We start from the raw sequence: 137871 nt of genomic DNA on the forward strand, positions 1-137871 counted from the left end.
AATGATATACCACTTGTATGAACTTGGAGTTCATTTCACTTAGCATCTTTTTGTGTGTTCATATGGGCATAGCTATTGGGCTACTGTGATCTTCTGCTATGACTCTCCTAGACATGTACTAGTTATTTCCTATGAGGGAAACCATAGAGTCCATGTTTCTTTTTGTCTGGCTCAAAACCAACTGCCCTTATCTGATTATATCAGCAAAACACTAGGGGTCACTCAAGTTCTATCTATAGACATCTTGTTATAAAGTCTGGTCTAAAGAAGAAAAGGTGAACCAATGCAACAGCAATACAAGACAATATGTTAGAAATTAACTGAACATCCAAAGTGGGGATTGTGGGGGAGATAAGTGAGGGAGGAGGTAACAAGTTTGACCAAAAATGTACTCAATAACTTATGTATGTGTCTGTAACCCCTCTGTACACCTTGAAAATAAAATTAAAAATTTAAAAAGTTAAACATAAATAAATAAAGCTATTCTAAATGGAATAGCTCACTGTGGTTTTATTTTTCTATGGATGGTTAGTGCAACTGTGCCCACAATTATTTCCTCTCTCCAAAATGTTAACATTGGAACAACTATTATTGCAAGTATCTCTTTGTCTCATCATTTTTCTGTACCAAGATTTGCTGTTGTTGAACTCTAGCACAAATACTGTAAGTTTAGTATGATGACTTTTGTGGTGGTTGAATCTTGAAACCTTATCAAATTGATAAAGTTTAGAAACAAAGGTGTAGTATAGGACCTTCATCAGTGTTTTCAATGTTAACTAGCAAATATCTACGTTAAAAATTTCATGTCACTATCAGCTATTTCCATCTTATGTGCCTGAAGTGATTGGTGCAATTTGATATCCTTGGTAGAAATAGGAATTATCTTAATGTCAACATTTACATGGAGTACCAGCGTGCCAGGGCTCCTTGGTAGGGCACGGCTTGGCCCACTGCTTCCTGGAATATATTCCAGGAATATAGTTCCTCTCCTGGTCACCTCTGTGGGCCACATCTAATTGGTTTTGTTTTGTTCTTGTGTGCATATGATAGAGGATCCATTTGAGTCTATTAAGGGGAAAGACCACTGTGTGGTTTGATCTCACCTAAAGCAGTGTGGCTCTGGGCTGTGTGATGAGAGTGCACAAAACACAGAACACGTGCAGCGTGTGGGGTCCAGTCACGCTCCCCACCTCACCATCACGCACCTGAGGGTGAGCGAAAACGGTTCCTCCAACAAACCGCAGTCCAGTTCACAGGAATCTAAGCAGCCTGCCAGAGTTATGATCACTAAGCCTACAGCACCTGGAAAACTACAATACAACTCACATGCATACATTCTTGTGATGATCTGACTGGACACTACACTCCTTTGAAAATGTAATTTACAGTTTAATAAAACGAATACCAGAAAGCTAAAACGTGTGGCAAGGGGGAGTGAGGTAAAAGAGAAGGGTAGACAAATGGAGAGAGGAAGGGAGGGGTGAATATAGTCATAATATTCAATGTACTTATATAAAAATGGAATGAGGACAATTGAGCAGATGGGCGGTATTGGGAGAGATGGAGGTGAATGGTGAATATGGTCACATTGGTAAATTGTTCTACTGAACTGACAAATTGAATAATAACCCCTTGTACAACTACTTAAAGATAATAAAATTATAATGAAAAATAAAATAAGCCAGGCTCCAGTGGCTCATGCCTATAATCCTAGCTACTCAGGAGGCTGAGATCTGAAGATTATGGTTTAATTCCTGTCCAGGCACTAAAGTTTCAGAGACTCTTATCTTTTCTTAATCACCAAAAAGCCAGAAGTGGAGCTACATCTCAGTAGTACAGTGCTAGCCTTCAGTAAAAATACTCAGGGACAGAGGCCAGGCCCTCAGTCAAACAAATTAATTTCAAAATTGGGTATAATATAATACCAAGGTTGGAGATTACAAAGATGACAAGAAAACCATTCTGCAGTTGAAAGAATTAACGATAACAGAAAATGGATTTCCCCTACACACATACAGGATAAAAGTACAATCTGAAGGCTTTGGCCAGAGGACAGATAAAGACAAGTGAAGATCTCATGGGAGAAGTCAGCAGTTGATAGGATATTCAGCCTCTGGTTCACATACGTGTTGGCTGGGGATGTTGATAAGGTTGGTGCTGAACTTGAGTTACCTGGAAACTGAGATATATTTTTTGGGAAGAATCAGAGTGAAGGGACAACTGCCTGGATTTCAAAGTCATGTCTCAATGCCACTACAAGTGATGAGGAAGAGCAGTATGGAGGAATATAGCTCTGTAATTAATCAATGGTAATAAAATCACCTGTCTAAATGCACAGATTTCGAATTATCCTAGTGGACCATACTTGACTTTCTAAAAGTTGATTCTACGTGTTATATATCTGCTCATGGCTTGAGAAAGCACACTCATTCAAGAGAAACTGCATGCAAAAGGAAATCTGGTGTTGGATAGACCAGGAGGAGATGCAGTAAGTGCAAAGGACCTATGTCTTAGACATACACAAAGAAAACCAGTACAACACTATGGGCTGGGGGTCAAGAGTATTAAAGGTTCCAATTTAGGTTTTCACTGAGCCATTCAATCTTAGGGCCCAGACTATACCTCAGCAAATGTCCTAACCTGCTGTTGTTTAGAGTTCTGACTATGCCAGTCTGATAAGGCAGCTCTCAGAACTGCTGAAGCATGGATGGATTCTTTTACATGGGCAAAGTCTCCCTGCCTGCCATGATGGAGAATCTGCATGATCACTTATATTTCAAAAGCTGTCAAAGTAACAGGAGAATACCAAATGTACAGAAAAGACTTGTTCCTGTTTATTTTTTAAAAGTTTATCTCATATGATCTTTAATTCATTCACAATATTCTGATGCCATGATTACTTGGTATTTGAATTTATTATATTTTTAACTTTTCATCCACAATCTTCACAAGGGTTTCATGAATCTTCACTTACAACATCCTTTTTTAAAGTGGAAAATTTTATATTTTTAATAAATAATAACATATAGTTACATGGTTTTGTAAGATACTTCAAAACAGTAACCTCCAGATCACATTTTATAATTACCCAAAAGTTGAAAACAAAGAAAAAAAAAAGCAATTGAAAAGATGATGATTATTGTTTCATCCCCAAAATTATGTATAGAGGTTAAATAATTACTAGCACTGTTCAGTGATAATGTACTGCACTTAAAATGATCAGTTTTATCCAATTTTCTATTCAATATTCATATCTTTTCATCTACAATTAAGTTTTAGAATAAATTAAAAATTAATTTACAAAGTAAAGTATATTTTTATATTGATATGCCTACTATTCTAAAATAATATACATTGTGATGGGTTCAGTTATAAATCCAACTAATTATTTTCGTTGCGGTTGGAACATTGAGAGGTAGGAGTGCTGTAGAGTGTGTATGGAGTGGTGGATTGGGTCATATGACCATGTCAGGAACAGTGCTGACAGCCCTCGGAGCTCTGTCTCCCCAGCCTGCTGGAGCTTTGTGGTTCTCCACAAGCTAACAGACCTCATCTAGTTGCTCACAGAGGCCAGCACATGAAGGAGAACCATTGAGGAAGAGTGGAAGGTGATGGAATTTCCTGCATATGACTGCAGCCACTTGGGGTTCTGGTCCTGATGATGCCTTGTTTACAATCAACCAGAACCCAAGTGTGGAGGCTCATAAAGACCTTGATGAGTAGATACTCAGGGTCTGGTCTACCCATAACTGAGTTGAAATGCAAATTTCTGTTCATGTGTGTATTGTGATTTCACTCACAGAGATTCTTCAAGGTAAAATGAAGATAGTATCTTATGAAATGATTGATACGATCTACCCTTTGCAGGACCACTAGCTAGAGGCCTTTTGAAAAAATATTTGTAAAAGAGGCTCTGCCAAAGCATGCAGCCTGATTAGAGGAGGAAGGTGGGAAGTTGCCAGTCTTGCGAGCAGAACACAGCTACAGATCTGTGATGCTAACATAAAATTCCTCAATAAGAACACCTCTCCACATATGAAGAAATGGGTCATTGACCAGTAATGCAGGTGGTTCTGGGAGCTCAAAGGTATAGAAAAATGGAATAGCCACTTCTTTCATATACTGATTAACAGATGGCATGTTCTGGATTACATATCTTCTTTAAACATGAGCATTCTTCCTTCTTTACAAAAGGGCAGAACATTTAGTAATTTATTTATTATTTTGTATTATCTTCATAAGAAATAGTACAAAGTAGTTATCATTAAACAAATCAGCTTATAAGTACAATACATCTTGACTGATGTCACCTTATCACTCCTTTAATTCTTCAATTATCTTCCCATCCCTCCCCTCAATTTTTTTTTTTTGCCTGTCCTGAGGCTTGAACTCAGGGCCTGAGCACTGTCCCTGGCTTCTTTTTGCTCAAGGCTAGCATTCTGCCACTTGAGCCACAGCGCCACTTCTGGCCATTCTGTATATATGGGGTGCTTGGGATTCGAACCCAGGGCTTCATGTATACGAGGCAAGCACTTTACCACTAGGCCACAGTCCCAGCCCTTCCGTCGATTTTCTTAGTTTCATAGGATGTGCATTGGATTTTCTGACTGCATTCTCCCCACTTTCCTTCCTTCATTCATCTACTCCTCCCTTTTTCCTCCGGCCCTATCTTCCAAGTTCATGTTGTTGAACTGAGCTAGTTTATCTAAGGAGTTACATCATTGGAATTCTCCCTTGTAAATACCATACTTTGGTTAATGTATTTGTTACACTTGCATATGTCTCACTGAACTAGCTTCTCTATGTGTTTACTTTTGCATTAATACATTGAACCAGCTTCTGCACATGTGCTTTATGTCTCTGAGCTTGACTTCATTTAACATAATTCTATCCTTGTCCCTTCATTTTTGTAACTAATGTAATATCATTGTTTCTAATGAGATATTAAAAATCTATCTCCAAATTTGCTTCGGATCCAAGTTATTTATACAGACCCAGTCTCTTTGTGGACCAGCAAGGCTGGTGTTGAGTCCCATTTACTAAACGACTCAGATTTGCAGCTATAGGAACTTCAGCCCAGCCCCACCCAGAGCCCTGCTGATTTGCATGTGCCCACAGCACAGTCAGTGCTCTGCTATCTTCTTAATAGGCTGCTCATCGCAGATGCAGGAGTCAGTGCTCATCAGAACACAGTGTGGACATGAGGACCCTCACTCAGCTCCTGGGGCTCCTGCTGCTCTGGATTCCATGTAAGGATGTCCTCAATGTGTTGTAGTCAGTGGTGTGTTGCTATTAATGAAGGTTTCTTATAATATGCTTGACTCTATGTATATTTATGACTTTTCCAATGCCAGGTGCCAGATGTGACATCCAGATGACCCAGTCTCCAGCCTCCCTGTCTGTATCTCCGGGAGACACAGTCTCCATCACTTGTCTGGCCAGCCAGAGCATTAGCAATGCGTTAAACTGGTACCAGCAGAAACCAGGGAAAGCTCCTACACTTCTGATCTATGCTGCAAACAGATTACAATCTGGGATCCCCTCCAGATTTAGTGGCAGTGGATCTGGGACACAGTACACTCTCACCATCAGCAGCCTGCAGCCTGAAGATATTGCCACTTACTACTGTATGCAGTATTATAATTACCCTACCACAGTGATACAAGTCATAACAAAAACCTCCAGTGAAGCAGAAGTGAGAGGCTGGGCTGCCCCAGATGCTTTGCTCCTGCCCCCACTAGCAGGTGCTGTCCTAGGAGGACAGGGCAGGGAGCTTCCCTGGAGCTGTACTCCGCAGGGTCTCAACCTTCCCAGTAAATGTGGTTGCAGACTTCAGCTACTGGTGCTGGGCGGAAACTGAAACGCCAAAACAACACTGCAGACTATAAACATGGAAATACCCTGTATTTATTGAGTTTCTTTTAATTTTGAACAGCTACTCAAAATATGGGCACAGACACTACCGTGTTATTTCAAATATTTTAGTGTCAGATTTTTAAATACTTTGTGCAAAAAGTTTTCAGCAAATATATTTTGCCACTTCATGTATCTGCTTCGTGCCTTTTATGTTTTCTCTTCCTTTGTTTTTGTTTTGGTTATGTCTTTTTCTCATTTCATTTGGAGAATGTCAGTAAAAATACAGGAGGTGATTGTGAACATTCCAGTTTCTAATTCAACTTGAGAGGTAAAATGTTAAATACTATGTCAATAAGTACAGTGCTTGTTGTAGAATTTTGCAGGTAATTTTTAACAATAGGTATTTTCCCACTATTTCTGGCCTGATGATATACCATGAATAGCTGTTGAAACTTTTAGAAACAATTTTCAATTAATATGGAGATAGTACATGGTTTTAAAAAATATATCAGAATAATGAAGTATAGATGTTATCTAATTTTAAGATACACTTTTATTTTGGAACATATTTAACTTGACCAAGATCGGTTACTTGAGAAATAGAAGGAAAATGAGAGAGAGCTAGAGAGGTAGGAGGTAGGGAGAGGGGGTGGAAAAGGATGGAAGGAGAGGAAGGGAGGGATAAAGAAAGGATACATTTACTTGATTTCTTTCCTCTAAACCCCAGTTCCACTTATCAATCCAGCTGCCATTGTCAGCACAAACACTGAATGCAATGGACACCATTCCCACCAGGCGTCCTGCAGTGCTGTGCTCTCACCTGCACACTGCCAGGTGAGCGGGAGGTGAGAGGTGCCCTGTGTTTATGTCCTCTGTCCTCCACAACAGCTCCCACCAAGAAGCACAGCAGTGTTCCCAGCTCAGTGAATCTCTGTGTTACTCTCCAGAATCTAGGAATCCTTGACACTCATAGGAATAACACTGAAGTCTTTCATTTATGATGGAAAGAGCAGAGAAGTCTTAAGATAAAGCAGATCATCCTCAAGGCAGATGCCTTATGATTCTGTTTTCCCAATGAACACATGTATATAACTTATGTATCATGTTTATATGTATGCACTTTACATATAAGATTAGTATATGATCATTTAATATATACTATATCAGTGTATATGATATAAAATACTATATTATATGATGTGATTATATTATATGGTGTGAAGATTCACTCCCATTCCTCTATTATCCTACTTGTGAGACAAGGTCCCAGTTTTAAGAGGCTGCTCAAGGTCTGTGCTCCAGGACAAATGATGGATGTACATCCCAAGACTACATGGTAGCCCCTTGGTCCTTCTCTCCTGGTTTCCTGTTGTCACATCTCTGAAGGTGTGTGTCCATCTGACAGAGATTTAATAACTTCCTGCAAATTTGACTAGTAATACGAGCTGGCTAGGAATAAGAAAGAGGAGGGAAAGGAAAGGTAGAGGAGAAGGAAGACAAAAAGTTACATTGATGTAAAAACCAGTTTGCGGAATTCTAGAGTCCAATGGAAGAATGCACTAGAAGGATTATATTGTCACTTGATTGTGGAGCAGAAAAATCAATGAACTGGAACATAAATAATTAAAAGTTTTTATCAAAAAGAAAAAAATAAAATGAGCAGATAATTCCTCAGAGATGTATAGGTCAACGTGATGATTACTATGGTAAGATGACATATAAAACTTACAAAGGGAAATGTAGAACTAAGCCAAAAATATTTGAAAAAAATAAGTCTTAAATGAAATGAGTCATTTATTTGTGCATTAAAGAATTTTATTGAAACACAATCAGGTAAACACAGATAAAAAGCTGCAATACAGTGGAAGAGAATCTTCAAGATAGTTATGCCTTTTTACACAGGGAAACTTCAGTAAGGTTTTGTATTAAATTTTTGCCATTAACAGGGGAGGTTATTATGTAGTAGAACGGCATACATGACTAAAGAACTAGAAATAAAAGCCAACCAAGAATTCTATATTCATGACCCTATATCTTAAAATTGAAGGCAAAGTAATAGGATTGTTTTTACAAATGCAAATGAAGAGATTGGCACGTGCAGACATACTCTGGAGGACATGGAAGTCCTTCAGAACCACAGGAAGTAATAGGAAGGGTCCTGAACCCAGGGAGACACCATGGTCTCAAAAAAAATCAGAAACAAGATAGAAGCTGAAACAGAAGAACAGTTCTTCCTTCAACTTATGAGATGGCTAAGTCTAGAAAAAAAAAAAAAAACTATTGTGGCACATGTCAGGACTGTCATCTCTGCCCATTACAGCATCTGTGATGGATTGCCAGGGCAAAAACATGCCTCTGAATAACTCGATACAGAATTCCATGGTTTGTCTGAATTATGGATCTGTACAAAACTTTATTCATTGCGCAATTCATATTTCTGTTTTCTACACCATATACAGTTTATATTAAGCAAAATAAAATAGCCAGACCTAAACTTTTAAACAAATATCTAAAAATAAGTAAGAATGAGTCAATATTTATGGATATACATCCTATTCAAGAAAAATGTAAATTGTACCTGGGAAAGAGTTGAAGAATTAGGAAGCAGGTCAAGAGCAGGAAGAATCACGAAGGCGTGTTCCTCCCTAGAGCACACACAGTAGATCTCTCTTGTTTTCTTGATCACAGTTAATGTCATCTGCTCACAGGAGAGGCCCCACCCTCCTGGTGTCTCTTTCCACCTCACTGACAGTTTGTCTCCCACCACTGCACCCACCAGGTCATTTGCATATTGCTCCCTAGGGAGGAGCTTCCCTGCAAGTCCAGCATAAAAGCTCAGCTCTCAGCTGCCTGCACTGACCAGGACTGCTCCCTCTCACCATGAGGTGCCCTGCTCAGCTCCTGGGGCTGCTCATGCTCTGGATCCCAGGTCAGAACACACTAGAGAGGAGGAAGGGGGGGGGATGGGCTGAGCTCTGGTGCCCACTGCTCCCCATGTGTGTTGTATCCACTTATGAGATGTGCAGATCTGCCCTTCTGGGTGGAAATGTGACCTATGTATCTGTGAGGATGAGGAAGACTCCAGAAGGAGCAAGGACCCATGCTGTGGTTTCAACTAAATAGTGGGATGGTGCTGGAAGAGTATAGCGGTCCCTTATGGTTTACAAGCATCAAATTTTGTGAATGTTTGCATGTGCCTGTGCATGCATTTGTGAGTGTGTGTGTGTGTGTGTGTGTGTGTGTGGTGTATTCATTATATATTTAGTGAACATTTTGGTGCATAAAACAAAAATTCTAGCTAGAAATAAGAACAGATTATCTTCAAAAATGGTTCATGATTCTTGTATTTTACGGGGTCCACTTCTCTTAATATTTTAGGATCCAATGGAGATGTTGTGCTGACCCAGACTCCACTCTCCCTGCCTGTCACCCTGGGAGAGCCGGCCTCCATCTCCTGCAGGTCTAGTCAGAGCCTCCTGCATAGCAATGGAAACACATATTTGGAATGGTTCCTGCAGAAGCCAGGCCAGTCTCCACAACTCCTGATCTATTGGGTTTCCAACCGAGCATCTGGAGTCCCAGACAGGTTCCGTGGCAGTGGGTCAGGCACGGATTTCACACTGACCATCAGCAGGGTGGAGGCTGAGGATGTTGGGGTTTATTACTGTTTTCAGCATACACATGCTCCTCCCACAGTGATACAGCCCTGAACAAAAACCTCCCTGCTTGAGGTGGCCCAGCTGTCACATGTAGCTTTGTTTGGAACAGCACAACAGCTTTCCTGAGACACTGTGATAGCAAGAAATTGGAGAAGTCAGGAGAGTAAGTTGTTGTTGAGCTATGAGTGCCTCTGCTACCCTTTGGGAAAATTGCCCTAAAAGCCATGGAATACACAGATAGTTACATGGCTCATTCAGCTGAGGATGATATGATAACTCATGATATAACTGATTAAATCTTCTTTCTGATCCCATCTGCTTCGCTGTCATTGGTTAATTAGATTTGAACACCACTAATTGGATAGTATTTGGCAATATTAAACATAGTGCTTTTCAAAGGATTCTCATCGTTGGCTGAGGGGGTGGGATTTACCAGCTCAGTATTAGCATAAGCTATATTGGGACTTCCAGGACAGTCTTGGTTACATAAGGAGACCCTGTTCAAAAACAAAACCAACAAGGTAAATGAGTAAGCCCTTGATTTATGTTGCTTATATCTAGTGTTTTGTCATAACTGCTGAAATAAATAACGACCCAAACCCTACAAACGCAGTCTCCTCATGCATGAAAGAACTTTCAATTGTGACCAGTTCTCAGAAGAGAGCAGGAGATGATATCATTATCATGTGATCCTGAGCACCAATAGTGGAGAGAGCTTGAGGGCCGTGTCTAGTCCTCTCTGTTATGAGATATGAAAAGTGTGTATGGAGCTAAAGCTGGAACAAGTGTGTCAAAAGCCTGTGGTTGTGAAACTACTAGAAAGTTGAAAGTTGTCATAGTTTCTAAGTTATGTGAAATTTCCTCATCTAATGGAATCCTATGTGTTACAAAAATTTTGATGAAAAAAATTTGTGTAGACTTGCTTAGAAAATATGCATTCTGAGAGAAATATTCCTAAAGTAGTAAATACTTTTATTTGGGGATAAAAATAGGAGTATTTTTCCTGTTCCCAGCCTCTTACTTCCTCTATTTAGCACTAACCTTCCCTCTCCATAGACATCGTGGAGTAGGGTTCTACATTGCTTTTCCTTATGGGGAGATAACAGGGGTTCCTGAGGAAAGAGATGTGAGATCACGATAGCCATTCCCCATTCAACACAACCTCATCACGGAGAGCTTTGAAAGTCATTACCCTAGAGGTGACTCAACAGAGCCTATGTAGTTGGTGTCATGGAGACTTAACACACAGGACATAATGACCAGAAGACTCAACAGCCCCTGCATCATTGAGGGGACAGCAGAGTCAGAGCCAAAATCCCATGTGACAGATATCTATTAAGGATGATCTGTGTAGCTTTGAGGAAAAGTATCCCACACATGTATCCTTTCTTCTGAATTAGATCTCAGCAAATGCCCCATGGGAAAAAGGCTGAATGGGAGAACATGGGTGTGAACCTCCAAGGCTCAGGTGACTTCTCTTTTCACTTTCTTTGTCTGTGCCCAGGTAAAAGTTCTGCCTCTGGGAAAATGTGCCAACTGCTGTGATAAGGATACAGAATAAATGACAACTAGTTCAACCAGTGCGAGTCAATTACATGTTCTAGAACTTTAGATCATGCAATCCATATTTCTTCCACTGATTCTGCTGTCATAAGAATATAATTACATTATATTATTTGCATATCATTGTGGTGCTCATTTTTGGAGAAATTGTCTAAGCCAGGAAATGGAGATTCTTTTCATTTTTAATGTAGATGATGTTTTGGAGAAGGCAATTTTGGTAGTGTGTCATTTTTAAAAGAATGAGAGTGGAATCATCTCTGAAGAAAACAACTTACATGTTATTGTCATTTGCCAAAACTTTATCTTATTTTTATCAACAATCATTTTTGAAAAATTTATTCGTTTCTAATGAAAATAATGGTCAATAACTTTTGGAAATATTTTAATTGCAATTACATATCATGAAGTTCACAGTAAAAGGATATTTAAACCATCAGGATGTATAATCCAGGGAAGTAATCTATTTTATTCAGTTTTTTATACCAAAGAAATGGATTTTATTTTCATTACAACTGTATACCTGTGCAGAAAAGACATACACACATATATATATACATATGAACAATTTGCAAATAAAATTGAATACATTTATATACTATGTATGTTTTATATTTATACAAAATGATAAGTGTGACTATATACATCCAAAGTTCTGATTTCACTCAACCACCCGTATGAAGCATGAGGACTCTGCACCTATATCTGTGGACTGCACACTCCCTGGAACCCTGAGTTGTGCAACAATGCAAAACACAACTCACCAGTTAAGCTGAGATCTGCAATGCAACAGCAGCAGATGCAAAGCCCAGAGGACAAGCAGGAAACAGACTTGGCTAGAGTGGAAATGGCTGCAGAGCTTTGAGAAAGGATCCCAGGCCTCACTCACAAGTGATGGGCAGCTTTCATGCAAAAACAGGAACCAGAGCATGGCCAAAAAAACGGGTAGCCTCTTCTTCCCTCCACTAAGAGCCCATGCCGAATAAACTTTAGTAGGAAGTGGCTGAAAAGGTCTCCCATAAGGCCCTGGCTAACATCACAGAGGCAGGGAGAATCTCTCCTGACCTTGGGAGGGGACCTGCGCATCCTGACATCACTGCTGCTGTTTGGTCCACTAGGGGCGCTTTCTCATGCCTGGTCCAGGTGTCTGTCACTCTCCCAGTGGGACACCAATTGTGACCACATAGGAAGCAAACATCAGAGCTGCAAAATACGGGAAATGAAAAGTAATGGAGAAGGAAAATTGCTTTAGAAAATAATAGAATATTCCACTAGGCTACTTTCAGTACTATAGAATATAGGTAGAAGATCATTAATGAAAAGGATTAAATCTTTATTTCCTTAAAAGTGCAGACTAACTACACCTTCAAGACATAAGGCACATTGCAGCACCAACTGCATAACCTATTTTTTCCACACAGAACATCCTTTTAATTTTAGTAATTTTATGTATATTATTTATAAAGTCATAATAAATTTAAAGATAGAAGGTCTCAATTTATTTTCATTGATGAAAAAAGATGCAATTCAAATAAATGCCAAAAGGAAACCTGAATTTTAAAAAGTATGAGGGGTAATCATTACACTGTATTTATTGTTTTCTTGTTATTGTAAAGGTGATGTTCAGAGGGGTTATATTTATATAAGTCAGGTAAAAAGTAATTTTCCTTTGGACAATGTCACTACATTATTTTAGTTTTCAATTTAATTTATGAAAATCATTGTAAAGGTGATATACAGAGGGGTTCCAGTTACCCAAATGAGGGAAGAGGTAACACTGTTCAAACAGAAATATACTCATGTACTACATTTTTTAAGTTAGTCTAAGAAGAAACCAAAAAGCATATTACAAAGTATCATGACAAAAATATAAATGCAACATTAAAAAACTACAACTTATGAGAATCAGAATACACTGTGATCAAAGTAAAAATATATAACTATGAATGTCTCTCAATAATGAGCAGAATTTTTTATTTAAATTTATGTTTTGAAAACTTCCTTCAAGGAAACACCCCACCTTTGTCAGAGCTTTCAATACCACCTGCAATATCAACAAAAATGTTAAAAGTTAGCCTGGAATCGGTGGCTTACACTTGTAGTCCTAGCTACTCTGATGGTGAGATAGGAAGATTGCAGCTCGAAGCCAACTACAACCACAGGCAGAAAAAGTCCATGAGGCGTGTGTGTGTGTGTGTGTGTGTGTGTGTGTGTGTGTGTGTATGTGCTGTCCTGAGGCCTGAACTCAGAGCCTGGGTGCTGTCCCTGAGTGTTTTTGCTCAAGGCTAGCACTCTAACACTTGAACCACAACTCCAGCTCCACTTGTGAATTTCATGGACTTTCCTTCCTGAGCTGATTTCATCCTGTCTTCTTTAGATCTCATCCTGTGAACAGCTATGACTACAGGTATAAGCCACCAACACCCGACTGTGAGTCTTATCTCCAAGTAACCATCGAAATCTAGTAGTGAAGCTGTGGTTCAAGTGGTTGAACACCAACCTTGAGTGAAAAAGCTAAAGGACAGCCCATTGCTGGCACAAAAATAAAATAGGCAACAAGTTAGGAAAACTATCTTAAGTGACTCAAGGAGAAAAATAGACACCTGAGCAGTTTATTTGCCGTGTTTCCATCTTAAAGCCCAGGTCCCCTCACAGCTGAGTGGCAGCTTTTGGTAGTACTCATTATACTGCGAGTGTTCAGGTAATAAGTCAGACTTGCATGCTTCTGGTGGGTGCTTCTCACTACCCACAGGCAATGTGCAGAGTGGTAATTTCGTATGGCCAAAGAATGATGAAAATATTGAAAGATATGACACTGGTCAAGATACATTGTATTCATAAAGTGCTTGTTCAATGGCATCTCCTTTGTACAATGACTTAAAGATAACGAAAAATGAAACAATTATAATTCAGCTACTAATTGCATAAAAATGACCACCTGTTTCATGACAGAAACAGATGTTTCCTATATCTGGGAATATTAATTTGATCTATCAGAGTTCCAGCTAAAGACACGCATCTTTCCAACTCTTGGTACACATACCTGGTAACAACACTGGAGAATTACAGCACGTGTTTATTCACGTGTGCACATGTGTGTATGTGGGCAGGTATGAGGGGAGGGGGTGGGAATGAGAGAGGTGAGGATTGACAGAGAGACTGAGATGGATGTCAAGAGGGTCTGTGCTTGTGTTTGGGGAAGGAAACCAGCGGGGAAGGGGGAGAACCAGCAGGAGCTAGTGATGAGGTGAATGTAACTGAAGTACAGCATAGGAATGCAATAGTATTAAAAATCAACAAAAGAGGATCATAGGGGAATAAAATACGGGGTGGTAAGCATGATCAAATAAATGGCATGCATTTATGAAAGCTTAATGAAGGAATTTATTTGTACAAATAATATATGTTAAAGAAAGTGTAGAAGAAATGAAAGAAGAGGAGCAAGGGGGGAGGCTTAGTGAAATCCAGTTTCTGTAATCTTACAAGATGCGCTTTCACGATGTGACCACTAGATGGCGCACGTCACACTGCTCACAGAGCTGCCTATCTGAGAAATTCCAGGGTTGTGAAAGAAACAGTCATTCTCTTTGCTTTTTCCTTTTGTTTTTTGTTTTGTTTTGTTTTTTGGTCATCTGGTTTGAACTCTGGGCCTGGGTGCTGTCCCTGAGATCTTCAGTTCAAAACTAGTGCTCCACCACTTTGAACCACAGTGCCACTTGAAGAAAAGAGTCTCAAGGAATTTCCTGCCCTGGCTGGCTTTGAATCGGGATCCTCAGATCTAAGCCTCCTGAGTAGCTGGGATTACAGGCATGAACCACTGGTGTTCAGTGAAATAGTCATTTTATATGATCATATTCACATAGGTATTGAGCCCGTGCGATCCTCTCCTAAGAATATCCTCCTTTGTTCTCAATGTGTGAATGTTTAAATGCTGTTTAATCGGGTCAAGTGTAATTATTTGCCTTTTGCTATCCATTGGGTTTACTTGTAGATTTATAGGCAAATCCTAATTATTACAAATGAGGGAAACCATGCAGCCTATGCTTCTTTGGGTCTGGCTTATTATAAATTTTTCCAAGTCTCTCCATTTCCTTCTGAGTGGGGCAATGCCATTCTCTCAGAGGGAAGCATAGAATTCCACTGGGTATACATGTCATGTGTTGTTTAGCATATGTTCACATAAAAGGATACTTACTGAAATGAACTCCAAGCAATGGAAGCAAGAATTTTTCTTTTAATTTACTGTTTGTGGTTCTATTTTTCTGATGTGAAGTCTCCTCCTAAATGGAGGCAATGGGTAAGAGCAGTCAGAAGAGAAGGAAACCAGTCATTTATAGAGAGTGCACAGGGCACGGTACATACACCTCAGGTCACGATACTTTATTTCACATATATTTTTCAAAGGGTTATCTTTCATTTAAAAATGAAATCTATCTATCTATCTATCTATCTATCTATCTATCTATCTATCTATCTATCTATCTATCTATCTATCTTCCAATGCATCTCTCTGACAAGCAAATGTGAAACTCAGGGTTTTTAGGTCTATGCTTTCTCACTGAGATCTACCAGCCTGCAGCTGTGCCCAGCCTTGCCCAGCCCCTGCTGATTTGCATGTGCACAGCCCACTGCTCTGAGCTCTTCTTCATAGGCTGTGCACACCTTATGCAGGAGAAGGTCGACTCAGCACCCAGCATGGACATGAGGACCCCTGCTCAGCTCCTGGGGCTCCTGCTGCTCTGGCTCCCAGGTAAGGATGGACAAGGCTGGGGATTGCTCATCCCATGTGAACAGGGCTGCTTGGCTAATGGCTTTTATGTTTCCAATATCAGGTGCCACATGTGACATCCAGTTGACCCAGTCTCCATCCCTGTCTGCATCTCTGGGAGGCAGAGTCACCATCAGTTGCAGGGCCAGTCAGGACATTAGCAAGTATTTAGTTTGGTACCAACAGAGAGCAGGGAAAGGTTCCAAGCTCCTGATCCGTTTTGCAACTACTGTGCAACCTGGGGTCCCATCTAGGTTCAGTGGAAGTGGATCTGGGACAGAGTTCACTCTCACCATCAGCAGCCTGCAGCCTGAAGATGTTGCCACTTATTACTGTCAACAAAGTTACAATACTCCTCCCACAGTGATACAAGTCATAACAAAAACCTCCCAGGGCAGCAGAAGTGAGAGGCTGGGTGTCCCAGCTGTTGACAGAGCTGCTCAGATGCAGCCAGTCTGTGAAGATCACTGGCAAGTATTGGGAGAAAGTTCATGGAGACAACTCCACACCCTGACTTTCCTCATTCCAAGAAGCTGATACCTGACAATTCCTCTTCTGAGTTACAAAGAACACAGTTCCCTGCTCATGAAGAGTCCAGGGTGTACTAGAAATTTGCAGTCACTCAATAAAAAGAAGCCTTTCCAGTTATGTCAAAAGAGGTTTTTAAAAACAAGCCAGTATAGTTGTGAAAGAGATTTTTGAAAAGTAAGTCAGTAAAAAAAATCATTATAATTTTTTGAAAACAATTTTTGACTGGCACAGTATAATTTTATTTGAAGTATGGTATGATGTTTGGATATTATACACATTGTACAACTACCTGAATAACGTAATTAAGAGATTAGTTCATCATCTTACACAGTTATCAATTTCATGTAGTCAGGGTTTCTTATTTAGCCAATGCAATTTGTAAAAAGTATTTCAACATACATGTTAATTTTAATCTAATTATAAGAAAATTAATTTACTTTTGATGATGAATGCCAAATTCCTTGTTATTTCCCAATGCATTGTCTGATCTATTGGAAACTCAAACAAACATACACAAGAAAAAATTAAAACACGTAAATATATGGATACATAGAATATATTTAAGTCACTCCAGGAACCAAGTAACAGATACATAGTAACCAGTATTACATCAATATTTATCATGTAATCAGAAAAGGGTCTTCCTTATACCATACAGATGTACTGGGAGCATAAATAGACATTTACTAGTTAAAATGTATGTTTATGCATGAAAATGTATATGGAAGGAAGGAGTTGGATTGGGAGGGATGGGGAAGAATGGTGAAAGAGGTTATGTAGATCCAGAAGCAGCTTATTTATAAATGGACACATTTAGTTGTCTTCCTTTTCTACAACTACTTAAAGATAATAAAAGCAGAAGTGAAAACAAGACATGTGTGCAGTTCTCGCTTGTCCACCATCTCATCTCTGTCCACCCATTTCTTTGTGGGTGTGGATGGATGGATAGGATTGAGTCTCTTTTGAGGTCAGAAGTCATCTCATATCATTCAGAATATCAAAAGGAAAAGACAGAGGGAGAGGGGCAGAGACAGAGAGGCAGAGAGGAGACAGAGGGAGAGACACACACGGAGAGGAGTACTGGGAAACGCCCTTCCTGAAGAGACTGTGAGGAGAGGAGCTCACAGCTGATGACCCAGTGAGGTCCTGGCCCAAGGCTCAGAATATATCCAGGAAGGCACTGCCCAAGACCATGGCCACGCATGCCTCTTTCTATCAGCAACCTGTAACCATAGCCAGAGTCTCAGTAAGGTTCAGTGAAGGGAAAATGTGGTATATGCATACAATATGGAAGGGACACTTCTAAAATAGAACTACTTCTTGACACAAAGGAGTAAAAGACAAGTAAAAATAGATGCAATATCATTTTCTTTCCTACTCAGAACATGACCAAATTTGGAATCCTCAACAGCATCCCTGAGAGCATATATATTACAAATACAAAATAACAAATCCACCTCAGATCTATTGAATGTGAATCTGCACTGATTCTTAAGTGATCTTTTGGTAATTCCTTAAGGTGTAGGAAGCTGTCTCGTAGATGAGTGTCAGGGGCAGAGAGATGCTTTTTACTCCCCAATCAGCCCATTAAAGAGCATTTCTATTTAAAAAACATCCAACACACACACACACACACACACACACACACACACACATTTTTCGGTATACAAAGTCCTAGATGCAGTATCAGGTGAGGCCTGTCCTGTGTGTGGAAAAATATGGTGTGTTAATGTAAAGAGAACCAGCTGTGAGTTGAGGAGGCCAGGCATATGGTTGTCCTCATTTTGTAACAAGAGACCATGATGAGCACTGACTCACTGCATGAGAGAAGCTATAGCCCACCTGAGGGCAGGGCCTCCAATCCCCTAATCACTTCCCACAAGGCACCCCTTCAGATGGCCACGTGGGGTCTTCCTGGGCATCAGCAGCAGCCTCCTTGTCCATGGGCCCCTTCTTCCCAGGTGAGGATCTGCTGCAGGACGGAGCCAGAATCCTCGGGGACAAGAAGTGGAGACTGAGACCTCTGTGACAAATAAGCAGAGACTGGTTAGAGAAGATTGCAAACTGAGACATTAAAAGTTTATAGGATAATTTAGGATAACCAGAATTATATACATGTATTTGTCTTTAAGGAGTTACACAAAGGAGTTTAAAAATCATGTCAGTGTATGAGTGGAATGCATCTTGATTACTTTCTCCCTTCCATTATTCTCCAGAGGGAAGTTTTCAGAAATTCTGTGATTAATTTGTTGTACAAATAAAGTGTAGAAGAATGTCAGGATATTTACTGGAGTTTAAAGCTTCTCAAATTGAATATACATTCACAACTCCAAGTATACATAGTTATCCCATTTTCTCTTTATCTTATAAAGGCATTTGAATCACTAATAGTAATAGAAAAGTTTGTTCTTTCTGTTAATTCTTTACACTCAATCTTAATATGAAGTTCCTTTGGAAACAGAGGTTCTAACACTTGTAGCTAACATTCCAGAACAGATAAATTGGTAACAATTATACCAGACGCCTCTTCCTCTAGCTCAACTCTGCTCCCATTGTTCAACTCCCTTGAGGATCCGTGCTGCTGATGGTGGACACTGTGACTTTCTCTAGACGAGCTGAGGGAGTTGCAGGGTATTCAGACACTGTGTCCATTCCATTCTCCCAGGATGTCCTTGACAGGAACCAGCATATCTTTGGGTCTCTGATGCTGTTGTTGGGTGGCAGGGCCATGTGCACCCTATCTTCCCCTCTCAGATCCAGAGTATCACAGTGGAGTCCTTCTCCCTAGTGCTGCTGGCATCATGAATTTTATTGGTTATCACCAAACACAGAGCACAGCTGATGTCACTTCTCTCAGAAGAGCAGGCCTTGCCCTCCCCTTGGCTCTTCTCACACTGTTGCCCCCACCTGGCTATTTGCATAGTGCTCCCTAAGGAGGACCTTCCTTTCCAAGTCTGAGATAAAGGCTCAGCTCTGAACCTGCCTTGACCTGACAAGACTCCTCATTTCACTCCTAGAAATGAAGTCCTTCTCTCAGCTCCTGTGCCTGTTAATGCTCTGGATCCCTGGTAAGGCAAAGGGAGATGAGGAATGGGAGTGGATGGGGGGGGTTGAGCTCTCAGAGCCCATTTGTGACCTATCTGTGTAGGTCTTGTTATCCAAGATGGGATGAGTGATATTTAGGCCTTCCAGAGTGAGGAACATTCCAGAAAGCGCTAGAAATTGGGAAGACTCTGCTAGATGACAATACAAGTAGTGATTCCTAGAGGCCCATTTATGCTTCAGAAATACATCAATTATTAGTATTTGATATGTTTAGATTATTAATCAGTATGAAATATGAATAACAGGCAATATATATCAAAATAAAAAAAACAACAGCATGCATTTCTATGTTTGTGAATAAAGTTGCACTCCTGTTTTATTCTAATTTCAGGATCTAGTGGAGATGTTGTGCTGACCCAGATTCCACTCTCCCTGCCTGTCACCCTGGGAGAGCCGTCCTCCATCTTCTGCAGGTCTAGTCAGAGCCTCCTGTATAGCAATGGAAACACATATCTGCACTGGTTCCTGCAGAAGCCAGGCCAGTCTCCACAACTCCTGATCTACAAGGTTTCTAACCGAGCATCTGGGGTCCCAGACAGGTTCCGTGGCAGTGGGTCAGGCACGGATTTCACACTGACCATCAGCAGGGTGGAGGCTGAGGATGTTGGGATTTATTACTGCTTTCAAGAGACACATGAACCTCTCACAGTGATACAGCCCTGAGCAAAAACCTCCCTGCTTGAGGTGGCCCAGCTGTCACATGTAGTTTGTTTGGGGAGCAGCGCAACAGCTTTCAGGGTGATTGTCAGAACAAGAAGCTTTAGAAGTCATAGTAGTTTACAGCTGAGCTCTGTGTTGCATGAGTGCCTCTGCCACCCTTCAGGAACACTGGGGCAAAGGTCATGCCATGACACAGGCAGCTGGGGAAAAAATGTGGCTCACTCTGACCACTTATGACATGTTTGATTAAATCTTTATTGTGATCCTGTCTGATTTTCAATCATGTACTTATTAGATTTGACCATGACAAATTGGATAGTATTTGGCAATATTAAAAATAAATGTTTTTTTTTTTCCAATTATTCTCTCTTTAGACTGAGATAGTAGCATTGACCAGCTCAGTATTATCCTTAGCTATATTGTGAATTCCAGGCCAGTTTTAGTTCCATAATGAAACCCTGTTCAGAAACACAACAATACAAGCATGACAAGTTAATAATTCCTCCATTTATTTTACTTATTTCTGGTAATTTGCCATGGTCAGTGAGAGAAATAACGACCACACTCCATGTAAGCCAAATGGGAAGACATGATCTCATGCATGAAGTACTTTCCCTGGAGGCCAGACCTGAAGAAACAGCATAGGAAGATGTCATTATCATGAGATCCCAAAGTAGACAGAGCCGGTGATGGTGTCTACTCCTATAAATTATGCAGATGTGAGCAATTTGTATGGAGCTAAAGCTGGAATGGCTGTTAATATGTATAAATTCATGGTGTGTGCAAAGCCTGTGGCCCTGAAATTACGAAAAAGGCATTTTTTGTGTTATTAGGATATCATTACATTATCTAATTTCCATATTTTATGGTAGTTATTTTTGGACAAATGTTCTAAGCCTGGAAATAGAGATTCTTTTCATGTTTAATGTTGATCATGTTTTAGGGAAGGCAATTTGTGCAACGTGTGATTTTAAACAGAATGAAAATGCTGTCATCTCTGGAGAAAACAAGTCACATGTCATTGTCATTTGCCAAAAATTAATCTTATTTCTATATTCTAGCGATAATCTCTTTTGGAATATGAGAGAGGTGAGGAAGGACAGAGAGAATGAGATGGATGTAAAGAGGAATTAAATTTATGTTTGAGAAGGGATAGAAGCAGGATGGGGAGAAGGAGAGGGAGATGGAGTGAATGGTACAGAAGTACAGTATGAATGGATATAATTGATGAATGAATGATTGTAATGAATGCAATCAGTATAAAAATCCTGAAAAGTGTACTAATTATTCCCAACGAGGGAAACCATAGAGTCCATGTTTCCTTTTTTGGTCTGGCTCACTTCACTAAGTATAATTTTTTCCAAGTCCTTCCATTTCCTTATGAACGGGGCAATATCATTCTTTCTGATAGAGGCATAGAATTCCACTGTGTATGTGAACCACATTTTTCTTGATCCACAAATCTACTGAGGGACATCTGGGTTGCTTCCATATTTTAGCTATGACAAATTGTGCTGCGATGAACATAGTTGTGTTGGTGGCTTTAGTGTGTTCTTGTTTGAAATCTGTTGGGTAGATGCCCAAAAGTGGTGCTGCTGGGTCATAGAGGAGCTCTATGTTTAGCCTTCTGAGGAACCTCCATACTGCCTTCCAGAGTGGTTGAACAAGTTTACACTCCCACCAAAAACTTAGTAGGGTTCTGTTTTGGCCACATCCCCTCCCGCATTTGTTATGATTAGTTTTCCTGATAATGGCCATTCTTGCTGGGGTGAGGTGGAACCTTAGTGTTATTTTGATTTGCATTTCTTTTATGGCCAGTGATGTAGAGCACTTCTCCATGTGTCTCTTGCCCATTCTCATTTCCTCTTCAGAGAAGACACTTCTTAGGTCTTTAGCATACTTGTTGAGGGGGCAGTTGGTTCTTTGAGAATTTGTTTTGGAGGAATTTGGTTTCTACATATATTTTAGATATGAGGTCTTTGTTGGATGGCAAGTAAAGATCTTCTTCCAATCTGTAGGCTTTCACAGCAGCTCAGTAGCTATGTCCATAGGAACACATAAAATCTGCTAAGTGACATGAGTTCCAAGTTATGGAAACAAGTGGTATGTTATTGTTGTTGTTATTTTCAACATGTCATGTGAAATTATGTCCTTTGTCTTTTGTGTATTTCTTTCCCATGGTTTTACCCTGATATCACTGTAACTGATTTTAGTACCCTGGTTATTGTATGTGTGTATTGGAACTAGGGAAGGGAAAAGGAATAACGAAATCAAAATACAAAGGATAAAAAGAGAAACTAATGCAACAGCACTACTAACTAAGCTATATGGTATAAACCAATTATTCAACTCACAGAGTGGGAGTAAATGGGGAGGGGGGAGGTGGGGGAAAATGAGGGAGGAGATAAAAAGATAGATAAGAAATGTATGTAGTGCATTACATATGAAACTGTAACTCCTCTGTACATCACTTTGACAATAAAGAAATGAGAAAAAAGATTCTGAAAAGTGGATTGTAGGGAATAACCTGTGCTGTGGTAAGCATGATAAAATAAATTGCATGTATGTGTGAAAGCCTGGTCATGAAACCCCTTTGCACAAGTAATATATGCTATGGGAAATGTAGAAGAAATGGAGGAGGAGGGGAGGGTGGCTAGTGAAATCCAGTTTCTGGAATCTTACAAGATGCAATTTCACAATATGACCATTAGATGGCACACACCGCACTGCTCACAGAGCTGCCTATCTGAGAAATAGCAGGGAAACAGAAGAGATGTCTGCTGTCACTAGTACTAGGGACACCCACTGGAACCCTGAACAGAGCAACAGCCCCCAAAACACTCACTGACTCTGAGCCTGGAAGCCTGGCATTGCGTCTACCCGTGCCTTCTTGATGGCACCAAAGCTATCTCTAAAGGAAGGAGTTGTCTCTCCCTGCGTGTGTGTGTATGGAGAAGTGACCTGCAAGAAGGAAGGGAAGGCTATAAAGGAAGGGAGAGGGAGAATGATGCCTAAAATCCAATGCATATCCTACAAAATTAAGAAAATAGAGGAAAGGGGTGGATTGGGAGGGATGGGACAGAATGATGAAAAGGATGATGTTTAATAAGATGCACTGTATTCAAAGACTACTTTATTGAATGACAATCACTTTGTATAACTACCTAAAAATGAATTTTAAAAAGAAGATAGCATATGGAATAGTGGATTCCATATCACCAGTGCTCACATGTTTATACATCTCGTGTTTGCATAATAATGCTCATTATTAACTACGTAGCATGTTTCTGGGAATCAACCTGAATGCTCTAGGACCCTTGCTCCAGCCCTGAGATCCCCAAGGACGCAAACAGGGTCTGAGCTGCATGATGCTCGGGCTTAGACTGAGCAAGGCTGCGTGGTGACATGCATTTCATGCACTAGAGAATTGTCTCTGTATCAAAATTTAAAATGATGACTTACACAATTGAAATTAGACTTGTCAATGTATTAACTTAATAGATAATTTACTGCATATAAACAATAGACCTATACCTTTTACAGTCACTCTTTTGTGACGTGTTCTTCTGTGTCCTGAGGACCCTGGTGACTCCTCATTATCCCCGCCCCTCAGAAGCAGTGAGAAGAGCCCTGGGGATTCCTCCCACAGTCAGCCCTGCTCTGAAGTCAGAATCTCTCAGAATTTCACCTCGGTTACAGACCTCATTGAGAATCATGGCCTAGATCGTATGCACTTTCCTTTCCTTGGTGCACTTACTTCTTCCAGGAAGTTTCATGGGAATGTCTTCTGATTTTCCCCTCTAGCCTCCTGTTTCAGACAGGTAGTTCCACCTGTCAACAACCCAGGGTAGGGTAAGGCTGCGCACACCTCTGGTTTGAAGCTAGTATCCCCACTCTTCCATGCATTCCAGTACTTGAAGTCTGTGCAGACTTGAAATTCACAAGCCACATGTCCACACTTGCTGAAGGTAGTCCTGGAGAATGGATCATGAGAGCTCCACGTGTCATCCTCAGAGCCTGCCTTCTCTCAACCCCACTCAAGTAGATGCTCTCAGAGTCTCTCTACCTCATCCTATTAATATGTCCCATGGAATTTGCTAGGTGGAATTACATCTACAGGAGAGCCTGTAGGTGCCTTCTGTATTATTTAGTACCAGCTTTGTCCTGTAGTGCATGACAGAGAGAGCAAATCTCACTCCATCAAAGGCAGTAGGAGCTATTCAGGTGACCATATGATAAGATTAGAAGTAAACTGTCAGAGGAGTGGAGAGGATGTGCAAACCTTTTAGAGGGGATTATATAGCACCTTAAAAAGACGAAAGAAGACCATTTAAAATACTTCTTGGAGCAGTTATGTTAGCATGTGGTGCAGTGAGTACTAATGTTTTGGAAGGTGCAGGTGATCAAATCAAGATTCTCAAGCTATTTTTGTAGTGAATGGTTCTGAAGAGGCCTCTGATTGGCAATGATTTGCAGAGGGCATACTGGCCACAGAGAAGTGCTAATTAAGGATCATGTTGTTTTCATGCATCAGATTCTTGGACTTATAATGTTAAGTTCCGTGTGAGTACGCTCCTTATCTATATCCAGTTCTGACCTTCTGCAGTATAGGATGAAGGATGTCCACATGCTTATCTCCATGTGGGGGAACATAATCGCTTCACTCTAGCTTCACTGTCTGTGGTCTCTTGTCCTTATTTCCTTATCTTGTAGATTTCCTCTCCACACTGTGTGGCTCTAGTTCTTTGTCCCAACCTTGTCCACGTTGCAGAGTATCTCTTCTGTATCTGTTTGGATTACATATCTAAACTCAGACAGTAAAAACTGCTTTACTGCTAGTCACGGGTAGCTCATGCCTATAAGTCTAGTTACACAGGAGGCTGAGATCTGGTTGAAAGCCAACATTGGTTGCAAGAGTCTATGAGGTGCTTATCTCCAATTAAGCACCAAAGAGCTGAAAGTGGATCTGTGGACCTTGTGCAACATCCTTGAGAACCAAAGCTTGGTGACTGTGTTCAAGCCCCAGGCTGAGCACACAAAGCGTTGCTTTACTCAGGACTATGCAGGCTGAAGGAACATACTAATGTTTAGAGTTGATCCTTTGGTTTAGAGAACATGCCCAACTTCTGAAAGGGAACAGTTACCAGTAATTAAGAAAGAATACACAAATGTCCTCCAAAACTTAGAAAATATCTGGTACAGAAATGCAGTACACACAAGGGTAGATAGGGAACTATGTCTTTGTCTAAGCATAAAGGGGAAATGTCTCATGTGAACTGTTCTAGAGGGAGGCAATGCTTGAGAGCACTGAGAGTAGAAGGAGAGTAGTCAATTATAAGCAGTGCACAGGGCACTGATGCAAGTAACAGTAGACAGTCCATAAAATTCAGATAATTTTACTCAATTGCACATATTATATATTTCAGAATGTTCTCTTCCATTAAAATTTGAAATTCATCCATCTCTGTATTTACCTATGCATCTATTGGTCTTTCTACTTACACATATATTATATCACTTTTATAACACTTGTGTTTGCATAATAATGATCTTTATTACTAGATAACATGGTGCTGGGAAACAACATGAATGACACAGGACTCCTTTGTCACAAAGTCTGTACATACCCAGTTAAAGAGAATTCTCTAATTACATACCTCACAATTTTCATCTCTGAGTTACTGACTTTCATTAAGAAAAGAGAAAAAAGAACCCCAGCACATCATCGATAATATGGAAATAAAATTGTGCTTCTCACAAGAGAACAGAATCAACCTTTTTTTCCCCTCATCTTTGTGGAGAAACACATTATTTACAAGCAAATATGAAACTCAGGATTTGTAGGTCTGTGCTTTCTCACTGAGATCTACCAGCCTGCAGCTGTGCCCAGCCTCGCCCAGCCCCTGCTGATTTGCATGTGCACAGCCCACTGCTCTGAACTCTTCTTCATAGGCTGTGCACACCCTGTGCAGGACAAGGTCCACTCAGCACCCAGCATGGACATGAGGACCCATGCTCAGCTCCTGGGGCTCCTGCTGCTCTGGTTCCCAGGTAAGGATGGACAAGGCTGGGGATTGCTTATCCTATGTTTGCAGAGCTGCTTGGCTAATGGCTTTTATGTTTCCAATATCAGGTGCCAGATGTGACACCCAGTTGACCCAGTCTCCATCCCTGTCGGCATCTGTGGGAGGCAGAGTCGCCATCACTTGCAGAGCCAGCCAGGATATTAGCAGTAGTTTACATTGGTACCAACAGAGAGCAGGGAAAGCCCCAAAACTCCTGATAGGTTATGCAACTTCTTTGCAACCTGGGGTCCCATCGAGGTTCAGTGGCAGTGGATCTGGGACAGAGTTCACTCTCACCATCAGCAGCCTGCAGCCTGAAGATGTTGCCACTTATTACTGTCAACAGAGTAGGAGTTACCCTCCCACAGTGATACAAGCCATAACAAAAACCTCCCAGGGAAGCAGAAGTGAGAGGCTGGGCTGCCCACCTGCTCCTCCTGGGGCCTCCACTGATGACAGAGCTGCTCAGATGCAGCCAGTCTGTGAAGATCACTGGAAAGTATCGAGGAAAAGGGCATGAAGGCATCTGCACACCCTAACTCTCTGTTTCCTTCTCACCCCCAGCTGCCCATACCTGACCATGCCTCTTCCCACTTAGAGACAACACAGGTCTGTACTCATGTGTAGTCCAGGTTTGCTATAAATTTGCAGTCACTCAAATAAGTAGAAGCCACAGTAGGTATGCCATAATAGGTTTTGAAAAGCAAGGTAATATTGCTTTTGAAAAGGGTTTTTGAAAACTAATTTTGCAAAGAAAAAATAGCCATTAGCATTTAATACAATTTTTATTGCCACAGTATAATTGTATTTGAAGTACAATACGGTGTTTGGATATGTTCACATACTGTACAATAATTTAAACAATGTAATTAACAAGTTAGTTCATTATATTAGACATTGATTTCTTGTAGTCCGGGACTTTTTTCTTCAGCAAATATAACCTTTTTGTAAAAATCTTATTTCAAGTCACATGTTAATTTATTCAACATTCAAATATAAATATCACATAATTAACTTATGTTATGTTGAAAAACAAATTTATTAGTATTTCTCAATGCCCTGATCTCATCGTTGAAAGTAGAATGTGATAATTATTTATGATAAATTGAATAAATATCAAGATAAAAACTAATAAAAATTTGGTACCCATGTATAGGAAGGTATGGGTATAATTATTTCTTATTCAGAGCTCAAATGGCCAAAGCACCACTGGCTTCTGGCTCAGTTCAAGTAAATCTACACACAGAAAAATAAAAATATGACAATGTGACTAAATAGAATTTAAGAATCTTATTGAAACAAATAGGAGGTAAACATACATAGTGACCCATATTACATCAATATTTACCAGTGTTATCTCCACAACCTCTGATCTATTTGGTTTCCAACCGAGTATCTGGGGTCCCAGACAGGTTCTGTGGCAGCGGATCAGGCACAGATTTCACACTGACCCTCAGCAGGGTGGAGGCGGAGGATGTTGGGGTTAATTATTGCTTTTAGCATACACATCTTCCTCCCACAGTGATACAGCCCTGAACTGAAACCTCCCTCTGGCTGGGTGAGCGGCCCTCATGCTATGCTCGTTTGGGGAGCCGCAGAACAGATTATCTGCTTATTAGGAAGAAACTGTGGTCAACGAGAGAGTGACTCTGACTGGACATAAAGATTATGTGACAATGTGACAACATACAATCCACATAGGGCAGGAGAACTCATGGGAACGCAAAGACTGGGAGATTTCAGATAAACCATGAGGTATTATCATCTTTAAAATAGTACTGTTGCCAACCAGTAATGTGATAAGCAAATGTCTTCTCTGGTGATTTTATTCCTTTTACAAGGAAACTTTTAATGTTTCCAACATGCACAAGGTTCTTGCCTACACCTATATCATCGTTTATACATGAAATTTGTAATAATCTCTTCACAAACAAATAATTTTTTTCTCAACAAAATAAAAAGTCAACGCAACATGGATACAATATTCCTTTCTTTCCCTGCCGGGCCAGCCGGCAGTGAAACAGGAATCCTGACTGAGGGGCGGCGAGGATTAAGGAAAAGGAAAAATAAGGTAAGACAAAAAAGACAAGAGACAAAGATGGGGTACGGGAGGTCTGCAGCCGTAAGGTTGAACCTCAAGACTACAGCCAAGTTTATTCTTAACTTCCAGCTTATATGCAGTTTTGGAACCAGGGAATAGCATAGGGTTGTTAAAATTTTAGAATACACAGGGGCTTTGAAGTTTGCAAACATTTGATTATGGTAAACACAGGAAAAGGTAGATTAACATAGGAATCTACTCCAGCGGACATAGCAAGATGCAGACAATGGCAAAGCAATTCCAGATAGTGCCCGTGAGCAAAGGTCCTTGCATCTGGTACATCCTAGTGATAACAGCACAGCCAGTGGTAAGGAAGAATCTAGCTGCAAGTTTGGCTCCCGACATTCTGGCGACATCAGCACGGCCAGAGGTCAGGATGAGCTTAGCTGCTAGCTCAGCTCCCGACAATTCCCCCATCTTTTTATTAAAAGAAGCGAACCCGCCTGTCTTAGGTGGGATGGGTACCCCAGCCTGCCTTACCCATCTTAGGGAACAACTTCAGAGCAGTGCTGAAGGCCCTGTCTTAGGTCGGTCTAGGCTGGCACCGCCTCATACCCGTCTCTGGCTGCGGTTCCTCTCAGGGGAAATTCATTTACTTGGAGCTTGACCTTATGCAGCTGGCTGGCTAAACTCATGAAAGAGTTTTGCAATATGCGTACAATGCAAGAAAGGCATAGGCAAGCCATCAGCAAAAGTATCCCTGGGCCGAGCAATGTCATTAGCAGCTCCTTAATGTTAGTTAAGGAAGGGACATACTGTTGAAGTTGTTCAAACATTTCTTTTGCTGTTTCTGCCACTTTAAAGTCCAAAGGCGGAGCTTGTTCTAGTCCGGCTATTTGTCTATGAAGTTGAAAGAGATCTAAGGACAATTTATTATGGTGCCAAATACCATTTAGATGTGCTACAACTTGTTCCCAAGGATAGCTTGACCCATTATACTTATGGAGGGTCACACAAATAAAGTCAAACACAGCATGACAGCGTACCTGTTGCAAAGTTTGTAAGGCACGTATTTGTTCTCCCAGTGACAACACAGATTCATACAATGCTTCTAACTTTTGTTCTACCTTACCATCAATCCTGCCTTGAAAGTGCAGGGCTTGCGTGGTATTATGAGCAAGCTGGTTGACATAGTGAGCTGTCTGCACATTTTGTGTTAAAGCCACAGTAGCCGCTGCAGCAGAGGCAGCTAAGGAAATAAAGACTAAAATTCCTATTAATAGCCCTACAAATCGTCTAGGGCGCATAAGTTCTTTTAAATGTTTTAACACTTGAATACCTGTTTCTTCATACCAAGCATCAGATAAGTTTACAGGAAGCATAACAAATGGTGGTTGCTTAATAATAATTACAGAATCAGTAAGGCCAGTATACAAGCAATTTGTAAAAGAACAGTTAGTGTAGGTAACATCAAAGTACATGGCTCCTATAGAAATATTAAAAGGTCCATACATAATAGCATAAGGGGGTGTTATACAACTCATAATATTTTTTAAAGAGGTAGAAGTGGGCCAGGAGATATTGTTCAGGGAAGCCGCTAACATCCAGACATGGCCTTGAGGGCGTCCATTCATCCACCACAGACCTGGGTTGAACTTGTTGGTGAGATTAGCTCCAGACCAGTCCATCAGCTGATAATTAGTTCCTGAAATATTGGTTATAAAAGGGTGATCATGTCTACACTTTACGGGGTGCAGTTCTCCCGTGGATTCTATTATTTGGGAGGAGTTGATGCAGCGAGGTATCATGAAGGACGAGGTAGAATTGGCATGTACAGGAAACCCAGTAGGCAATGAAGTCATTTGTATATTATATACTTGACTATTATCAGGAATCCGAATTCTATAGTTTAAGGATTGCATTACAGTACAGCCTGGAATATAACTCTTGGAGTCAGTTGTAAAACATAAAGGGGTTCCAATGCCAGAAGCTGCAAAGTCTCCCATTTTAACGTGTTGGACAAAAGGGTCTGGAGCTGTACCGTATGCTGATCTGTTGACATGGACGAACACCTCAGCTCCCTCCCAGGTCGTGGGGTGCACAATCGGTGGATCTGGCACGTAAGCCCAGTGAGTCAGTGCTTGTACCATTCTGATGAGTTTCCACAATCCGAACACAACGCTCAGGTAGCCAGCGGGCATCATTTTCATCCTGTGAAAAAACACAGACATGTCCTCGACCCCATGTCAATACCGGATCGGGCCCGTGCCAAGCACTTGTTAAAGGATCTTTCCACTTAACTTGGGCAAAAGCTCTTTGCTCTCTCTTTTCCCAGAACCGCTGTGCTGCAGAGTGGCCATTGCAATTCAAATTTAAAAAATTTAGTACGAATAAAGCATGAGAAAGTATATTAACAGGAGTGAAGGGGTATAGTTCCCCCCCTTTTAATTTAGAAATTTGGTGTTTTAACAAACCTTTGGCCCATTCGACAATTCCTTGACCATGAGGATTACAGGGGATTCCTGTAGAGTGAACAATTTGGTAAGATTTGCAAAAAGTTTGAAAAGCTCGTCCAACATATCCCGGACCATTATCAGTTTTAATTTGTTTAGGAACTCCCATAGTAGCAAAGCAGCATAAGGCATGGCAGATACAATGTTTGCCTGCTTCCCTGCTAAGAGGAGTAGCCATAATAAAATTAGAGTAAGTGTCTATTGTAACATGGACAAAGCGGAGCCGTCCAAAAGAGGGGATGTGGGTAACATCCATTTGTCAAACATGGTTAGCCACTAAGCCTAGAGGATTAATGCCATTGGAGGGCACAGGCAGGAAGGTAGCACAGTTGGGACAAGTTTTTACAATTTGACGAGCTGCCTCACGAGTAATATGAAATTGCTGACGTAAGGCACGACTGTTTTGATGGTGGGCATCATGTGATTGCTTTGTCAAGTCAGTTTGAGAAAGAAAAATTTGGGTAGCCTCATCCGTAATAGCATTGCCCTCACTTAATGGTCCAGGAAGCTTAGTATGAGCACGTATAAATCCAAAAAAGCACGGACAGGTGCGAGAGCGAAGAAGAAGTTGTATCTGGCGAAAAAGAGTTTGGATAGTGGAATTAGCTGTACCAAGAAAAGGGACAGTTTCAATGACCTGAAGAGCTCAAATAACATAATGACTATCTGAATATAAATTAAAGGCTTTAGTAGGTAAAAGAGTAAGGGCCTCTAAAACTGCTTGAAGTTCAACTTCCTGGGCAGAAGAAAGCCCAGTATCCCAAAATCTAGTTTCACCATCAATAGTAAGAGCTGCCGTTCCATTAGAGGATCCGTCTGTAAACACCAAGGCAGCCATAGAAAGAGGAGATAGAGATACAATCTGAGGAAATATAAAGGTGTAAGAAGAGGCAAAGTGAAGTAACTTGTTGGAGGGATAATGATGTGAAATTGTGCCCACAAAATTGGCCCAAGCAATGGCCCAGGAATCACAATGAATATAAAGCCACTCTTGCTGCTGCAAAGTATAGGGTATATAAATAACCTGTGGATCTCATCCAAGATACTTACAAGATTCCACATGGCACATATGGACTAAGATGGCTACCAATTCATAATAAGGAGTTAACACTTTTGAAGGAGTAGCAGGCAACAAAAGCCACATAAGGGGTCCCTTCTGCCAGAGGACCGCTGTTGGAGAATGAGGGCTAGTTAAAATATAAGCTTCCCAAGGGGCTGAGTAATCAACATAATTTATGTGTTGGGAAGAAATGGCAGAATTTACTATGCTCAAGGCTTCTGCTGCTTCAGTTGTCATTTCTCTGGGAGATGTAGGGTCAGGGTCCCCCTTTAATAGATCAAACAAGGGTTTTAATTCAGCTGTGGACAATTTAAGATAAGGGCAAAGCCAATTAATATCTCCCAGAAATTTTTGAAAATCATGCAAAGTACGCAAATGAGAAGTTTTAACCTGTAATTTCTGGCTAGTAAAATACTAAGGACCTAAAATATGACCAAGATAAGTATACGGAGGATGCTCTTGCACCTTTTCACTAGCTATTATTAACCCAAAAGAGGTGAGATCTTATTTTAACTGTCCAAAAGCTTGGTGTACTACTGCAGGGTTTAAGTGAGCCAACAAAATATCATCCATGTAATGAATAATATAAACAGAAGGAAAATTTTGGCGAGTAGAAGAGAGAGCCCACGTTACAAAGCTTTGACACAAGGTGGGGCTGTTTGCCATGCCTTGGGGCAACACTAGCCAATGGTACTGTTTCATGGGTTCTTTAAAATTAGTAGAGGGGACACTAAATGCAAAGCGTTTGCAATTTTGAGGAGCAAGGGGTATGGTATAAAAACAATCTTTTAAGTCAATTATAATTTTGTATGTATTTTGAGGAATTGCCATAGGAGAAGGCAAACCCGGTGTAATGCCCCCATAAGTTCCATGGTGGCATTTATTCTCTGGAGATCCTGTAGGAGTCTCCATTTACCAGATTTCTTTTTAACAACAAAAATAGGCGAATTCCATGGGGAAGTAGAAGGAGCAATGTGGCCCAAGTCCAGCTGTTCCTACACCAGCTGTTGGGCGACAATAATCTTTTCCATTGATAGGGGCCACTGATCCACCCACACCAGAGTCTCTGATAACCATGTGATAGGATCGGCATGAGGGACAGGATGAGCAGCAGCCCCCATTAAAAATATCCCAGCCCTTGTCTAGGAGGTGGGGGCTGAGGTTGAATGGGTTCTCTAATTCCTTGTTGATGACTTCCCAATCCTCCTGAAGGCAGTAGCCCTTGACTTAGGAGTTGACGAGTGACTGTGTCACTAGGGCTAAACAAATAAACTCCCATCTTTTCCATAATATCTCTGCCCCACAAATTTATGGGCAAATGATCTAATACAAAGGGTTCAGATCTTACTAATTTTCTCAGCTCTTCCTGGGCAGCTGCATAAGCTCCGGGGGCTGGGTGATGTTCATCAGGCCCCTGTTCAGTTTCTCTGATGGACTGATCGAATCTAACCCGTTCATGTCTAGGATCCAAACAATCTCGGACCAGATTCCAGAGAATAAAGGCATCCACTGGGGTTTTCTCAGGGCCATTTACATCATAATACTCCTGAATCTTTTTTCCTATTTTTCGCCAAGTTTCTAAGTTAATGGTTCCTTCCTCTGGGAACCAGGGGCATGCTTCCTCAGGGCCTGCACGTATAGTGTGCGGCTATTACCTTGTCCCATAATTTCTTACTCCCGACAATACTCTCTCCTCCTGCTCTCCTTCCCAAGTATTCGGACGTCCTTACCTGAGCGGGGGTCCTCCGCCGTCAATCCCAGGCCTTCAAGTCCCTGTCCGGGCGCCAAACCTGCTGGGCCAGCCGGCAGTGAAACAGGAATCCTGACTGAGGGGCGGCAAGGATTAAGGAAAAGGAAAAATAAGGTAAGACAAAAAAGACAAGAGACAAAGATGGGGTACGGGAGGTCTGCAGCTGTAAGGTTGAACCTCAAGACTACAGCCAAGTTTATTCTTAACTTCCAGCTTATATGCAGTTTTGGAACCAGGGAATAGCATAGGGTTGTTAAAATTTAAGTACACACAGGGGCTTTGAAGTCGCAAACATTTGATTATGGTGAACACAGGAAAAGGTAGATTAACATAGGAATCTACTCCAGCGGACATAGCAAGATGCAGACAATGGCAAAGCAATTCCAGATAGTGCCCGTGAGCAAAGGTCCTTGCATCTGGTACATCCTAGTGATAACAGCACAGCCAGTGGTAAGGAAGAATCTAGCTGCAAGTTTGGCTCCCGACATTCTGGCGACATCAGCACGGCCAGAGGTCAGGATGAGCTTAGCTGCTAGCTCAGCTCCCGACACTTTCTTACTCAGTTTTTTCAAAATTCACCACTATCCTAAACACACTGGCAACAAGTTGTAAATACGAAATCATAGACCATGGTAAAGGTGCTGAATGTGAATTGACATTTAGCAGGTGATCCTTATTATGTTTAAGAAGCCATGTGCAGGTCAAGTGCTGGTGGCACACTGCTGCAATTTTAGCTCCTCAGGAGACTGAGATCTGCGGATTGTGGTTCAAAACCAGCCAAGGCAGGAAAGACGGTAAGACTCTTACCTCCACTTAACCACCAGAAAGCCGGAAGAAGAGCTGTGACTGAAGTGGTAGAGCACTGGACTTGAGCAACCAGAGCTTATGGACACTGCCCAGCTCCTGAGCTCAAGCCTGAGGACTAGCAAAAACAAACAGACAAAAAAATAGCACCCAAAACAACAACAACAACAACAAAAACCCCACAATTGAATTTAGAGGATGAGATTCAAGGTTGAGAGATGTTGTTTACTTCTCTACTGGCCCCATTTAAGAATGTATCTAGTTAACCCACATGTGAAATATATTGCAGATACACACGCATGTATGTGCAAGTGTATACACACACGTGTGCACACACACAAGGTCCATGTGCACTTGTTATTACAAAGTAAGTGAACTGAGTTCTGTACAAAAACTGTTTTGTTTTGTCTAACCCACAATTTTAGGTGTAGAAAGTTCTAGGTGCAGTGTCCTCATGTGTCTGTACTCAGGAGAGGGCCGTCATGTCTGTGTGAGGACATGCTGTGCTAATGGAAAGGGAATTAGCCACGTGTGGGAGTGGTTGAGTTCATGGCTGTCTTCACTTCATAGCAAATGACTATGAAGAAATCTGCCTCACTCCATGAGGACGGCCCTGCCATTGATATCAGCACTTCCCGCAGGGGCCCTACATTTGACGTCCACCACTCAGAGGGGCTCATTGAGGAAGAAAATTCTTGGAAAATTCACATTTAAATATTATGGGCTCCTGTCTTTATATCAATTTAATTTTACATTTCCAACTACTTCAAACACAGTGAAAAGAAGCAGTAACCTTTAGTCAGTAGCTACAGTGTGCACTCCAGGACCCCCATCTACAACATCCAGCAATAAGAAAGATAAATCCAGGTCATGGAAGCCCATAACCGCGCTGGCCCGCTGCGTCTCTCTGACCCAGAGTCTCTCCTGTGTGTGTCCTGATGGAGATTCCTGGAAATCCTTCTCACTGCCTGGCATCTCAGACTGCAGGCATTCTCCTGCTGTGAGGGGCTTCTTCCTGAAAATGTCAGGCTCATCCCCTAAGTTAAATCGCCATTGCTCCTGGTCTCAAGGTCATAGCTTGGTATGTGATTATCCCTACAGGCCACAATCCTTCTACGGTTTCACACATCCTCTGCTCAAATAGTGCAATCCAGCCTGATGGACTCAAACAACTCACTTTGTAGAATTTTTCCCATGACATGCAGTTAACATATTTGGTTCCCATCTGTGGACCCAGCCTAAGAGCCTCACTGACAGACATGTCCGTCTGTGTCTTGGAAGGTTGTGGATCGATAGGATTGAGTCTTTTAAGGATTGTATTCTCATGTGTGACTAGAAAAGATCTCCTCTCTTTCGGAATATCCATAGGAATACAAAGGGAAAGAATGCTGGGAAATTCACTACCTGAAAGAATTTGATGAGAGTAGTTCACAGCTGGTCATGGCCCAACTCTCAGAATAGATCCAGGAGGGCATTGCCCAAGACCATGTTCACACGTGCTTCTTCCTATCAGCAACCTGTCAACATAGCAAGTTTCAGTCAGTCTTAGTCAATGGAAAATGTAGTATTTACATGAACTATGTCAGGGACACAAACAAAACTACCTCTTGACACATAGGAAGCAACACAGCTAAACATGGATGGAATATTACTTTCTTTCCTACTCAATTTATCCAGAATTCAGAATCAACATCAGCATCACTGAGAATGTGTTGTAAATTCAAAATTACAAAACCACCTCCTACCTACTGAATGTGAATCTACACTTCAGCATGTTAACAAATGATCCCTGTCAGGCTTTTAGGAAGTTGTGTTCAGAGTGTGAGTATAACCGATAGAGATAGGATTTCTACTCTTAAACATACTTAAATGCATTTGTATTTAAACCACATTTCTCAGAATTTCCCTTTCTCTGTGTCTCTCTTTCTCTGTTTGACTGTTTGTCTCTCACTCACAGCACACTGTGCCAGTCCTTTATTGTAACAAAGGAACTAAGCTCTTAACGAAGAAGAGTTTTATTTAACTAACAGTGTTAGGTGCAAACAGTCCTAGACGCAGTATCCTCATCTGTCTGTACACAGGCGAGGCCAGTCTTACTTGTGCCACAATAACGTTACTAAATAGAAAATGAGCTGCGAGTTGAGATGACCAAGCATATGGATGAATATTATGTAACACCCCAGTTTTAATCCTGTCATGGAAAACACTGCCAAAGGCCCAATCACTTCCCACAAGGCACCTCTGTGCATGGCCAGGTGGGGTCCATTGTGGCATCAGCACAAGCCTTCTTGGCCATGTGCTCCTTCTTCTCAGGTGATGTTCTGCCTCACCTCAAACTCAGGATCTTCAGAGACAAGAACTAGAGAATGAAATCTGAGACAAATAAGTAGAAACAGGTTGTTTTGGGTTGGTATAGGAAACATTTAAAGATCTTATGTTAATTTAAAATAAGCAGAATGATATGTATGTGTGTCTATGCATATATAATTATCTACAAGTAGTTCCACTAGAGAGTTTCAAGTCAACATGTCAGTGTACGAGTGCAATGCATCTTGATCAATTACTTCCCAGAAGAAATTTGTAAGAATTATTAGATTAATTTTCCATACAAATACAGTGTGGAAAAATGACAGGATTTTAGTAGATATAAATATTGTAACATTGAATGTATAGTCACACTTTCATGTATCAACATTTCTACCATTTTCCTCTTCTATTATAAAGGCCATTGGGACACTAGCTGTAAGAGAAAATTTTATTCACCCTGACAATTCTTTAAGTAAATCTTAATAAAGAGTTCTTTGGACGCAGAATTTCTAACATTGTAGCTATCATCCCTGAACAGATAACTTTGTAACTATGGTATCAGATACCTCTTCCTCTGGCTCAACTCTGTGCTCTCATTGATCAACTCCCTTGAGGATCTTTGCTGCTGATGGTGGACACTGTCTTCTTCTGGAATACCTGAAGCAAATTCAGGCCACCTTGGCCCTCAAATCCACTCATTTTCCTACATGCTGTCCTTGAAGTAAACATACAGGTAATTGGGTCTCTGGTGCTGTTTTAGGGTGGCAGCAGCATATGGCCATGCAGAACAAAACATTCACAGTGGGGTCCTTCTTGCCAGTGCTGCAGGCATCATGGATTTTGTTAGTCATCACCAACCAGAGAGCACAATGATGCCACTTCTCTCAGAAGAGCAGGCCTTGCCCTCCTCTTGGCTCTTCTCACACTGTTGCCCCCACCTGGCTATTTGCATATTGGTCCCTAAGAAGGACCTTCCTTTTAAGTCTGAGATAAAGGCTCAGCTCTGAACCTTCCTTGACCCGGCAAGACTCCTCATTTTACTCCTAGAAATGAAGTCCTTCTCTCAGCTCCTGTGGCTGTTAATGCTATGGATCCCTGGTAAGGACAAAGGGAGATGAGGAATGGGAGTGGGTGGGAGGGTGAACTCACAGCTTCCAGTTGTGGCCTATGTGATAGATGCGCTGGTCTTGTTATCCTCCATGGGGTTTAGCTCTAGGAGAAAGAGAAACATTTCAGAAGAAAGTAAACCCTTTGCTTCTGTGATGACTCAGCTTGATAAGAATAATGCAGGGAACCACTGAAGATCCATTTATATTTAAAAATATTTACACTTTTAACATAAAATACTTTAGATTCCAAGTCAAACTATGAAATATTAACAATAGGCAATATGTATCAAAATGCAAATTAAAAAAGCATGCTTCTCTATGTGTGCACATAACCTTGTACTTCTGCCTTATTCTAATTTCAGGATGCAGTGGAGATGTTGTGCTCACCCAGACTCCACTCTCCCTGCCTGTCACCCTGGGAGAGCCGGCCTCCATCTCCTGCAGGTCTAGTCAGAGCCTCCTGCATAGCAATGGAAAAAACTATTTGTACTGGTACCTGCAGAAGCCAGGCCAGTCTCCACAACTCCTGATCTATTGGGGTTCCAACCGAGCATCTGGGGTCCCAGAAAGGTTCCGTGGCAGCGGTTCAGGCACGGATTTCACACTGACCATCAGCAGGGTGGAGGCTGAGGATTTTGGGGTTTATTACTGTTTTCAAGGTACACATGTTCCTCCCACAATGATACAGGCCCGAACAAAAACCTCCATTCTGGCCCTCATGCATTGCTGGTCTGGGGAGCAGCAGAGCATATTTTCTGGGGGGGAAAAGGGAAGAAAAAAGAAGAGAAGCACAAAGAGCACAATAAAAAACCTATTGTTTCCACATGAAAAGATGAAGAAAATAATTGAACAAATGAGGTCTCAAGAGATATATAAAAGGTATCAAATGGAAATCTGAGAATGGAAAACAATAACTTCACTGAAAATTTCACAGGTTAGGTGAAGATTCCAGTTGATGATAGGAGAAAAATCAGTGAGTGTTAAGAGATCAATCGAAAATTTGTAACCTAAGGACAACTTCCAAGAATAATCTCCAAAGCCTCAGCAGATTATGTGTAATTGTGAAGAAGAGAAATAAATACGTATATATTTCAAAAAGGAATGGAAAAATAGAGAAAGAGACGGAGACAAACAGAGGGACAGAAAGAATGACAGGTAGAGCTGAAAAAATATTTCAAAACAACCTGGGAAATCTTTTCAAGTGTAGTGAGATACAGTAATTCAAGATTAAAAAAACCCACAATTGGATGAATTACAAGCAAATTCATGAATTTTCAAGTTATGGATGGAATGTTCAATATGAATGGTCTAAACTTGGAGAAAAGAATCTCACTGTGTTCAGAGAACAGGTAATAGAGACATTGACTACATTTTGGTAATGATAAACAAAGGCCAGAAGATGGTGGGATGACATTTAAATGCTGATGAGAAAAAAAGCATAGAGAGCCATTAAGTTTACGTGAGAAGTGACACAATATGTTTAAGAAAAAATGAAAAATCAAACTCCCAAGAAAGGAAGATAAATTATATCATAAAGATGTGCCCACAATAAATTCAAGGGTAAATAATGTTTAACCACAGGAAGCGAGAATAGGCAGCAAACTGAGGCAAAGAAAATTTGAGGCCTCAGAAACAGTTTCAAAAGTACCAACAGAGCACTACTTCCCTCCATATTTATGTTCATGTTCAAGTACACAGAAGAAAAACACGCATGGCAGATGACTGAAGGAGAGTTAGGAGCAGTTTGGGATTGGGAAGGGGGGTGAGGAAGCCATCTGAGGATTTGAAAGGTCCTGTCCTTTTATCTGAACCATGAATGTATGCAGTCTACACTCATTACATGGAATATCTGTCATTTACACTGTATGTATCTAATCCTAATTCACAAATAAAAACAATAAGTCTTACATCTACACAAGAAGTAAAAAAAATCTGTCTCAGCATAGAATGCAACCTCTTTTCTTTCTTTTCCTTTATAAATTTGATTGATGTACAGAGGAGTTACAGTAACACGATAGTGAGGACATTTCTTGTCATACTTGTTACCCCCTCCCTCATTTTCTCTCACTTCCTTCGCTCTAGTTCCCTCCACCCTGAGTTGTACAGTGAATTCCAACATATTGTCTTATGAATTTTCTATTTTAATACTTGTGTGAGTTCTTAGATAACACATAGGCACCCAGTCATTCAAAGCAGATTTCTTAGATTTCCATCCATGCTAATACCATCTCTAGATGTGAGTCCTCACATACTTAGAATCACCATTGTCACTGCACCCCAGGACAAAGAGTTTCTCTTATTACATCTCACAACCTAGAAATTTCTCTGTCACCAAGAGATTTAAGGTGCCACAGCTCCTCTGGGGGTAGAAGGAAATACCTTCAGTTCCTGAGTTCCTGTAGAGCATGGATTTCATTGTAATACAGCATTGTTCATATGTTGCTACATAAAGAATATCAGCGAATCAGAGCAATTCCAAAATTTTCTGTTGTGGATAATAAAGATGTGCCAAATTTGTCTTGTGTAAAATTTGTCTGTAAATATCTGAAACTAACACTACAGTGGGAAGGTCTCAATTAACAAATAAAAAAAAAGATGCTTTGGTCCTCAAAGGGACCATTGGCCTGATCAGCCCATAGGAAAGCAACTTTGTGATTCTCTTCTGTGGCTACAACATATTCTGTTGATGACCTAGGTCCGCTGAGACTCCGTCTGTGCAGAGTTGCTGAGATGAGGCAGCTGGACAGCTGTGCTTAACCAAGAGTAGATGCTGCTGATTTGCATGCGCCAACAGCACAGCCCACTATGCTCAGGTCTTCTTCATGGGCTGCTCACACTCTGCAGCTGTCAGTCCCAGTCAGCACCCAGCATGGAAATGAGGACCCCTGCTCAGCTCCTGGGGCTCTTGCTGCTCTGGCTCCCAGGTAAGCAAGGAAAATGATAGGGATTACCACAGCACACCTTGATTCCTGACACTTCACTCTCTAGGGAAGCCTTCTTATAACTCGATTAATAATGTGGCTATTTGTTTTCATGTTTCTGCTTCCAGGTGCCTGGTGTGACATCCAGATGACCCAGTCTCCTTCGTCACTGTCTGTGTCTGTAGGTGAAAAAGCCACCATCACTTGCAGGGCCAGTGAGAGCATTGGGTACAGTTTAGCCTGGTACCAGCAGCCACCAGGGAAAGCCCCTAAACTCCTGATCTATGCTGCAGATGAATTGGAATCTGGGGTTCCATCGAGGTTCAGTGGCAGTGGATCTGGGACAGAGTTCATTCTCACCATCAGCAGCCTGCAGCCTGAAGATGCTGCTACGTATTACTGTCAAAAGACTGGTAATAGTCCTCCCACAGTGATACAAGTCATAACAAAAACCTCCCAGGGCAGAAATAAGAGGCTGGGCTGCCCCAGCTGCTCCTCCTGCTGCCTCCACCTGCTCAGAAGGCTCACAGACACAGACAGCTTTTAAGAATCTGAATTGTGGCATCCATAGATACTTATGCAACAGTAAAACATATAACTAGATATCCTATTTCTGATATCTATTTTATTAGCACCTTTATATATCTGTACCTATTAATGGGATTCTGAGGTTCTCTGTATGCCTACTATGTACATGAATGATCTTCGTCCACCTTTCTTCTGTGCTCACCCTCCTGCCCTCTCACCATTTGCCCTTTTCAGGCCCACAGAATCTCTATTCTATAGGACTTTTTAACGTTTGCTGGAAGCCGAAACAGCATACGTAATGGTCTTGGGTTTAACAATTTTGTTTCACAGGGTGAGCTCCAGTCCCATCCATTTTGATGCAGATTATAGGACAGCATGTTTCTTTGTGCATGTTGTGCATTTATGGACCACTTAATTGCTAGTCTCTCATCTGTTGTAGGATACTTCACTGAGTCCACATTTTCACTAGAGTAAGCAGTGTCACAATAAACATAGACCTACAAAGTTAATTTATAAATGCCACTTTTACAAGTTGCCTTTTCCCCTTTGGATATATACCCAGGTGTGAGGCAGCCAAATCATCTGCTATGCCTTTTTCTTAGGTAATTTAGTGACCTCTATACTGGTATCCATACCAGATATGGTAACTTGTATTCCTACCAATGGGTGAAGTTCATTTTAAGGGAGACCTGATTGATGTCTGGTCTCCAAGTCCTCTTCATCTACTCCATTTGATCACATAATTCTGCACTTATCTATCCTCTTCTAATTTTTCCACGGAAATAAACTGTAAGTGTGCCAAAATCTTGTAGTTAAACCTTTACAAGTCTGGTCTTTTAGGAAGACCTGGTGGAATCTAGAAGGAGGAAATTTCTTAAGGAAAAACAGCCACAAACAAGCATGGGTCCTATATATGATGTGTCAATAGTCATCTTAAGCTCATTATTTTCTTTAAAAGTCTATAAATGAGATACTGTTTTTGTGTTCATAATTATAATTTAGATTACGGGAGGAAAATCAGCTAGTGGCTTTGGGTTTCCCCATCATTTGTTTTGAGTTCAGTGACCATTGTTTGTAATGAAAATGTTTGCAGCATATCCTGTGGTCATATCTTTTTCCTGCTATTTCACAAAATATGAGTTTGTATGTGGGAAAGTGGGCATTGCATTTATTAACCAGCTGTTCAACTCATGGGGGGAAGGAACTGCGGAGGAGGGAGATGGGGAAAAATGAAAGACAAGAACAAGTCAGATAACAAATGTACTTCTTTTACATATGAAACTGTAACCCCTCTGTACATCACTTTGACAATAAAGAAGAAAAAAAAAAACTAGGGAAGGGAAAGAGAATACCAATATCTAGAGACAAAGGATAAAAAGACAAACTATTCCAAAAGCAATACTTGCAAAACCATTTCATGTAATGATTGTTATATCACACTTGTAACTACTTTCAACATCCCATGTGTATCTGTAGCTTCTACCATTGATGATGTTCTTGTATCACCTTCTTGTGGTTGTATCTACACTATCTCTGTAATCTTATCTGAGTATACTGGAAACCATGGGTAAAAAAAGAGAAACAACTACAAAAGCAATACTTGCAAAACTCTTTGGTGTAAGTGAACTGAACACCTCAGGGGGGGAAAGGGTAAGGGGGAGTGGGGAGGGGGATATGAGGGACAAGGTAACAAACAGTACAAGAAATGTATCCAATGCCTAATGTATGAAACTGTAACCTCTCTGTACATCAGTTTTACAATAAAAACTTAAAAAAAACCATTTAATGTAAACAACTGTACAACTCATGAAGGGGAAGGAAAGGGGGAGGGGTTAAATATAGGTGGTAACAAGTTGGATAAAAAATGTGCTCACTGCCTTACATATGAAACTAACCCCTTTGTATTTTACTTTGACAATAAAGAAAAAAAGAATGTACAGAGGGGGTACAGTTAAATATGTAAAGTAGTGAGTACACTTTTAGACAAATTTGTTACATCAGCCTTCATTTGTCTCCCAATCCCCCCCACACACAATCCTCCCACCCACCCAGATTGTACAGCTAATTTCCAACATATTATACTGTGAGTACTGCAAGTCATGTACGTACAGATATTTTGCCCATTACAAGGTCTAGACGAAATTTTTCTGACCATCCAGTAAAAGTTAATTTACATTTGAAGGTACCAATGGCTCTTACTTCTACTTCTAGATAACTGACAGGTTAACAGTATGTGGTTGAAGGCCATTCTGGAAAAAATTTCACAAGACCCCTTCTAAGCAGATAGAGGTGGACACCGTGGTGTGTTCCTGTCATCATAAGCTATGTAAGAGGGTGAGATTTGGAGGGTTGTATTTCCAAACTGTGTCCCATTAATCTCATATTCTCCTTGTGCTTCTATCTTACTGGCACTCCTAGATGTGGTCTCCAGCTGTTTCTTTCCTTGAAAGAAGAGATGAGTCTTTAACCAATGAATAGGATGCATGGTTCTTGTCTGCTGTTCATGGAGCATAGGAGAGAGCTACAGAGAAAATTTTGACCTTTTAATTATACTGAGACACAGAGAAGAATGGTAAGCAGTGTCTACTTAGGAGATAAGGGAGTACAAACTCAGCAGATAATCAGAAAACACATGCAGGTTTAATTCAAGTGCCGTAGAGCCCAAGAAACTACTCCACCCTTGCAGAATTTGGAGTGATGCCTTAGGCTTTGTGATTAGACCTCACTTATATACTAATGCAACTCTCCTGTTTTGATCAGAATGACCATCCATTTCGGCCTAAGAAGTGAACCCATTTCTTTTTATTAAATCTATATCGAAAAGATTATGAGCAGGGGGTTGCAGTTATGTAAGGAAGGTAATGAGTACATTTGTTTTTAAACAATTTTACTCCATTTTTCTCCCCCCAAGTTGTACAGTTTATTTCCAATGTAGTGTTAAATGACTGTCAATGCTGTATTAGTTCATCCTTTATCTTGTATATCTGTGGTTCCCTTTCCCTTTCACAGATGGAATGAACTTATATACAAGACACAAGGTACAGAAAATGATGAGAAATGAAAATAACAAAAACCTAACTACATACAGGACATAGTAAGGACCTCTTGTTTCCATTTCTTGGAGTTCATGTTGATATGCCTCATTATATATGCTCCCATATGCTTAGCAATTGGGTTATTGAGATGCCCTGGTAAGAATATCATAGACGTATTCTAATTCTTCCAAATGAGGGAAACCATGTAACATACTTTTCTTTGGGTCTTGATTACTTTGCTTAATATAACTTTTTCCAGGTCTTTCCATTTCCTTACTAATTGCACAATGTCATTCTTTCTGATAGAATCATAGAACTCCATTGTGTATATATAACACATGTTCTTGATCTATTCATCTTCTGAGGGGCACCTGGGCTTGTTCCTTATCTTATCAATGGTGAATAATGCTGGAATGAACAAAGTTGTGGTGGTAGGTTTAGTATAGACCATTTTGTGGTCATTTGGGTAAATGCCCAGGAGGGGGATTGCTGGATCACAGGGGAGCTCAATGTTTAGTCTTTTGAGGAACCTCCATACTGCTTTCCAGAGTAATTAAAGAAGTTTGCACTGCCACCACATTGTAATAGTGAAGATATATTTCTGTGTGGATCAGTCTCTACGGAAATAGTGTGGGATGGGACTGTGTGTGACATAGTCTAGAGGACCGTGTGCAGAACCCGTGGTCCTATCATGCTCCTCCACTCACCGTCATCCACCTCTAGGGGATGGCAAGGAAATCCCTCAACAAGAAATATCCAAGTCACAGGAATCACACATGCCAGACTGTGCCATGGCCCTGAACAATAGCACTTGGCAGCACAAGAAAAGCCACAAGGCAGCATTCCCGCCTCAGTCCTTTTCAAATCAGAGACACACAGGGACACTTAGTTTTACAAGAAAACAACAGGATTATGAAGTTGAAGGATGTCAGAGGCTACGTTTGAAAGTGGTACTTTTTATTTTTAATGTTTATCCTCATATTTGTTTATCTTCCTTGCTAGGCTGGTCCTGTACAACATGAGCCATACCTCGAGCTTAGCTTCTTGAATGTTAATTAGGATTTTATCATGATCCTTGAGATCTCTAGACTCCTATGTGGCTAGGAAAATAGTCTCGAGACACTGATACCTGACAAATATATTCACGATTATGTTTTAAATCTATGAACTCTCGACCGATTTTGTACTGCTTCTTCATTTTTGCCTCAGTCTAATCCATATTGGATAACTACAATATTAAATGGTTAGAGTATCCATAAAAAATATCACAATTTTAGTGGCCAAAATAGCAGGTATGGATTGTGTTGTCATAGCTTTGCATTCTGGAAGGGAAAACCACATGTCTGTGCAGCTCTGACAAAGCATCCTGTTTTCAGCGGTTTTTGATGAAGGTCCAGTGAAATTTCAGCAGGCTGCACTGAGACACGTAAACTTGTGGATCTACTCTTGCTGTTGTAATTTATGCAATCTATATTTCAACTATGGGCTCCTTGCAGTAGCTGCTACACATGCAGACTGGAATGAAACAATGTAAAGTTCTTACTAAGAGTGACACAACAGGACAGGATCAGATTCCATAACAAAAGAAATGATAGTTACTGAGAAAAAATTTCCAACCAGAAAATTGGTCATTCTGTCATAGAAATAAAAAGAAATTGCAATTCATTTGGTGCATTGTTATCATGAAGAAGAAAGGATAAGTACTATGTTACTAACTAGATTGTAAAAATAATTACATGCAATCTTATATTCACATTTTTATGTGTAACTATCTCTGCAATTTTCCATTTTAATCCTAAACAATGTTATGAGCTCTCTAAGTGCAAGAAATTAGCTTTATCTTCCCTGTCATCTTTTTCAGCCATGTGCACCCTAATGAATTTATGAAATCAAATGACAATATTTCTAATATTTTTATAATATTTATAAACTTTTAATGGTTTCAATGAATGTCTATTACTGGCACACGAACAGGCCTGAGGACCAATGAAGGCTCAGCTCTGAACTTGCCTTCATCTGTCAAGATTTCTCCTAGGATTATAGGCTTGAGCCTCCAGCTCGTGGCTTCTCCATTTATTTTAAGTGAAGCCTTTGAGGGTGAAAAGGTGAAAGAAACTTTGATCTGTCATGTCCCCAGTATTCTCAATAACTTCCATTGCTTCTATGACTAACAACTTTCTTCCCTGATTCTTAACTCACACCTTTGGGGTTGGGGGGTGTTGATTCACACCACATTCCATAGATGAGGTGCAAGACCACTAACTGGTCTTTCAGAGAAACCTTGTCCTCGGATGCAATGTCCTGTGGGGATCTAGCCACGCTGAGAATTACCTGTGCCTCACCTCATGGAGACAAGCTCTGAAGCTGGTACGTTGCTACATATGAACACTGTATAACAAAGAATGTTGCATTTGAGTATTTCGTAACATCCAGTCTTCCTCTCTCCCTCTCCCTCTTTTCCCCCATCTCTGTCTCCTTCCCTCTCTCTTATTTTCTCTCCCTGAGAAAATGAGAACCTCCCTGAGTTTCTTATGTTCACGGACAGAGGAGAGAGACCAAACATATGTATTTTTAATTGAATCACAGATCCATCTAAGATTCTCTGCATATGAAATTTTCTCCTTCTTGGTCTTCTCTCATTTTATGGATTAGCCATTGAGGTTTCTCCCCAGGTAAAGTTTTCCAAATGGCCATCTGCTTGCTGCTGTGTTTGGCTGTGGTGTGGATTGAACCCGTGAGGAGCCGGCCTCCCTTCACTCTGGCCTCACTGCCTGTGGTCTTCGTCCTCTCTGCCTGAACATGCCCTCTCCATACAGAGCGGCTCCAGATCCCAGTCCTCACCCTTCACAATGCTGCACTTTACCCATTCTGTGCGTATTTGAGTTACATTCCCTAAATTATGTCATTGAAACCGTTTTATTGGGTGCCAAATGGCTCACCTCTACAACCCCACTACTCGGAAGGCTAAGATCTGAGGATCACGGTTCAAAGCCACAATAGGTAGGATAATCCACGAGACTCTTATTTTCAATTAACCACCAAAATAGCCAGAAAGGGAGCATTATTGGCTCAAGTGGTAGAGCACAGATTTCAGGCAGATTTCAGGCAGAGTAGCCATGCCCTGCAGCTGTATCTACCCCTAAGGATGTCCACATGCCCACAGCACAGCCCACTGCCCTGAGCACTTCTTTGTGGTCTGCTCACACCCTGTGCGGGGCTCAGTCCTGGTCAGCACACATCATGGACAGGAGAGGACCTGCTCAGCTCCTGGAGCTCCTTCTGCGCTGGCTCCCAGATAGGGAAGCACAGTGCTGGAAATGCACTAATCTCAGGCTTAATAGTGCTGTCTCACTCCTCAAGGAAGGTCTCAGGGCATAATTAATTCTGTGGGTATTTGTTTTGTGTTTCTAATATGAGGTTCCAGATGTGACTTCCCAATTGCCCAGTCTCCATCTTGCCTGTCTATATCTGTAGGAGACAGAGTCTCCTTCACTTGCAGATCCAGTCAGGGTATTAGTGATGATTTATAATGGTATCTGAAGAAACAAGGGTATTCTGCTAAACCCTAGATTTATTGGGCATCCAGTTTGGAGATTCGAATCCAGTTTGGTTTCAGTTCCAGTGGCACGGGAACAGAGTCCACTTTCACCATCAACAGACTGCCACTTACTACTCTCAGCTGAGTAGTAGCTATACAAGCCATAACATAAACCTCTCAGGGATGCAGAAGTGAGAGCTGGATTTCCCCAGCTGCTCTACTGGGTGCCTCTGTTGCTCACAGTGCATCTAAGCCATAACTGGGCTCTGAAGGTCACTGGGGAATTGGTAGAAGTCGTCAGTGACAATCTTCTCAGTCTTGCCTGTCTTTCTTGCCTCTCAGCCTCAGCACCACTGACCAGACAGTGTTTCTGTTGTTTACAAAGAACACAGATCTCGGGCTGGGAATATGGCCTAGTGGCAAGAGTGCTTGCCTTGTATACATGAATCTCTGTGTTCGATTCCCCTGCACCACAAATGTAGAAAACGACCAGGAGTGGCGCTGTGGCTCAAGTGGTAGAGTGCTAGCCTTGAGCAAAAAGAAGCCTGGAACAGTGCGTAGGTCCTGAATCCAAGCACCAGTCCTGATGCTTGGACCTGCCAATTCAAAAAGGACTTCAGAGCCTTTGGGATAAAGTATCTAGGTGGATATTATTTTCAGTTAATCACAAGAGAGGCCTTAGCCCTCCCTTCGCTCCTCTCCCACTGCTGCACCCACCTGCTGATTTGCATAGTACTCCCTAAGGAGTACCGTCCCTTCTAAGTCTGTGATAAAAGGTCATCCCGACCTTGTCTTGACCTATCAGGACTCTTGCGTTCACTCTTTAACAAGAAGTCTTTTAGCAAGCTAATGGAACACTGGTAAGGACAGAGGGAGATGAACAATGAAATCATGAAATTTGCATGGGAATGCAAGGAACTGGATCTTCATATTGAGTGACATGGGTCACGCAGTAGAAACCTAATATTGTGTGGGACTTAAATGATGATGATAATGATGATGGTGGTGATGATGATGATGTTGTTGATAGTAGAACAATAAATATTAAAAATAAATAATAACAATAGTATGTGAAGGCAAAAAGGGAAAATATCTGAAGGGAGACACGTGAGGATAAAAGAAAGGAACAAAAGGACACAAAATGTAGAAGATGAATTAGGTATAACATATAATATGAATAAATACACACATATGTTAATCATGAAGTCTCATTAAATACAGTATGAAAAATGGGAGGTGTTGGAGGGGAAAAGGGAATGGAAATACAAAGGCAGTGGTGATTTTCTTTTCCAAATAAGCTGTACTCAGGTATGGAATTCTCATCACAAAATATCCTCAGATTGTTAACATATGATAATTACAATTCATCCAAACATAAAATGAATAAAATGCCAAGATTCTGCATATAAAGTTACCAGGCCTCTGGCAAAAATTGTTTAAGATAATCATTTAACTTCAGAAAGAGCACACAAATTTCAAATGAAAATCCTGCCAGTTGCTATGTCACAAAGCAGGCAGTAGATGGCAAACCAACCTCACAAAGCAAACAACTGGAACCTGACCTTAGAGACCTTGTCAATAGGAACTTGAAGCAGGGAGCTCTAGTCAAGACTGTCATAGCACGCATGGCGGCTGGGGCCATGTTCATAGCAGGGGTCATGGCTCCCTGTGTGCAAATTCCCATTTCAAATCTTACTTTGTAAGTGTAGTGACACCTGACAAGGCTGACCCCTCCACCAGGATTCTTGTAGTGAAGTCATTACGTGCAGGTCAGAAAGGTGAGGGAAGGAAGGCGGGCCCTGCAGATGCACAGCCCTGAAGGGAACTCAGAGTCCTCTGCAGTGAGCAGGTCCTGCTTGTCCACAAGGCCACAGCCGCGGTCCTGAGCTTCGTGATGCTCAGGCTAAGAGCGAGGAAGGGCCACGGGGTCACTGCGCATTATTTCCTGGAGTTCTTTTTCACTGTCAGAATTTAAAATGTTGAGTTAGATAATTAAAATTATATTTACTATTGTATTCATTTAATATGCATCTTAGCACACATAAAAATAGTCATATACATTCTGCATTCATTCATGAAGTGTTCCTCTCTGTTTTGAGAGGAACAGACTTTCTCCTTCTACCTAGACCTCACTCGGGTTCATGGTCCAGACGATAAGCAAGTGTACTTTTTTTCTTCCAGAAAGATCCTCAGAAATGTTTTCTTATGTCCTGCTTGGTCTTCAGCCTCATCTCTCATCCAGGTAGCTACGTCCCTCACAACCCAGGGCAGTGTAAGCCTGCCCACAGCTCTGGTTTGAGACAAATATTCCACCTCTTCCATGGACTCCAGTACCTGAAGTCTGTGCAGACTTGAAGCCCACAATCCACATGCCCACATTTGCTGCAGGCAGCCCTGGAGTGTGCATCGCGAGAATTTCATGCTTTATCCTCAGAGCCTGGATGCTTTCAAACCCACTCCCATCGATGTTCTTGGCATCTCTCTTCCTCATCTTATTAATGTGCCCCCTGTAATTTACCAGGTGTTCTTCATACCTACACAGAAACCAGCTGTCTTCTCCTTGCTTCATTTACTGCCAGCTTTGTCCTGAAGTATATGATAGAGAGCAAATCTCTCCCAGCCAAAGGGATTAGGAAGTATTCAGGGAACCATATGAAAAGATTACAAAGAAATTTCAGAGGCGTAGAGGAGGTGGGCAAAGCTTTTAGGGTGGTTTAGAAATCATCATCAAAAGAGGAAACATGAGCATTGTGAAATATTTCCCAGAGCAGTTATGATAGCATGTGTTTCAGAGAGCACTAATGTTTTACAAGGTGGAGGTCATCAAATCAAGACTCATGTGAAATTCTTGTAGTGAATGGTAATGAAGAGGCTGCTGATTGGGCAGCCTCTACTTGTGGTCTACTAGCTTTTTTAAAAATTTAATTTTATTGTCAAGGTGACATACAGAAGGGTTACAGTTACATATGTAAGGTAGTGAGTACTTTTCTTGTCAAATTTGTTACCTCCTCTTAAAGAGCAGTGTTATCCTTGTGCATTGGGTTCTTGGACTTAGAATGGTGAGTTCCATGTGGTTACTCTGCTCATCTAAATCTGGGTATGACATTCGGCACTATGGGATGAAGTGTGTGCTAATCTCCATGTAGGGGGACCCTCTTCACTTCAATCTAGCTTCACTCTCTGTGGTCAGTTGTCCTCGATTCTTATCCCAGACCCCCTTAACCACATTGCAATTTATCCTTTCTATAGCCATATGGATCACATATTCTAAACACAATCTGTAAAAACTGCTTCACTAGTGGTCACTGGTTGCTCAAGCCTATAACACTACATGCACAGGAGGCTGAAATTTGAGGATTGGGGTTGGAAGCCAACTTGGGCATAAAAGTCTAGGAGACTATGATCACCAGTTCAGCAACAAAAGAATGGAAGTGAAGTTGTGGCTGATGTGGTACAACACCGTCCTTGAGCATAAAAAATCAGGAATTGAGTCAAGCCCTAGCCGAATACACAAAAAAGTGGTTTTACTTAGGACCTAAAAGACAGAACTTGAAGAACTATGCAGGCTTCAGGAGCATCGTGAAGTTTAAGTGGAGTTGAGCCCTTGGTTGAGGGAACACTTCAGCTTCTGAGAGAGGAGAGTTTCCATTCATTGATGACACAAATATCCTCTAAAAGCTTAGTAAATATCTGGAATAGACATGTGAACTACCCACAAAGCTAGAAATGATGCCAGGTATTTTCCTAAGAATAAAGAGAAAATACCTGAAGTGAACTGTTCGAGATGGAGGAGATGGTTAAGAGCACTTAGAAGAGAAAGAAACAAGTCGTTTATAAGGAGTGCTCAGGCACCAATACAAAGACCAATGGAAAATTCATATACCTCAGATCATGATGCTTTATTGCACATATTATATTTGTTATTGTTATCTCCCATTAAAATTTTGAAACCTGCCCATCTCTCTATCTACCTATGCATCTATCTATCTGCCATTTTTTTAAACAGGGGGATTACAATTACATATGTAAGTTAGTACATTTCTTGTGAAACTTGTTACCCTCTCCCTAATTTGTCTCCCACCTTCCCTCCCCCTTGCAACGCCCCAGCTATAAACTTCATTTCCAACATGGTGTTTCGTGAGTATCACTGCCACATTGGTTTGTCCTTTGTCTCACCATTTTGTTGTTCCTCTTCTCTTCTATAATTCAGACAAATGGATATACAATACCCAGGGTACCAAAATCAAATACAATGACAACAGGAGATAAACCACAGGGAAAAATGAAAAAACAAAAGAAAGAATTTCACATAGTACATTAAAACAACAACATCAGTGAAAAGCCTCTTGTTTCCATATCTTGGAGTTCATTTCACTTAGTATCATCTTATATGCATATAGCATATAGCTATTGAGCTATTGTGATCCTCGGCTAGGACTATCTTAGACATATACTAATTATTACAAATGAGGGAAATCATGGAATCTATGTTTCTTTGGGTCTGGTTTATTTCACTTAATATTAATATTCCAAGTTTATTCATTTACTTAGAAATGGTGCAATATCATTCTTTCTAACGGAAGTATAGAGTTCCATTGTGTATATATACTTCATTTTCTTGATCTACTCATCTACTGAGGGGCATCTGGTTGGTTCCATATTTTAAGTATGGTAAATAATACTGCAATGAACATGATTGTGCTGGTAGTTTAGTATGGTCTTATTTGTGGTCACTTGGGTAAATGCCCAGAAGGGGGATTTGGTTCATAGGGGAGCTCTATGTTTAGTTTGCTGTGGAACCTCCATCCTGCTTTCGAGAGTAGTTGAACAAGTTTACATTCCTACCACCATTGTACCTGCACATGTATTATCACTTTCTAACACTCATGTCTGGGCAATAATGATAATTATTAAACCATATAACGTGGTTCAGGGAAACAACCTGGATACTCTAGGAATTCTTTGTCACAAACTCCACTGATATCACATGTACTCCTAAAATTAACTTCCATTGGAAATGTTTGTATTTGAATGAATGATTTACATGAAGAAAAATAGCAAATAGCAAATGGATAAGGAGGGAAATTAAGAAAAATCTATTCTCCTCACAGGACACCAGAAACCTTCTGTTCTTCTCTTGTCTCTTGAAACACATGATCTACAAGCATACTGGACGTTCCAGTCTTTAGGTCTCTGCTTTTTTACTGAGATTTGCAGCCTGAAGCTATGACTAGCACTGCCCAGTCTTGGCTAATTTGCATGTCTGCAGAGTTCAGCCCACTGCACTGGGAACTTCTTACATAGGCTGCTCACACCAGGTGCAGGAGGAGGCTCCACCAGCACACAGCGTGGACATGAAGGCCCCTGCTCCTCTCCTGTGGTTCCTCCTGCTCGGGATTGCAGGTAAGGAAGGATGATATTGGGGATTACTCATCATGTGTTTAACAGAGCTACCTGGCTTGTCATGGGAGTGTTTGGGCAGCAAAATTAATTATATTGATAATGGCTTTTATGTTTCCATGTCAGGTGTCAAATGTGACATCCAGTTGACCCAGTCACCATCCGTATCGGCATCTCTGGGAGACAGAGTCGCCATCACTTGCAGAGCCAGCCAGGGCATTAGCATTTGGTTACACTGGTATCAGCAGAAACCAGGGAAATCTCCAAAGCTCTTGATATATAAAGCATCCAATTTGCAATCTGGGGTTCCATCGAGGTTCAGTGGCAGTGGATCTGGGACAGAGTTCACTCTCACCATCAGCAGCCTGCAGCCTGAAGATGTTGCCACTTATTACTGTCAGCAGAGTAATAACTGGCCTCCCACAGTGATACAAGTCATAACAAAAACCTCCCAGGGAAGCAGAAGTGAGAGGCTGGGCTGCCCCAGCTGCTGACACAGCTTCTCAGATGCAGCCAGACTTGTAAGATCACTGGAAAGTGTTGGGAGGAAGGTCACGGAGCCATCTCCACACCCAGACTCTGTCCTCCTGCTCATCCCAAGCAGCTCACACCTGACCACGCCACTTCTCACTTACAAAGAACACAGATTGGTATTCATTTGTACTCCAGGTTGTGTTAAAAGTTTTCAGTCACTCAATAAAGCAGCAGCCATTTTAGTTACATCAAGGCAGGTTTTAAATAGTAAGACAACATAACTTGTGAAAAAAGATTCCTGAAAAATAGTTTTATAAAGAAATACATCATTGAAAATGTTTGAAATTAGTTTTTGATTGCCAGGTATAATTGTATTTGAAGTACAATTTGAGGTTAGGTACGTGTCTACATCATGCAATGATCTGATCTATGTAACTGACAAGGTAGTTTCTGACCTTATACATTTAGAAGTTTCTCATATTTAGAGGTGTTTTTTTTTTCTCTTTCTGGATGTGAGATATTAAATAAACAAAAAACATCTGGAGAAACAAGAAATGATCGAATCTAAAATGACTAGGAGGAGAGAGATTACAAAGATTAAAGAAGAAATAAATCTGATTGAAAATAGAAAGACAATTCAACAAATAAATAAGACTAAAAGCTGGTTCTTTGAGAAAATAAGTAAAATTGACAGACCCCTTGCAAGACTTAAAAAAAAAAAGAGGAGAGACTCATATTTGTAAAATCAGGGAATCCATGAGAAAAATTACAACAAATACACACGATATTCAAACAATCATGAGGAACTATTTCAACAACCTCTACTCAATAAAAAACAATAATTTTACTGAAATGGATCAATTCTTAGAGAAGTATAAACTGCCGAAACTGAATCAAGAAGGAATAAATCAACTAAATAAACCAATAACTTACAGGGAGATACAGGGGGTAATCAAGAGCCTCCCAACAAAGAAAAGCCCAGGCCCAGATGGATTCACCAATGAATTCTATAAAACCTTTAGTGAGGAGCTAATACCAATACTCCTTAAACTCTTCCAAGAAATAGAAACAGAGGGAGAAATCCCAAACTCTTTCTATGAAGCTAATATCATACTCATCCCCAAACCAGGCAAAGACCCAACAAAAAAAAGAGAACTACAGACCAATATCACTAATGAACACAGATGCAAAACTCCTCAATAAAATATTAGCTAACAGGATCCAGAAACTGATCAAGAAAATTATACATCATAACCAAGTAGGCTTCATCCCACAGACACAAGGATGGTTCAACATCCGTAAATCAATTAATGTAATTCACCACATAAACAGAACTAAAATCAAGAATCACATTGTTATCTCAGTCGATGCCCAAAAAGCCTTTGACAAAATACAACAGCCATACTTACTGAAAGCTCTGGAGAGAACAGGAATAGAGGGAACATTCTTTCAAACAATAAAAGCCATATATAGACCAACTGCTAATATCATATTAAATGGGGAGAAACTAAAACCATTTCCCCTATTCTGAGGAACAAGACAAGGATGCCCACTCTCCCCACTTCTTTTCAACATAGTGCTGGAATCCCTAGCCATAGCAATAAGGAAAGAGGAGAACATCAAAGGGATCCACATCAGCAAAGAAGAAATCAAACTATCCCTATTCGCAGATGACATGATCTTATATCTGAAGAACCCAAAAAACTCAGTCCCCAAACTCCTACACCTAATAAACCATTTTGGCAAAGTAGCAGGATACAAATCAATCCACAAAAATCAGCAGCTTTTCTGTACACCAGCAATGTACAAGCAGAAAAGGAAACTATGGAAATAGTACCATTTACAATAGCTAAAAAAAGAATAAATTACCTAGGGATCAACCTAACTAAAGACGTGAAGGACCTATTTAATGAGAACTATAAAAATCTAAAAAGGGAAATCAAAGATGACACAAGGAGATGGAAAGACCTCCCATGCTCATGGGTAGGCAGAAACAATATAGTGAAAATGGCCATATTGCCCAAATTGTTATACAAATTCAATGCAATCCCCATTAAGTTCCCAGCTACATTCTTCACTGAAATAGAGAAAGCAACCCATAAACTCTTATGGAACAGCAAAAGACCTAGAATAGCCAAAGCAATTCTAGGCAAAGAAAAGCAGTGCAGGACGTATCACAATACCAGACTTCAAGCTCTATTATAGAGCCATCATAACAAAAACAGCCTGGTATTGGTATAAAAACAGACCTGAAGACCAATGGAATAGAATTGAAGACCCAGAAATAAAACTGAACTCTTACAATCAGATGATATTCGACAAAGGAGCTATAGACATACCATGGAAAAAACAGAGCCTCTTCACCTACTGGTGCTGGGAAAACTGGGCAGCCATATGCAGAAAACTCAAAGTAGACCCTACCCTATCACCATACACCAAGATCAACACAAAATGGATCAAGAACCTCAACATCAGACCTGAATCCTTAAAACTACTGAAGGACAGAGTAGGAAAGACGCTAGAACTTATAGGCACAGGAAGGAACTTCCTCAATACAGTCCCAGGGGCACAACAAATAGGGGAGAGACTCGACAGATGGGACTACTACAAAATAAAAAGTTTCTCCACAGCTAAAGACATAGCCACCAAACTAGAAAGACAGCCAACCATATGGGAAAGGATCTTCACCACAGCAACAGACTAAGGCCTAATATCTGTCATCCACATAAAACTCAAAAAACTAAGCCCCTCCAAGCCCAGTAAACCAATTATTAAATGGGCAAAGGAGCTAAAGAGAGACTTCACAAGAGAAGAGATAAAAATGGCAAAGAAACATATGAGGAAATGTTCAACATCCCTGGTAGTAAAGGAAATGCAAATAAAAACAACTCCGAGATACCACCTCACTCCAGTTAGAATGGCCTATACTCTGAACTCAGGCAACAACAAATGCTGGAGGGGGTGCGGGGAAAGAGGAACCCTTCTCCATTGTCAGTGGGAGTGCAAATTAGTACAACCACTTTGGAGAACAGTATGGAGGTTTCTCAAAAAGCTCAATATAGACCTACCCTATGACCCAGCCATACCACTCCTAGGCATCTATTCTGAACAACAGGTCTCAAGATATCAAAAAGACATCTGCACTTCCATGTTTATCGCTGCACAATTCACAATAGCCAAAATATGGAAACAACCCAGATGCCCCTCTACAGATGAATGAATCCAAAAAAATATGGTACCTATACACAATGGAATACTACATAGCGATTAGAAATGGGGAAATATTGGTATTCACAGGGAAATGTTCAGAACTTGAACAAATAATGTTGAGCAAGACAAGCCTAGAACACAGAAAACAAAGGGGCATGATCTCCTTGATATATGCCTGTTAAGGTAGGGGGAGAAGGAGACAGTAGAGACCAGGTCTACGAAACAAAAATCTTCTTGTCCAATGGTATTTCCCACAGGTTTGAGTCAGTGACCTTACATTATGTAACTACAACCAAAGAACTACTCAAAATAAAAAGGTCAAAAATAGACTTATCAGTGGATCACAATAGCTCAATAGCTTTGTATGTATGATTATATAAGACAAGGATAAGCAAACTTTATTGTTGACGTTATATTTAAAGTCCTAGGTGAATTTCCTTTGGTGTATGCCACATGGCTACCGTATATGTTTTTGGTACACTGTGTATTTTTATATATGTCTACCAAAATAAAAAAACTTACTTCAACTTACCTGTTAACAGTGCACCACATATTTCAATTTATTTACCATAAAATTAATTTCTTTTTCATGCTCAATATCAAATTCATAATAATTTCTCAGTGTGACTATCTCATCTATTGAAAGTAGAGTGGAATTGTGATATTTTTAGGAAATATTTTTTAAAAATATAAAGGTTTTTGTGAACCTATTTTGGAAGCTTTGAACATCAATATTTTGTGTATGCTGCTTGATCTCTTGCTGAGTTAAATATAACCATACAAAAATAAAGAAAATACGCATACATGAGAATAAATAGAATATATTCAAGACAATTTTGCATCTAAGTGACAGGTCCAGTTACATAGTGACCCACATTACATCAATATTTCCTTTTTTATTTTAGCAGAAAGAATTTAATATAAATAATTGTTAACATTATATTAGAAAAACTGAAAAGATAGGGGTAATAGCAACTACAGGCAGCAGCTACCACTTAAAGAAAGGGGGCAGAAGCAACATTTAGAAGGCCAGATCAAGAAGTTAGACATCTAGATCTGGGGACGAGGGCTGCATGGCTTTATACAGTAGTAATCAATAGCTTTGAGGAAGAGGCATTGGCCTCCTAGGACTAATAGGCAAAGGAAACTCTGGTGTGGCTGTTTTGGAAAGTGTTTGGAAAATAGCAAACTGGATATCATGGCAGCTATTAGAAGAAAATAACATTGCTAGGTGATTTTGATCAGAATTGGAGCCAAAGAGGAATAAACGAAATGAGGGAGGAGGTAGCAAATTTCACAAAAAATGTACCTTACCTTATGTATGTAACTGTAACTCCTCTGTACATCACCTTGACAATAAAAATAAAATAAAGTATATTAAAAAAGAAATGCACTTCCTGAAGAGACTGTGATGAGACTGTGATTAGTTCAAAGCTGACCCAGTGAGATCCTGGCCCCACTCTCAGAATATGTGCAGGAAGGCATTGCCCAAGACCATGCTCACACGGGCCTCTTCTTACAAGCAACTGGTGACCACAGCAAGAATCTTAGTCAAACTCAGCCAATGAAAAGTGAAGTATTTGCATGAAATATGTAAGGGACACTTCTCAAATAGAACTACTTCCTGACACATAGGAAGCAACCACAACTAAACATGGGTGAAATATTATTTTGTTCATACTCAGAATGTGTCCAGATTTCATAAAAATCAACAAAATCTCTGAGAGTATGTTACAAACACAAAATTACAAAACTACCTCAGATTAGTGAATCTGCACTTCAGCATGTTAACAATGATCCCTGTAAGGTTTAGGAAACTGTGCTTAGCAGATAAGTATTGCATGTAGAGAGATGCTTTTTACTGCATAGTTAGATCACTTAAGAGCATTTCTATTTCAACCATCTCTCTCTCTCTCTCTCTCTCTCTCTCTCTCTCTCACACACACACACACACACAGACACGGACACATACACACATACACACATACACACATCTACACACCCTGTACCAGTCCTTTTCTGCAACAAAGTAGTGGACCTAAGCACCAAATAAAGAAGAGTTTTGTTTAACTCACAGTTTTAGATGCAGAAAGTTCTAGTTTTATTCTGGTGATGGTTGTCTTGTCTGTGTCACAACATGGTGTATTAATAAAGAGAGAACCAGCTGTAAGGTGAGGTGGACAAACATACAATTGTCTTCATTTCATAACAATTGCCTATGATGAGAACTGACTCACTCCATAAGTGCAGCTTTCACCCTCCAGAGGGCAGGACTTCCTAGCACCTAGTCACTTCCCACAAACCACTTCTTCCACTGGCCAGGTTTGTCCATTGGGCATCAATACAGGCCTCCTTCTCCAGGTGCTCTTTTCTCACAGGTGAAATAAATCCTAACAATCACCGAGATAAATAAGCTGGCTAAATTAGAAGGGGACTGAAGACACTCAAGGTTTTATGATAAGATAATAGGAATGATATATATTTGTATATCATCATCATCATCATCATCATCAGTAGGAACAGTAGTATTATGTCAGGCTTGGGGTTTGACTTTAGGCCTGAGTGCTGCCCCTTACATTGAATATGTGTTCATACTTTCAAATATAATCATTTCTACCACTAGGTTAAAAGACTATTCATTAGGTTACTAACTATCTGTAAGACGAAGTTATATTTTCCCCGTAAATTCTTCATCCTAAGGCTTAATAGGAAGTTCTTTTAGAAACAGAGGTTCTAACCTTGTATTTAAGTCCCTGAACAGATAACTTGGCAATCATGGGTATCAGGCTCCTCTTCATCTAGATCAACTCCATGCACTTATTGGTCAACTACTTTGAGGATCATTGCTGCTGATCCTCCAAGTGTCTTTCTCTGGACTAGATGAGGGAGCTGCAGGGGATCAGGCACAACACCCATGTCTTTCCTAGAGATGCTGCTGGGCATAAGGTTGCATATCATTGGGCTTCTGATGCTGTTATAGGCTGGCAGGACCATGTGCACCCAGTAATTCCCACAGTCTCAGACGTTCTCAGTAGGGTCCTTTCTTCCCATGCTCCAGGCATCATGGATTTTATTGGTTATCGCCAAACACAGAGCACAGCTGATGTCACTTCTCTCAGAAGAGCAGGCCTTGCCTTTCCCTTGGCTCTTCTCACACTGTTGCCCCCACCTGGCTATTTGCATATTGCTCCCTAAGGAGGACCTTCCTTTCCAAGTCTGAGATAAAGGCTCAGCTCTGAACCTGCCTTGACCTGACAAGACTCCTCCTTTCACTCCTAGAAATGAAGTCCTTCTCTCAGCTCCTGTGGCTGTTAATGCTCTGGATCCCTGGTAAGGGCAAAGGGAGATGAGGAATGACAGTGGGTGTGCAGGGGGTGGGGGTGGTGTTGAGCTCTCAGAGCCCATTTGTGCCCTATCTGTGTTGGTCTTGTTATCCATGATGAGGAAAAGAGAGATTTAAGCCTGAGAGAGTGAGAAGCATTTCAGGAGGAGCTAAAACCTGTGCTTCAGTGTAGACTCTGCTTGGTGTGAATAAAATATGACTTGAAATATCTCTATATTTAATATAAAATATTTTAGATCATAAGTCAAGCCTTGAAATATTACTAATAGGTACTACATATCAAAACAAATAAAAATGCATGCTTCTGTATGTTTGTGTATAACCTTGCACTTATGTCTTATTCTAATTTCAGGATCTAATGGAGATGTTGTGATGACCCAGACTCCACTCTCCTTGCCTGTCACCCTGGGAGAGCCGGCCTCCATCTCCTGCAGGTCTAGTCAGAGCCTCCTAGCTGGTAATGGAAAGACCTATTTGGAATGGTACCTGAAGAAGCCTGGACAATCTCCATAGCTCCTGATCTATTTGGTTTCCAATCGATATTCTGGGGTCCCAGACAGGTTCCGTGGCAGCGGGTCAGGCACAGATTTCACACTGACCATCAGCAGGGTGGAGGCTGAGGATGTTGGGGTTTATTACTGTTTTCAAGGTACACATGCTCCTCCCACAGTGATACAGCCCTGAACAAAAACCTCCTTTCTAGCAAATGGCTCATGCATTGCTGATCTGGGGAGCAGCAGAGCACTGTCTGAGTCTACCAGGAAGAAATGATTTTGTTGTTAATGTGAGAGCAAATCTGTGTTGAGATAAAGATAATTTGACAACCTGACTGCATACAATCAACAAAGACCCGGAGAACAAACATGGGTGTACAAACACTGGAGACTTCAGGTAAACCATGAGATATTTATTGAAAAATGTCTTTGTCTCTTAAGTAGTACTATAGCTACCTAGATGAGTAGCTACCTTTATGAATCAAATATCTTCTGTGATTTTATTCCCTGTATAATTATATCCCCTGTATAAACGTGTAATACCTCCATCATGCACATGGTTTGGCCCACACCTACACTATATGCTATGCTTTCTGTTCAGAAGCTGGAAGCCTAGTTGTACCTTTTCTAGCTTCTGCTCTGTTTCTTCCCCAAACCCTGCTTGACCATCACACCCTTAAGAGAGTTCTGTCACTGTTTTTTGGCTGAATTAAGCTTGGGCTGATCCAGTACTGGACATTGTACCCTGGCTTCTGGCCTTCTGTGTCCTGAGGCCCACAATCAACTTAAGAGAGAGGAGTGTGGTGAAGTAATAGTGAGATTCATAGGTCCCGGAATTCTGAAACTAAGCCTTTAGCCAATGGTCACAGGATTTAGAGCCCTACCTTGTCAGCCTATGTGACTTTCTTTCTCACCCCCAAATTTTGGTATTGTGGCATCATTAGCATTTAGTTATGTTTTGTATCTGCCTCTAGATTCTGACAGTGTAGTGTTTTGTGGTCTCAGGCTCTGTTGTTTCTTTCAGTGTCTCTACCACAGAAAGTCTCCATTCCTTGATGCGGATAAAGTGAATCCTGGGAAGATACTCTGGATTTCTCACATACTGTGTCCACCTGGAAGCAACACATCCTTCAGCTGGGTGCAGACCCTCAATTCCCACGGAGCCACATGGTTGTTCAGTAATTATGCTCATGATCATTATCCAAAACTGCACTGTCACAGTCAGTGAAGTACACCAGTGTAACTACATAGAAGTCAATTAAAGCTACATTATTAGTGCTTCGGAGGATTACGGTATATTCCTAGTGCTGATGAGGGAGACACTGAATGAATTTGGGTTCCATGTCAATTAACTTGACACGAGTTCCTTTCCTGTGTAAAGAAAAGGTCTGCAGTATCTTGTGTGAGAAACATTGCTCTTAATGTTCCACAAAGTGACATTGCAATATCGTGACAGCATGCAAATGTGGACTGGGGAGAAATGGCACCTGTGCCCACACACCAGACAAATCCTCAAGGGACAGCATGGGGGTGTGGTCAACGCAGGCTGAGCTGCAGGCCATGAGGCCAGGCCTCTGCTTCTGATGGGCAGGGCTGGGACCCTCCCAAGGCCATAGTGCGGGAGTAGCTGTCATCTTGGTAAGACGCAGCCTGACAGTTGAGCCACAGGCTTGTGGTTCCCTCCACAGTCTGCATCCGCAGTGGTATTGTTGAGACTGCTTCTAGAAGTTTTGTAGGGATTTTGTTGCTTGAGGCTTCCATTATCCCTGTGCTCAGTGGTACAGACTCAAATACTTGTGGACTGCAAGACTTAAGAAGTTACAAGAGGCTGTTGCAGGAAGTTCATGTCTGTAGTTCTAGCTCCTCAGAAGGCTGAGATATGCTGATCCTAGTTGAAGTCCTGGGCAGGAAGGTCTCTGAGATTTTTATCTCCAATAAACCACCAACAGGCCAGAGATGGAGCTGTGGCTTAAGTGATACAAGGTTGGTCTTGAGTACAAACACTCATGGACAGTATGCAGACAATGAGTTCAAGTCCCAGGACTGATCACCTCCTGCCTGTCCCACATACAAAAAAAGTATAAACATCTAGTCATAAATGAGACTTCCTGTGGTTGCACACCCCTGAGAAAAACAAATCAAAGGTGAGATTTCAATATTTCTGTTCAACTATATCACTTTACAACTCCTGTAGACAGGATTGAAGTCACACCCTATTGGGAAATTACCTTTGTAAATCTGAATCGTGTCCCCTCCTGAGTGGCTACCATTTACAGTCAGACTGGAGCATTCTTCTGGTTTGGGGAATTCTTCCAGGTATATTAGGAGTTTGTTCATTCTCTTTGCTCAAGCAAGCTGCAAAGGAACAGTAGGCCAATAAAAAATAGTAAAACAATGATTTCAGTTTTCTAAAATTCTAGAAGCATAGAAAAATGAGAAGTATTTACTGCTGAGAAAGCCTTAGAATTTGGAGGCAAAACAGGAAGTGTGTATAGCTTTTACTTAAGAGCACTCCCTTCACCCCAAGCATTGGTAAGAGCTGTTTTGCTACCACCATGTGGGTGGCAGTGAAGTCTATCACCTGCCGTCAAATGAATGCAATGCCTCTACAGGAATTGACTCACAAATGTTCACAGCTTTGTAGTACATGTGTTGGCCATGGTGGGGCAAAAAGGCAGAACAACCAGGGATCACTGATGAAAGCATGCAAGCAATGTGCTTTCTCTGAACCCTCACCCCATGTGTGAGTTTCAGAGACTCAGAGACTCGAGAGGCCTTGAGCAAAAGAATAGGAAGTGATCTGGCTGTACCTTCCATGCACTCTCAATCCACACACCGGGTGAATGTGGAACAGCAGGACGGTCTTGCAGTGTGTAAGGAACCTGACCCACTGCTTCTACTTGTCATGCGAGGTAGGTATACAGTAGCTACTAGAGATTCAAAAAATAAGTTGGGAATAAAAATGCTAAAAAGATAATTGACATTGAAAGTCAAATGGAAAATAGACTTTAAAGTAATTGTTTTAGGGATTATACATGTTCTAAACGTTTAAACATTTTTGAAGCCTGTGATCTCTGATCAAAGTACTTGCAAAACTGTTTGGTGAAAGTGAACTGAACACCTTGGGGGTGGGGGAGGGAAAGCGGGAGGAGGAAGGGGGGGATGAGGGACAGGGTAACAAACAGTACAAGAAATGTATCCAATGCCTAACGTATGAAACTGTAACCTCTCTGTATATCAGTTTCATAATAAAAATTTGAAAAAAAATACTAAAGAGGAATATATGCAGAAAAATGTGTAACAAATAAGACTCAAGAGAGATATGAAAGAGACCAAGTGGGAATCTGAGAATGGAAAGCACAATCACATCACTGGAATTTTACAGGATAATTGAAGACAGGAATAACTAATTTGCAGGCTTGTTATATCTAGGCAGAGAAGAGCAACCTCATAGAATAGTTTAATGTGTGCTTCCTTCTCATACATACTATGTTTATCTAACCCTTTAGCTACAAAGAAAGAAAATCCTCACTCTGCTTCTATTTCCTTGGCCACTAGGAGGGGCACGTTTATCAAGGGATGGCTCATGTGTCTAGAATGATTGCTTATATATATCAGACTGTTTTCATTGTGACTTACACTATCACTTCGTGTGTGTGTGTGTGTGCACCACTGTAGTGGATTGAGATTATGACCATGGGGCTGTCCCTGAACAGTTTGCTTAAGGCTGCGCACTCTACCCCTTGAACCACAGCTTCATTTCTGGCTTTTTAGAGAATAATGGACATAAGAATCTCACAGATGGGCTATGAATGTAGCTTAGTGGCAGAGTGCTTGCCTAGCATGAAATGAAGCCCTGAGTTCACTTCCTCAGTACCACATAAACAGAAAAGGCCGGATGTGGTGCTGTGGCTCAAGTGATAGAGTGCTAGCCTTGAGCAATAAGAAACTCAGGAACAATGCCAGGCCCTGAGCTCAAGCCCCAGGACTGGCAAAAAATAATAATTTCACAGACTTTCCTGCCTGAGATACTTTTGAGCAGCAGTCCTCAGATCTCAGCCACCAGCGTATCTAGAATTACAGGTATGAGCCATCAGTGCCTGGCTTTACTTCTTCTTTTTCTTCTTTTCTTTCACTCAGACAGGTTTCCTAAGTTGAGTGTTTTCCAAAGTTTGGTCTCCTAGACTCACCATGTTAATCACAAAGAATGAAAGCAGGGTTTTGAAGGAAAAGGAAATAAGGTTTATTATTTTTAACAGATTAAACAGGGTGAAGATTCATATTCAAAGCTCTATCATATTCATCCAACTGATGAGAAAAAAGTTCCCAGCTTAAAGAGGCAGCTTAAGGGCTCTGCTCCAGGATACATGAAGGATGTATATGCCAAGTCTACTTGCTACCTTGCTTCTTCTTATCTCCTCTTTGACTGGTGCATCATCTTTGAAGTGGTGTGTGTGTGTGTGTGTGTGTGTGTGTGTGTGTGTGTGTGTGTGAGACAGAGGTGCAATGACTTCCTGTGATTAGAGAGATGAAGTAAGATTGTCTATTTGGGTTAAACATGTATTAAATTTGGATTTCCAAGCAAGCAGTTGCGAAAGAGAAAGGGGAATCAAATGTATGTTTGAGTTTTAATGAGCAAAACTTTTCATTTATTTATTTATTTATTTATTTATTTTTATTATTTTTTTTTGGCCAATCCTGGGCCTTGGACTCAGGGCCTGAGCACTGTCCCTGGCTTCTTCCTGCTCAAGGTTAGCACTCTGCCACCTGAGCCACAGCGCCCCTTCTGGCCCTTTTCCATATATGTGGTGCTGGGGAATCCAACCCAGAGCTTCATGTATAGGAGGCAAGCACTCTTGCCACTAGGCCATATTCCCAGCCCCGAAATGAGCAAACTTATCAGTAACACCACCTGGTTAGGAGGAGGAAGGAAAAAGAATCAGAAGAGAAAGGAGGAGGAGGAGAAAACATTTAACATTGACATAAAGGCCAGTTGAGAATTTTAGACCCCAGTGGAACAATTCACCCCATAGATATATTGTCACTTGATTAAGGCAGAAGAATCAATAAACTGGAAGACATATTGATACCAGTTTTAAAATAAAAATGACAAAATGGACAGATTCTCCCTCAGAAGTTTATAGGTCAATGTGATGATTACCATGAAAAGATGACATATTAAACCTAAAAAGGTAAAAAGATAAATTAGCCAAAAAAATTGAAAAAATAATTCTGATATGAGATAATTATTTATGCACTAAGGAGTTCTGTGAAACACAGTCATATACAAAACAGATAAAGAGAACTGTGACAAAGTTTACGAGAATCTTCAGGAAAATTAAGTCTTTTTACACAGGAAAACTCCAATAAAGTCCTGGAATAAGGTTTTATCATTAGCATTTGAGGTTAGACTATAGTAAAATGGCATAAGTGAATCATGAGTGGAAAATAAAAGCCAACCAAGAATTCTGTATTCATAACCATATACTTCTAAATTGAAGGCACAGAGATAAAGTTGCTTTTATGAATGCAAATGAAGAAAAACTGGTATGTGTAGACCTAGTATAGAATATCCGGAACTGTTTCAGGATCACAGGAAGTGATAGAGAAAATGTACTGAGCCTATGGGGAAAAAGCCTCAAAAACAATTCAGAAACTAGGAAGAAGCTGAAGCCAAAGAAGAGTTATTTCTTCAACCTATGTGAACTTCTTCAAACTACAAAACTACAAAACCCAAACTATTACTGTTACTTCATAATACTAACGGAGCTGTTTATGGATTCAGAGGGCAAAAACATGGCTCTCAGGAACACGATGCACAATCTCTTAGTTTTTCTTAATTTCACATTGAGGTAAAACTGTATTCACTGTGCATACCATATCTCTTATTTCTGTATTATATGAAGTTTATATCAAGCAAAATAATATCACCTGACCTAAACGTTCAAGTAAATATGTAGAAAATAAATAAGAATGACTCAGTGTTTATGGAAATTCATCCTTTTTTCAAGAAAACTGTGAAATGTACCTGGGAAGAGGTTGAAGAATTAGGAAGCAGGCCGAGAGCACGGGGAATCATGAAGGCACACAAATTAGATCTCTCTTGCTTCTCTTGACCATAGTTAATATCTGCTCACAGGAGAGGCCCCACCCTCCTGGTGTCTCTTTCCACCTCACTGACAGTTTGTCTCTCACCACTGCACCCAGCAGGACATTTGCATATTGCTCCCTAGGGAGGAGCTTCCCTGCAAGTCCAGCATAAAAGCTCAGCTCTCAGCTGCCTGCACTGACCAGGACTGCTCCCTCTCACCATGAGGTGCCCTGCTCAGCTCCTGGGGCTGCTCATGCTCTGGATCCCAGGTCAGAACACACTAGAGAGGAGGAAGGGGAGGGGGAGGGGCTGAGCTCTTGAGCCTACTGCTCCCCATGTGTGTTTTGTCTACTCGTGAGATGTGCAGATCTGCCTCCCTGGATGGACATGTAATGCATGTATCTGTGAGTGAGGAAGATTCCAGTAGGAAAAATGTCCTGTGATCTGCTTAGGACTGGATAGTGGGAAGGGGCTGGAAAATTCTAGAACCTACTTGTGGTTCACTGCATCAAATGTGTGTGTGTGTGTGTGTGTGTGTGTGTGTGTGTGTGTGTGTGTGTGTGTGTTTTAATGAACTTTCTGGTGCATAAAACAAAATCATATTCATTTATAGCCTGATATAAATAAGAAAAGATGATCATGACCAAGACTCTTGATTCTTCTTAACCCTGTCCTCTTTGCTCCTTGTTTTAGGATCCCAAGGGGATGCTATTTTGACCCAGACTCCACTCTCCCTGCCTGTCACCCTGGGAGAGCCAGCCTCCATCTCCTGCAGGTCCAGTCAGAGCCTCCTGTATAGTGATGGAAAGACATATTTGTATTGGTTCCTGCAGAAGCCAGGCAAGGCTCCAAAGCGCCTGATCTATTGGGTTTCCCAACGAGGCTCTGGGGTCCCAGACAGGTTCCGTGGCAGCGGGTCAGGCACAGATTTCACACTGACCATCAGCAGGGTGGAGGCTGAGGATGCTGGGGTTTATTACTGTTTTCAATATACACATGCTCCTCCCACAGTGATACAGCCCCGAACAAAAACCTCCCTGCTTGAGGTGGCCCAGCTGTCACATGTTGTTTCTTTGGGGAGCAGCACAGAGCTTTTCTAGTGATTGCCAGAGCAAGAAGCTTTAGAAGTCATATGAGTCACAGTTGAGTTCTGTGTTCCATGAGTGGCTCTGTTCCCTTCAGGAACGCTGGGGCAAAGGTCATGGCGGCTCAGGCAGCAGGGGAATAACTGTGGCTCATTCAGCTGCTGAAGTTATCATAATTCATGATATAATTACTTCAATCCTCATTCCAATCCCAAGTACTTTCCTATCATGTATTAATTAGAGCAGAACACTAGAAACTGATTATATTTGGTAATATTAAGATATAATATAATATTAAGATATAATATTGGTAATATTTCAGATAAGTCTCTCTTTAGACTGAGTTGGTGAGGTTTATCAGCTCAGTATTAGCGTAAGATTTACTGTGAATTAGAGACCAGACTAGATTACATGATGAAAGCCATTTCTGGTCCAGTGGGATTACTGTGATGACCCAGACTCCACTCTCCCTGCTCATCCTCCATGGAGAGCCAGCTTCTATTTCATGCAGATCTAGTCAGAGCCTCCTGCATGGTAATGGAGATCCTGTTTGGAATTTGACCTGCAGATGCTAGGCCAGTCTCCACAGCAACTGAAAAGTTCGAGTTCCCACTGAGTTTCTGCGATCCCAGGCAGTTTCATTGGCAATGGGTCAGGGACAGATTTTTCTGTGACATGGCCAGGGTCAAGGCTGAGGATATTAGGGGGTTATTACTACTTGCAACCTGGAAAGATTTCTCCCACAGTGACACAGCCCTGAAGGTAAACCTCCCTACTTGGGGTGGTGTTGAGTCCATATGCATGCTTTTTCTGGGGGATTAGCACAGCTGATCTCTAAGTCTGGGTGACATTCAGGTGCTGCATAATTCAGGGAAGTGGCTGCTACTTCCTGTCTCCAAAGAGCCTCAGTTACAGTTTGAGCACCGTTGTGATGCTTTCCTCTTTTGCAGGAGTTATTCTGCAGAAGGAAGAATGATGTGGTCCTGGTTCCTGCAACCAGACTGAGTGTTAGCTCATCCTGATTCTCATTGTCTGCCACTTTGTCATGGAAACTTAGTATAATGCCCAGGCCAATGATACAGGTGGATTGTTATAAAACTTACCACCATTTGGACATTTCTAGTTTGAGATAACTATTCCAAAGATTCTATTCAGTAACAATCATAAATTTATATTTTTTACTTTGTCATTCTTATTTTTAGCACCTTAATTTAGAAAGCCTTCTGCCTATCCTGTCTTCAGAAGTCTTTTGTGAGTAATTATTGTATCCAATGCCTAACGTATGAAACTGTAACCTCTCTGTACATCAGTTTGATAATAAAAACTTAAAAAAAATTTATTACTCCAATAAAAATCTGTTTCTAGAAAAAAAATACATCCCATGTATTATATAGTCAATGGAATATAATTCATAGAGGTTACAATATTTTTATACCAATATATTTTATTTGCCTTCTCAACTATTTGCAGATGGAAAAGGAGAACTCTCACAAGTCTTTTCCTCTCTGAAACTGCAAGGATAGCACAGGAAGTTACAGTGTCACATGTCAATTCCAGTGTCCCGTGCTTCCTGATCAGTCACCATTCCATAATAGTGTTTGAAAATAAACAGTAGAACCCATAACATGGAGGGCAAAACGTTAATCCACACAACAGAGGAAATGAAGAAACAAAGATTCCTCTCACTCAAATCCTCATAATTATATGATCAAACTTTATAATCTTTTAGATGATAAATTGTTGTTACTTTACCAAAAGGAAATATTTCAACTGCAAGAATAAATTAGTATCCTTTGACTTTGAAACCTAAGAAATCTTTCTATCTATCTATCTATCTATCTATCTATCTATCTGTTTGTAGCTTTTTTTAAATAGTCACAAATATTCAACCAAGTTCAGATGAAATATTTTCTGTATATTTAAAGGTACATGAGAGATTGTCAATATATTACAATAATGTTTCCAGTATTATAAATACATTGCTTGTGTACACATTCATGTGAGACATACAATAGCAGGAAGCTGAGGAGTTGGGTGTTGTGTTTTCATCTTGTTGCATTCACCTGTAAAAGGCTCTTAGACTCTTGGTCATAGGAAAATCTCTTAGAGCTGTAAGTACCCATTGTTGGACCTTAGGAGCCCTTGCTAAGCATCAGAATATGAAAGATTAGATCGGGGCAATGATTTCTTAGAATAAATAACGGACAAGGAGTCATCGATGCCATTGTATCTGGAAATATAAATGCATGCTTGACAGTTGCCTCACTATGAATTTAAAAGCCTGATTTTCAGTGATGTTTAACAAAAATTGTAAGGTACTGTGTATTTTATGGCATGCAATATACTTTTTTCAAATAATATAGAGTCAATTTTAAAGCACAGATTTATGCAGCATAATCAAATAAATTCCTGGTATAGAAGTAGAAGAAATCATCAAATATGTCCATGCCAACACATGAACAGCTTCCTTTCTCAGGATAGAAAGAGAAGACAATGTACTCTGTACTCTCTTTTCTATTTTAGTAATAACACAGGCACCCCAGTCATCCAAAGCAGACTTCGTAGATTTCCATCAGTGCAAACAGCATCTCCAAAAGTGAGTTCTCACATACTTAGGAATCCTCCCTCTTGCTGCACCTCAAGACAACTGGTTTCTGCTATGACATTTCAAATGATTACATGTCCCTCTGTCACCAAGAGACTTAAGGTGTCACAGCTCCCTCTGGGGGAAAAAGGTGAAATATTATCAGTTCACGAACTATGGTAGAACATTGTCCTCATTTGTTTTTGCCCTAAATATAAAGAATCACATTTACAAAAGTGCAGAAATAGGATCATGAACATTTCTACACAGGAGTATTTTGAACAAATTGAATAGAACTACTGATCTCACAGAGCTCTCATTTTAATGTTAAGGGAAGACAGTGAACAAATATCTCTCATGCTGTTCTGGCCCAATTCCTGAGATTTCCCCCATGTACCCCTTCCCCTGTACCCCCACACGCAAGCAATAGAAGTGGGTAGAAGGCATCCAGACTGTATTATGTCTCCTCATCGCTTGACATGATTAGAGTTAGAAGAAGGGGGAAAAGTTACATTTCATCATTTGTGTTTCAAAAAAAATACTCTGATGCAATCTCACTGAATGCCATTTAACCAAACCATCTTTTGCACAAGGATATTAATTTTTCATTACATCATTTCCTTGACACTGGAAATCACCAAATACATAGATCAGTCCCATGGATCAGATCAGGATGCTTTATGAAAAAAATCTGGATCTATTTGTAGCAGAGCATCTTTGAACATTTTTTAACATTTCTGTTAGTGAAGAGAACCAATCCCCATTTGTTTTAGGTGAATTGTTCACAGGCAAAGGAAAGAAAGTAATTTTTATCTATTATGTCCCTCAGATTCAAAATGACAGTTTCTTGGAACTGTGATTTAGTTTCCTTGTATAATATTTTACATAGCCTTGTTCATAGATGGAAGAATAGGCATTTGTGTTTGCTTTCATAATTCATCTATGACACACGTTTATGAAAATACAACAATTGCACATTGGAGCTCTTACTCTTTGTGGATAGTTTGCTCTACAGGATGCTGACTCTAAACCAATTGCAGAGAACACATGCAGCACAGCTAACAGCTTTTGGCAATCCAGGCCCTTGGCTGGCATTGTCTGCAGTATTTGTCCAAGGCTTGGCCTTCTCTATCTTGACCTCATGGAGAAAAACTGAGATCCTAGTGCTAAATGAGAAAGGAGCCTATACATGGCAAGGTGTAGTATTCACAATCTTAGGACTGGTCAACAACAAGGCAAAACCTTCTCCTAATGAAGAAGTAGCACAAAGACAGCAGAGAACAGAGGTAGGGAAATATCTTAATACGTAAATGAGCTTCTGTCTGAGATTCCTCTCTGGAATTTTCCTGTTTTTGTATTTTTCTATTTACTTCCTGTACAAATTACCAATGCAAATTAACAATGAAATATTGCCAAATGATCAATGAGTTCTAATCACTACTATTCAGTAATGGAAAACTATTTTATCTTAATCCTACTCTATAAGTAAACAAAAATCCCACAATATATCTATGATTCAATGAAATTTATTTTAAATAAAAAATCAGAAGAGAAGGAATGCAATGGAAACATGTTAATTCTTTAAAAGTTAACTTTATTGGCTGTCAAAGCAAGATCAATAGAGAAGTGGGTTCTAATTAAAATATATGGTTTATGAGCATGGTAGAAGTGGCTCATGATTCCAACTCCATCTGCCCAGGAAGCTAAGATCTGAGGATCATGGTTCAAAGCCAGCCAGAGAAAGAAAGTCTGTGAGAAATTTATCTAGAATTAACCCTAAAAAACTGAAAGTGTATCTGTGGCACAGTACAGAAGGAAAGCTTTGTGCAAAAAAGCTCTATGACAGTGGGCATTCTCAGAGTTCAAGCCCCAAGACCAGCAAAATTATATGAAAAGAAAATATGGTATATGCACACGTGAGATACCAAGGTGAAATCCTTTCATGCAATTAACATATACTAAAGAAATGGATGACAGGATAATCAAATAGGCTCTCTTGGTATCAGAGGGAGGAAGATCTATGAATGAAGGAGAGTAAATGAAGCTGACAGTGATGGAAATGCTTCATTAGCATGTATTAACATGGGCAGTAGCAGCTGTTAAAACTGTTTTAAGAAGGAAAATATGGGATTAAGAATGAAGGATAAAGGACATGAGAATAATGGAGTATAACAAAGATGTGGAAATGTCACAATGAAACCCTTCTTGTACACCTACTATATGCTGACAAAGAAATTGTATGTATTCTTACTTGCTAGCAGTATAAAAGCAGTGGTCAGTAATTGTATATGTTACTGTTTTCTACACAAAAAGCTCACTCTCACATGCTTTCAAAAATATCTCTGAAGTCACAGATTCTCTTATCCAAATGTGTACATTAAGTCTTTAATTTTATTCAATATGTATACAATGAGTATAAACGTGCTAAAAGATTGCTGTAGATGAATGATTGCAAGACAGAAAAGCCATACAAAAGAATATGTTATTGGCCATGATGGCTCACACCTGTAGCTCAAACTTCCTGGGAAGCAGAGAACAGTAGGAATGTGTTCCAGGTTTGTCAGGGCAAATTAGTCAGACCACATTCCAATAATCAAGCCACCAGGCACAATTTTTTAGTATGGTTTCAATTTTGTGTTTTTAATCACTCTTAGTGTCCACACACAGGCCATATTGAATGTCTCTCTGATTAGATCAGTGCATTTCCCCCCTCAGGGAATATTCAGCACTAGATTTATGTGAGCAGAATCCAGAAGGGCTGCTGTGTTCTTTTTAGGGTGTGTATATGGAGGCCCATGCTTTGAATCACCATTACTGAGGATCTTCATTTCAGTTCTAGATTAAGGTGATGGATGTTGTATTTCTCTGCTACACAGTTGCTCATTTCCTTTGAAGCTGTTAGGATGTGTGCAAACGTTTTTGATGGTTTGTGAATATCACATCCCTCATTGAAATATCTCTAGGAATCCAAGGATTTACAGTATATTTAATGGAGTATATTAGTATTCATTTGATCTTCAAGTTTCTCAAAATTGGCCAGTAGGCATTCCTTGTTCTTTCCTCCCAATCCATGAGGAATTCTTAGTTTGTAGAACAAAATGATCCAAACTCACCGTTTTCTTTTCCTGTTTTTGACAAAGAATCAATTGTTTTTGCATGGATCACTGGTTTCGTTTATGAGAGAATAGTGTTCACTGTTGAGCACTGTTGCATGGGAAATCAGCTTTCCTCACTCTTCCGTCTAAACTCATGCTGCCTCCCTCCAATATGAATGACATTTCCATGTGCTGCTGGTTCCAAGATTCCAACATGATCTTCCCTTTCAGGGTTGTACTCATTCTGCTTGGACCCAATATCTTTAACACAGGTGTTGAGCACAGTGCTCTCTTAGTGATTAGAAGAGAATATCAAGTGCAGGTTTAGGCAATGCAGTAGGCTCCAGGATAATCTGAGCTTATCCTCCTTTTCAAGGAGAATCACTGTTTCTGAACATAGTAGCTGGGATGAAGTCGTTTAAAACCCAGAAGGAATAATATGAATTTATTTGAAATTATACACAAGGATAGGTTGGTATAAAAGGATTTTTCCTGCAGGAAGGGAGAAAATCTCTGAAAAGACTAGCTTTTATGGATCATCTGGGACAAAACCTCAGAGATGGAGGAGAAAATATGTCTGAGCAGTACAATGCAGAAGTTCAGGCATATTCTTATCAATGCAGCAGCTCCACTTTCTTATTTCACCTCCATGGATTTAATGATGGCACAGAAGTGCTGATAACTTGTCACATACAGATTGTCAGTGAATCAGAGCAATTCTAAAACTTTCTCTTCTGGATAATAAAGACGTGCTAAATTTGTGTTACACAAAAGTTGTCTGTAAATTTCTGGAACTAAGACTCCAGTGGACATGTCTTGTCTCAGATAAAGAAATAAAAAGAAAGAAGCTTTGATCTTCAAAGGGACGATTGGCATTTTCAACCCACAGGAAAGCAATTTGGTGGTTCTCTTTGGGGGCTATAACATACTCCCTTGCTTAACCTAGATCTCCTGAGACTCAGAATGTGTTGTTGCTGAGATGAGGCAGATGGACAGCTGTGCTTAACTGTTCTCAGATGCTGCTGATTTGCATGTGTCAACAGCACAGCCCCCTGTGCTCAGGACTTCTTCATAGCTGCTCACCCTGTGCAGCAGTCAGTCCCAGTCAGCACCCAGCATGGACATGAGGACCCCTGCTCAGCTTCTGGGGCTCCTGCTGCTCTGGCTCCCAGGTAAGGAAGGATGATGCAGGGATTCACACAGCTCAGTGTGATCCAGGATGCTTTTGTCTTCAGGGAACACTTATAACTTGATTAATAACATGGATATTTGTTTCCATGTTTCCACATAGGAGCCATGTGTGACATCCAGTTGACCCAGTCTCCAGCATCTTTATCTGTGTCTCCAGGAGGCACAGCAACCATCACGTGCAGGGCCAGTGAGAACACTGGGTATGGTTTAGCCTGGTACCAGCAGCAACCAGGGAAAGCCCCTAAACTCCTGATCTATGCTGCAGATGAATTGGAATCTGGGGTCCCATCGAGGTTCAGTGGCAGTGGATCTGGGACAGAGTTCACTCTCACCATCAGCGGCCTGCAGCCTGAAGATGTTGCCACTTATTACTGTCAACAGTATTATGATTACCCACCCACAGTGATACAATTCCTAACATAAACCTCCTGTGGAAGGAGAAGTGAGAGGCTGGGCTGCCCCAGCTGCTCCTACCGATGCCTCCACATTCTGACAATGTTCTCACGGGCATTCAGGCTTAGAACGTCACTGGAAGCTTTTGATTAGGAAGACAGGATTTATTTTGTTCTATATCATATTTGTGTGATTTGCTCAAATTCAATAGGATATAGTTTTACTCCTTCTCTTGACTTAAAAAGGGCCTAGTTTAGTTCTCTAATCATTCTGAATTTTGGCATCACCAGAATCCAAACATCAAGAGAAAAAAAAATATTGACTTTTAAAGTCAATGTTTTTACCACCAGTGATAGGTCATTTATGCTTTTATCCTGGGGTCTATGGTGGGATCAGGAGAAGAATTTGGGGCTGATTTCACATCAGATCATCAAAGAGTGTGATTGAAGATATAGCTCATTATACTGTCAACACCATGACAGTTAGACCCTAGGTCTGAGGAACCTGATCCCATGGCTCTTTTCCAAGTGAAGATGTGGTGTGAAGGTGATCACTCCGGCCCCCCTCCCGCTCATGTGTCAGGGATGGGAGATGAGGTCTTGTTCTCCAGGATGAGCATGTGTTAGACTGAGGAAATTTCCAAACATAGCATTCTTTGGCAACTGGAATGTTCTGTTGTTTGACACAAAACAATACCCACCATTTATATTTGATGGTAATATGTAACTGATGGGAAATTATTAATATACCTCACAGTGTTAGTGCAGAACCATGAACTCCCCTCTCATTTGAGGATCCATGGAGATGGTGGAAAGACCTAGACTTCACTCCCCCTGCCTGCTATCTGTGGAGAACTGGCCTCCAACTCCGGCAGATCTACTCAGAGCTCTGTACAATGATGGAAATAACTACTTGAATTGATTTTTGTGGGTGCCAGACCATTCTCTGTCGTTCCTCAAGTATGGATTTCAACCTGTTCTCTGGGATCCTAAATGTTTCAGTAGCAGTAAGCTAGGAACATATTTTATCTGATGATCTGCTGAATTGTTTCTGAGCACGGAAGAACACAACCCAGTCTGCTCATTGGACTCCACTGCTGTCCCAATGCTACAGTCTTGAATAAGAAACAACCTGCTTGTGTTGCCCAGTTGTCACTTTGTTTCTTTAGTGTAGAGCAAGCACTCTAGATCTCTAGATCTAGATCTATGTCTCTCTAGATCTGAGTCAGATGAATATTATCATGCCAGAACCTTTAGGGGAGTGAAGCAGTGAGACTTGATATTTGGAGACCTGACTGAAAAACTCAGCAGCAGTTTCTCTAGTTTGTTTATGCAGTGTAAGAATAGAAATTGAAGCTAAAGTTGGGGAAACAATCCTCATGGTGTTTGGTTCAGCACTTGTAATTTAACTTTAATGATCTCTATTCAGTGTTATAAGGATTGGTAAAATGAAGACACTCACTTCCTTTCTCCTGTACTATTTCCTTCTGCCTCTACTGACCACGTATTCCTCTTCAGGCCAAGGCTACATGCAGGGGAGCAGAGTCCTAAAGGAGAAGCCAACAAGAACATGAACATGAGCACTCAGTATTAAATAAGTACAGTTATTTTCCAGAGTTAAAATGGATAAACTCTATTTAATGCATTTAAAAATAAAAATGTAATACTAAATATCCTTAAGAAATCTCATTCAAAAGAGTGTAATATAAAGCACAATCATTTCTCTACCTTTTCCTCCTCTTCCTACCATCTCTTCTCCCTTCCTTCCTGTAATATATGTCTATATATGTGAGGTGTGTGTGTGTGTGTGTGTGTGTGTGTGTGTGTGTGTGTGTGCATCACTTAGAATTGGGGGATCTTACTTAGGTAGACATGCATGTTAGGCTTACAACCTAACACAGATCTATATGCAAAACATATAATTTTTCCATTTCATAGTTAATCGTGTTTTACCTATCCAACATTTTTAAGGACAGGATTTCTTTTTAAAATGAAAGTAAAATGATCACATACATGCTGAAAATAAATTGTTAAAAATCCAAAAAATGCGATGGTGTCCAAAACTTCTTTGCCATACTGAATATTGAGTGTGTTCCCTATCGCAGTCACAAGTTGTCATAAGCTGGTGTGATGGAAACCTGTGATGCTTATACTGTAGGGTGAAGTCAAGAGAACCAGGAGTTCAAAGGCAACCTGGGATCAGAATGAGAGTTAGAGTCTCAACATACACCATACAAAACAATCTGAGTTGAAAGTCCAACCCATAATATAGACCTTGACTACATTTCAATATAGAAAACAGAACAAAGTTGCAGAATGTTGTTGTTCCATTGACATATAATATCAATTATTCTATTGTAGAAGTAATGAGAAAAAGTTAGACTCAAAAAATTATTCTCTTTTGGTTTCAGTAAACAAATGTGAATTTTGCCTTTTCTATTCTAATACATTCTATAACGAGTACAATTAAAATTCTTTATCCCGGGCTGGGGATATAGCCTAGTGGCAAGAGTGCCTGCCTCGGATACACGAGGCCCTAGGTTCAATTCCCCAGCACCACATATACAGAAAACGGCCAGAAGTGGCGCTGTGGCTCAAGTGGCGGAGTGCTAGCCTTGAGCGGGAAGAAGCCAGGGACAGTGCTCAGGCCCGGAGTCCAAGGCCCAGGACTGGCCAAAAAAAAAAAAATCTTTATCCCAGTGTAACAATCCTATGAAAACCTTTTGGAAGAAAGTATCTTTGGAGTAGCAAATTAATAATTCAACATTTGGTAGATTTCTACATGAAAGAGGTTCTATTAAAACACTCTCAAGCAAAGAAGGAAAAGAGAGCTCATTATCTCTATTGGAAAAGTGGAAAGTGTACCTCAAGTAGAAATGAAGGAGGTAGACGTCCTCATTTCACATCAGTGTTGCAGGTATGGATCTAGAAGATGAAGGTGATCATTTGCAGTGTTACACTTCAGAGCACAACATCCGCAGCTATTCATCCACATGCCTGGCGGCCTCAGGTGCTTTCATGTGACAAGGGACACAGCAGCTATGCCTATTTGAGTTGGCTCTGGGAGGTTGAGACAGGAAAGGAGATGTTTCCTGACTGTGGACCTCATCTTTTATCCCACCCTGACATTATGCCCTAAGACTTCTTCAAGAATGTTTTCTAAAACCATGCTATTGACATTCCAGATGTATCTTAGCCAGTTCTTAAGACTCTTGTGATTAATATTTTTAAAAATTTAAGGTTGTCTTTTACAATTTAATCATGAACTAGGTGTCTCAATTGTTGAGAAGAGGGATTGTTTTATATTTCCTACAGAATCCATTCTGGTGATGGAGGAAAATGACCAACAAGAAACGGTTGCAAACCATCACAATTAAAAGTGTCAATTGTCAACGAATGAGATTTGGTCTCTGATATTCTATGAGGTGCAATGTTACAGAAAGACAATTAGATCAACAACAAATCCCATAGTAAACTAAAGAGCTGCTTATCTTATAAGAGCAAAGAATGAAGAGTCTTGCTCTGTATGTTACAGCTCTGCCCTGTTATACATTGCAAGATTAGGACAGTGTCGCCCAGCCCAGGAAAAATGTAGAGATTAGGGGAATATATACCCAGAAGAGACAGCTTAACAGAAACACTGTATCTTTTTTGAGTCCCTAAGGTCAAATAACATGATTATAGTAATGCAGAAATACAGAAAGAACGTGAGTCGTTCCTGCCATCATCAGGCTACCTTACCAGCCCACATTTCCCCAGCCTTCGGGCTTCTATGTGTGAATCAATTCTCCATGTGGTTTCTTGTGAATGTGCAGTGAGAGGAGTCCTCTGCATCCTGCCCTGATTCTCTCCATGCTGCAGTCAGTCACAGAGATGCTCTGTATGTCAGACTGAAGCTGATTGGGCTGTCCATTCACAGATGAACAGATTGCTGAAACTAGCAGAATCCATAAGAAAGGCAGGGAAAGAGTCCCATAAAGAATCCACTTTTCCAGAGTTCGTTTATCCTTGAATTATGGTCCTTTGAGACTGTAGTTTCCCTTGCTGTTTTGACAGTAGGTGGGGATTAGGTCCAGTTTCCTACAGTGGGCTTACAACCATATAAAGTAGGATCTCAGAAACTGGAGCACACAGTCAGGTGACTTTAGTGACTCGGAGGGTCTGCGGTCCTCTGGAGTCAGGCAGTACTCTGTAAACCACTCCCACTTAGACACTCAAAGTAAAATTTTTTGAGATATATTTTGGCGTGTTGGCACCATCTCAGGTGTGGGCACAGAATTCTTTATATTTTTTTTTAAGAAAATTAGCACAAGTTGTTTAAAAACATATGCCTGAACTTAGCAAGAAAATACTTCAGAATGAGAGTCAAGTTGAATCTCAGAACTGTACTTAAGGTCAGAGAAGGCATTATCCTGGACACGTATGTGTGCTTTACAGAGGAATGAAGCAGGCCCGACTGGAAGCCATAGCAAGTTCTATCTGTCCTGGAATCCAATACTACTGTGCCAAGGTCTAGAGACTCTCATTAACCTCCACCTCTACTCTCTTCCTAACTTCATGTCCTTTTTCATATTCTTAGTGTGAAACAGCAGCTAGTATTTTTTTTAAAACCCCTGTCTCCTCAAAGAGCCATTAACATAGAATTAGAATTATGGAACACAGAAAAGTCTGTCCACAGAACTCAATGGACCTATAGAACACTATATTTAGAGGACAGATGGTTTAAACTAGAGGGAGAAGCACGTTCTCTGCAGGGAAAACACTGTTTCTCCGCTTTGATCTAGGACTCCTGGGAACCCTGGACAGGTGCGGAGTTACTGAAATGAGACTGACCTGCAGCTCTGCCCTGCAGTGCTCAGCCTCTGCTGATTTGCATGAGCCAGAGCTCAGCCCACAGCCCTGAGCTCTTCAAAGGCTGCTCACACCCTGTGCAGGAGTCAGACCCAGTCACTGAGACACAGCGCAGACATGAAGGCTCCTGCCCAGCTCCTGGGGCTCCTGCTGCTTTGGCTCCCAGGTAAGGAGAGCAATGGAAATTTGCTTAGGTCGGTGTGGTCAGTGCTGCTTGGCATGTGAGGAAATTGTCTTATAACATGATTAAAAGTGTGGGTTTTGTTTCTGTGTTTTCCACATCAGGTGCCATGTGTGACATCCAGATGACCCAGTCTCCACCCTCCCTGTCTGCATCTCCAGGAGACAGAGTCTCCATGACTTGCAGGGCCAGTCAGGGCATAAGCAATTATTTAGCCTGGTATCAGCAGAAACCAGGGAAACCACCTAAGCCTCTGATTTATTGGGCATCCACTTTGCAATCTGGGGTCCCATCGAGGTTCAGTGGCAGCGGATCTGGGACAGAGTTCACTCTCAGCATCAGCAGCCTGCAGCCTGAAGATCTTGCCACTTATTACTGTATGCAGTATTATAGTGCTCCTCGCACAGTGATACAAGTCATAACAAAAACCTCCCAGGGCAGCAGAAGTGAGAGGCTGGGCTGCCCCAGCTGCATCTCTTGCTGCCTCTGCCGGCTGATGGTGCTTCTCAACTACAACTCGGGGTTCCAGGTTACTGATCATTCTAGTTGAAGGCGTCAGGGAGTCTGTATAAGCTGTCGTCTTCCCCAGCACCAGCAGGACAGACATAACACTGTATCTTCTCATAGGATAGAAATCAGATTATACCTAAGGAATCTGGGTTGCAATACCATTTGGTGTCATGTACCAGAACAGAACTGACATGATGTTTCGGCATTTTTGGCGGTCAGTCCTGGGGCTTGAGCCAAGGACCTGGGCACAGTCGCTGAGACTTTGAGCTTAAGGCTGGAAATCCACCACTTGGGACACAGCATCACTCTCTGGATCTTTGTGAGTTGTTTTTTGGAGGTACAAGTCACACAGATTTTCTTACCTTTGACTGGATTCGAACTGACATTCTCATTTTCCAGCTTCCAGAATAGCTAGGGTTATAGGCATGAGCCACAGGTACACGGTTCAAAAAAATTTTTAAATGCAGAGCATTATTCTAAACCACAGACTTTAATGTTCAGGGGTAGTCAGAAGAGCTGCTTAATATAAAATTGGGCGATTCTCTGTCATTTCCCAGCATGCAGCTGTTCTGAGGTGAAGGCTGCCTGACAGGATCCTTCACCCTGGGCAAAGGCACAAGATGCTCATGCTAACAATGGCTCCAAGCACCGCTCAAGAGATTCTCTAATCCCCACCTTGTGGGTTTGTCTTTCTTTCTTTTCTTCTTTCATTATCTTTCAGTCTTTGTACAAAGGGGTTTATATGCAGATGTCAGTTTATGAGTATAATAGATCTAGATCAATGCCTCCTCCCTTTTTCACTTTCCCTCATCTTTCTCAAACCAACCGTCATGCCCTCTACTTACCTGGTTCCAGTCTCACCTGTGCACGTGGAATGTTTTGACTGCATCCTCCCACCTTCATCACTTCATCCACCGAGTAGGGTACTTTATTAGATCAATTAATGTTGAGTCTCCTGACTTTAATTTCTCACACTAGGGCTCCTAATCGAGCTACCCTTAGACACTTATAGAAATAAAGGTGCTCTCAGCATGGGTTTTTACAATTTATACTGATCTTGGACAATAGAAAGTTGGTAGCCCAAGGTGGTCACTATTGTGAGCTTTGATTGTAAACTACATGTTAGTTCAAATCTTGGCAAATTAAGTGGATGAAATGAAAATGGAAGGAAATTGCTAAACAAGCTCAGAATGAAAACTAAAATCCTCACACATATAAGGACAAAAAACACTTGAATTTACTTTTTAAAATTTGATCAAAGAAGAAACTACAAGTTGTAATAGAAAATATTATGGCAAATGAGAAGGCAAACAAAATGGATACAATTACAAGATGCCGCAAAAGTGATATTAAGAACACAGTTGTAGCTGTGAACGCCCACATAGGGAGGTTCAGAGGTGAGAGCAGTGGGGAGTTTCTGACTCCTCCAGAGCAGGAGAGCATGGCCTCAGCCCCTCCCCCTCCACATGCCCACAGTGACCCAGGAACATGTCCAATACCCACATTATTGGCATCTTCCATGGATCAGAGCACCCAGCCCTCACCTGTCTTGTGACTACTGTCTTTTTCTCAATTTCTGTTGACTCCTAGTCTTTTTCCTAAAGCAGATCTCTGAATTATGGAGAGGAAGCATCATTTTCTGTTTGCTACAGAATTATTCTTAATATTGAATGAAACAGACTCAGCTTCTCAAGTTAAGGAGCATGATTACTGAGATGCTGAAAAGCTCTAAGATGCAATTCCACAGTATGTCCACGAGATGGCAGAAAAATCCCACCCTATATGAATGATCTGTCTAGAAATAGTAGAGAAGAGATTGCTGGTGTGCCATTATCAACAAGGAGTCCCATAGGCTTGAATGAGAACTCTGGAGTGACCAGGGACACTTGGGCTGCACAGCTGGTGTGCTGACCTTTGGTGGAAACCATTCTGTGCTTTGTGGCTCAGTTCGGTGGCCACAGCTTCAGAAGCAGTGGATCTGGGACAGAGATGACTCTCACCATCAGCAGCCTGCAGCCTGAAGATGTTGTCACTTATTACTGTCAACAGTATTATGTTTACCCTCCCCCAGTGAGACAAGTCATAATGGACACCTCCCAGAGAAGCACAAGTGAGACGCTGGACTTGCTTGCTCAGCTGGCAATCTACTACTTGAACCATGCCTCCATCTTGTCTTCTTTTTGCTTGTTCTTTTGGAAATGGAGTCTCACATTATTTTCTGCTTCGGTTGATTTTGAAATGCAATCCTGCAAGTTCTCAGCTGCCTGAAAATCTAGTTAGTATTGATTTAATACAGAGATTCAAGTTTGAGCTATGTCTTTTAATATCCTATGTAATCAGAAAAACATGAAAGTAATTTCATCAAGTCTTAATGTAAACAGAAAAATGAAGAAATCTACAATTTATATGTAAATTTTCACATGAAATTTCCCTTAGGCAATGGTAACATTTATTGTTGCCATTACTGGGACTTAGACTCAATGCCTCATAGTCATGCTTCGCTTTTTCTCTCAAAGTAGCTGTTGTATCACTTTGAGCAACACTTCCAGTACCTGCTGTTTTCTGGTCTTTGGGAGATAAAATCTCTTGCACTTTTTGACCTTGGGCTGGTATCAAACCAAGATACTCAGTGCTCAAACCCCCGAGTAACTAGGATTACAGACCTGAGCTACCAGGGCCTGGCTGAGGAATCTCTGTGAGATGTAAGAAAAATAAAACACTCCAAAGAGAAAACAGCCAAGATTTTTATTTTAAGAATTCTTTGTCCTTGGATGCACAAATGCCTCTTAATGTGATGGAATGCTTTTGTCCTTATTTCCTGGGCCATTGCAGTCTTGTTCCCAAAAATAATTGCTTGTCTTTATATATTCCTGTGATTCCTCTATTTTTCCTGCAGGAATTTAAAATTTAAGCTCTTAGTTAAGATACAAGGTGCAGTTTGTACTTTGTTTTGCTCCTGTTGTAAGATAACAATCTTGTTTCAATCTTCTGGCTTTGATTTCCATGTTTTCTTTTTTTTTTGGCCAGTTCTGGGGCTTGGACTCAGGGCCTGAGCACTGTCCCTGGCTTCTGTTTTTGCTCAAGGCTAGCACTCTGCCACTTGAGCTACAGCGCCACTTCTGGCCATTTTCTGTATATGTGGTGCTGGGGAATCGAACCCAGGGCCTCATGTATATGAGGCAGGCACTCTTGCCACTAGGCCATATCCCCAGCCCTCCATGTTTTCTTAACGGTTTGTAGAAGAGGTTATCTTTGCTCCAGTGGATGATTTTGACTTCTTTATTTTCAAAGCAAATTTACCTCAGACTAAAATGAACCTCATATAACATTCCCTATAATAAAGAGGATCTAAACTGTAGCATAGTAACTTTTCATTTTCACTCTATTTAGGGTCATCTGATTTTTACATCACATCAGTAAAACACTAGGGGTCACTGAAGTCATAACCTACAGACATCTTGTTGCAAGTTCTGGTCTAAAGCATTCTCAACTGATCAGCTCATTGTGATTGTATCGCCCAGTGGATGGTTAGTGTAACTGTGCCCAACTCATTTCCCATATCCAAAACGTGAGCCCTGGAACAAGTTTACAGCAGCTTTCTCCTCGTCTCTTCATTCTGGGCTGCATGACGACAGAGTCCACTGAACACATGGAGCATGTGGGGTGCTAACACGCTCCCCACATTCTCACCATTCACCTGAAGGTGTCAGAAAACAGTTCCTCCAACAAACTGCAGTCCAAGGTACAGGAATCCAAGCAGCCCACCAGTGTTAGGCTATGTAAACCAACAGCACCTGGAAAACAAAAATACAACTCATCTGCATATGTTCTTGACAATGATCAGAACTGGACACTCGACTCCTCTGAGCAACACACATAAAGTTTCGCAAGACAAGGACTAGGATCCTAAACCTGTGTGGTCAAGGGGAGCAAGGTCAAGGAGAAAGGGACAGAAAAATGGACAGAGGAATAGTGGGTGAATGTAGTCATAATATTGAAAATAGTTATGTGAAAATGGAACTAGGAAAACTAAAGGAGCAGGAGGGATTGAAAGAGATGGGATGGAATGGTAAAAATTGTGACATTGATCAAGATGAAATATACTTATTATGATCAGACATGTTGACTGTAACCCCTTGTACAATTACTAAAAACTAACAAAGCTCCAATAAATGGTTCATGCCCGTAATACTATCTACTCTGGAAGGTGGGAACTAAAGATCATGGTTCAAATCCAGCCCAGGCACTGAAGTCTGTGAGACTCTTACCTCTGATTAATGAACAAAAGCCAGAACAGAGTTGTGTAGTAGTGCAATGTCATCCTTGAACATGAAAGCTGAAGAACTGAGTTCAAGCCCCAGCATCAGCAATCAATCAATCAATCAATCAATTAATAATATGGACATAATCTGACTCCAAAGCTGGAGTATTATAAGAAAACCAATCTGAATTGGAATGAATCAAAGTTAGAAAAATGGATTCCACCACACCCAGAATAAAGAACAATGTGAGGACTCTGACTAGAGGAGAGATAAAGACAAATGAAGGTCACATGGTTGAAGTCAGCAGTTGATACACTACCCAGCCTCTGGCTCACATACATGTTGGCTGGAGATGTTGGTAGAGTTGTGATGGAGCTTGAATCATCATCTCATGGGAGGAATCAGAGTTCAAGGAGTCATGGCCTAGACTTCAAGGTCATTTCTCAATGCCACAGCAAGCTCTTTGAACAGATCAATATGTGGAAATATAAGTCTGCATTTACTTAATAGTAAGGAAACCTGTCCAAATGGATTTCTAATTAACCCAGTAGAGCACCCTTGACATCCCCAAACTTGCTTCTGCCCATTCTGTATCTGGTCATGGCTTGAGAGAATAAGCTCATCCGGCAGAGACAGTGTAGCAAAAGCAAAAATCAAAAGAACTACAAAGGAATTCTGGGGCTGGTAGATCAGGAGGAGACACAGTGATAGCCCTAGGACTAGGTCTCGTTCACACGTAAAGGTAACCAGTGCAGTGCTATGGGGTGGGGAACAAAATTCTTAAAGATTTAAATTAACACATTTTTCAGCTACTTGGTCTTGGGGTACAGACAAGACCTCAAAGATGTCCTAAGCTGCTGTTGTCCGGGGCTCTGACCAAGCCCATCTGATGGATCAGTTCTTGCAACTGCCAAAGCACGTGGGGCTCACTGTACACCAGGAAATTCTCTCCGCCTGTTGTCATCCAGAATGTAGATGTTCACTTAAAATTCAAAGGTATCTAAATAACAGAATATCAAATCACCTGAAAAGACGGGTTCGATTTATGTTTTCTGAAATTACTTTCATAAGATCTTCGATTCATCTACAACATTCTGATGTCATCAGAAAATGATGTTTGAATTTCTTAAGTTTTTAAATTTTCATCCACAATGCTTTCACAAGTCTACAGTATCCTAATGTAAAATGGAAACCCTTATATACTGAATTAGTTATGATGCACAGTTTGCAGCTTATTAAGCCTGGATTAGATTACATAATTACTCCAAATTGAAAATAAAGAAATGAAATCAACTGAAGAAATGATAATCATCATGTCATTCCCAAAAGTAATGCATAAAGGTTAATTCTGATCATCATACTAGTGCAGTACCTATCGTCCACTTAAAATAATCCTTTTTATTCAATGTTTTTATGAAATATCAAGCGCTTTTCATCAGCACAGTTTAGTTATAATATAAATGAGAATTCAATGTATAAATTATTTTTCATTTTTATACAATTACCTATTCTATGATAGCACATACTGTAATAGATTCAGTTATAAATCCAACAAGTTATTTTCCTTGGGTTTGGCACTTTGAGGGGTAGGAGTGCTGTACAGTGTGTGTGGAGTGCTGGACAGGGTCAGCAACAGTGCTGATGGCCCTGGGAGCTCCATCTTCCCGGGCTGCTGGAGCTTTGCGGTCCTCTCCACAAGCAGAGTCCACACAGACCTGGTTTTCACACTGCCAAGTGGCAGAGAGCCTGAGATCACTGTGATTTTTGGATCTTGACAGTTACTTCATAATGGGTAACTGTTTGCTTGGCTACTTAGTTTTAGTGTTTGTTTCTTTGGGTTCTCGACAGCAACTTATTGATAAGATTTTCACCTTGGTTCCCCAAATTTCCTCCATATTTATTTCAATGTTGGGTTCAAGAAAATTTCAATGCCAATTAATTTGGGTGAGACACATGTCAGTTTATGCTTTTAAAGTTTCACATGTCAAGGACACACGTCATGGCCACTGCCATAAGATGACAACAAAACAAAGAAGAAGAAGATGAGGAGTCCAGGCATGGTGATGCATGCCTGTCATGTCAGATACACAGGAGGAAGTGGTACAAGGACTCAGTCCAGGGCTGGCCCTGTTGTCAGATATGCCAGATGACGTCTGAGCAATGAATTAAGCAAAGGCATTTGGAAGTGTGGCTCAGTGGATAGAGTGCTGGCCCCGCAAACCTAAGGCCCTTAGTTTAAACTTCAGTACTATTGAAAAGAACTGTGAGTTACAGAGAAAAGAAACAATAATGACTACACATGAAGGTCTCTGTGCAAGTCCAATCAGGATAATTTATATTTCAGCTTGGATATATCAATCAATTTGAAATATCAACACAATGGACACAAGGTTTCCCAAACTTTGAACTTAGCTTGTGTCTCCCCGTTTCTCAGTCTAACAGAATCAGAAGCACATCTCCTGTGCACGACACAGATCATTCTGCGACCAGATTTTTCATCCCCACCTAAAAGTGCAGAGTCCCACATTAGGTCTGGGTACTCACCCCCGAATCCCAAATACAGACATAGAGAAGGACAAAGAAAGGAGACTGATCATGGCAGCCACAGGAAGATGACATTTTTGTATTTCTCAATCATCTTGGGACAGATCATTGTGACCCTTATCTTCAATTAATAATCTCCAAAAAAATCTGCAAGTGGAGGTGGGGCTCAAGTATTTGTTGTTAATGGATTGATTGGGATTAATAGTCTAGAAATTTCATGGTCACTATAATTTCTAAATTATGAGTTGCTGGCTACTCAGGTTTAAATTTTCACCAAATTTTCAGGAATGCTTTGTCAAACTTTCAGTCTTTGGGCCTGTAGATTTTAATTGATGAACTTCCCTCATCTCTCCTTTCTCTTTCCTCCAGTTTTTAAATTTAGGAGGAGTTTGCTTCTATCATGCCTCGTAAACAGTATCCAAGTAGAAAGTATAGCACAAGAAAGTCTAACTGAGTCTTTAGGGCCCCGAAGTCCAGTGACATGGAAGTCTCCATTGCTACCTAGGGAGCATTGGCACAGAACATTTTGAGGTCTTTGAATGCCAGACATGGTGGTAGAATTCCAATTCGGAGGCTACTACCTGCTAATAGAAGGCAACCTCTCACTATCTCATTTAGCCTTAGTCTTAGATTATTCCTACAAACACTCGAGAACATTATGACAAGTTAAAGAATGACAGCCAGGAAGGTGATTGATATCGTTCTAGTTGTATCTAGTATGTCCTTTTATATTTTTTCTTATTTACTGTCAAAGTACTGTACAGAGAGAGGTTACAGTATCATATGTTAGGCCTTGGATACATTTCTTGTACTGTTTGTTACCTCCTCCCTCATCCTCCCTCCCCCTCCCCCTCCCCCTCATTCCCCCATGAATTGTTCAGTTGGTTTACACCAAATGGTTTTGTAAGTATTGCTTTTGGAGTTGTTTGTCTTTTTATCCTTTGTCTCTCAATTTTAATATGCCCTTTCACTTCCATAGTTCTAATACCAGTATATACAGTTTCCAGTGTACTCAGATATGGTACAGTGATAGTGTGGGTACAACCACAGGAAGGGGATACAAGAGGATCATCAACGACAGAAGCTACAGTTTCACATGGCATGTTGAAAGTCATTACAACAGTGAGCACAGGTTTAGGCTAGTCACAGCAGAGGATCACAAGAGCCTAATAGCTATGCCCTTATGAATGCATAATATGATGCTAAGTGAAATGAACTCCATGTTATGGAAATGACTGTTATATCACTGTAGTAGGTCTGTTTAAGTTTGGACCTACAAGACAGGAAATCTAAAAAGGGCTTCTACCCACTTGGCCACAAGAAGGAACACATTTGGTGTCTCTTTCCACCTCACTGACAGTTTGTCTCTCACCACTACACCCGGCAGGACATTTGCATATTGCTCCCTAGGGAGGAGCTTCCCTGCAAGTCCAGCATAACAGCTCAGCTCTCAGCTGCCTGCACTGACCAGGACTGCTCCCTCTCACCATGAGGTGCCCTGCTCAGCTCCTGGGGCTGCTCATGCTCTGGATCCCAGGTCAGAACACACTAGAGAGGAGGAAGGGGAGGGGGAGGGGCTGAGCTCTTGAGCCCACTGCTCCCCATGTGTGTTTTGTCTACTCGTGAGATGTGCAGATCTGCCCCCCTGGATGGACATGTAATGCATGTATCTGTGAGTGAGGAAGATTCCAGTAGGAAAAATGTCCTGTGCTCTGCTTAGGACTGGATAGTGGGAAGGGGCTGGAAAATTCTAGAACCTACTTGTGGTTCACTGCATCAAATGTGTGTGTGTGGGTGTGTGTGGGTGTGCATGTGTGTGTTTTAATGAATTTTCTGGTGCATAAAACAAAATCATATTCATTTATAGCCTGATATACATAAGAAAAGATGGTCATGACCATGACTCTTGATTCTTCTTAACCCTGTCCTCTTCTCTCCTTGTTTTAGGATCCCAAGGGGATGCTATTTTGACCCAGACTCCACTCTCCCTGCCTGTCACCCTGGGAGAGCCGGCCTCCATCTCCTGCAGGTCTAGTCAGAGCCTCCTGCATAGTGATGGATACACATATTTGTATTGGTTCCTGCAGAAGCCAGGCAAGGCTCCAAAGCGCCTGATCTATTTGGTTTCCCAACGAGGCTCTGGGGTCCCAGACAGGTTCCGTGGCAGTGGGTCAGGCACGGATTTCACACTGACCATCAGCAGGGTGGAGGCTGAGGATGTTGGGGTTTATTACTGCTTTCAATATACACATGAACCTCCCACAGTGACACAGCCCCGAACAAAAACCTCCCTGCTTGAGGTGGCCCAGCTGTCACATGTTGTTTCTTTGGGGAGCAGCATGGAGCTTTTCTAGTGATTGTCAGAGCAGGAAGCTTTAGAAGTCATAATGAGTCACAGTGGAGCTCTGTGTTCCGTGAGTGCCTCTGTTCTCTTCAGGAACACTGGGGCAGTGGTCATGGCGTGGCACAGGCAGCAGGGGAAAAATGTGGCTCATTCAGCGGCTGACGTTATCATAATTCATGTTATAACACTTCAATTCCAACTAAAGAAATTTTGTTTTCAGTACCATTATTGTATGCCTGAGGAGAAAAACATAAAAGCAAAGCAAATATACCAAAAGGATTTGGCGACACAACACTTTAGAATACATATGTATACCATCCCCCATATGAAGCGTGAGGACCCTGCACACATCTCTGCGTTGGACCCTTACTGGAGCCCTGAACAGCGCCACAGCCCCAAAGACAAACTCCCAAGTTAGGCTGAGATGCTCAATGTAATGTCAGCAGCTGCAAAGCCCACAGGACACGAGGAACACAGACTTGCCTCAGGTGGAAATGGCTGCGGACTTGAGAAAGGGTCCTGAGAATCCTCCCTCACAAGCGCGGGCACCCCTCACGCAAAAACAGGAACCACAACTCGCCCCAAACAACCTGGAGCCTCTTCTTCCCTCTGTGTTAAGTTACCCTGCTGAATAAGTTTTAGTAGCAAGTGACAGAGGGGGAGAAATACATTTAGAAAAATAGTAGAATATTCTACTAGGCTATTTCCAATAACATAGAATATAGGTAGAAGATCAGTAATGAAACTGTTTCAATCTTTCTTTGAAAGTACAAACTAATTAAGCCTTCAAGGCATAAAGTACATGGCACCACCAACTACATGATATATTTTTTTCTCATGCAAAATTCTTTTTGTATCAATAATTATGTGTGCTCATTCAAAAAAGTCATTGAATTTAAAACCAAATTACTCAGCTTGTTTTTACTGATGAAAAAGGATGAAATTGCAAATCACTAGCAAAAGGAAATCTGAAATTTTTACAAATATGATGGGAAATGTTATGACATGTATTTAATATTTTTACTGCTTTTGTAAATGTTATGTACAGAGGGGTTACAGTTACGTAAGTTAAGTAAAGTCTACATTTTTGTACAGTGTCACTAAATGGATTTTTTTAAGTTGGTCTAAGAAGGCTGGGAATGTGGCTTAGTGGTAGAGTGCTGGCCTAGGAAGTTGGTCTAAGAAGAAATCAAAAGGCATATTAGAAAATATCATGACAAAAAAAAGCAAAAATAAAATACTAAAACTCAGGAGATTCAGAAAACCTATGGAAAGAGCAAAAATATGAAACTGAGTGCAAATTTGATAAAGAACATAGTTCTCAAAGTAAACATATTTGGAATGCTTCCTTCAATAAAAGCCTACATTTGTAAGATCTGAGATTTCTTTCATGCTGCAAGAATCATTAACACCTGCAGTATCTACAAAACTTTTCAAAGTTAGCTGGGAACAAGTAGCTTATACCTGCAATCCTAGCGACTGGGAGGCTAAGATCTGTAGATTGTAGTCAAAGCCAACAACAACCTCAGGCAAAAAAAAATACAAAAAACGAGACTCTGTGTGTGTGTGTGTGTGTGTGTGTGTGTGTGTGTGTGTATGTGTGTGTCTGCTAGTCCTGAGGACTGAATTTAGGGCCTGGGTGCTGTCCCTGAGCTTTTTTAGTCAAGACACTTTACCACCTAAACCACAGCTCCAATTTCACTTGGGAGTTTCATGGACTTTCCTGACTAAGCTGATTTCAAACCACAATTGTCAGTTCTCAGCCTCTTGAATAGCTATGGTTACAAGTGTATGCCACCAGAATATAAGACTGTTATCACCAATCAACCATCCAAAAGCCAGTAGTGAAGCTCTGGCTCAAGTGGTTGAGCACCAACCTTGAGTGAAAAAGCTAAAGGAGAGCCCCGGTGCTGGCACAAATTTTAAAATAGATGACAAGGTTAGAAAACCTACCTAAAGTGGTTCAAAGAGAAAAATGGAAACCTGAGCAATGTATTTAGTGAGTTTCCATGTGAAGGCCCAGGTTCCCCTCACAGCTGAGTGACAGTGCATGAGACAATGATGTCACTCTCACCAGCGGCAGCCTGGAGCCCCCAGGGCTGTGGAACAGACTAAGCTAATAATCATCAGCCTGATTGTCGTCATAACGTTCATGAATATTCTTGATAAAATGTGCTGTCTCTCATAATAAACACCAGCAGCACATGTGTGCTTACATTTTAATTTTACACTAATTAGAAATTACTCATTTCCTTTGCATTCATTACATTTCAACCACTTAATAGCCATATGTGACTGATGACCACTATGTTAGGCAGCTCAGACATGGGCATTGTCATTGCACAACATTTTGTTGGAAGACAGTGACCTAATTTATAGAGGTAGGGAACATGCAGTAGAACATAATTTGATACGTGACAGTTCAAACATGCATGCTTCTGGTGGACTCTGGTCACTGTCCAAGGCTAACTCACAGCGAGTGATCATTTTGTTTGACCAAAGAATGATGAGAATGTTGAAAGAGGTGACAGTGATCAAGCTATATGTGGCTATTTTGGTTTTCTTTTCCTTTTGATTTGTTTGTATTTGGGAGTGCGATGGAGGGCATATAAAAGGTCTAACAAAGATGAGCAAATACAACAGTGATACTCACTGGATGCTATGTGGAAAATGAACTGGATATTTTATGGGAGGGGATGGTATGGCTTTCCCACTGGGAGACAGTGACAGAAAGGGAGACATGGTTCAAAAAATTATACTCATTACTTATTACCTGATTCATGCAAATGTAACCCCTCTGTAGATCAACTCTATAATAACAATTAAAAAGATACATTGCATTCAACAACTTCTTGCCAAATGGAAAATCCTTTGTACAACCACTTAAACATAATAAACAATAAACAACTATTATTAAATAACTAATTGCATAAAAAATAACAAAATTTTTCTTGGCAAAAACAAATGTTCTCTATCCCTAAAAATATTAATTGATCTCTTGGTGTTCCAGCTAAAGAAAGACATCTATTTAACTCTTGGTACATGTACTTGGAAACAACACTGGAGACACAGTACGTGGATAAGCATGTGTGTACACTTTTGTGTGTGCATGCAGGTGTGAGGGGAGGGATAGGGAGAGGGAGGGAGAGAATGAGAGAGATGAGGAAGGACAGAGAGACTGAGATAAATGTATAGAGGAACTGTGTTTGTGTCTGGGGAGGGAAACCAGTAATGGGGGGGGGGGATAAGGACAGGAGAGTTTGGTGGTGGATGTAGCTGAAGTGCAATATATGGATGTAATCAGTATAAGAGTCATCAAAGGATTGTAAGAGAATAAAGTATGGGTGGAAAGAATGAGCAAATAAATTACATGTATTCGTGAAAGTTCAGTAATAAGACTCCTTTGGATAAGGAATATATGCTAAAGGAAATGTAGAAAAAAATGGAAGAAGAAGAAGGGAGGAATAATAACATCTAGCTTCTGTAAACTTACAAGATGCAATTCTACAGTATGACCATTAGAGGGCACTCACCACACTGCTCACACAGAGCTGCCTATCTGAGAAATAGCAGAGAAATAGGAGGTTCTGCTGTCACTAGCGACACCCACAGGAACCCTGAACAGAGAACAGCCCCAAACACAAACTCACATTTAGGGAGTACCTCCTAGCAGATGGATTTGGGGAAAAGCCTCTGTCCTTGTTGTTTCTGAGTCTGGAAGCGTGACATTGCCTCTACCCCTGCCTTCTCTATGGCACCAAAGCCATCTCTAAGAGAAGGAGTTGTGTCCTCCTCTGTGTGTATATATGGAAAAGTGACCTGATCAAGGAAATGAAGGTTAAGAAGGAAGAGGAAGAATGCAGTCATAAAATCTAATACACATCTTAAAACTTAAGAAAATTGAGGAAAGTGGCTGTTTGGGAAGGATGGGAGAGAACTATAAAAGGGGTGATATTGAACATGATGCATTATATTCATAACCTGTTGGATGGCAACTCCTTTGTACAATTACTTAAAGATAAATTTTTAAAGGAGGTAGAATAGGGAAGAGAAAACTCCATATCACTTGTGTCATTAGAGGAAAAAAATCGCAAGACGCTCTGCCTCTAGCTCTCCTCTCCAACATCAAGCCCTCAGGGCAGTCAGCTCTTGCATTTCCCCAACCTCCAGAACTTTGGTAAAAAAATAAATTCTAGTCGATTAGTAAAGTCTGCTTCAGCTATTTTTGTTCCTTATGGTAGACAAGGCGAACTAACACACCAAACTTTGACCTTGTAAAAAGAAGCAAAGAGAAAAAGAAAAAAAGGATGACTCAGGCTCCAGCAGCCCCAGTGTGTCTGCATGGAGCATGAGTGTGTCCTTGTGAGTCCTGTTTGGTTATCTGCAGAGAACACCATGCACTAAATAGCCTGCTTGACCAGTATTGACTTTTGTCTTCCCAATTTGATGTCAGTGAACAATTCTTGTGGACCTCATGTCCTGCTTTCCTCCCTGCTTCCCAGCACGTGGGTGGTCAGCAAGAAGGTTAACAGTGTCCTGGTTAGAAGGCAAGATGTCTCATTCAGGGAAAGGAGGGGAGATGCTGCCTGTTTCGCCTTGTAAACAGGAGCCTGAAGGGGGGCTCAGTGCAAGTTTCCATGTCATACAAGGAATGTAGGACCATAACATTGTGTGTGTGTGTGTGGGGGGGGGGGTCATGCCTGCCCATATTTGAGTTTTTGACCATTTCCTATTTTACTTTGTAAAGTGTAGTCACACATGACAAGGCTGACCCTTCCACCAGGATTCTTGTAGTGAAGTCAGTAAGTGCAGGTCATAAAGGTGAGGGAAGGAGGGCGGGCCCACCAGATGCACACCCAGAAGGGAAAGTGTGCACCTACCACGTCCAGTCGTGGGAGGTCGGAGGGGGCTGTAGTCTCACTGCTGTTCCCAGAAGGTCCCCAGAGTCCTCTGCAGTGAGCAAATCACTGCTTGTCCTCAAGGGCACCGCCGGGGTTCTGAACTTCATGACACTCAGGCTAAGAGCGAGGAAGGGCCACTGGTGACTGTCTATTGTACCCCAGAGTTCTTTAACAGTGTCAGGATTTCAAATGATGAGTTTAACCATTAAAATTATGTTTATTAACATATTCTTTTAATAGGTAAAGTACAACACGTAAATAATACACATATAACTTCTGTGTTCCTTCATTTGTGGACTGTTCCTCTCTGTTCTGATAGGAACAGACTCCAGTGGATTTTAGCCCTGCTCTGAAGTCTGGGTCTCTCAGGCTTTCATTTTGGTGCCAGATCTCATTGGGGTTCATGGTCCACACTATAAAAGCCCTTGCCTTCCCAAGTGCACTTCCTTCTTCCAGGGAGATCCATGGAGAAGTCTGCTGTTCTCCTTCTCTCCCTTCCCCCTGGTCCTCAGCCTCTTCTCTCAGCCATGCAGCTCCTTCCTTCACAACCCAGGGCATGGTTAGCCTGCCCTCAGCTCTGATTTGAGACAAACATTCCAAACTGTCCTGTGTATTCTGGTGCCTGAAGTCTGTGTGGACTTGAAATTCACAAGCCTCATGTCTACACTTTGCTGAAGCCAGCCCTGGAGCACGGATCCTAGGAATTTCAGGTGCTATCCTTGGAGCCTGGCTGCGTTCAACCCACTCCAGCAGGTGCCTCTTGAGATCCCTCTTTGCGCTCTATGAATTCATCTCATGTAATTTACCAGGTGACTTTCTCACCCACATAGCAGGCAGCTACCTTCTTCCTGTTTCATTTAGTATGAGCTTTGTTCTGCAGTTTGCATGGTAGTCACAGCCAATCTCTCCCAGACAAAGAGTATGAATTTCTCGGGGAACCATGTGATGATTCTCTGCAATTTGGCTCACAGAAGCAATCCTACCCTCTGTCTGCATGTCATGTGTGCATGCTCATGCTCCAGGATGACCCTGAGATGTTCAGACCTGTAAGGGGCAGGAGGATTCTCCAGGGAGTTTCTTGTTTGTTTTTCTAATGGAAGACTCTTGCACAGAAAGAGATTGCATGAAGTCTACAGGCTTTCTTTTTTTAATTGTGCCTTTGCAATGCTAATTTTTTTTTAAAAAATTGAACATTTTTTGCTTAAATGAATATCACCTGAAATTATAAAGCCTAAAAATGCCCAAAGGGAGATATTTAAATTCCACATACTACTCGTACATAACATTGTCATTTTCTCTCATGTCAGGATCCAGTGGGATTACTGTGATGACCCAGACTCCACTCTCCCTGCTCATCCTCCCTGGAGAGCCAGCCTCCATTTCTTGCAGATCTAGTCAGAGCTTCATGCATGGCAATGGAGACACCTATTTGGAATGGTACAGAAGCCAGAAACCTGCAAAGCCAGGCCTGCCTCCCTGCAACTGATCTGTGGGAGTTCCCACTGAGATTTTGGGGGCTCCCAGACAGGTTCATTGGCAGTGGGTTAGGAACAGATTTCACAGTCATAATGGCCAGGGTGAAGGCTGAGGAGATTGGGGGGTTTTTTACTGCATGTAAGCTGGAGAGATTTCTCCCACAGTGATACAGCCCTCAACAAAATCATCCCTGCTTGGGGTGGTGCTGCTTCCATATGCATGGCTTTTCTGACTCTCAGAGTCTGGGTGAAATTCAGGTGCTGTGCAATTCAGGGGGACTGGCTGCTACTTTATGTCTCCATAGTGCCTCAGTTACAGTTCATGCACCATTGTGGAGACTTCTTCTTTTGCAAGGAGTTATTCAGCCAAAGGAATGAGGTCGTCCTGGTTCCTGGGACCAGACTGATCCTCCTTGCCTGCCACTTTGTCCTGGATACTTAGTAGAGCACCCAGGCCACTGATACAGATGGATCTTTGTAAAAGTTAGCACCATTTGAACATTTCTAGTCTGAGGTGTCTATTTCAAATATTCTATTCAGGAACAAGCATATATTCATAATTTTCACTTTGTTAGTTTTACTTTTTAGCACCTTGATTTAGAAAGCATTGCATATTCTGTTTTTAGGTGAAGTTTTATGTGAGTAATTATTAACACCACCTGTTTATGACATAGTCAATGGACTCATAATTCGTACCAAAACAGTGTTCTTTTAACTTTTCTGGTACTGGGGATCAAACTCAGGAGGTTGCAATGCTTGGCAAGTGATTTGCCACTCGGCTACATCCCAGCCCCAGTACAATGTTCTTTTACCAACATGTTTTATTTGCCATATGAACTATTTTCAGATTGAGGAGGATAATTCTCACAAGTTTTTTTCTCTGAAACTGCAAGGGTTGCACAGGAGGCTACAGTGTACCATGCCCATTCGAGTGTCCAGTACTTATTGATCACAGTCACCATGCCCTTGTGCTGTTTGAAATTAACAAGTACGAACTGTAACATGGAGAACACAGAGTTACCCCACACAACAGAGAAAGTGAAGAATTACAAAAGATTCCTCTCAATCAAATCTTCATAATCCTATGAGTCACATAAATATGTTAGATAATAAATTGTTATATTATCAAAATGAAGTATTTCAATCACAAGAATAAATTAGTATCCTATGACATTAAAACCTGAGAAATCTATCTACTTTTTCTTTCTTTCTAGCTCTCTAGTTATCTATCTGTAGCTTTCATTTATTCACAAACATTTAAAAAGTTCAGATGAAATTTTTTCTACATATTTAAAGATATAAGATATTGTCAATGTACTACAATAGTCTTTGCAGTATTAGAAATACATGGCTGTGTACACACTCATGTGAGACACAGAGCAGCTGGGAGCTGAGGAGTTGCGGTTGTGACACCATTTTGTTGCTGTTCACCTGTAAGATGCTCTCAGACTCTTGGTCGTAGAAAGTCTGTTAAACTTCTAAGCGCCCATTTGTTGGACCTGAGGAGCCCTTGCTAAGTATCAGAGTGTGAAAGATTAGTGCATGGGCAGTGAAATCTTAGGATAAATAATGAAAAGGGAGAGAAAGGGGCTATTACTCCTGGAAATATAAACGTATGCCTGACAGGTGTCTGGCAATGAACTTAAAAGCCTCATTTTCAGTAATATTTAGCAAAACTTCTTAATGTATTATGTAATTTATATCATGTACCATAGTTTCTTTTCAAATAATATAGTCAACTTTAAAACATAGATTTATGCAGCATAATCAATAAAATTCTTGGTATATAACTACCAAAAATGGTGAGACATGTCCATGCTAATACATGGAACAGCTTCCTGTCTGGATAGAATAAGAAGACAGTGCACTATGTAGTCTCTTTTCTATTTTAATAATAACACATGCACCCAATACATCCAAAGCAGACTTTGTAGATGTCCATCAGGGAAAATACTATCTCCAAAAGTAAGTTCTCACATACTTAGGAATGCTCCTTGTCACTGCACCTCAAGACAACTAGCTTCTACTGTGACATCTCATATCCCACCAAATCCCTGTGGCCAAGAGATTTAAGGTGCCACAGCTCCCTCTGGGGGACAGAAGATGAAATGCCTTCAAGTCCTGAGCTATGGTAGAACATTGTATTCATTTATTTTTATCGTCAGTATAAAGAACCACATTCAAAGGGCAGACAGTGAACAAATGCTTCTCATGCTGTTCTTGCCTGATTCCTGAGATTCCCACTTCCAACCCTCCCTTCTTTTACTGCCCCCGCCCCACCCCGGCCCGAGCAACACCATTACTCAAGAGAAGTGGGCTGTGGGCATCCTAGACCACATTGTGTCTCCTCATCTCCTACATGAGTAGAGTTAGAAAAAGAGGAACTGGTAGCTCATGCCTTGAATTCTACCTACTCAGGAAGATGAGATTTGAGGATTATGGTTCAAAGCCAGCCTGGGAAGGAAAGTCTGTGAGACATTTATCTCCAATCACAAAAAAAAGCTGGAAGTGGATCTGTGACACAAGTAGTAGGGGAATAGCATTGAGCAAAATATCTTAGGGACAGTGGCCATTCCCAGATTCAAAGCCCAAGACCAGCAAAATGAAATGAAAAGAAAATATGCACAAGTGAAATACAATGGTGAAAGCCCTTGATACAATTAGTATATACTAAAGAAATGAATGACAGACAAATAAAATAGGCTCTGTTGATATCAGAGGGAGGAAGGACTAAGAATGTGGAGAGTAATTGACGGTGTCTATGACTGAACTGTTCCATTGGCATGCATTAACATGGGCAGTTGCACCTGTTAAAACTGTTTTAAGAGGAAAATGTGAGGATAAGGATGAAGGATAAAGGATATGAAATTCATGGAGTACATCCTATGCATGTGTGGAAATGTCACAATGAAATCCTTCTTGTACAGCTAATGTATGCTGACAAGGTAATTAAATGTATTCTTATTTTCTAGCAGGATGAAAGCAGTGGCCCAAAATTGTATATGTTACCGTTTTCTACAGAAAAGCTAACTCTGACACATTTTCAAAAGGATCTCTGTTTGAAGTCACAGATTCCTAACCAAATATGTACATTAAATCCTTAATTTTAGTCAATATGCATACAATTATTATAAACTTGCTAAGAAATGGGCTGTAGATGAATGATCACAAGACACAGAAAAACCATGCAAAAGAATAAATTATTGGCTATGATGGCTCACATCTGTAGCTCAAACTCCCCGGGAAGAAGAGAACGCTAGGAATGTAATTCCAGGTTTGTCGGGGCAAATTAGTCAGACCACATCCCAATAATCAAGCCACCAAGGAACAGTTTTTCAGTCTGGTCTTCAGTCTCGTGTCTTATTTCTCTTGGTGACCACACTCCATCCATGTTGCTGAATGTCCCTCAAATTAGATTTGTGCATTTTCCCCCTCAGGGTACATTCATTAATGGGTATATGTGAGCAAAATCCAGAAGTGATGCTGTGTTCTTTTTATGGTGTCAAACCCTGGTGGCCCATGGTTTGAATCACCACTACTGATGATCTTCATTTCAATTCTAGATTAAGGTGATGACTGCTGGATTTCTCTGCTACATAGTTGCTCATTTCCCTTTAAAACTTGTGAGGATATATGGAAATTTTTGGATGGTTTACACATATCCCACTTCTTATGGAACTATCACTGTGAACCCAAGGATTTACAATTTATTTAATGGAGTATATTAGTATTTATTTGTTATTCAAATTGCCTCAAAATTGTCCAGTGGGAATCCCTTGCTAGCTTATTTCTCCCCACTCTTTATTTTACCTCACCACCAGGAATTCTTAGGTTATGGAACAAAATGATCCAAACTCATCTTGCTCTTTTCTTATTTTTGGTACAGGATCAATTATTTTGGGGATATTCACTGGTTTCCTTTATGAGAAAATAGCCTGGAAGTTTATTAGTGATTGTGCTATCAGTTATTGGAGCTAGACCACCATTACTTAAAGGCTAGGGAAAATTATCCATCCATGTAGACATTCAACTATTCATGTATGTGTATATGTACATTTATTTATGTACATTCATATATACAGACATACACATACATATATACATACATACATATGTGAATTTATGGTGATTTATCCACTTGGATGCACAGCAATATGTTATTCTTAAATAAAACATTAGATAAGTTTTTTCTCTTTTCCCACAAAATATCCAGTTTAATATCCAGAAAATGTGTTACTGAGGTTAGACAAACTTTTCATGTACTTAGATTGCATTTCTTTTCCCAAGAGCAGAAATATTGGATCAAATTATTCCTCATACATTTAGCCACATTATCCACAGCTTTTCAGGATGGTATGAATCTCCCGGTGCCACTGCCACTTATACAGTCATATTAAACATCCCCTCTCCCAATTTGTTCATGCACTCCGCAGGCTCTGATAATCCTGGAAAAGCGAGCCAACTTTGCGTCCCATACAGTAGCGACATCCTGGACCCTGAGAACTGCACAGGCGAATCCCACACATACGGATGTCCTCCGGTGTCACTCCATCTCGGAACCTACAACGCTATTTCTCCCTGGCATAGACCATCAGCTCTCCTCACTCTTGCTTCTAAGCAGCACATACCCTCCTCCCAATATGGATGACATGTCCATGTGCTGTTGGTTACAAATATCTGTTCATGGATTCCAACATGATGCTCCATTTTTAGAGTTCTACTTACTCTTCTTGGGCCCAATACCTTTAAGAAAGTGTGGAGCCCGGTGTCCTGTTAGTAACTGGAAGATACCCCCAAGTGGAGGAGACAAGTGAAGGTTTAGTCAACATGGTAGGTCCCAGAATAACCTGATTTTATCCTCTTTTTCAGGAGAGTTCTTCCTTCTGAATATAGTAGCTGGGGTGAAGATTTTTAAAACCCAGGAGGAATAATATGAGTACTTCAAACATCAACATTTGAAATTATACACAAGGCTAGGTTAGTAAAAAAATGTTCAGGCATGAAAGGAGAAAAATCACTGAAAGAGTTTGCTTTTATGGATCATCTAAACATTCAGAGATGGAGGAAAACTGAGGCTGACCAGCACATCATACATAATTCTAGGAGTTTTTCTTTTAATCAATGCAACAGCTCCACTTTCTTATTTCACCTCCATGGATTTCATTACAGGACAGCAGTGCTGATAAGTTGCCACATAAAGATTATCAGTGAATCAGAGCAATTCCAAGACTTTGTGTTCTGTATAATAAAGACACGTGCCAAATTTGTGTTCCCCAAAAGTCTGTAAATTTCTGGAACTAACATTCCAGTGGACAGGTTTTGCCTCAGAGATAAGGAAATAAAAGGGAAGAAGCTTTTTTTTTTTTGCCAGTCCTGGGCCTTGGACTCAGGGCCTGAGCACTGTCCCTGGCTTCTTCCCGCTCAAGGCTAGCACTCTGCCACTTGAGCCACAGCGCCACTTCTCGCCGTTTTCTGTATATGTGGTGCTGGGGAATCGAACCTAGGGCCTCGTGTATCCGAGGCAGGCACTCTTGCCACTAGGCTATATCCCCAGCCCCAAAAGGGAAGAAGCTTTGATCCTCAAATGGACCACTGGCATGACCAACCAACAGGAAGGCAATTTGGTGATTCTCTTCTGTGGCTACAACCTATTCTGTTGATGACCTAGGCCCCCTGAGACTCAGAATGTGCAGTTGCTGAGATGAGGCAGCTGAATAGCTGTGCTTAACCCTGCCCAGATGCTGCTGATTTGCATGTGCCAACAGCACAGCCCATGCCCCTCAGGACTTCTTCATAGGCTGCTCACACCCTGTGCAGCCTTCAGTCCCAGTCAGCACCCAGCATGGACATGAGGACCCCTGCTCAGCTTCTGGGGCTCCTGCTTCTCTGGCTCCCAGGTAAGGAAGGAAAATGCTGGTTATTAACACAGGTCTGTGTGATCCATGATGCTTCACTCTTCAGCGAAGACTTCTTATAACTTGATTAGTCATGTTTCATGTTTCCACACAGGAGCCAGGTGTGACGTCCAGATGACCCAGTCTCCATCCTCACTGTCTGTGTCTGTAGGAGACACAGCCACCATCACTTGCAGGGCCAGTGAGAGCATTGGTTACAGATTAGCCTGGTACCAGCAGCAACAAGAGAAAGCCCCTAAACTCCTGATCTATGCTGCAGATGTATTGGAATCTGGGGTCCCATCGAGGTTCAGTGGGAGTCAATCTGGAACAGAGTTCACTCTCACCATCAGCAGCCTGCAGCCTGAAGATGCTGCCACTTATTACTGCCAACAAGCTTATAGTGTTCCTCCCACAGTGATACATACATAACAAAAACCTCAGAGGGCATCAGAAGTGAGAGGCTGGGCTGCCCAGTTGCTCCTGCTTCTGCCTCCACCTGTTCAGGAGGTTCTCAGACACCACCAGTACATAGTTGAAGAGTCTTCATTGTGGAAGCAGTTGATATTCATGCAACAATAAAACAAATACCTCAGTATATTAAGCAGGAATTGTCTTTAATAAAAAGAATTGATTCATTGCTTCAGATTTTATTCATTTATTTTCCAATAACCTATTTTTATTAACATATGTACTGTACTTATTAATGGGTTTCTGGGATTTTCCATATGAATCGATTATGTACAATGATCATTTCCTTCCACTTTTCTTCTGTGTTCAACTTCCTGCTCTCTGACCCTGTGCTCTTTTCAGCCCCATGGAAACATTATTCTATTTTATTTTTAAAAATTTTCTTGAGTGCGAAGCAGTATACACAATGATCTTTGTTTTGATTATTTTGTTTAATAAGCTGTGCTCCAGTTTTATCCATTTTGCTGCAAAATAGGATTTTCTGATTCTTTATGCATGATATATATGTATATTATATATATATATATATGGATCACTTTTCTCTATTCTATTATCTTTGTAGGACACTTCACTGAATAAAAATTTTCACTAGTGTAAACAATGTCACAATAAATATAGACATGTAGAAATGCCTTTATAAATGTCACTTTGTATGTTGGTTTCTTTTCCTTTCCCATATACACCCAGGAGTGAGATAGTCAAATCATCTGATAAGTCTATTTTTACATTTTGTAGAAACAACCTACTGTCATCCCTACTAGATATGCTAACTTGTATTCCTACCAACTGAGGTAGCCTATTGTCAAAAGTTTATTTTAAAGGAGATGAAAATGATGTCTATTCTCCCAGTCCTCTTAGTCTAATCTGTGGGATCATATTATTTTGCATTTACTTGGATTCTGTAAATATTTGTTAAGAAATGAGCATGGGTCAGGTGTACTAACTCATGCCTTTAATCCCAACCACATAGTAAAGTAATTGGGAGGATGGAGTTGGAAGGAGTACAGTACAGGTCCTCTCAGTGTACAGATAGCCAATGTCTGATGCTACCTCTCCTTGAGGATGGTGATAGGAAAGCACCTTCAGAAACAGAAGCCAGCCTGGATAAGAGAGAGTAAGGCCCATCTAAACATAAAATCCAGGATGGTGGCATATCCCTGCAATCCTAGCTATGAAAAATGGTATAGGTGAAAGAATAGTCGTCTCCGTTCTGGCCCAGACAAAAAGTGGGACAATGCTGGAAAATAACCTAAAGTACATGGTTCAATTGGTAGTATACCCCCTTTATTACCCACCATAAGAGCTGGCGTTCAAGTTTCAGTGAGTCTTTATGCTTTTCCCCACCTGAGGCCACTGGGACTGATTATCTTGTTTCTTGAATATTAGAGTGATTGATTGATTCCCAGCATCATATCCACCCTTCTTCCTGCAACTTACAGCCATTCCTCCAACTGTTCCCTTAAACCCACATCTGAGGAACCATAGTCAGGAGACCTTGTCTGCCCCAGGAGTGCGTGTTCACCACAAGCCAGGCCCAGTTTCAAAGCCCTACTCACTATGCGGAGGGAGGGGCAGGAAAACATGAACTTGTTTTATAGTGGTCTTCTTTGGCTCCAGTAGAGTGGGAAATGGTGAAGTGCTGATTAACAGGGTCAGTACGGAGGCGGTCATTTAGGCCCAAAGTCAGAAGGAATCTCACTTTGGCAATGACCTGTCTATGAGCTACTGGCCTGTGGGAAGCAGTGCTATGTTTGTGCACCTGCAGCAACCACTCGAACTCACAATAAGATGGGTGGTTCATTGTCAGGCAAATGTCCTGCCAGTGGTTCCCCACTTGTGACATCCAGGCACGAGGGTGCACAGGGTCCCCACATGCTGGACTCCATGTGGGAGCCTTCCTCACTGTGCTCTGGATTCATCATCTGTAGCGTTTGTTCCTTGTCCTCTCCAAGCTGTGCAGCTCCAGTGTTCTGCTTCACCCTTCACTGTGCTACATGTCATAGTTCTGGAGCATGTTTGTGTCACCAATTCTAAATCCAGTCATAAAAACTTCTTTATTTAAGAACTCCAGGAAATGGGTGCAGCACGAATTAGTGGTTTTCAGAAGCAGAGTAAACTGCAGTTGATTTCAGCCTTGGTTTAGTGGACAGCTCGGCTTCTGAGAGGGAACATGGGATTAAGAAGAATGAGTCATGAATCCCATGGAGACTTTAGAAGCCTTCTAGCTCAGAAACGTACAATGATCACAAAGCTCTGCATGTAGCCAGGTCCTTTCAGTGTACAGAGAACCAATGTCTGATGTTAAGTCTCCTAGATAATGATGTTAGAAAAGTGCATTCAGAAACAAAGCACAGCCAGGCACCAGGACTCACAGTCGTAATCCTAGCTACTCAGGAGCCTGAGATTTGAGGATAATGGTTCGAAGCCAGCCTGGGTAGAAAAGCCCATAAGACCCTTATCTCCAATAAACAATTCAGAAAAAGCCAGAAGTGGCTTTGAGCCACTGTGTTTGTAGTGGTAGAGAGCTAGCCTTGAGCATAAAGGAGGTCAGGGACAGTGCTCAGGTCCGGAGTTCAAGACCTAGGAATGGCAAAAAAATAGGAAGAAAGAAGGAAAGGATCGAATGGAGGAAAAGAGGGAGGGAGGGACAGATGGAGTTAGAGAGAGAGAGAGAGAGAAGAGAGAGAGAGAAGATAGTACAATCTGGAGTTGATAGCAAATACCCAAGTGGCTAGTCTGTACATTGTATACCATAACACAATATTGAACATACTTTATTTTCATATTTTCTTTGTATTTCATTTAATTGTTATCGATATCTATCTACCATAGATTTAACTATCCATCTGTCTGTCTGCTACCTACCTATCATCAGTCTCTGGGTAATTGTGTTCATGAATAACAATCAAAAGGGTTCAAGGAAGCTAAAGGCTTAGGAAATCTCATCTATATAATTAATTCTACTCTTTGGAACTGTCTTTGCTTAAAAGAATGACAGATGAAATGTCATCATGAAAAGCATGTGAGGATCACTGTGTAAAACAAAATTCACTCTATTTACAGGACAAGAGAGTCCCATATTACTGACCCATATTACATCAGTATTTGTCAGAGTAATTAGAATAGGCTCTTCCATGTATCATATGGTGCACAGAGTCATCAATTCACATTTAATCATGTCAAATGTATTTTTATAAAAAGAAATGTGAATGTAAGAAAAGGGATGGAAAGAGAGAGATGGGGTGAAAAATAAAAGGAATGACAGAGATGAAGATGCATTGTCTGCATAAATGGGCATGTTTAATGGTAGCTCTTTTGTAAAACTACTAATATATAATAAAATACAATGAAAAACAAGAAATGCATGTGAAATTCTCACTTGTCCCCACTCTCATCTTTGTCCACATGTTTCTTTGCCGGCTGTGAATGGAAAGGATTGAGTCACTTAAGGCTTTGAAGCTCCTATAATAATAAGAATAATAGAATCATAGAATAATAATAATAATAATAATAGAATAAGCACAGGGAAGCAGAGAAGGGAGTGAGTACTGGAAAACACCCTTCCTGAAGAGACATGAGAGGAGCTCACAGCTGATGACGCAGTGAGGTCCTGGCCCAAGGCTCAGAATATATCCAGGAAGGCACTGCCCAGCATCATGTTCACACGTGCCTCTTCCTATCAGCAACCTGTAACCATAGCAAGGGCCGAAGTGAATCTCAGTCCATGGAAAATGAGGTATTTGCATGAAATATGTAAGTGATGCTTCTAAACCAAAATTACTTTATCCTACAGAGGAAGCAAACACAATTAAACATGGATGCAATATTATTTTCTTTCCAAATTCAAATCCAAATTCCAAAATCTTTCCAGATTTTGTCCAGAATTCAGAATCATCACCAGCATCACTGAGAACATATTACAATTACAATATTACAAAACTACCTCAGTGTTAGTTTTTTTTTTTTAAGTAGATAGCAGATAGAGGAGAATGCCATGCAGGAGAGAAAGGCAGGCAGGAGAGAAAGTTTATTATGGAACTGCTGGCCTGTGGCCAAGATGATACATGGCCAGAGGGAAAGGCCGGTCCCTGCTCCTGGGCTGCCTTATCTAGGGCAGGAGCTGGAGAGTGTGGCCAGGTGGATTAGGATGAGACCTCAGGGAAGGGGGAGGTAACTGCCTCCAGGTCTGCTGGTTACCCAGGTAACTGGGTGGAGACTTAACCAGGTGGGAGCATCTGCATGGAGCCCTTCAGGGTGGAACTTACACTCTGATCTACTGAATGTGAGCCTGCACTTCAGCAAGTTAACAAGTGATCCCTGTAAGGCTCAGGAAGCTGTGTTCAGAAGATGAGTACCATAGGAAGAGAGATGCTTCCTACTCTTCAATTAGCCAATTTAAAAGCATTTCTATATAAGCCCCATCACAAGAACAGGCAAACCCCTGTGTCAGTGCTTTTCTATAACAAAAGAACTGGGCCAAGTGCTGAATAAAGAAGAGTTTTGTTCAATCCACACCTTTAGATACAGAAAGTCCTAGATGCAGTATCTGCATCTGTCTGTGCTCAGGTGAGGGTTGGACTGTAGGTATGGTATCATGGTGTGCTAACAGAGAACCAGATGCAAGTTGAGGAGGCCAAGTATATGGATGTCTTCACTTTATAACAAGTGACTATTGTGAGAACTGACTCACTCCATGAGAGCAGCTTTAATCCTCAAGAGGGCAAAGCCTCCAGTGACCTAAGAAGACTTCCCACAAGGCACCTCTGCGCATGGCCAAGAGGGGTCCATTGTGACATCAGCACAAGCCTCCTTCTGCATGTGCTCTTGCTACCAGGTGATGTTCTGCCTCACAACAGACCCAGCATCTTCAGAGACAAGAAGTAGAGACTGACATCTATGCGCCAAATAAACAGAGACTTATTAAATTATATTGGGATGTGAAATATCTAAGGATTTTGTTAATCATGTTAATTACACCATGGGGTTCAACTCAGCATGTCAGTATATGAGTGCAATGCATCTTGATTAATTTCACCCTTCCTGGACTAGTTTATTGTACAAATACAGTATAGAAGAATGACAGGATAGTATTGCATTTGAAATTGTTACATTGAATTTATAGTTACACTTTTAAGTATAAATATTTTTATCATTTTCCTTTATACTTATATATTAGGTCACTACTTGGAAGAGATAGTTCTATTCTTCCTATCAATTCTTTACCTTAAATCTTAGTAGGAAGTTCCTACGGAAACAGAGATGGTAACATTTGTAGCTAACATCCCTGCACAGATAACTTGATAACTATGGGCTTCAAATGCCTCTTCATCTAGCTCAACTCTGTACTCTTATTGATCAACTCCCTTGAGTATCAATGCTGCTGATGGTGGACTCTGTGACTTCCTCTAGATTAGCTGAGGAAGGTTATTATCCAGACACAACTGTCCAATCCTTTCCCAGTGACTGTCTTTGAAATACACCTGCATATCTCTGGGTTTCTGATGTTATTTTTGGGTGGCAGGGTCAAGTACACCTTATCTTCCCCTTGGATCGAGACTTTCACAGTGAGGTTCTTCTTCCCAGTGCTGCTGGCATCATAGAATTTGTTGGTTATCACTAAACACAGAGCATAGCTGATGTCGCTTCTCTCAGAAGAGCAGGCCTTGCCCTCCCCTTGGCTCTTCTCACACTGTTGCCCCCACCTGGCTATTTGCATATTGCTCCCTAAGGAGGACCTTCTTTTCTAAGCCTGAGATAAAGGCTCAGCACTGAACCTGCCTTGATCTGACAAGACTCCTCATTTCACTCCCAGAAATGAAGTCCTACTCTCAGCTCCTGTGCCTGTTAATGCTCTGGATCCCTGGTAAGGGCATAGGGAGATAAGGAATGAAAGTGGGGCAGATAGGTAAGCTCTCAGGGCCCATTTGTGCCCTATTCATGCATTAGATGTGCAGATCTTGTTATCTATGATTGGGCAAGTGAAGTTTGGGTCTGAGAGAATGAGGCACTTTCCAAAAAGAGCTAGAACACCCTTTCTTTGGCTGAAGAGTCTGCTAGGTGAGAATATCATCAGTGATCCTAGAGACAACTTTATGCTTTAAAAATGTCTTTTTTAAATAGTATTTTAGATTCTGGTTCAAACCTATTTCATGAATAAAAGGCAATATGTATCAAAATATGCACTAAATCTATGCCTCTATGCTTGTACATAACCTCGCACTTCTGTGTTTTTATAATTTCAGGATCCAGTGGTGATGTTGTGCTGACCCAGTCTCCATTCTCCTTGCCTGTCACCCTGGGAGAGCCGGCCTCCATCTCCTGCAGGTCTAGTCAGAGCCTCCTGCATAGCAATTGGGATACCTTTCTGGCATGGTACCTGCAGAAGCCAGGACAATCTCCACAACCCCTGATCTATGAGGTTTCCAACCGAGTACCTGGGGTGCCAGACAGGTTCCGTGGCAGTGGGTCAGGCACGGATTTCACACTGACCATCAGCAGGGTGGAGGCTGAGGATGTTGGGGTTTATTACTGTTATCAAGCTACACATGATCCTCCCACAGTGATACAGCCCCAAACAAAAACCTCCCTTCTGGCTGGTTGAACAGCCCTCAGGGGTTGCTGATCTAAGGAAGCAGCTGAACAGATTATCTGAGTCTGCCTAGAAGAATAAGACAATGTTCAGTGTGAGAATGACTGTGGGTATAGAAGATTATGTGACAACACACAGTCTACAAAAACCAAGAGAATAATCATGGAAGAACAAAGTCCAGGAGACTCAAGATAAACCATGAGATATTTATTGAAAATATTCTTTGTGTCTTAAGTAAAAATGTGACCAACTAGTAATTATGAATCAAGTGTCTGCTGTGATTTTATTCCCTTTGTAATGAAAATTGTAATATCTCCATCAAGTACATGGGCTTGGCCCATACCTATAGCATATGGTATGCTTTCTGTTGAGAAGCTAGAATCGGAGTTGTGCATTTTCTAGCTTCTGTTCTATATTTTCCCCAAATCCTGCCTGACCATCAAGCCATTAGCAGAATTTGATAACTGTCCCCTGGCTAGATCAACCTGCAGCAGATATTGTACTGGACTCTGCACCATGGTCTCTAGCCATCTGTGTCCTGGGCCTCTGGAACTACTCAACACAGAACAGTCTGGTGAAACCCTTTAATGATGTTCATAGGTCTCCAAGGTCTGAGGTTGTACCCCTGCTCAATAGGCACAGCATTCATAGCCCTACACGGTCAATTTCTGTGACTTTATTTGAAAAATCATGGCATGAGGGCATCATTAATACATTAGCATGTCTTTTCTCTACTTCTATCACACGAAGCACTTGTTATTTCCATGTAATGAGCCTTTCAGAGGCCAGGACTACAGGAGGCTGTGGCATCTACCAGTGTGCAGTGTGCATCTGCCTCCAAAGCTGTAAGCTGCTTCACCATGGTGCTCTCAAATCCGTCTCTGAAACTAAAAGATGAAGTTGGAGACACTATGAAGTTGCTGAGATAACATTCAGAGGAGAAATGCAATCTGGGATGTATGTAAACAAATGGAATACCTTTATGTAACTTATGGAAGTGTCTAAAAAATTTTATTCACAATCATAGCATCCTGTAGAAGACTAGTAAGAGCCAGCATGGAGGCGATTCCCAGTTCTCACTGCTGTCCAGGCATCTTACCAGGGTACAGAGAGGAGTGCTTGTGATTTATAATTCTGACTGAGGCTCCTCATTGTGCAAGTCCATGTAGTTCACCAGAAAAGAAAAAGTAAATGATCATAGTGTCTCCAGTGTGCTACTGATGTTGGGTAGAAGAATGATGGGGGAGGGACTAGAAGGCAGGCATGAATGCATTGTGTATACACAACATTGAGGAAAAATAAGGGAAGGAGTGGGTTGAAGGGGAGTGAAGACGTTGAAGGGATGACAGAGATCAAGATGCATTGTAAACATAAATTGCTTTGTTATTATTTCTGTCAGCTTGATGATACTTACCTTACACAAGAATGCACTGTGCTGCAAAAATCTATCCACTGCTCTCAGTGAGACTGCCTCAGCTGTTCCTGAAGATGTTCAATAGGGAAACTAGGCCTGCCCTGGTGATTCACTTGATAACTGTCCCCTGGCTAGATCAACCTACAGCAGATATTGTACTGTAAATTCACTTCTTTCCTGTTCTGTCATTTCTACTGCCCACCTCCTCCCATGCTGTTCTTGGCAAATTTGATGTGGCAGAGACTAAAGCAGCTTTTCCCACATTCTCTGACTGAGTCAATGATCACTCTCCAAAGCAGAGCTCAGTTCATGCAGCAATGTCCCTTGTACTTCACATGTGAATTCCACCTCCAAGAAGAAAATTAAAGACCAACATGGATCTAGTTAATATTCTAAATCATATTAATAAAGACAATTCTTGATCCTGCTCCAATCTTCCATACACTTACCATAGTCTGATACCATGGTCAAAACAAATGATAGGACCTGATTTCATTCCCAAAATTTGTATTTTATGGATTTCTTCTTGTTTTTTTTCCAATATGATTATAATAACCAATAACAAATAAAATCTTTCAAGCTCTCTCTCCTCTCTTTCTCTCTCTCTCTGTCTCTCTGTCTCTCTCTGTCTCCCCTCTCTCTCTCTCTCTCTCTCAGTCCCATAGGTGAAGGGTTCCTCTTCTAATGTGGCATACACTATTATTGATGTCTTCCTCATTTAACCTCCTTAAACTACTGATTAAATTTCATGTGAATTCCCAGGTATTTGTTCAAAGCACCAAGGTCTATGTCACATAAGAAATATTGAGTTAACTTCTGAAAACAACATTAGTTCACACTATCTGTGCATCCACTGCTCTCACACTCAGTTAGTGTTACTTAATTAACTCTTTGTCATTTAAATGCAGTGTGATTGATTTGGTGGGACAAGAAGAACCCCATAACAGTTGCTGTGTCTGCCCTCCTCAGCTCTGAGGCTGCAGCTTCAGGCCGTGCTCCCCCAGCCTCTGCCTCCACAAGGTCCAGGTGTGATGGTCACGCCCCTGCCACCTCCTGGTTCGCATATGATGGCTATGAGGATCCCAGCTGTTAAGGACTTCATTTGAAATACCTTTCATAATATTTTCTGGATCTGTTGCAATAGTTTAATATTTAATATTTATACATATTTATCAGATAAATAATTCTTACCTGCTACCTCCTAGTCAGTGGCTTGTCTTTTTATTTTCTTCTCATCATCTTCGAAGTACAAAGGTTTGAAATTTTATAAATTCCATTATGTCCTTGCTTCCTATACTCACTGATCTTATAATGCATCCACAGTCTTTCTTGAGCTTACAGACAGAAAAGTTCTCTCTTTGACTTTTTCTTTTGAAATTGTTATTGCTTTTATAAAGGTGATGTACAGAGAGGTTACTGTGTCATAAAACATTTCTTTTTTGGACAATGTTGTCTCTTCCCTTATTCTCTTCCATTTTTTCCCTCCTGCCTCCACCCAAAGGATTCATAGTTCATTTTCAACATGATTTCTCAACATGAGTACCACTGCTGCTTTTGCTCACCTTATGTCCCTCCATTCTTTGTGCCTCTTCTTAGCAATAGTGATACTCACAAAACAATATGTTGGAAATGAACTTTACAACTTGGGGGTGGGAGGAGGGAAAGGAGGAGAAAATGAGGGAAGGAGTAACAATGTTCGACAAAAAATGTACTGATTACCTTAGGTATGTAACTGTAACCCCTATGTACATCACCTGGACAATACAATTTTTTAAAAGAAAAACAAAAGATTTCCAGATTATATATTTGCTATTCATAGTAAAAATAATCATTATAAAAATTCAAAAAAACATTATGTTTTTCAACAAATAAGAAGCCTATATAGATTCTACGCAATTAAGAAGAGTATGAGAAGGGTTGGATAGAGAAGGGATGGATGAGAATTCTCAAAGGAGTGAGATTGATCAATAGGCATTCCATTCATAAACTGTTTTCTGAACCGGCAACTGCTTGAAGATAATTAAAATATTTTAAAAGGAGTTAAAAAGTTAAAAAGATTGTGTTACTGTGCATTTCAGTAAATAATATCACCATTCTGTAAGCTACAAAACATGGAATGCTTTGCTGATCTCTTCAGTTTTGTCATTTTAAGCATATATGGAGTCACAATAGTATCACACTTTCGGCTGGAAAAATGTTATCCTTTACATCTATGAAAAAGGATTCTTTTATTAATTTGTCCACGTCTATGTCTTTAAAGTCTAGATTATACTCATGAAAACAAACACCGTGTTTGAACTTTGAGTTCGCTTTCTTCCATTTCTTTCTTAATGTTTCATAGATTTCATTGGAGAGGTTTTTTACATCTTAATTAAGTTTATGTCTAGGCACTTTTGGCTGTTTTTTAATGCAAATGTCTTCCTGATTTTTCTCAGATTATTCAAAAATTTATTGTTGGTATTTGGAAAAACATTACTGATTTTTGAATGTTGATTTTTATATCATCCTATTTGACAAAACTGTTCCTCAAATGAAGGCAGTTCTGATGCAATCTTCAGGATCATTTTATCTGCTGATAGGGAGAATTTTACTTCTTCCTCCCTTTCCGTTCCCTCTCTTTACTTCCTTCCTTCTTCCTTCTTTCCTTCTTCCTTGCCTTTCTTGGTTTAGTATAACACAAGTAAAAAGGAGAGAACTATAGCGAAACTATTCCTGTATTCTAAGGAAGAAATGGTAGAGTGGAGAGAATGAACAATGTGACCTTTTAATGTCATAGTGAATTTGATTTGCAAACATTTTATTGAGAATTTTTGTGTCTATTTTTTATCAACTAGATTGTTCTATAATTCTCTTTTTGGCTGGGTTTCTGTGAAATCTGGGAATGAGTGTAATACTTCCTAAAATGTGTTCACTTCCCATTGTATTTGTTTTTTTAGTGTAATTTTATTGTCAAGGTAATGGACAGAGGAATTATAATTACATATGTAAGGTAATGAGTACATATCTTGTCAAACATTGTTATTCCCTCACTCATTTTCTCACGCTTTCCCTCCCTCTGATTCCCTTCTCCCCAAGTTGTAAAGTTCAATACCAACATAGTGTCTAGTGAATACGACTGTTGCATTCTCTCACCCTTTTGCCACTGTTTCTGTGATTCCCCTTCCTTTCGCCAAATCAAATAAACAAATAGAAGATGTGGGGCACTGAAATTGCAAACCGTGACCATAGGGAATAAATCAGAGGAGAAAAAAAATGAGTGATAAAAGAACTAACTGCAAACAGTATGTTATAAAAAAGAGAAATAAAACAATAACAATTCTTGCTTCCAAATCATGGAAGATCCTTTCAATTAGCATCATTGTACATATTTTGGGCTATTATGAACTTCTGCTAGAACTATGAGGGGTATAGGTGTTAATTCAAACACACCTACAAATGTATCCATCTCTTCTGGATTTTCCTATTTACTTGAAAAGTTAGAGTACTGCCATCTTATTATGTGTTGTATTTTCACATTTCCTTCTTTTTATTTTTAGCATGTATATATATATATATATATTATATGTGTGTGTTGTGTGTATATATACATATATATATATATATATATATTTGTTGTTGTTGTTGTGTCAGTCCTGGGACTTGAACTCAGGACCTGAGCACTGTCGCTGGCTACTTTTTGCTCAAGGCTAGCACTCTGCCACTTGAGCCACAGCGCCACTTCTGGCTTTTTCTATATATGTGGTGCTGAGGAATCATGTATACGCGGCAGCACACTACCACTACGCCATATCCCCATCCACAAGTGTATATATTTCTGTATATTTATTTGCATGATGGTGTGGTGACAGACTACACAATTATCCCTCATGCCTCACTTGGTCATATAGCATCCCTATGTGTGCATATTGGCATGTATGTCTTTATCTGTCTCTTTACAACAAATTCTATCAGTGGATGCGAATAATGATGATATACCACATAAAGGATTTTATGGAGTCAGATAAAAGGAGAAATCTGTTTGCCTTCAATATTATCCACATGTAGCAAGTGTCAGTAGCTGCTTAATTCCTTGTGGTTTCTAAACATGTGACTCTGCAATAGATTATCTTAGATTAAAAACTTTGAAAGAAAAGAATTTCCTGACACAGAAAAATAGAAACACATTTAACAGAACAGTCAATGTGGTCTCTCTTTGGCCTACAGGGGAAACACATTCTCTATAGACAAATGTCTTCTTCTGTGGCATGGTCATGAACACCTGGAGAAACAGAACTCTGGCTGAGTGACTGACATTCAGGAGCCTGCAGCTGTTTCTAGCTCTGTATAGCCCGTGGTGATTTGCATGGGCCCAGAGCACAGCCCACAGCCCTCAGGACTTCATAATAGGATGCTCAGACCATGTGGAACAGTCAGTCCCCTTCAGTACCCAGCATGGACATGAGGGCCCCTGCTCAACTCCTGGGGCTCCTGCTTCTTTGGCTCCCAGGTAAGGAAGGGCAGTGCTGGTCATTAACACAGCTCAACATGATCCACGATGCTTTGATTAATTTTGTGTGTGTGTGTGTGTGTGTGTGTGTGTGTGTGTGTGTGTGTGTTTTCATGTTTCCACACAGGAGCCAGGTGTGACATCCAGATGACTCAGTCTCCTTCATCACTGTCTGTGTCTCTAGGAGGCACAGCGACCATCACCTGCAGGGCCAGTGAAAATGTTATTTATGGTTTAGCCTGGTACCAGCAGCAACCAGGGAAAGCCCCTAAACTCCTGATCTATGCTGCAGATAGTTTGGTGTCTGGAGTTCCATCCAGGTTCAGTGGCAGTGGATCTGGGACAGAGTTCACTCTCACCATCAGCAGCCTACAGCCTGAAGATGTTGCCACTTATTACTGTCAACAAGGTTGGAGTGATCCTCCCACAGTGATACAAGTCATAACAAAAACCTCCCAGGGAAGCAGAAGTGAGAGGCTGGGCTGCCCCTCTGCTTCTTTGGATGCTTTCACCTGCTGATGGAGCTTCTCACAGGCCTCCCGGCTTACAAAGTTTCTGCAAGGTTTTGGTAGCAAGAGAGGAGACATTTTCCCCTACATTCTATTTCTCCATCTTTTCAAGTCCAAGAGGACACAATTTATATTTCCTCTCCTGGTTCAAAAAATGGCACACATTAGTTGTCCTATAGATTCAGAATTGTGGTATCAGGGGCTGGGGATATAGCCTAGTGGCAAGAGTGCCTGCCTCGGATACACAAGGCCCTAGGTTCGATTCCCCAGCACCACATATACAGAAAACGGCCAGAAGCGGCGCTGTGGCTCAAGTGGCAGAGTGCTAGCCTTGAGCGGGAAGAAGCCAGGGACAGTGCTTAGGCCCTGAGTCCAAGGCCCAGGACTGGCCAAAAAAAAAAAAAAAAAAAAGAATTGTGGTATCAGTGAGGATTTAAACATCATAACAGAAAATAGAGTGATTTCTTTTAAAGAAATCATTCATTTTAAAATCAGTGAGAGGATGTTCCATTATTTTATCCTGGGGGTTTATGCCAGGATTGTGACATGGGTTTGTGGCTGGTTTCACCTGTAGGCTACAAACAAGTTGATTGAAGATACAGCTTTTTATACTGTCAACAAGAGAACCTATCAGTCTGAAGGACCTGGACTAAAATACCCGGTTCCTTCTGCCCAAGTGAAGACCGGATGCTCCTCGCTCATGCGTCCTTTGTCAGGGATGGGAGATGAGGTCTTGTCTTCCAGGATGAGCATTTGTGAATTCCAAATGCTGGACTGAGGAAAATTCCAAAAGCAGCATTAACTTGTACTTCTGTGAAACCTGTCAATCAAAAGCTGGGATAAAGAAGGTAACTTCTAGAGTTTTCATTTGTCTTGGAAAATTTCAACTCCTTTAAAAATTACATGTTCTGTTGTATGAAATGAAAATAATACCCAACCATAATAATCTGTTAGTAAATAAGCAACCGATGAATAATTATTAATATGCCTCAGTGTTTGTGCAGAACCATGAATTCCCCTCTCATTATTGTTGAATCTGTGGGGATGGTGGGAGAACCTAGAGTCTGCTCCCTTGCCTGCTATGCATGGCCTCCACCTCTTACAGGTGCAGTCAGTGCTTACGACACAGTTATAGAAATGCACATTTGAATTCACTCTTGTGGAATCCAGACCAGTTCCTTTGGTTCATCATATATGGATTTCAACCTGTTCTCGGGGTCCCAGACAGATTCAGTGGCAGCAAGCTAGAAACAAATTTTAACTGACTATTGGCAGAATTATTTCTGAGCATGATAACACAATAGTGTCTGCTCACTGGAATCAACTACCGTCCCAGTGCTACAGTCTGGAATAGGAAACTATCTGCTTGGGCTGCCCAGTTGTAAACTGGTCCATTCAGTGTGGACCAAGCAAGGCACATTCCCCACATCAGTGTTGGAGGAAAGTGTCAAGGAATTCATGTGTCCAGGTTGGTAAGAAGCCGAGAGATGCCTGGACTTCACTTGTCTCATTGGAGGTGCAGGGTCTTAACGATGGTAGAACCTATAGAGGAATGGACCAGTGAGGCTTGATGTTTGGAGAGCTGACTGGAAACCTCACCCTCAATTACTCAATTTTGTTTATCCAGTGTAAGTGTACCAATTGAGGCTGAATTTGTGGCCACAATACTGGTGCAGTTTGATTTATCACTAGTGATTTAGCATTAGTGATCTGTATTTAGTTTTAAGTTATATTACTTGGTAATATGAAGAAACTACTGTTTTCCTCTACTATTATGTTCTTTTTTACTTCCCATGCATTCCTTTATAGGCCAAGGGCACACACACAGGGGAACACAGTTCTAAGGGAGAAGCCAAGAGGGATGTGAAAATGAACACTAAATTTTAACTACTTACAGTTTATCCACAGTTAAAATGGATAAGCTTTATTCAACACATTAAAAAATGTAATACTAAATAAACATCCTATGTTAATCTAATGTAAAACACTCTAATATAAACCTCAATCATTTCCCTTCTTTTCCCTCCACTTACTACCTTCCCTTCTCCCTTACTACCTTTTATGCGTGACTGTGTAAGTTTGTGACATCTGTATGTGTGTGAGTGTGTGTGTGTGAGAGACAGAGAGAGAGAAAGAGAGAGGTGAGGGGGGATGTTGGAGCTGGTGATCTAATTCTGGTACTCATGCATGTTAGACTTGTAGTCTACCACAGATCTACATGAATTAATAAAATTTTGCCACTACTCAGTTGAAATTGAGGGTTTTTTTTTTCCAAATCTTAAGGACCATATCTATTTTAAGATGGAAATAAAATGCCCCCACATACACTGAAAATAAATTTTTAAAAATCCAAAAATGTGATGTTGGCCAAGGCATATTTTACCATACTGGATACTGAACACTTTCCATATTGCAGTAACTCAGGAGTCATTCAATGCACTCTAAATAGACCCATGAACTATAGTGTCAGAAGCTAGGAGATGGACACCTGTAAAACCTGTCAAACCTGAACTGGGGGGTGAAGCCAGAACCATCAGGAGTTCAAGGCCAACCTGGAATCAGAATGATACTCAGTCTCAACATATAAGTTGCAAAACAATCTGAGTTCAGAGTAAGATCACATTTTATTACAAAACCACAAAAAAATGTTGTAGAAGTTTATTGATCAATGACCATATACTAATTATGCTCTCATAGAAGTAATGAGAAAGCGCTACACTAAAGCAAAATGATTCTGCTTTTGCTTGAGAAAATAATCGTGAATTTTACATTTTCCATCCTTATATATCCCATAATGAGAAAAACTAAAATTTCTTTTTTTCCATTGTAACAATTCCACGAAAACCTTTTGGGGAAAGGTTCGTGGCAACAGCAAATTAATAATTCAATGTTTGGCAGGTTTCCTATATGAGTAAGGACCTACTAAAACACTTTAAAGCAAAGGAAGGAAAAGAGAGCACGTGAGCTCTAGTTCTTCCCTATTTGAAAAGAGAAAATGAGCGGTGCAAGTAGAACTCAAGGAGGTGGATCTCCTCATCATTTCACACCAGTGTTGCAGGTATGGATCTAGGAGATGAGGTGATCACTCGCAGTGTTACACCTCAGAGCACAACATCTGCAGCTATTCATCTACATGCCTGGAGGCCTCAGGTGCTTTCATGTGACAAGGGACACAGCAGCTATGCCTATCTGAGTCGGCTCTGGGAGGTTGAGACAGGAGAGGAGATGCTGCCCTGACAGCGCTAGAATAGGAGACCTCATCTTTTATCCCTCTCTGACATTATGCCCTAGAATTCATCAGAAACATTCTCTAAAACCACGTGATTAATATTTCAAATGTATGTTCTTAGCTCAATCTTAAGTGACTTGTGACTAATATCCTTTCTGAATTTAAGGTTGCCTATAAGAATTTAATCTTGAACTAGAATGATTGGGAATGAGAATTGCTTTATATCCCCTACAGATTCATCCCCCACTGTGGTTTCTTCTGCTGGCATATAGAAATGATTACTCTGATCTTGTCCTAAGTAACTCCATCTTGCAGCCAGCTGTCATAGAGATGTTCTGTATGACAGACTACAGTAGATCAAGCCATCCTTCCCACAGGCAAATGCTTTCATGATTCAAACAGAGACAGGCTCTCCTAAACAAATACTTTTCCCAGGGCATGGCTTTTCTCCTGGCATGTCGTTTGAGCCTATAGTCCTGTCTGCTCTTTTGACACTCTCTATATAGTTCCTTTAAATGTAAATAGATTAATATTGCCAACAGAGTTATACATTTAATGTAATAGACTTAAAGCCTGAGCATGTCTACAGTGTTCTAAGAGAATTTTGCTCCATACCTAAGAATGAGCTTTTTTTTTCTGTGAAAAGAGAATATACGACAGTTTTCCCAATTAGTACAGAGAACAGAAGGCACACTGTTTTCAGACAAAATATGCCTGAGTAAACATCTGTTAAAATAAAGATAGAGGGCTGGGGATATAGCCTAGTGGCAAGAGTGCCTGCCTCGGATACACGAGGCCTTAGGTTCGATTCCCCAGCACCACATATACAGAAAACGGCCAGAAGCAGCGCTGTGGCTCAAGTGGCAGAGTGCTAGCCTTGAGCAGGAAGAAGCCAGGGACAGTGCTCAGGCCCTGAGTCCAAGGCCCAGGACTGGCCAAAAAAAAAAAAAAAAATAAATAAATAAAATAAAATAAAGATAGAAATTACGTGATTATCAAAATCTCAATTCAGTAAGATTAATTGATTATAAACATTAAAGAGATAATTGCTCATGCAAATGTAATAACCAGGGCTGGGAGTATGGCCTAGTGGCAAGAGTGCTTGCCTCGTATACATGAGGCCCTGGGTTCGATTCCTCAGCACCACATATACAGAAAATGGCCAGAGGTGGCGCTGTGGCTCAAGTGGCAGAGTGCTAGCCTTGAGCAAAAAAGAAGCCAGGGACAGTGCTCAGGCCCTGAGTTCACGGCCTAGGACTGGACAAAAAAATAAAAATAAAAAAATGTAATAACCAGGAGCATATATGAACCAAACAACAAAGGTCTAAAATATAAGAACTGAAGGGAGAAATAGACTATGATACAAGACTAATTGATATCTCACTACTTGACTTCCAGCAATGAGTACAGCAAATAGAAGCTGATAAGAAAATGACATGTTTTTCTTCACTCTGATATATACACTTAACAAACATGTATGGAATGTCAAAAGTAGAATACATTTTTCCTCAGGTACACATGCAATATTGTTATTGGCCACATAGTAATTCAAAAACTTTGCAAATGTAAAGAGATAAAAATGGAATGAAATTGCAAATGAACTTCAGCAGAAAAATGGAAACTCACCTATGTGAGGATAAAAACCCCTCAGCTTTTTAAAATTTGATCAAAGAATAAATCTACAAATACAACTGAAGACACTTTTTTTTTTTTTTTTGGGCCAGTCCTGGGCCTTGGACTCAGGGCCTGAGCACTGTCCCTGGCTTCTTCCCGCTCAAGGCTAGCACTCTGCCACTTGAGCCACAGTGCCGCTTCTGGCCGTTTTCTGTATATGTGGTGCTGGGGAATCGAACCTAGGGCCTCGTGTATCCGAGGCAGGCACTCTTGCCACTAGGCTATGTCCCCAGCTTCCTGAAGACACTTTTGACCTGCTCAGTGATGGCAAAGGTTTCTGGTAGATTCTGGCATGGGAGAATGAGGCAGCACTGACAACTCTACAGCAGGAGACTATGGCTTCAATCTTCATTAGGCACTACAGTATTTCAGGAGCATTTTCTAAAACCACATTATTGGTGATCTCTCATGAATCACAGTATCCAGCCCTTAACTGTCTTATGACTAATGAGTTTTTATAAATTTATTGTGGATTGTTAGTCTTTTTTTTCTTCAAACAGTTGTCTGAACTACTGAGAGGAAGCATTATTTTTGGTTTCCCACAGAACTATTCCTACTGATGAATGAAGCAGACTCAGCTTCTCAAGTAAACGAAGACATCCACTGTTAAGAATTAGAGACTCAATCTCTGAAATCCTGTCAGAAACAGTGTCACAGAAAATCAAGTAGACTGCAAACAAACCCCGGGATATGTAAATGAGCTGTCTACCTTAGAAATAGAGGAGATTGATAGTATGCTATTATCAACAAGGAATCCCATAGGCTTGAATGAGAACTCTGGAGTGACCAGGACACATGGGAGGTGCAGCCAGCATGCTGACTTTTGTGGCAAACCACTCTGCGTGTCATGCTGAGACTGGAAACCTAGCCTTGCCTCTATTCCTGCTTCCTCTGTGACCATGGAGTCCATCTCTGAAGGACTGGAGTGTGTCCTCCACATTTGTATGTACAAGTCCTACCCTTATTGAGGGTGTACTTGCATGAAAAGTCTATAAGAAGGGAATGAAGTGTATATTAGATCATTCCTGAGGAAGAACTTATGTTATATCTTCACTGTGTGTATTAAATATCAATGTTTCCTTGGAGATGAGAGTGTCTGCAGGTTTTATTTCTGATTAGATTCAGATCACTTGAATGAAATCTTTGATGGGTGTTAACATTTTGAGATATTCATGTTCTCTTGCGTAGGTCCCAGTGAACATGACTTCCTTAATATCTCCCCTCCAAGAGTCATTAACATAGATTCACAACTAAGACAAAGAAGACTGTCCTGATCCCTGAAGATAGTAAAAGATCACCTTACTCTCAAGACAGCACTGAGTTCATGCTGTGGTCCTTAATGACTCTCCAAAGAAAATGTATGCTGCTGTGGTCTGACAGGGGACTTCCTGGCTCACTGGCTAAGTGCAGAGTTACTGAGATGAGCCTGTTCTGTCCCTGTTCCCAGTCCTGCAGCTGTGTTCAGACCCTACTGATTTGCATGTGCCAAGAGCACAGCCCACTACCTGAGCACTTCTAATAGCTGCTCACACCCTGGGCAGGAGTCAGTCTCAATCAGCACTCAGCATGGACATGAGTGCGCTTGCTCAGCTTCTAGGGCTCCTGCTTCTCTGCCTCCAAGGTAAGGAAGGACAGCACTGGAAATCTGTTCAGCCCAGTGCCATCAGTGCTGCCTAACCCTGCAGGGAAGTCTTTTTGCATCATGATTAATATTATGGAGCTTGTCTTTTGTGTTTCTATGCCAGGAGCCAGATGTGATATCCAGATGACCCAGTCTCCATCTTCACTGTCTGCACCTTCAGGAGACACAGTCTCTATCACTTGCCAGGCCAGTGAGCACAATTATAACAAATTACACTGGTACCAGCAGAAACCAGGGAAAACTCCTAAGCTCCTGATCAGTTATGCATCTGATTTGAAACCTGGGGTTCCATCGAGATTCAGTGGCAGTGGATATGGGAGAGAGTTCACTCTCACCATCAGCAGCCTGCAGCCTGAAGATGCTGCCACTTATTACTGTCAACAGAGTACTAGTTTACCTCCCACAGTGATACAAGTCATAACATAAACCTCCCAGGGCAGCAGAAATGAGAGTCTGGGCTGCCCCAGCTGTTCCTCCTGTTGCCTCCACCTGCTGACAGAGCTGCTCAGACACAGCCAGGGCCCTGAAGTTCACTGGCATACAGGCTCCTCTATCCCTAAATTTACTCCCCCCTCCTCTCCCCTAGAGGGATCCAGGTCTAATCTACAGCCTTTCAAAGCTTTGGAGTATGCTCCTGAGGGGAAAGAAAAACTGTTATTAGAAATAAGGGATTCCCTAGTAGTACCTCAGATGCCAGAATTCATCTTCCACTCTAGGCTGTGCAATCTTGTGGTCCATCTTCTCTTAAAATCCTGGTTTGCATGCTAATGCTCTCACCTGCCTGCAGCTCTGCACAAGTAATTTTCAAGTCTCCCTCTCTTCAAGTGTTAATCTACAGGTACCAATAAACAGTGAATCTTTCTCTTCTCACTTTTATCTCTGGGAGGGCTCTTTCTGCAACAACTCTGCTGCAAATGAGAGAAAAGTGAAAAGGTTTGTGGGAACATGATTAGAATAGTGCTTGTGATGATAGTGATGATGAGAGGGAAATTGTAGCTAACAACCTACTATTGCAAACAAACTTTAAAGAAATTAACTTGCACAGAGTTCATTAGACAAAGGAATAGTTCATGAACTGGGCAGTTTTCAAACATAAATAGAAAGAGCTTGATGGTTTGTTGCAAGCCAAATTTGCCTGATTTAAACATTAGGCAAATGCTTTTCTGCTTATGACTGAAATTAATCTGCTATAATTGGCTCAAAATCAGGTGCTTGTTAGAAAGGTATATGCTAAAGTAGGCCTTTAGATTACATAATTACGTGCTACTTCAGATTTTGAATCTTGCCTAAGGATGCAAGGGTGGAGGCATTCTCGGAACAATTTTAGATTAACACGAGTCTGAAAATGCTCACTATTTCCACAATTTTTGGAATTTTGTCACTTAGGGATGGTCTCAGGATATCATTGGTTATGTTTTGAGTATGGGGTCATTGCACAAATGAATAATTATGTGACAGAACAAACAGGGAAAGGAGAAAGATCAGATAAAAATGTATATATCTTTTAACAAATAAATGAAAAGTGTTTCATAAAAATGTGACTATAATAAACATCTTTTGCTTAGTAAAAATGTGACTGTAGCAGAAAAAAAATGGAGCTGAAGCAGATGTTTTCCTTAATATGAGGTAAATTTCCAAAGCAACATTTGTTTAAACTCCAATAGCAAAAGCTACTTTAAGATGCTAGAATACTAGATAAGACAACAAGAAAACAGCTCTATGGAAACTTTAGGGAAATATGTCTCAAGGGATTTTGTTATTTAACTAGAGAAAACATTTTCCCAATGAACACAGCGAAGAAAATTTCATTACCACCACATGTTGAAATCTCACTTGATTTATTTTAAAAGCAATGGTTTATTGCATGCAAAAATGATTTGATAGTTATAATGTATATCCATGGGATAATTAAATGTCTTATTGACATAGAATAAAGATTTTTAGAATGTATTATATTTACTGAACAGAACATGTAAAAATTATGTCTGAATTACAGATTACTGAACTCAAATTTACCAATGCAGTTTCATTTGGATAGGTGTTGTTTTTTTTTTCAAATTCCCATTTTAGCAGAACATTGTTTTTCCTTAAATAGACTCTGTCCTCCTTAGTGCAAGACACATATTATCTGTTGGCTGGTTTGGTAAAGTTCTTGCCAGCAGAACCAGCATGCAGGCAAACTCTGCTGCTCTCCTCGGGACTGTGGCATCAGAGGAGACTGGACTTGCACTTTCAGCTGTTTCCAGCTTTATAAGCCTCTGCTGATTTGCATGTGCCCCAAGCACAGTCCACTGCCCCGAGTGAGTATTCCATAACAGGCTGCTCTCACTCTGTACAGGACGAAGTCCAAGTGAGATGATAGCATGGACATGAGGACCCCTGCTCAGCTCCTGGGACTGCTGCTGCTCTGGCTCCCAGGTAAGGAAGGACAATGCTGGGGCTTTGCTCAGCTCTTGTGTCCAGTGTTGTTTGGTTTTCAGGGAAGTCCTCTTCTAATGTGATTAACTATGTAGATATTTATTCTTATGTTTCCAATGTCAGGAGCCACTGGTGGCATCCAGAAGAGCCAATCTCCATACTTCCTGACTGCATCTCCCAGTGACAGTCACCATCATTTGCAGGGCCAGCCAGAGCGTTGACCCACAATTTAAACTGATATCAGAAGAAACCAGGAACGCTCCTGATTTCTACTGTAATGAACTTGATGACATGGATGCCCTCCAGGTTCAGTGGCAGTGGATCTGGGACAGAGTTCACTCTCCCCATCAGCAGCCTGCAGCCTGAAGACGTTGCCACTTATTGTCTGTAATATTATGATAACATACCGCTACTGTTAGAAGTCATAAAATAAACCTCCAGAGAAGTGAGAGGCTGGGCTGCCCCAGCTGCTCTTCCTGGCACCTCCATCTGCTGATAGTGCTTCTCACATTCAGCCAGACTCTGAAATTTGCTGGGTAGAGGTGGGTAGGGAGGCCCCTCTGCAATCTGTTTCTCTTCCACTTCTTAGTCCCACAAGCACAGACTTGTCAATGTCCTTTCACAAAACAGAAAGCATATTTTACCTGAGGAGTTTGAGTTGTGGTATCATTTGGGAATTGTATAGCTAAACAGAAGTCATTCAACACTCCAAATATGAGTTGCTTAATGCAGAAATTTAAAATCTAAAGCACACCTTCTAATGTTCTAAGGCAGTTTAGAAGTGGGAGATTCCCGGTTCTTCTCTAGAATGCAGCTGTCTTAAGCTGTTGGAGGCGGAACTATGTGATCCTCTTCCCTTATAGAAAAGCAGGGCTGGGGTGATTCTGTTGATGCTCTCACCTGACCCACGTAGCTCTCCAGGTGTTTCTCCAGTTCTTGCTTCTGTTCAGGTGTCTGCTTGTGGATGTCAAGAAATAGTCTGTCCTTTCTGTCTTCAGCCTCTAAGGGAACGAGCCCCAATGAAACAACTCAACAGGAGTCCATGGAGAGAAATGTAGTTCTGGGAAGTCTGCTTCCAAAAATGGTGTTGATGACTGGAGAGCTGACACTTAACTGCCCAGGATGTTCAATGTCAGGGATATTTCCGGAATTTTTCCAGATTTTTGTCAGCATGACCATAGCATACATTTTATTGTAACTTCAAATAACTGGGATCATAACAAGGAGCCCTCATGTCTTAGGCTAAATTAAAAAATAGAAGTGATTGTATTAAATTTACACCAATTTTTCCATGATGTCCACGAATCAACAAACAGTTGGAAAACGTCTAGACAAAAAAAAGGAGCAAAACAGAAGGCATGCAAAATGAAAACTAAGATATTTAGTTTAAGATTTGTTTGCCCACTATCACATTTCTTCTTTCTTAAGAAGTTCTCTAGAAATCTAGTGTCTGCAACATCTCTGAGAGCAGGTCACAGATGAAGAATTGTAAACCTGTGTTTGATCTGATTAATGATAATGAAGGTTGTATTAAGTAACAGATTTTAATAAATAATGGAACAATCATGGAGGTGAATTTTTGCAGATGTTTACTTCTACTAAAGAGTTTCCCCCAAAAAAAGTCATTTAAGAAAATTACTGCTTTAAGCAATTTGTTGAAAACATATTCTGCTTTATTTTACATATAATGCAAAATGATGTTAAAAACATGTTGATCCTGTAATTAATTTAAAAACACAATTATTTTCCATATTATGATAAAATTCCTAGATATTTAACACTTGTAAAACTTTAGGAGTTACTAATATAACAAAATACATCAAAATATATGTTAGACATCATTTGATAGACACATATATTACAAAAAATAAATATATATGTGCATATACTACATATATATTTCCTATATGGTTGACTCCATTCATTTATAACCAATATGAATATCTTTGTCTATGGAATTTTTTTTCTTGGTAATTTTTGTATCTAATTCACATTTTCCTTTCTTTTTAAATTTTTATTTATTTACTTATTTGCTTATTTTTTGCTGGTTTTAGGACTTGAACTTTGGGCCTCCTACTCTTGGCTCTTTACCTACTACCTGCACTCTATCACTTGAGACATGCCTCAATGTTGGACTTATTTTTGTTGTTATTGTTGATTGATTTTACCTGCAATCTTTGAGACTTTTCTGGGCTGTCCCTGTTGAAAGTCCTGGCTCCTTAATTATAGATAAAGAACGTTGGGAGTAGAAGCTCTACAGATTTATTATTGTTACTGTTTTCTTTTGGTACCTAGTTGCATTGATCCCATTACGTCTCACATAGTGCAACTTAATTCATTCATTTATGACCACCTTGAATAAATCCTAACCCAGAGAGAGAAGAGTTCATTCAAAGTTCAAATAATAAGGAAGTGCAGTAATTTTTCTGGCTTAAAACTACATAAAAAAAGAGACCTGGAGAAGGTAAGAGAGCAAAACTATTCAAATAAAAACTCAGCTCTAATCTTTAGCATAGTGTGGTATGAAATGATTTGGAGTATGTAGGATGTGTGTGTGTGTGTGTGTGTGTGTGTGTATGCACACATGTATATGTGATCACTCATCAATACTGGGGTTTGAACTCGAGGCGGGGTGGTGGGGGGCTGTTTCTTAGGTTTTTTCACTCAAGACTAATGTTTGACCACTTCAGTCGTGGCTCCATTTCCAGATTTTTGATGATTAGTTAAGATAAGAATCTCAGAACCTTGTAGTCCAGGCTATCTTCAAGCCCAAAGTTCTTAGGTCTCAGCTTCCTGAGGAGCAAGGATTACAGAAGCAAGCCACCACCACCACCTGGAGCTGACCTTCTCTAGAATTATCAAGCCTCCTCAGTTCACTACCAAAATGTGGTTCCCTGTTCAGCTCCTGGGGCTGCTAATGCCCTTCATCCTGTAAGAACAGAGGGAGATGAGGAAGGAGCTGGGGTGAGGAGGTAAGGTCTGATGGCCCCTGTGTCCCAAGGCTGTGTTCACATGTGAATGTGCAGTGTGGCCAGCAGGATGGACATGGGAGGTATGTGTCTGCGAGACTGAGGAAGTGTCTAGAGGAGCAAAGCCAGTGCTCTTGTGAACTCTGTCATGCACATAGTTGATGGCAAATTCCAAAAGCTTGCATTAAAAACTATGAAAAAAATAGGTATATAAACCAAGATCACAAAATCTTTTAAGCATGAAATAAATAGCAAACAATGATTATGAGCTGAGATCTCTCTCATGTTGTAAGCATCACCAACACTTGCAGGTCCAATGCAATTAACAATATTTACAACCCAAACTACAAAAAGTGGCTCAAACCTACAACTGCACAATCTGAGCTACATTAACCAGTTTCCATCTAATGGCCCAGGTCTGCTTGTAGTTCCACAGCTGTGTATCAGACAACAAAATCATCTTCATCTGATGGCAAAGGTGCCTCACTCTGTAATTCAGTGGCTTTGGGGCAGTTCTTTGCTAATAATCACCAGCCTGGCTATCCCATGTTGTTGCCAATAAACACTGCTCATACACTGCATTCTGACAGAGTAAATCTGAACACGTGTGACTATTTAAATTTACACTGTATTTAAATTATAAACTAAATACTTCATTTTCACTCATTATATTTCAAGGGCTCCACAGCCATATGGGACTACAGGCTGCCATGTTGGTCAGCTAAAACATTGTCACTGCAGAACCTGCTCTAGGAAGATGTCAGTCTAAAAGTTTAATGTGATCCTATCTGAAGGCACAGCCCTTGGAGCTCTATGTCCACATGCCTGCGGCCTGAGGTACTTCCCCAACTGTCACAGTGTGATGTATTTCACAGCTGGCTCTGGGAGGTTCCAGGGACAGCAGGGATATTGCTGCCCTCACCTCACGGCTGTAGACAAGCAGACCAAGGCCTCCTCACCAGCCCTGCCATTAGGCCGAGAGAACCTCAGGAACGTTTCCTGAAGCAACATTATTGGCCTCTCACATGGAGAACAGCAGTCAGCCTTAACTGTTGATGATTACATTTTTTTCTGAATTTAAGGTTTTCTGCTACTCTTGTCCTCAAGAAGATGTCTGAAAGACTGGAAAAAAATCATGTTGATTTGCTGCAATATCTATCCCAATCATATGACTACAATTTGTAGAGAAATGTAGCAACCTAGTATATGTGTGGTCTATTTCTTCCGGTCTTAATCCTTTCTAAGTATGAAACAGCACTTTGATTTCTTGATTCTTGCTCTTCTAAGGATAATTCTTAAGAATTACCTTAAGAAACAAAAGGCTAGCTAGGGGCCAGTGGCTCATGCCTGTAATCCTAGCTACTCAGAAAGCTGAGACCTGAGGATGTTGGTTCAAAGCCAGTTTGGGAAGGAAAGTCTGTGAGACTTTTATCCCCCATTGACAAACAGAAAACCAGAAATGGAACTGTGTCTTAAGGGGTAGGATGTTAGCATTGAGCAAAAAAGCTCAAAAACAGTTCCTAGGACCTGAGTTTAAGCCCCAACACCAACATCAAGAAAGAAAGAAAGGAAGGAAGGAAGGAAGGAAGGAAGGAAGGAAGGAAGGAAGGAAGGAAGGAAGGAAGGAAGAAAGGAAGAAAGGAAGAAAGGAAGAAAGAAAGAAAAGGAGGAAAAAGAAATGGAGGGAAAAGAAAGATAAGACAATCTTTTCCTGAGCCATGAAGAAAGCAATAGATCATTCTATTCTGATACATTAGAAATTGTCTCTTAATCTCAGAAAGGAACAGGATACCTGGAAAATCTGTGCTGTCCTGATCTCACCTGAAATACCTGGAGACCCTGAGCATGTGCTGAGATACAGACGTGAGCCAGACCTGCAGCTGTGCCCTGCCCTGCCCAAGCCCTGCTGATTTGCATGTGCCCAGGGCACTGCCCACTGCCTCAGTGACTTCTTCATAGTTCACTCACACCCGCTGAGGCAGTCAGTCCCAGTCAGCACCCAGCATGGACATGAGGACCCCTGCGCAGCTCCTGGGGCTCCTGCTGCTCTGGCTCCCAGGTAAGGGACCCAGTGGGAAATTATTCCATCCAGTATGGTCAGTATTTTTTGGCTGTTCAGTGAAGTCTTCTAACATCATCAAATGTATCGCTATTTGTGTTTTCTGTTTTCAATTCCAGGTCTGAGATGTGACATCCAGATGACCCAGTCTCCGTCCTCCCTGTCTGCATCGCCAGGAGGCACAGCCTCCATCACATGCAGAGCCAGTCAGAACATTGGCAGTTTGTTAGCTTGGTATCAGCAGAAACCAGGGGAAGTTCCTAAGCTTCTGATCTATGGTGCATCCAATTTGCAACCTGGGGTTGCATCAAGGTTCAGTGGCAGTGGATCTGGGACACAGTTCACACTCACCATCAGCAGCCTGCAGCCTGAAGATGTTGCCACTTATTACTGTCAGCAAGGTAATATTTATCCTCCCACAGTGATACAAGTCATAACGAAAACCTCCCAGGGCAGCAGAAGTGAGAGGCTGGGCTGCCCCAGCTGCTCCTCCTGCTGCCTCCACCTGCTGACAGAGCTTCTCACACCCAGCCAAACTTCTCAGGTCACTGGAAAGGTTTGAGAGAAAGGTTATGGCGGCATCTCCACACCCTAACTCTCTGTCCTCCTGCTCACCCCAAGCAGCTCACACCTGACAATGCCCCTCTGACTTACAAAGAACACAGATTGGTACTCATGTGTAGTCCAAGTTAGGCTAAAAATAACTGCAATCATTCAATGAAGAAGCCATTATAGGTGTGGAAAAGCAGGTTCTGAAAAGGAAGACAATATAGCTTGTGAATTTTTTTGAAAAATGCTTTTATAAAGAAACAGTAGTCATTAGAAATTTCGATTGCCACGGGCTAACTGTATTTGAAGTGCAGTATGATGTTAGGTGTGTGTACATACTGTGCAATGTGTTAATGACATAATTAACCAATCACTTCATCACTTAAAACACTTACTGATGTTTTATAGTCAGGTGAATTTTTTTCTTCAGCATCTGTGATCTTTAAATAAATGACATATATTTCAATTAACATGTATACAACTCATCCAATGATTTTATCTAGCTTTCAAATATTAATTTGTTTTTGATGCTGAATGTCAAATTGATCATCATTTTTTAACGTGATTGTCCCATCTCATGAAACTGAAATGGAATAATGAATTGTTAAAGACTTGAGGAGATATAAAGACAAAAATAATAAAAATTTCATAGCCCTGTTTTGGAAATTACAGACATTATTCTGTTGCTTGATTCAGAGCATTATTCAAGCTCAGATAATCAAAGCAAAATTGCCTCTGTCACAGTTCAAGTAAACCCACACATAGAAAAATAAAAATATGGAAACATGCAAAAACAGAATGTATGTAAGACATTTATGGAACCATGTTGTAGTGACAGGTACATAGTGACCCATATTACATCACTATTTACCAGTGTAATCTGAAAGTGTCTTCCATCTATCATTCAGATGTACTAAGAGTCATAGATTCACATTTAGTATTTAAAGTATAACTTTATATATAGAACTAAGCACCGAAGAAAGGGGTTAAATAGAGAAGGATGGGGTAGAAAGATGAAAGTGGTGACATTGATCAAGATGCATTGTTTATAGATAAGAAAAATACACTTAAAAACAAAAAAGTGTGTATGAAGTTCTCACCACAACTCTAATTTCTGTCCATCCATGTATTTGCAAGATGTGGATGGACAGGATTGAGTCTCATAAGGTTTCTAATCACATATGAGATGAGAAGAGATCCCATCTCATTCAGAATATGCACAGGAAAGCAAAGAGGGAGAGGAGTGTTGGGAAATGCACTTCCTGAAGAGACTGTGATGAGCGGAGCTCACAGCTGATGACCCAGTGAGGTCCTGGCCCAAGGCTCAGAACATATCCAGGAAGGCACTGCCCAACATCATGTTCACACATGCCTCTTCCTATCAGCAACTTGTAACCATAGGGTCCTTCTTTCCACTGCTGCAGGCATCATGGATTGCTTTGGTTATCACCAAACACAGAACACATCTGATGCCACTTCTCTCAGAAGAGCAGGCCTTGCCCTCCCCTTGGCTCTTCTCACACTGTTGCCCCCACCTGGCTATTTGCATATTGCTCCCTAAGGAGGACCTTCCTTTCTAAGTCTGAGATAAAGGCTCAGCTCTGAACCTGCCTTGACCTGACAAGACTCCTCATTTCACTCCTAGAAATGAAGTCCTTCTGTCATCTCCTGTGGCTGTTAATGCTCTGGATCCCTGGTAAGTGCAAAGGGAGATGGAAAGAGAGTATGGGTGGGGGGAGAGCTCTAAGGTTCCAGTGGTGCCCTATCCATGTATTAGACATGCAGGTCTTGTTATCTGTGTTGGGCCAAGTGGTGTATAGGTCTTGGAGAAGGAGAAACATTTAAAAGAGATGGAACCTGTGCATGGGTAAAAACTGCAGGGTGAAAATACTGTCAGTGACACCTAGAGGCTCATTTATGCTTTAAATATCTCTTCTTTTACTTATTGTCCAATCCTGGGGCTTGAATGCAGGGCCTGAGCACTGTCCTTAGTGACTTTTTTTTTTTTTTTGCTCAAGGCTAGCACTCTATCACTTGAGCCACAGCACCACTCTGGACTTTTCTGTGTATGTGGTGCTAAGGAATCAAACCCAGGGCCTCATGCATGCTATGCAAGAACTCTACTACTAGGCTACATTCCTACCCCTCTTCTTTTAATTTTTGTTATTTTTCCATTCTGAGTCAAAGCATGAAATATGAATAAAATGCAATATATATACAAGCATAATTAATAAATGTGTCTCTCTGTGTGTGTTTGTACATAACCATGTGCTTTTGTTTTATTCTAATTTCAGAATCCAGTGGAGATGTTGTGCTGACCCAGACTCCACTCTCCCTGCCTGTCACCCTGGGAGAGCCGGCCTCCATCTCCTGCAGGTCTAGTCAGAGCCTCCTGCATAGTGATGGATACACACATCTGGATTGGTTCCTGCAGAAGCCAGGCCAGTCTCCACAACTCCTGATCTATAGGGTTTCCAACCGAGCATCTGGGGTCCCAGACAGGTTCCGTGGCAGTGGGTCAGGCACGGATTTCACACTGACCATCAGCAGGGTGGAGGCTGAGGATGTTGGGGTCTTTTACTGCTTACAACGTACACATGTTCCTCCCACAGTGATACAGCCCTGAACAAAAACCTTCCATCTGGCTGAGTGAGCGGCCCTCAAGGGTTGCTTGTCTGGGGAGCAGCAGAGCAGATTGTCTGAGTCTACTTAGGAGGAAGGTACTGTGATCAATGTGAGAGTAACTCTGAGTTGATATGAAGTGTATGTAATAATGTGACAACATATAATCTACAAAGACTGGGAGAACAATCATGCAAGCACAAAGCCCAGGAGAGATCAGATAAATCATGAGGTATTTCTTAAACAAATCCTTCTTCTCTTAAGTAATATCATAACTAGCCAGTAATAAAATTATCAAATGTTTTCTATGATTTTATTCAATTTATTGTGCTTTCAGTTCAGAAGCGCCTTTTTTAGTTTCAGCTCTGTGTGTTCCCCAAACCCTGCACGACTGTCATTCAATCCCTTAGCAGAGTTCAGGCACTGTTTCTAGGCTGGATTGATCCGAGAATGATACACTACTAGAGCCTGCACAGTGGTCTTTTGCCTTCTGTGTCAGGGGCTCTGGCTGTTGTGATGTTCATACATCCCAGAAGTCTGAGATGGAACTCTTGTTCAATGAGCACAGTATTCAGAGCCATGCAAGGTCAGCCCCTGTCACTTTATTTGAAAAAAAATGGCATGGGTGTACCATTGATACTTAAGGGTGTCTTCCATCCACTTCTATCACTTTAAACGTTTGTGATTTCTTTGTAATGAGCCTTTCAGAGTGATGATATTGCATAGCCCAGGCCTTGGGGGATTCTCCAGTGGTGTAAACTGTTTCACCACAATGCTCGCAAATATATCAGAGAAACAAATGATGAAGATTGAGATGCACTGAGTTCACCCAAGTAACATGTATTGGAGAAACACAAGTCTTGCATGTATGTCAACAAGTGGAATAATGTTATAACACAGAATTTTCTATCAGGAACAGTAATGCAAAGTTCATACACAACTTTAGCATTTTGTAGATGACTAGTCAAAACCACCACACAGTTGGTTCACAGTTCTTAAACTCTATCTGGGCATGTTACCAGGCAAAGAGAGGCGCCCTTCTAATACTTCTTACCACAGTACAGAGAGGCGCCTTTCTCTTACTTCCTATGACAGGACAGAGAGGCTCCCTTCTAATACTTCCTACTACAGGACAGAGAGGCCCCCTTCGAATACATCTCCTAATACCTTTCTATTCCTCACCATTGTGAAAGGAAAAGTAAATGATCATTGTGCGTCAGGCATAGTTCTCATGCTGGTTTGACAGTGAGCTGTCAAAAGTATAAAGTGATTGACAGTCAGCTGCCACCACTCTTTTGGATCTTAGAATCTTGCCAATTTGGTGATGGGCCAGGAGCTCACTTGGAGGTATTTACAGATATTATCATTGATTCTATGATCAAGGCAACAAAAATTCATTGTAATGTGTCAAAAAATAGAAATTACATTCAATATTTTCTGTCAACATTTGAAAAGCAATAGGAAACTTATGTAGAAAAGTATGTACTCAGGCAAACACTGAATATAACTGTGTAATAGTCATTTACCTAAATATATACAAATAAACATTGCATCTTATTTTATTTTATTTTATTTTTTACCAAAACCAACCATATGCTCTTCATCCCTGAGTACTGGTAACAAATATAAAATAGCTAACCCGTGTTGGTCCAACGAATGATGCTCTGCATTTCATCACATCCCATCTCTGTCTGAATCTCTAGGAAAGACAGTCCCCATCACTTGCAGGGGCAGGCAGGGCTTAAGCAGTTCCTTACATTGGTATCAGCAGACACCAAGGAAAGCTCCTGAGCTCCTGATACATAGAGAATCCAGTTTGCAATCCAGAGTCCCATCAAAGCTCATGGGCAGTGGATCTGGGACAGAGTTCACCCTCACCATCAGCAGCCTGCAGCCTGAATGTTGAAACTGTTTACTGTCGACAACATAAGACTTTACCTCCCACAGTTAAACAAGTGGTCACATAAACCTCCCAGAGGAGAAGGGCCACTCTGGCTGCCCAGATGTTCCTGTAGGTGCATCCCTCTCCTGATAGTGGTCCTTGCTGAAAGTGGGAGAATCCAACTGGGTTCCAGTGGCTCCAACCTGTAATGTTTCTTTGGTTCTTGCTTGCTTTGCTTAGTATAGTTTCTTCCAAGTCTTTTCATTACCTGACAAATGGGGCAATGCCATTCTTTCTGATGGAAACATAGAATCCCACTGTGTATATGTATGATATGTTCTTGATCTATTTGTCCACTGTTGCCATCTGGGTTGATTCCATGCCATGGCTATGCTAAACAATGCTGCAATGAACATGATTGTGCTGGTGGCTTTAGTATATCCTGGTTTGTGGGGATTTGGATAGATGCCCTGAACTGGGATCGCTTATTGTTTTCTTTAAAGGCAGGTTTGTATGTACTGATTTGAATTTTACATATCTGGTTATTTCAAAATCAGTACAAAGAAGTACTGGGTTTAGCCACCAAAGAAGTGGATACAGTATGATCTGCAGAAAACTCCATCCACAGCATCCAACAATAAGGAAAGATAAATCCAGGTCATGGGAATTTCTAACCACACTGGCCCTGTGTAGCTCTCTGACCCAGACACTCCTTGTGTGTCTCTGGGTGGATTCTAGACAGATTGGCTTCTCTACTCCCTGTCACCTCAGCCTCTAGTCTCCTGCTGTGAGGGGCTTCTTCTTGCAAATGTTAGTCATTCCCAATTTAACACTGCCAAATATTCCTGGTCCTTGAGATTATATATTTATGTGCCTCAATCCACAGATCTCACCATCCTCCTATAGCTTCACATTTCCTCCACACAAATTGTACACTCCTGCTTGATTGACACAATCAACTCACTTGGAAGCACTTCTGGACTGGCATCTAGATAATATACCTGCTTCCAGTGTATGCAAGCAGACTATCAGGCAAAGGAGTCTGAACGGCAGACTACAAAGTGCCCTGTATAAGTCCTTCCTGTTTTGATTGCCTCTGGTCTTTATCAGTGACATTTAGAAGCCTGCTTCCCACCTGGGAGCAATGGAAACTCTTCTTAGATCCTTACTATTATCTTGTTTGGCACATGGTCACCAGCTCTGGTGATGCAGTTACAGCCTCAGTATTATATGGTAGCACAGAAGAGTTACAGTGTAATTCAGAATCACAGGAGAAAGTTTCCTGTTCATAGTCTGGTTTAGTTCTATAGATGGTGTATGAAAATTGAAATGGTTCTTTTCTTTTTCTGTGTGCTGGCACTTGTATTCAGACCATGGTAGCCAACACTGAGGGTCCAAGACTAGCACTCTACCATGTGAGCCATAGCTGTACTTTTGACTTTTTGGTAGTTAATTAGAGTTGGCTTTGAACCATGATCCTCAGATCTATACCTCATCAGTAAGTAGCTGGAATTACAAACATGAGCCACTGGCACCTGGCTGAAATGGCTTGTTCTGACCAAAGAAGAATGTTTGCAAGTATTATATTTTCTGTAGAATTAAGCATCATATACCATGACAGAAAGCAGCCAATAATAATGATAGTCTATTAAAGGGTTAATCATTTATTTTTACAAAAATCAGCTATGCATTCTCTAATACAAATGTCCTTAAAGAATACTTTGTGTCCATTATATTTTTCCAGCAGTTAAGTTCCAGTAACATGACATATTTCATATTGTAACTCGTTTTCCCAGAACCCAAATTTGGTATTGACTAGTAGGTCTGCGTGTATTTTTTTAAATTAACATTTCTTCTGAATTATATTATGAGCAATTAGTAGTAATCAAAGTAACACTCATTTTTATTCTTGTGTTGATTTCATTTTTCTGTGTGTTTATGTTTACTTTTCTTTTACATGATCTTATTCCCTGACACCTTTCACTAGAATGAGCCTTAGATTTAATGATTTATAGAATGATAACCAGTTTTGAATTTGTTAATCCAGGTCACAAAAGTTAAAATGCACAAATCTTATTTACTTACTAAAGAAATCAATATAAACTTTGTGGAGATATGAACGATATGCTAATTGTAATTTGCTGTCTTAAGTATTTTGACATATCAAGCCAAACTTGTTTGTATGAAATTATCTCTTGTTAATTTGTTAAAATAACATATTCTGCTAAATTTCACAGAAGAGATTTCAAGGTCATCTTTCTTACAGAACCCCACTTAGAATTAGGTTTGTTTGTTAGTGTTTCTCTTAAATTAAGGATGCGTTTAGAAGGATATATTTTATTACTATTTATTTATTTATAAGTGCTGGGGTTGAACACAGGGCCTCTCATTTGCTTGAATGGTCCTTGATTACTTGAGCCACATACCCAACAATGCATTTAGAGGTCATTTTGGAGATAGTTCCTGTGGTCATTTTTTTTTTCTTAGACTGGCCTTCATTCAGGATCCTCCAGATCTCAGCCTCCTAAGTAGATAGGTCTACACACCTGATCTCTGCCTCCCAGCGTTGGTCTGTGAGTCCCATTGCATTTGCTGTCAGGCGTGTGAGCATTGTTCTGAAGTGACCTGATATGGGACCTATTTTCCTGAAGCTGGCTCTTGTAGACTCAACTGCATTGGTGAGAAGTGGTGCATAATGAGATTGTTTCCCATTTTATATGTCTGGTGGTGTGAGATTCTCACACCTGTAGGCAGTTATCATCCTTAAGAGAAGGGCAGGAAAACGCCAGCCACGAGCTAATTGTAAACAGAACTCTGTCCAGCCTGTCTTGGACCCATGGGCAGTATGAAAATCCTAAGATGCTGTGTAAGAAAAGTGTCAGTGTGCTATATCTTAGAAAGAAAGACAAAAAATGGATACTTTCCAGGAATTGTCATTGTGGGCCTGTGAATCATTAAGATGGCAACTTTGAGTGCATGACTCTCAGTAATGTTCACCAAAATTTTCAGTAGTTAACTATATTAGATAGTAATCAAGCTATTTTAACAAATACAACATGCAAAATATAAATTGGTTGGTACTGGAATACATAATTACAAAGATAACTAAAGCAGTTGTGTTCCTGATGCAATCAATATGTTTAATCATTGGACAGCATGAGAGGAGGGTGCACAGTTTATGCTCTGTCTTAGCCCCCCTTTTGAGTTTTAAAGCCAATTTGAGTTCC

The 137871-nt window shown here is 40.9% G+C and overlaps 1 protein-coding gene, 1 pseudogene and 12 gene segments (V, D, J or C); all 14 read left to right on the plus strand.

Annotated features, from left to right (window-relative positions):
• Positions 1-8690: 8690 nt before the first annotated feature.
• On the plus strand, positions 8691-9630 carry LOC125356178. The segment is given in 2 exon segments: positions 8691-8785; positions 9235-9630. Coding segments are annotated over 2 exon segments (381 nt in total).
• A 6140-nt stretch (positions 9631-15770) lies between these two features.
• LOC125355917 (immunoglobulin kappa light chain-like) lies at positions 15771-20142 on the plus strand. Its single transcript, XM_048352194.1, has 4 exons — positions 15771-15825; positions 15908-16186; positions 17103-17108; positions 19811-20142. The coding sequence occupies exons 1-4, from the start codon at positions 15771-15773 to the stop codon at positions 20140-20142; spliced, it is 672 nt and encodes a 223-aa protein (XP_048208151.1).
• Positions 20143-26135: 5993 nt separating this feature from the next.
• On the plus strand, positions 26136-26724 carry LOC125355918. The segment is given in 2 exon segments: positions 26136-26190; positions 26273-26724. Coding segments are annotated over 2 exon segments (507 nt in total).
• An 11004-nt stretch (positions 26725-37728) lies between these two features.
• Positions 37729-38686, plus strand: LOC125355919. The segment is given in 2 exon segments: positions 37729-37777; positions 38151-38686. Coding segments are annotated over 2 exon segments (585 nt in total).
• A 1939-nt stretch (positions 38687-40625) lies between these two features.
• On the plus strand, positions 40626-41256 carry LOC125355920. The segment is given in 2 exon segments: positions 40626-40712; positions 40838-41256. Coding segments are annotated over 2 exon segments (474 nt in total).
• Positions 41257-53135: 11879 nt separating this feature from the next.
• Positions 53136-53757, plus strand: LOC125356170. The segment is given in 2 exon segments: positions 53136-53213; positions 53337-53757. Coding segments are annotated over 2 exon segments (417 nt in total).
• A 6405-nt stretch (positions 53758-60162) lies between these two features.
• LOC125356179 lies at positions 60163-60939 on the plus strand (annotated as a pseudogene).
• Positions 60940-67035: 6096 nt separating this feature from the next.
• LOC125355921 lies at positions 67036-67922 on the plus strand. The segment is given in 2 exon segments: positions 67036-67091; positions 67516-67922. Coding segments are annotated over 2 exon segments (456 nt in total).
• A 6780-nt stretch (positions 67923-74702) lies between these two features.
• On the plus strand, positions 74703-75200 carry LOC125355922. The segment is given in 2 exon segments: positions 74703-74758; positions 74878-75200. Coding segments are annotated over 2 exon segments (378 nt in total).
• A 4890-nt stretch (positions 75201-80090) lies between these two features.
• Positions 80091-80751, plus strand: LOC125355923. The segment is given in 2 exon segments: positions 80091-80186; positions 80306-80751. Coding segments are annotated over 2 exon segments (495 nt in total).
• An 8247-nt stretch (positions 80752-88998) lies between these two features.
• LOC125355924 lies at positions 88999-89871 on the plus strand. The segment is given in 2 exon segments: positions 88999-89054; positions 89465-89871. Coding segments are annotated over 2 exon segments (456 nt in total).
• Positions 89872-102045: 12174 nt separating this feature from the next.
• LOC125356183 lies at positions 102046-102563 on the plus strand. The segment is given in 2 exon segments: positions 102046-102134; positions 102247-102563. Coding segments are annotated over 2 exon segments (372 nt in total).
• A 12440-nt stretch (positions 102564-115003) lies between these two features.
• LOC125355925 lies at positions 115004-121777 on the plus strand. The segment is given in 3 exon segments: positions 115004-115091; positions 115276-115500; positions 121692-121777. Coding segments are annotated over 3 exon segments (399 nt in total).
• A 292-nt stretch (positions 121778-122069) lies between these two features.
• Positions 122070-122571, plus strand: LOC125355926. The segment is given in 2 exon segments: positions 122070-122124; positions 122249-122571. Coding segments are annotated over 2 exon segments (378 nt in total).
• Positions 122572-137871: the final 15300 nt, after the last annotated feature.

This window comes from Perognathus longimembris, chromosome 8, assembly GCF_023159225.1.
Source record: "Perognathus longimembris pacificus isolate PPM17 chromosome 8, ASM2315922v1, whole genome shotgun sequence".
Classification (NCBI taxonomy): Eukaryota; Metazoa; Chordata; class Mammalia; order Rodentia; family Heteromyidae; genus Perognathus; species Perognathus longimembris.

Excerpts from the sequence above, each read along its gene's own strand:
- LOC125355917 (XM_048352194.1), top strand. The coding sequence starts at position 15,771 with ATGGACATGAGGACCCCTGCTCAGCTCCTGGGGCTCCTGCTGCTCTGG. Across the intron at positions 15,826-15,907 it reads CCTGCTGCTCTGGCTCCCAG|GTGCCACATGTGACATCCAG; the intron begins GTAAGGATGGAC and ends TTCCAATATCAG.